This window comes from Saccopteryx bilineata, chromosome 1 (assembly GCF_036850765.1).
Source record: "Saccopteryx bilineata isolate mSacBil1 chromosome 1, mSacBil1_pri_phased_curated, whole genome shotgun sequence".
In the NCBI taxonomy this organism is placed as follows: Eukaryota; Metazoa; Chordata; class Mammalia; order Chiroptera; family Emballonuridae; genus Saccopteryx; species Saccopteryx bilineata.
In genome coordinates this window covers 312,319,769-312,445,504 of record NC_089490.1, presented here as the reverse complement: position 1 = coordinate 312,445,504, position 125,736 = coordinate 312,319,769, and the positions used below count along the sequence as shown (strand labels likewise).

At 39.0% G+C, this 125,736-nt stretch overlaps 1 protein-coding gene across 5 annotated transcripts; it reads left to right on the top strand.

Moving 5' to 3' along the window:
* The first annotated feature begins 8,016 nt into the window (after positions 1–8,016).
* Positions 8,017–102,713, top strand: ELMOD1 (ELMO domain containing 1). Of its 5 annotated transcripts, XM_066247528.1 has the most exons (14): positions 8,017–8,248; positions 10,652–10,749; positions 37,204–37,246; positions 39,554–39,655; positions 55,435–55,580; positions 55,718–55,746; positions 56,542–56,639; positions 60,123–60,252; positions 67,094–67,227; positions 70,109–70,177; positions 70,931–70,954; positions 74,338–74,388; positions 75,477–75,610; positions 101,313–102,713. In XM_066247528.1, exons 4-14 carry the CDS (start codon positions 39,639–39,641, stop codon positions 101,483–101,485), a joined length of 1,005 nt encoding a protein of 334 aa, XP_066103625.1. In that variant the 5' UTR covers positions 8,017–8,248; positions 10,652–10,749; positions 37,204–37,246; positions 39,554–39,638; the 3' UTR covers positions 101,486–102,713. The 5 variants fall into 5 exon arrangements, with proteins under 5 accessions (XP_066103625.1, XP_066103646.1, XP_066103618.1 ...); XM_066247549.1 differs by lacking the exon at positions 10,652–10,749; XM_066247521.1 differs by lacking the exon at positions 37,204–37,246.
* Positions 102,714–125,736: the final 23,023 nt, after the last annotated feature.

The window sequence follows — 125,736 nt, the reverse complement described above, 5'->3', positions numbered from 1 at the left end:
AATGAATACACCGTGGTGGGGAGCCTATTGGCAGGCCTCCCTAGGAGGACCAGAGTCTGGGCTAAGAGGTATTTTGACAATTGAGAGCCATCATGTATTGGGATTAGTTCAGTGCTTGGGCCGTACTGAAGGTGCTTATGAGAGCAGCTAGAATGGAATGGTGGGATGCCCAGTGGGAGGTCACAGATGCCCCCTTCCTTTTGATTAGCTGTTAGAGTGAACACAGTGATAAGGAATGAAGCCAGGGTGTCAATTAGTCAGATGAAAGAAGTCCAATCGGTGATTCTCCCAGTATCTGTTCACTGGCTTAAAGGCAGTGTGGTACTGCAGAGAACACACTACATGAAGCACAAGCGAGGAGTATTTCCTTCCAGCAAGTCTTATCATTTCACTGCACCTCAGTTGCTTCTCTAAAGTGGGGCAGTTGGACCAAACTGTTGATTTTTTTTTTGAAAGAGAGAGGGGGTAGTGGGGGAGAGAGAGAAACAGAGACAGAGGAAAGCATCAACTCGTTGTTCCACTTAGTGTCCACTCATTGGTTGCTTCTCATATGTGCCCTGCCCAGGGAACTGGCAACCTCAGGATTGGGGACTGATGACCTTGGCACTCAAGAGACAACACTCTATCCATGACACCACCAGCCAGGACCAAACTGTTGATTCTTAAGTTGCGTCCCTTTGAGCCTTAGGGTTTCTAGAGTTGCTCAGGTACTCACGATGCCCAGTGGGAGTGGGGAGAAGAGGTGGACTCTGGCCCATGACCACTGTATTGAGAACAGGTCTACTTCTGTTGGTTTTACATTTTGAGTTACAGTGGAAAGTCATTCATAGGGGTCCTGTGGCTAAATTTTTTTTAATTACCTCACTCAATTATTTCAAAGTTCCCTTTCATTCTAACATGACATGATTTTGTAATTCTATTTTTAACTGCTTTTTTTCCATATGTGTGTGTGTGTGTATTTATATAGATATCTTTCAATTACAGTTGACATTCAATATTATATCTGTTTCAGGTACACAACACAATGTTAGATATTGGTTTTGACATTTGATATTAGATATTAGATATTTCCATTGATATTTACTTGGGACAAGTATCTTATTAAGTAGTGGTCTCTCCAGTGACACCTCCCAATTTGACAAAGAAGAAGTAAAGATAGCTATGTTGTGTGTGTCTAACTGCTTACCTCTTTTGTGCTTCTCAGCTCAGTCATTTCAATGTGTAGCCACCTACCTTTCCTCCAGTTTCCTATGAACTTAATTGGTTGGGAAAGTCACTTGGGACAGGCCTCCCTCCACTTAGCTTGGCTTTTCCCCTCATAGCATTCTCACTTCATATTTCCCCTCATAGCATTCTCACTTCATATTTCTTACTATACCTTCTCTGCCTAACATAATGCTTGATTTTTTCCCCCTCTGCCTATTTATACCTGAGATTCTAATACCCAAAAACATTAAGAAATTTCTGTGGCTGATGTCTGTAGACTAACGACCCAAGCAATGGAGGAAAAGTAATGGGGGAGAAGGAAAGCAGGAAAGCAAGAGGAATGAAGGAGGGAGGAGGTGTGCATGGTCTCGGCATCGAGTCCTCTTGCCCCTTCTCTTAAATGCAGCCCAATTGTCAATGTGCGTGGGGCTGCTTTTGACTAATAATCTAGTAAAAAACAGAACAATGAAACTTGCATTCTATTCCTTCTCACCAAATATCAGTCAGTTTCTATGACTTTGAGACACAATATCACATAGAGTAGTTCAATGTGGGCTCTGCAGTCAGACTGGCTGGACTCTTGAGAGCTTTGTGACCATCGTGACTTGCTTTGTGACTTGGACCTCTCTATCTCAGGCTTTTCACCTTTAACGTAGAGATAATAATAGAACCTATGTTTAGGGTTGTTGGGAGGATGAAAGGAGATAATACAAGCAAAGTGTTTGGCATAAGGCCTGGCACACAGCAAAGCTCTTACTCTTTTTAAAAATGTGTTGCTTTCAGGCCTTCCCCCCCCCTCTGTCTGCTGCATCCTGTTCCTCTGGAAATGAATTGGCTCAGTCTCTTGTGGCCTTACCATGCTTACCACAGACTAATAAATGTTAATGGCAAGCATTGTTTCTCTCTCTGGAGTGCCTATTAAATGCTCTTGTTTTTGTAAACACTAGTTGCTAGTAAACTTAGGCAAAGAAAGGAAATAACCACATTGTAGTCTACTCAAAATAGGCATGTTTAGACGGTTCAGCCTAAGGCAACATACAAATTATATTATTTTATTATAAGAGTATATTAAGAGTATAATAAAATGTGAAACAAATGAGCTACAGTTGATGTTTTATAGAACTTGGCTTACCTCCTAAGTATGTGGTTCTTAATCAGCTGTGTACCTTAGAATCACCTAGGAGAGTTTTCAAAGAAAACATATATATGGGCTCCATTCCCCAAGGATGCTGATTGACTAGACCTAGTGATGTTCTGACATGTTTATTTGGAAAATAGTGACTCAAGTGATTCTTATGCAAAACTACTGTTCCAAGTATTCCTGGCCCCATTCCTCCCATTCAATCAAAACCAGTTTCGCCTGACCAGGTGGTGGCGCAGTGGACTGGGATGCAGAGGATCCAGGTTTGAAACTCCTAGGTTGCCGGCTTAAACACAGGCCCATCCAAAATCAGGGCGGGCTCACCAGTTTGAGCGCAGGGTCGCTGGCTTGAGCGTGGGATCATAGACATGACCCTGTGGTCGCTGGTTTGAGCCCAAAGGTTGCTGGCTTAAAGCCCAAGGTTGCTGGCTTGAGCCCAAGGTCACCGGCTTGAGCAAGGGGTCACTCACACTGCTGTAGTCCCTGGTCAAGTCACATATGAGAAAGTAATCAATGAATAACTGAGAAGAATTGATGCTTCTCATCTCTCTCCCTTCTTGCCTGTCTGTCCCTATCTGTCCCTCTCTCTGTCTCTGTCACAAAATAAATAAGTAGGCCATGAATTCTACCCCACCCACAAAATGATCTAGGCAGGAAATTCCTACCTGCTCTTTGCTCAATCTAACCTTGCTAAGGGTTAGATTGCTAAGGGTGGGGAAGTTTTAATTCAAATAAATGCTTAAGGATGATGTTCATTGTGAGATCTCTTGAGCAAGGCAGCATGCCCACATTCTGGAAAAGACCCAACCCTTGTGTTACTTGTAATGGGCCCGTGAGGAGTCCTGGTAGATGCTGAAGTATAGCATCTCCTAGGTCTTTCCTTTTTTCTCAGCACCACTGCTGTAATTGGTGCTGAGAAAAAAGGATTTAGAGGCACTTCCTCCTCCATGAATTCTTCAACTATTACTTCTAAATGCCCCATCAGGTGACCTCAGTTTCCAAACGACCTTGTCTGTTGATCTTATGGTATTCTGTTACATAGGCAGCTGAACTATGCAGCTGGGTTCATGGCTAACATTTATTGAGCACTATCGGCCAGGCTCTATGCTAAGTATTTTACAATACCAGCAACACTGTGAGGTAAACAACTCTGTTATCATCACTTTTGAAATACAAATGGAAAGAAGCCCAGATCCCTTAACTTCCACGTTGGTGCTTAAACATTAGGCAACACTACTCTAGCAAATATCAACAAACAAGTTATTTTCTTAATTCAAACAACTAACTATTAGTTCCAAACTGGATCTCTGCCAGTTTGGAAGCGCATGAGAACTTCCTGGATTAATTCGAAGATGTACTAATCTCCAGCAAATCTATTACCTGAGGTTCTAAAATCCTCTCTGTACGTCATCCCACTAGATTGTCTATTAGTTGTATTTTTCTAGTGTTTATTAACTCAGTGGTCCCCAACCTTTTTTGGGCCACGGACCGGTTCAATGTCAGAAAATATTTTCAGGGACTGGCCTTTAGGGTGGGACAGATAAATGTATCATGTGACCGAAACAAGCGTCAAGAGTGAGTCTTAGATGGATGTAACAGAGGGAATCTGGTCATTTTTTAAAAATAAAACATCACTCAGACTTAAATATAAATAAAACAGAAATAAGGTAAGTTATTTATTCTTTCTCTGCAGACCGGTACTAAATGGCCCACGGACTGGTACCGATCCGTGGCCCGGGGGTTGGGGACCACTGTATTAACTGATGAAAAATGCTTCATTTGTTTTCTGGTGACAAATGTGTATATTAAGTAGTTTTCTGTGAACAGTACCTAGTTCTCTAAAAGATAAAAAATGTTTGATTATGAGGATATCTAGCAGAGTCAGTTCAGGTTAGTAGAGCGTGAGGTCACACATCTGTGTGTATGTACAGGACTGCCAGATATAACTGTAGTCATGATGAAGCACAAAAGAAATGCCTGGAGATGGGAAAGGGCCAGAGAATTTTCTTTAAGGGGACTCCTGAGAACTTTACACTACAGGAGTCCTCGGGTTACAACCATCTCGACATACGACGTTTCAAGTTTACGATGCTCAACTCCCATAAAAACTTTTAAAAATCAAGACATGAGTGTTTTGGCTTACACCATTGGCATCATATTTATGGACTATGTGGGCAAACTAGTTTGGTTGTGCACAGCAAAGAATACGCAATCCAGTGTACACTACAGTATATTTATGTCCTTTTCCTTGTTGTGTGGCTTAGTTGTATTTTTATGTTCTAGATTATAATTTTACACCGGTGTTAGGATTGGTAAGTGACTTAGGCTAGGGTGTGTTTCGACCTACACCAAAATTCAGGTTACATCATTGTTGTAGGAATGGAACTGTGTTCTAACCTGGAGACACCCTGTAGTTTATTTTTAGACACAGCATAAGGGTCAACTCAGATTTCCCAACAAACTCTGAGTATATTTATTAGAAGACAGAGGTGGTTGAGAGAGATGAAAGAGAAGTGATGATGGCCGGAAGAGAGAGACTAAAGATGGACCAGAATAGTTTATTGTACAGACTGGCATTCAAGAATAAAGAGAATTATCTAGTCTTCTGGGTTGAGGAGGAAGAGTAAAGAAAGATGTAGAGGATGTATTTGCAATTATGAGCTAATTCCTAGGGTGATGATACTTGATGGTCTGTCTTCTTTCTTGTGGTGGTGAGAGCCAGACGAACATTATTAAAAGCATGGTTGGTGGGAGAGGTGAAAAAGAGAAAAACAATGAAGATAGTCGCTGTGGATTGGAGAAAGCAATATTGGCACTAAGTGATAGATGATACATTGTAGTTTCAGCTAAAACACAAATTTGTAATGAATTATGACCAAGATTTTCCTCCACAAAGCTCTGTGGACCCTGCTGTGTAAAAATCTGTGAATTTGTGACTGGAGGGAAATTAGTAGACCAAGGTTAGTAGAAAGACCAATAATAACTATGGTCTGAGAAATCAAGAAGGGTTGAGAACCTGTATGCGTCCATTCATTCATTTCACAATCTTTTATTATCTATTGCTTACTGGTTGTCTGCTAGATTCTGTAATACAAGGATGAATGAGAACCTGCCCTGGAGTTAAACATTTAGCAGTGGCAAGGTTGTCACTAATTGTTATGGAATACATGTGTACAGATATGCTTTGTAAAAGTAAGGTCTAAGTGGTGCCAAATCTGTCTTATACTCAGGTAATAAGAGGAAAACAGAGAGTAGGTAGATCCAAGCAATCAAATGATATACAACAGAGAATAACTATGGACATAAATAGAGGCCAGAGGAGTAAGAGGGTGAGGGTTTCAGAATGGTATATGATTCTGGAAGACATGTTTGCGATGCAGGAGATCTGGAAGTCCAGGATAAATCTGGCCATTGGAGAACTGCTATTCCTTGAGGTTAGAGAAAGATATAATTTGGTGTGGGGATTAAACTCTAAGGTCTTCCCTCATCAGCTCTCATTTATCATATAGATTACAGGTACCTACCTAGAGGAGTTAGCTGAAGGAGTCCACTGAAAAGATTAAAACTTATGGGTTCAGCAACAAACCGGCAGGGATCCAAATCCATGTTTGGTTGGCCTAGGACCACTATTAATACTTTTATTGATGTTTTTGGAAGAATGAATCATGACCATCTAGATTAACTTGGCAAATAGCACAAAGACAAAAAAGAAATACCTGATTTGTGTCCTTGGTAATTATTTATTGTTTAGGTGTTCATTGCCTATCTTCTTCAAACTGGATTCTAAGTTCCATGAGAACAAGGACCTTGCCAGTCTTATTCTTTATTTTTCTCCTGAACACCTAGAACGGTACCTGCACATAATAGTTGCTCGGTATAGTGTTTTATATTGCTTCAACAGTAGAAGTAGCTTGTAATAAGTGCTCTGACATCAGTATGCACTGGTGCAAGGGCAGCAGAGCGTTAACTCTGCCTCGGGATGTGGGGAGGCCTTCAGAAAGAAGGTGGCATTTGAGCTTGGAGAGTGGGTAGGACTTTGTGAAGTGGAATGGAAAGAGAAGAGTATTCCAGAAAGGGTGTAACAACATAAATTAAGGCAATGTATTCTGAAGAGCATAATATGTTTGGCAGATAGTGAAAAGTTTATTTTTTGATCACTAATACTTTAAAATGTGGACAGTATTAGTGGAAAGTAGGTTTCCTTCCACACAAACATATTTTTCTTTATGCAACAGTTGTGAAGCAAGGACCACAGGAGAGTGGAAGTCAATGAAATAGCTTCTAAAAGACTATGGGGTGAAATTCTTTTGTCATGTGAAAAAGCTGCCTATGATCTCCCCTGAAAAGCTTTTCCTTCCAAAGAGGTCTAACATACGGCCATGGTCTAGTTTTTTCCAAGAGATTTGTTCAAGGAAGTTTGAAAAAACTGGTGAGATGAAAGAAAAGGCAATAGTGACCAATGCTTTTGACAATGATAAAAAAATTAGATCAAGGGTTTAAGATTATTCAATGTGAGGAGGGAACACGATAAATGTTCACCATTTAAGGATTATCACTAACCCAACCTTTCATAAAAACAGAAGAATGGGGGTAGAACCTGCAGAGATTTCTATTTAGTGAACATGGAGTATGTAACAGGTGCTTTGCAGACACTGCCTCACTTAATCCTTACAGCCTCCCAGAGAGACGAATAACCACTCCCCATTTTACAGAAGAGGAGACGAGGTGCAGAATGGCTAGGAACACACTGGCGTGGTAAATGACTGAAATCAAGGCTGGTCTCTAAGCTCATCCTCTTTCCTGGACCCTATGCTACCCTAACATGAGAAGGTTCTTTTTTTCTTTTCATTAGATAGAGAAAACATTTTCCATCAAACATAAAATACAATACCAAAAAAAGGCACAAGTCACCGTGTGTGTGTGTGTGTGTGTGTGTGTGTGTGTGTGTGTTCTTCACATTCTATGTGAAGCAATGTTTCCCAAAGAGCCACACCACTCTGTCTATAATTCATCTATTATAGTTAACCCCGGGGCAAAGATATTGTTTCTGAAGTCCTGGTTGAAATGCAGATATGTGACCTGGGAGGACTGACGCGATCTCTCAATTACACCTAATTAAAGAGCTAGCTCTTTGAGAACTTGACCCGACTGGCCCAAGGGCGGGGGCTGCTGGGCACCCCTCCAGGTCAGGTCCCCAGGTACGGGAAAGCGGGAGATGGGTGGGAGTCAGGATTGGGGGAATCACTCCGTGAGTCTGCAGAGGTTGGGACAAAGCTAAAAACAAACTTTGACTTCTGTACAATTCTCTGGGAAGGGAGCAAGGAACGCACCTTGACCTTTCATTCCAGGACTCCGGAATTCTACTGACAAGTCTCCTGAGGTTCATTATCTTCAATCCCTGCTCCTCTGGGGGTGGGGGCGGGGGTGGGGGTGGTCTACCTAGGAGCAGGGAAACTGGGCCATTGCAGCCAACTCCCCACTCTCTGCCCACAGCAGCAGGGTCCGCAGATTTAACCCTTTCCCCGCCAGACTCCCGCGCGGGGGACCGCGCGGCTCCCCGGGCACGGGGACTGGGCATGCTCAGTCGCCGCCCGCGTCGTGCTCCCAGGGAAACCTCTGCACGCCCTCCCGCGGCTGATCGCTCTCGCCTACTCGCCGCCAGCCGCCCTGGGTGCATCCCGGCTTGCTCCGCTCCACGCGACCCAGATTGCGGCCCCGCCCCTCCCGCGCCCGCAGCCAGTGCGGCAGCTGCGGCCACCCCTGTCCAGCCTCCGCTCCGGGGACAGACGGCGACGACCGCGGCTGCGGAGCGCGCAGCCGGATCGCCGGGGTAGGCGGGGATGGAGACCCTCCTGCCGGGTGCCAGCACCTGCTGAGCTTTCTGCTGCCGCCGGAGCCCAAGTGAGTAGCGGAGCCTGGGACCGACCCCAGCAGAGCGCGTGGTTCGAGGGGCGAATGCCCTTGGAAAGGAGAGAGGTGGCGCCGAGAACGCGAGGCACCGTGCCTCCTGGGTGGCGTCTGGGGCGCAGCAGAGATGAAGGCTGTGGACAGAGAGGGGACTTGAATGAAACTATACACTGTTAGAGCAGGGGCTTCAGGGTCACCTAGGGCGGTAATCGGCCCCCTCCTGTCCCCTAAATTAACACCCGCAGGTTGGTGCAAGAGGATGTTTGCATCCCGCCACCCCCCACCCCCGCCTCCCCCGAAGCGGGTCACCTAGCAACTGAATGATGAGGGCTCCAAAAGAGGCATTCCTAGCACAGGCCAAAATGGGAAGCGGGTTCAAAGGGCTGCCTGATCCGGGTCCTGGGGTCCCCCTGTCCCTCGCTCTTGGGGTAGTGCAGGGCTACGTGTTGGCGAAATACGGGGCTGGGGGTCATCCGAGCTGCCAGCGGAGAGGAGCGGTCTATGGGGCCGGCGCGCGATTCCTCCTCCAACTGCTGGGAAAGTCCTCACTAATTCGAGCTTCTGTCATTCCTGGGCAGGTAGGATTGAACTGGCAAATGGGGAGCCACGGCCCTAAGAGTTATTAAAAGCAGAATAGTGTAGTGTGGCGGTGGGGTGTGCTGTTGTGGGTGCCCTTTTTTCCAAGTGTGGGTGCGGACTGCTCCTACTCAGTGTTTCTGCTCAACCTCTAAGTGGCGAATCCGGTAACACACCTTATGAATATTTCAGGAAAGACCTCGCAGGCTCCCGAGCTTCAGATCAAGTTTAATGAATATGTTGTCAGCCTTTCTGTTTTACACAGGCAGGTGGAAGACCCGTGCTTTGAGCTTTCCAAATTTAACCCTTTTCCCACACCAGTTGGGCAAAAATACTACTAATCCTCAGTGAGCTTTAGATCGGAAACATAAATTGAGCCTGTCATTTGGAGAGACCAGTTTTGGGCAGGCATCCAGGCATTGTTCTGCATCTCTGCAGTGTGCGTGTGTGCGGTAGCTTGACAACCATCCTTAACTGGAGCTGCCAATATGGTGGAAAGCAGGTAATGCTTGTTTGGGGATAAATTCATTATCATCTTAAAACACCGGTAGTTACAGCAGACTTAGTCATTCTCTCCCTAGAAGTCGTCTCTGAGACACCAGTCTAGTTGAAATTTTGCGGAAGGCACATTCTTGTATCCCTCTACGTTGGGAGGTATTTATTTACCCTTAATTCTTTCACTGGAGTAAGAGATGAATGTCTTTTCTGTGATCCCTGTCAAGAACACTGAAAGAAGAACGCATTAGTGCAGGAAACTCAGGATTGGAACAAGTTTTAGGGCATGCTTCCTTCCCCTTTGTGTTATAACTTCCATAGAACCATCATTATTAATCAATAAATCGCACACAGTTTTTACTCAACAATGGTACTCCCTTGCAGAAGAAACCTGCTTTTTCTTCCGTGGGATAGGTATGTCTCTAAACAACCTGTGAAGCATTCCTCTGTAGATCAAAATTTCAAGCCTCCAAATTTTACAAGATTCTAAAAGCGGCAACTCTTTCCTCTTGCCAGCCCATACACAGTAAAGCTTCAGTGCGTGGACTTCCAGATATTTCACATTTAGGGAAGGCTTTTCCAACAAAGACGGTTGTGGTTACATCACAGGCTCCACCTCCGCCTGCCACACTGCTTCTTCCCAGCCTGTTAGTGAGGACTGTATGTCACCCTGTGTTTGATTAATGAAGAAAGGAAATTTAAAAAAAAGACTTATTTATTTACCTTACTGTGTTTTGCTGGTTTAATTAAAAATACAAAAATTTCAAAAAACATTTCAAAAATGTAGCCAAGACTATGTGTACTAATAGTAATAATTCTAAATACCAGCTTTCCAAGAAATATTGCACATTACAGTATTTTTTTCCTAAAATTATTGATAGAGGGTATGAGAAGGGAATTCTATGAAATAGTAAAATAAGTGAAAAATTTACATAATAAACAGCTTTTCCTAAAAATTGTGACTGGTGCTCAGAGGGGTACCTAGCTGCATTCACAGACTAATATCTGGCCAACTGAGTTTTCAGAGCTTGGATACAAATCTCCCAGAGCTCTAAAACTGTATTCCTTGAGTCTTCTGAGAATTTTTAGAGTCACTACAGAGTTGTGAAATTTAGCAAATAAAAATATAGGTTGCCAGTTAAATTTGAGTTTCAGATAAACAACAAACAATTGTTTTTAGTATAAGTATGTTCCATGTACTATCTGGAGCTTGCTTATACTAAAATATTATTTATTGTTTATCTGAAATTCAATTTTGACTGTATTTTACCTGGCAACTCTAGTCACTGAAAATTTCTCATTTCTCTTTTTTTTGGGTCACTTAAGTGTTGAAATATAAAGTGGAGCAGAAATCATATGCTGTTTTGCAATCTGGGACAAGCTCAGTTCCGGTTCAAGCTATTGAAAATAGCTCAAGCTTAAAAGTAAGTAGTTTCAGTACAACACATATTTCTTGAGTACCTCTGCTTGCTGGGCTTAGTGAGAAGTGCCAAAGATACAAAGATGGGAAGGGAAAGGGAGGGGGTCTATTTTATAAGATGTGAGACTTGCACTGCCAAAGATCCGTGGGGCCCACAGGAGCTGGGAAGGACACTGAATTCTGCTGGGCAGCTTTTGACTAGTCTGGCCTTGAATAAGAAAGTGAGATCTTATTCTGGCAGGAAAGGAGGGGAAAAGACAAAAACAAACAAACAAAAAACCCACAATGATTTATACTTCATGGAACAGAGTGGGAAGTTGAAGGATTTTACCTGATGGCCTCAGTTAAGTGATCTGCTGAGAATAATGGAAGAGAGAAGGGAATTCTAAAAGAAAGGCTTTAAATATATAGTTGCTGGTGGGAAAGGAAGCGGAACTTGAAAAGGGACAAGTGCAGGGACTGGTAAATGGTACTTGAATGAATACATCTCACTGCATTTTATTTTATTTATTTATTTATTTATTTTCATTTTACAGAGACAGAGAGTGAGTCAGAGAGAGGGATAGACAGGGACAGACAGACAGGAATGGAGAGAGATGAGAAGCATCAATCATTAGTTTTTCATTGCGTGTGCAACACCTTAGTTGTTCACTGATTGCTCTCTCATATGTGCCTTGACCACGGGCCTTCAGCAGACCGAGTAATCCCTTGCTGGAGCCAGCGACCTTGGATTCAAGCTGGTGGGCTTTTTGCTCAAACCAGATGAGCCCGCGCTCAAGCTGGCGACCTCGGGGTCTCGAACCTGGGTCCTCTGCATCCCAGTCCAATGCTCTATCCACTGCGCCACTGCCTGGTCAGGCTCTCACTGCATTTTAAAAAGCAGCTCTTCTGTCCTTTGACTAATGTTCAAAATGTTCCTCTATGATTCTGCTACTATTCTGGTTTCCTCAGATAAAAGGTCAAACAATACTGGAATCCAGCATTTAAAAATCTTTCTATTTTTATATAAAAGTAGATAGTTAAATGTAATATTTGAGGTGCTGGTCAATATTCAGTTGCTTCTGGCACAAACTTCTAAAATAAAATAATCAGATGTTTTGGTTTTGGCAAAAGATATTAAATTATACTCACCTTCTGATTTGGTCCAGCTATCCCTAAGAAAGCAGATTCTGATGATGGAAAGAATGTAGATATTACCGACACAGCACTATGTGAAAATGATCATGTGCTTGTAGGACCAGAGAGTACCTACTCAGAATATTCCAAATGCAATTAATTCCAAAAAATTGCACACCACTCACACTGGTGTCTTTGAAGAGCCAGCAGATCCTTTCACTACCGATCAGCATAAAAGTGTCCCAATTCGCCAGTCTCAAGGAAATGACAATAGAATGCCATTCTAGATTGCATTTCTGTCGACAACCCTCATTATCTTTGGGACCATCTTCAGAAGAGCCTCATATAGTTGAGTGTCCTTATGTATGGTTAAATTCCCACTTCATACTGTACAATATGTTCTTAAAATCATGAAAATTACTCTGTGCTAAAACGTATAATGGAGATGTTAATTGGGGTCTCTCTTATCAAATAATCATCCTTTAAAGTAGAATAGAAAACAGTTCAGTTTTAGGTATTTGTACTGTTTCTCTTTATAGTGTCTGCCAGACATGTCCTGCCTTATAAGTCTGATAGTATATAGGAAAAAGTGACCAAGGACATATTGATGTTAGATTTTACCTGGATATGACTTTTTTTTTTTTTTTTTTTTCTGGAAATGGGGAGAGACAGTCAGACAGACTCCCGCATGCGCCCGACCGGGATCCACCCGGCACGCCCACCAGGGGGCGACGCTCTGCCCACCAGGGGGTGATGCTCTGCCCCTCCGGGGCGTCGCTCTGCTGCGACCAGAGCCACTCCAGCGCCTGGGGCAGAGGCCAAGGAGCCATCCCCAGCGCCCGGGCCATCTTTGCTCCAATGGAGCCTTGGCTGCGGGAGGGGAAGAGAAAGACAGAGAGGAAGGAGAGGGGGAGGGGTGGAGAAGCAGATGGGCGCTTCTCCTGTGTGCCCTGGCCGGGAATCGAACCCAGGACTCCTGCATGCCAGGCCGACGCTCTACCACTGAGCCAACCAGCCAGGGCCTGGATATGACTTATTAAAGAAAGGCTTACTGCAGTGATCTTTAGTGACAGTTTATGATTATCATCCAGAGAGTGCTTTAACTGAAGTTGTGTGCTCAATTCACAAATCTGAAGACACTATGTTCTTGCATCCCAGGAGCTCTTAACACTTCAGCTCACTTATGCTAACCATGAGCAAGTTTTATTATATATCAGTTTCTATCCTCTAAAATAGAAAAAAAAAAGCACATTTAAAGAAAGAGTATCATGACAACTCCGATCCTCTATGTCTATAAAATAAATATTAATTGTTACCACTGTTCTAAGGAGCAAATAATTTCATTCTCAGAGTAATTAGACAATTTATATATTGTCTGTATCCTCTCTATGATGTTTCAGATGCCATAGAAATATTTCACAATTTGCTATGTTTGATGTTTTTTCTTTGCTCGTTCAATACAAAACAAGATAATTGTTGTAACTGCTTAAGGAGATCTCATTAAGCCCCTTTAAAATATCAGTCACAAGCAAGCTAAGGCCTGCAGATTCAAAGGTCTATACATGGCTTTTAAATGTAGTTTCCATTTAAATTATTGGGATTAGGACTTGGTTAATTAGAATCCTTGGGATAACAGCTTATTTCAACTGCTGTAACTCTTCTTCCTATTTCCCTTGGACAAGTACATGGTGGAAAAACTGCCATATGTTCTGAAGGTCTCATTCACAATGAAACTAATAATTTATTTATTCCACAGCTGCTTTTTGGTTTAGCAAATACCATCAGTGACATCATAAGGTTCATTCCCTAATTTTTTATATCTCCAACTGACATTATAAATATTTTAAATGTGAATCAGTCTCTCGAATGAATGTACTATGCAAATACATTTATTCCTTTTCCCTTTTGAAGTAGAATAAGAATGTTCTGCCTGACATGTGGTGACACAGTGGATAAAGTATCAACCTGGAATGCTGAGGTCACCTGGTCAAGGCACATATGACAAGTAATTAATCAACAACTAAAGTGAAGCAAAGATGAGTTAATACATCTCACTTCTCCCACTCCTCTCTCTGTAAAATCAATAAACATAATCTTTAAAAAAAAAGTTCTACCTTTCAGAATTTGGAAGGCAGATTTTCTGAAGATTCTATATTGCAATAGAACTTTTAGATTTTAATTTTGTATTGTCATTGGTTCTGAGAACCCATTTAAATTAGAAAGAAATTTAAAACAATTGTTTTAATCAAGAAATTTAATCATAAATTTTCTTAAAGTGGTAAACTTTTATCAAAACTGTTTTAATTAAAATGTATATTAAGCATATCATTTAGTCATCATTTTAAAAACCTATATTAAAATTTCCAGTATACAATTTCTATTTTCATATTCTTTCTCATGTATATCATGTATGTAGCCCAATATGTAAACCCAGTATATGAAAGTCAAGGTTTACAAAGCAGAAGGATTGTATGGTAATTGTTTTACTAAAGAGTTCTGTGTTGTAGCAAAAATTTCTCCTACTGTTCCTTTAAACTGTAGGTAACCTAAGATATTTAAAAGATCCAGACTCATAAAATTTTTACATCTACACAATCCTTCTGGGACACATCTATCAACTAGGTTCTTGAGTAATCTTTGTGGGTGAGATGCAGACATGAGGTCTAGGATATGCTCTAATACTGTGTTAATCAATGCTCATAGGTGTGGAAGCCAACATTGGAATGGTTTCTGTTGTCCAGCTTCATAGCTCTTCCCTTGACCCTAACATTTCTACAGTTTTATTAACAGCTTAGATACAGTTAGAGCATGCATATATCAGGTTTGTTGATAATGCAAAGCTCAGAGCACTAGTGAATTTGGATGACAATCAAGATTAAACTTGATATTCCTTAGCCCAAAGCAAGGGCTAAAACTTAGACTATATTTAATATAGAATAGATGTTGGCTTTATTTAGTTTCTAAAATAAGTTGCCCAATGACAGGGAGTGGAAGTCCTAGCTTAACAACAGCTTGGGTTATAAAAAGTCATTTTAATTCACTTGAGTATTAACCAACAGCACAGAAGAAATTAATGCTATCTTTGGATTCATAGATGAATAGAGTGCATTTCAGAAAGGTCAGAAACGAACAACATAACACACTGTATGGAAAGTGATGCATTTTGGGCCACCTGTTAAAAATATAAGAGGGAATGCTTTTACTGGTTAGGAATTTGTCTCACGTGACCTTAAAAATACCTCCTAAATCTGATATGCAGTTTATGTTATGTACACTTCCGGGCACTTATACATGGATCTACCAATGTCTAATTCAGCTTAGTGACATTTATGTAACATGTAACTATTTTATATCCTTTCCTTGGTTTACAATAAATATCCTTATTCTTTTTAACTTAGTGACTATTCTCTAGATAATTATTCAATCATCAACTAACCACCACTGGGTTAAATTAAACAGGCTATTCTAGGTATTCCTTAACTACCTAAGATCATACTTGAAATTTTTGTTTGTGTGTGTGTGAGAGAGAGAGAGAGAAAGGGAAAGAGATAAGAAGCATCAACTCATAGTCGCTTCACTTTAGTTGTTTATTGATTGCTTCTCATATGTGCCTTGACCAGGGTCTCCAGCCAAGCCAGTGGCCCCTTGCTCAAGCCAGCAGCCTTGAGCTCAAGCCAGTGACCATGGGATCATGTTGATTATCTCACACTCAAGTCAGTGACCCTGCACCCAAGTTGGTGAGCCCACTCTCAAACCAGCAACCTCAGGGTTTCAAACCCGGAACCTCAGCAACCCAGATTGATGCTTTATCTACTTCACCACCCTTGGTCAGGCCATACTTGAAATTCTTAGTTCAAAACTATAGGTATCTTGAAGAGCCATAAAATAAGCATGTGTTCAGGTTCTAAAATAAAATTGCATAGTACACCTAATCAAATTAGACAAAGATGAAAGGCAAATGTTCACTCTGTGTACTCTGTGTGTACGCTCTTACTCTGTATTATGTTTTTGGCTTTCAAATGTAATTGTTTATAGTATTGAGTCAACACTTGTCATTCCTTTTGAACATGGCCATCTGAACCCCTTTCCTGTGTTGGGGGCTCTCCCCCACTTCCCACTATAGGAGCTAAAATCGCCAGACGCTTTCCTTTCCAAACATCCTTGCAACATAAGCATGGGTTCATGACCCAAACTCTACCCCAAATGTTCCAGTCAGCAATGACCCTTTACCAGTGCCTGCAGCTGGGGGCTGATCAGTGGATCCAGCTCCAGAGTCTGGACCTTGAGACAACAGGAGAGGTCTCTATATGGGACCAGCTCTGTGTCATCATTCCAAGAGTTATTTTTGGCTACGTAACCTCTAAACTCAGTTCTCTAGCCCTCCTGAAGTTCCTGTGGGTTACCTTTAGAACAAAGTTTTAAATAGGCAGAGCTAGTGTCTGGTTTTTTGTGCTAATAAGCCCTAACTGGTCAGGGTGCAAGTTCATGCTTACATTGACATGTTAGTCACCAGGAACCACTGAGTACAAAGCACTCTGAAAGGCACAAAAAGAAATGTTTATTTATTCTCTGAGTATTTCTGGAATAATTCACTCTGCTTGGCATTGGGCAGAAGGAAAGGCACACAATGCTGGTATCTTCAAATTAATGCTATGGGGACAAGTGGGAGGAGGTAGGAATCCCATTGCAGACTAAGATCTAGGCAGAGGTCCTTATGTGGATCTCCCAATTCCAAAGATTGATTTAATGTAGGGATGAAAGGTTAGGATAAGAAAGAATACTTTTTGAAAAATACTGTTTTTCATCAATTTCCAGAGGCAAATTTTTTCTTTGTCTTAACATTTATAAAATTAAAACACATTGTTAAACTATGTCATGTTTTAATTGACACTTTTTTTCTCCTTAACCTGTTTACCATATATCACCAAATCCAAGATATCACTGATATACACCATTACATTTTTTTTTACCAGGAAGAAGAAAGGTTGACAAATACCATAATTACTAAAAAATGATGATTCCTAACATCATACTGCAGGCTCTAGAGTAGAGAATTTTAAAAATATCCTAAAAGAACTGAATCATTAATGGAAATAATGTGGATTAAATGCCAAATACCTGTTCACTGTTGTTAAACAACAAAGCTGTTGAACAGTAATAGATTTACCTCTAACTTCTGTTATGAACGAATTCAGATGCTAATTATCATGGCCTTGCTTGGCTATAAAAATGCCTAGTATACTTATAGTGATTATCAAATTTGTGGACAGCACCATTTTGGGGGGGAGTAAAATTTTTATTTGAAAAATTTCAAATATATACAAAAAGTAGACAGAATAGGGCCCTGGCCAGTTGGCTCAGTGGTAGAGCGTCGGCCTGGCGTGCAGAAGACCCAGGTTCGATTCCCGGCTAGGGCACACAGGAGAAGTGCCCATCTGCTTCTCCACCCCTCCCCCTCTCCTTCCTCCTGTCTCTCTCTTCCCCTCCTGCAGCCAAGGCTCCATTGGAGCAAAGATGGCTCCGGGCACTGGGGATGGCTCCTTGGCCTCTGCTCCAGGTGCTAGAGTGGCTCTGGTCGCTGCAGAGGCACATGCGGGAGTCTGTCTGACTGTCTCTCCTCGTTTCTAGCTTCCGGAAAAAAAAAAAAAAAAGTAGACAGAATAGTATAGTGGACCCCAATCACCAATAATCATCAACTAATGACCAGCGCTGTTTGATTCCTAATCCTGCTCTCTATTTGCCCCATTTGATTTTGGAGCAAATCTGAGATACATATCCTACCATTTGTAAATATTTCAGTAAGTATCTTTAAAATATAGTGACTTTTAAAAAACACATGATCACAATATCATTATTATATTCTTAATATCTATAATTTGTGGCACCTATTTTTAATTTAAAAATTGTATATTCATTTTAATTAGGTCTTTGAGGAGGATTAAAAAAAACCAATTTATGTTCACTTCAGTGTCCACCTATTTCTTTTTAAGAAACTTACGTGATACTGGCAGGTCATACTATCTTGATTTTCCATTCTATAGCTTTCTTTTTTTTTTTGCATTTTTCTGAAGCTGGAAACAGGGAGAGACAGTCAGACAGACTCCCGCATGCGCCCAACCGGGATCCACCCGGCACGCCCACCAGGGGGCGACGCTCTGCCCACCAGGGGGCGATGCTCTGCCCATCCTGGGCGTCGCCATGTTGCGACCCTCCTGGGTGTCGCCATGTTGCGACCAGAGCCACTCTAGCGCTTGGGGCAGAGGCCACAGAGCCATCCCCAGCGCCCGGGCCATCTTTGCTCCAATGGAGCCTTGGCTGCGGGAGGGGAAGAGAGAGACAGAGAGGAAGGCGCGGCGGAGGGGTGGAGAAGCAAATGGGCGCTTCTCCTATGTGCCCTGGCCGGGAATCGAACCCGGGTCCTCCGCACGCTAGGCCGACGCTCTACCGCTGAGCCAACCGGCCACGGCTATAGCTTTCATTAAAATATGTTCTCTAGTTGAGGATTTGCAAAAAGAATATATTGCTGTTCTTGCCATTTCCAAAGCAATCTACAGAAAAGTCATATCTATTCCTTTATTATTTTGTTCACAAAGGGAGGATTAATAATTACTGTATCAAATGATTTGGACATTCTGTTACATAATGAGCATATATCACATTGGACCATGGCAACGTTTGTCAACTCAGACTGTTCCACTTTCCTGTTAAAATATTGCCAATGATTCTTCCTCTTGTGTCAAATTCACACACCGCCTGCAATGCTTGGCCTGGTCTGTTATCATTCTAGGGGTAGGTGAGTGATTCAAACCCATCCACTTCTTGCAGACACAACTCTCATGTTCCTTGAGTCTTAGTTTTTTCTCTTTTACTTTCTTCTTTTTTTTAATGTAGGTTCACAGTATTTAATTGCGCTAAACCTCAGGAGACTAAAAGTGCCATCTTTTCTGTGTTATCTTTTTTCAATTCAGGTTTCTGTTTTTAGCAAAATAATACGCACCATTTAAAAAAAATCATAGTGAAGAATAAAAGTCCTCTTGCCTTAATCCATTTCCATTCTAGATTTGTTTCTGAGAAACACTCACTTTAATTCTTTCACCTGCTTCTTGTGGTGTATTCCACTTTCCTTCTAAATAATTTACTTATATTGCTATTTCTCAATATTTTTAAGTATACAATCTATTGATTTTTCTACTATAGAAGTGAAAATTTAACTTTTCTACCTAATCTCTCTCCCTTATACACATATACTTCTTTCCTCAATTCTTCCAATATCACCATTTTTTATTAAATATTCAATGTTTAATTTGATGATATAATTTTTTTAGAGTTGATTATATTATTTTGTACTAATTTGTCTTCCCAATAATTAGTAATCAATCTGTTTTTATTTGCTTCTTTTTCTATTGTGCATATTACAAAATTATCCCCAAACCAATAGAACTGTAAATATTTTCTCCATACGTTCATATGTGACAAATAATCTGCCAGTGCCGCTTTTGTTTGTTTTACATGGAGACATTGTTTTCTTAAGCCTCATTCACCATCATTCTGAGAATTGTTTTCACCTTTCTCCAATATGAAATCTTCTGATTCCTGAGTCCAATGTCTTTTCCATTTTCCACCTTCATTTTGCTGGAGTGCTTCCTTCAGAGAAGCTCCTGAAAAAGCATGCTTGGGAGATATATGGAAGGCTTTATATATTTTAAAGTTTTCTTCATTCTCCCTTTATGCTTAATTTTTTGCTGGGCATATAAATATGAATTGGAAATATTTTTTTTCTCAGAGTTTTTATTCTTGCTTTCATGTTCCTATGGACAATTGGGATATTGCTGATTCTTACCCCTCTGTGATAAGAAAACCTGTTTGTTTTCTTTCCCCCTCTGAAAACTTTTATGTTGTGAAATTCATTATGACATGCTTCAGTGAGAATATTTTCTTATTTAAGGAGATGGGTATCTGTGGGCCCTTTAGATCTGGAGACTTGTGTTTTTTAGTTCTTGGAGAATTTCTTGTAGAACCTAAGCATATGACCTTTTTAGCAAAATATTTCACCTAACACATACTACTTACTATAAATAACATGTACCTCTAGTTGTAAAAAAGAGAGAGAGTTTCATAGATTCAATGATCAAAATTTTGTTACACATCTGTGAAGAGTCCATAAAACTTTGACATGTTGGTTAGGAACCCTTATCTTAGGGTTCAGTATGACATGGCTGAAATGTGTCTTCATTTGAGACAGCTCAGACATTCTATACTGGCTCCAGAATGGCACTTTCTAGAGAGAACTGAACATAATAAGTGCATAATAAATAGTTATTGACTAGAATTAAGAGCTGAGGTCTTTTCCTACCAACTGGCTGTCTAGCCCTGGACAAGTCATTTCTTGGAAAAGGTTGAACTAGAGAGACCCAAGAGAGAAGTTCACTTAGGAGAGAAGTAGAGGAAGAAAAGGGTTGAGAATGGACCATTGGGGGGAAACTATACTTAAAAGGTAGGCAGAAGAAGAGTGGGAGAGAGATGGGAAACTGGGCCTATCCATAAGCAACATCATGTGAAATCACTAGCTTGGATAAGACTATGCTCTGCCTTCACCCACACACTTGCATACTATTTGTGTAGATAAGGAGTACTCACCACTCCTGAGATGTATATGGTCATAGCTGTCTTTGTAGGATAATGAGGTTGTCTTGAGCTTTGTGTATTTATAATGAGATTGTGTATGTGTGTGAGTCATACATGTGTGTGTATAGTAGAGACATTGTGATATGGGAAGGGAACCAGAGTACAGGGATCATTCCATAAGTGGCTAGGAGGAACTCCAGGGAAGCTAAGGACATGAGTTGCTCATGTATAATCAACCCGTAACATATTGTGGAATTACTTAATTAACGTGGCTTAACCTGGATGTTTGAGTCAGGGAACAAAAATCTTTTAATGTGATTTGCTGCAGGCCTTCAGTTCTCTTTGTCATCAACCACAGATTCTTCTGCAGAAATGTCATAGCCTGGAATCTGGAAATAAGTAGGCTTCAGTCTTATAATATTTTATTGATTCTAAGATGCTTTTTTTAACATCATTTAAACAGGGTGCATTATAGTTTGATTAGCAGCATTTTATTCTTCCTTAAGGGCACATGACATAATGGTGCACTTTACCATTGATGACACTGATGAAATACCATTGGGAGGAATAAAATAACATTCACTTAGTTTAAAACTATTTTTTGTTTGTTTTACAGTACAAGTTATTGCAAAAGCCTAACCTAGTCAATGCTCTTATCTTATGTGTAAGGTCAGGGTAAGCATTTACCATAGGAGTAAGCTACTCTATTTGCCTTCAGGTCCCTGGAAATACACCAATTTGCTTGGACTTTTCTGTCAAATGTTTTTTGTTGTTGTTTGCTTGTTTTTTAAAGATTTTATTCATTTGAGAGAGAGAGAGAGAGAGAGAGAAGGAGGGGGAGGAGCAGGAAGCATCAACTCCCATAGCTGCCTTGACTGGGCAAGCCCAGGGTTTCAAACCGGTGACCTCAGCGTTCCAAGTCGATGCTTTATCCACTGCACCACCACAGGTCAGGCCCCAAATGTTTTTAGATAGATGGCCTAACTATGTTCTGATTCTTTGAAAGTGAAAATTTTTCAGAAAGCTAAACCTATCTATTTAATGTTTATGCAAACATAAATTTACCCTTCTTCTTAAACTAAAATTTATAATTTAGAATGTACAAAAATCTGGATTATTTTTGTGGAAAAATTGATTAATGTTTAGATTTTGAAATTTCCTTATTCTCTTGTGAAGACTAATTTTATCAATCCTACTCTCCCCACCTTTGCTCCCTCCATGAAAACAGAACATACATACAGAAAGACACAGTGAAAGCCAGAAAATCACTGTACCTTTAAAACAGATCATACATATATTCAAAGGCAGCCCTGAATTCTGTGGCTGTCATGGACCTCTGTTGCTGTAAATCACAAAAATAAACCCTGGATGAGTATTTTATTTCTGAAGAAGCGGGGGTTGGGGGGAATGTTTCTTAGTTGTCATTTTAGCGAGTGTCTACAAAGTATTGTTCAAACTAATCACCAGAAGAGGAAGAAAGGACAGCTCTGGAATGTGGCCTTAGGAAGATGGTTAGACGTGAACATTATACCTTAATGACATGCTGGATAGCATTTGTATGTATAAATGCATAATTTGAAAGATTTTTCATTTCCCTGGAATGAGAAATTTACATACAGTTTATTCTCTCCCCTTCTGTGCATCCTTTTCCATCTCATGGCACACATATACTAACTCCTAAAAATTCTGTGGCACACCAAAGAAATATACAATTTTTACTAATCCAACAAAAACAATTGTTATAACTTTGATTCATTCACACTGAATGGCTATTGTTGTGTTGACTGTTGTCCTTTTTTATTTGACAGTCTAAGGGAAAATGTCAGTGCCCTTGACTAAATAGTCAGGTGTTGCATGTTTTAAGCATCCTTGTGGTACCCTAGTTAAAAATCGCTTCTGTATCAAAGTCAAAAATTACATTTTATACATGTTTTAAATGCTCATGAAAAGCCTTAGAAAATTTTCTTTCCTTTCTCTTGCCTCCCCTCCCATTCCTTTCTATCCACTTTTCCTCTCATGTGGTAAGTCTGATCGTATCCTTTCCTTTGAAGAGCGAGCCCCTCCCCTGTTTAGCTTTCCCTTGCACTGACTCTGTAGTGCTTCATACTGACAAGATATGAAGCATGATGCACAGCTAACCATCATTTGAATTTGCTAACTCAGATTCTTACTTATTTGCTTATTTTGAATCTGATACTTGGCCCACCTGATTTAAGAAGACTGACCTCCTTGGGTTATTTTTTGGCCACAGCCCAGCCCCTCATGTGGCAGGTAGTGTACTAGCCACAGGCCATCTGCGCCCTTGCCAGTCCCCAGAGACATGCTTCCTCTTGAGAGGTCAGGATTACGTTAGATAACTTTCTCTAATCTCTTGAAAACCATCCATGGGAACGCATACATGCAGAACATACTAGAGAATTCATGGGAGCTGCAAGCTGAATTCATCACATCTTAACCATCACCTTGGCTTCTGTTACCTGTAAGCTTTGAACTTTATCAGAATAGTTGCCTTTCTTCTCCATTTTATCTTCTCCACCCAGATATAGTCTTGGCTGTGAAAAGGGGTGGGAGGAGAAGTGTCTATCTGTTTCTTCAATAGTCTAAAATCTCTATCTGGCTGAAGGATATCACCATTATGATTTCATTAGACTCTAGCAGGGCACAAACCCAGCCATAAGACTATTCAACAGAAAAACTAAAATTTTCACATAGGTTAAGATAATTTACTTGGAGCTTAGAATTTTCTCAATTGCCTCTAGAAGATATTTAAAATGATATAGTATAATAAAAACAGAAGATAAATGAAAGTGAACCAAATTAATCACAGGCTTTCTTCTGATACCCAAAAGCAACTTTGGATCAAACTAATTTTTAGGGGAGAAAATTATAAAAATTATTATTTATGGATCTTATGGTTCCACATATATTGTTTTCTTTCTTCTTTTCCCTGAAATAAGAATAATCCAAACTGAGGAAATTAAGTCAATGGCAAATAATTTTGATATTGCTGATCTTGAATTTTTTTTATATGTGTGTGTGTGTGTGAGAGAGAGAGAGAGAGAGAGACAGAGAGAGAGACAGAGAGAGAGCCAGATAGAGACAGACAGACAGGAAGGAAGAGAGACGAGAAGCATCAATTCTTCCTTGCGGCTCCTTAATTGTTCATTGATTGCTTTCTCATGGGGGAGGCTACAGAAGAGCGAGTGACCCCTTGCTCAAACCAGCGACCTTGGCCCGAGCCAGCAACCTTGGGCTTCAAGCCAGCAACCCCATGCTCAAGCTGGTGAGCCTGCGCTCAAGGCAGTGACCTCGGGGTTTCAAACCTGGGTCCTCTGTGTCCCAGTCCGATGCTCTCCACTGAGCACCTAGCAGAATCTGGACATTTTATACTGAATCTAAAGGAATGACTTGCTACTCAACTCCTGATCTTGAATTTAACATCTGCCCAGAAAAGTTTTGTGTGTGCTCCCGACCCAGAAATACTAAATGAATTTTTTTTCACTAAAAAAATATTGCCCAAACTTTTACTTTTCAATCTAGATTCAGAGGAAGGAGCGTGGAAAGTGTTTTTCTTCTTCTGATTATCATTAATTACACTAAGTTGTATTTTGAGGTTGACCCCATTGATTGATTTTTTTTCTCCTTGTGTTGTAGCACAGAATGAAAACAATAACAACAAGAAGCAATTAGGGAAACCTGAGGGAAAGTGGAACTTCTTTTGCTTTTAAATGAGTTTAAGAAAACTCATTCAAGTTAATATATGTCTTGGTAGATTTGTAATATTTTATGGTTGGTTAAAATAAAAGGTAAGAAAATATTTTTATCCACAAAGGAAAAAAATGGAATGTATTATGAAAACTAGAAGATAGAGGTAAAATGAAAGAAAAATGAAGGAGGCCCTAGTCAGGGAGCTCAGTTGGTGGAGCATTGGCTCCATACACCAAGGTTGTAGGTTCCATTCCTGCTCAGGGCACATACAGAAATCAACCAATGAATGCATAAATAAGTGGAACGACAAATTAATGTTTCTAAATAAATAAATAGAAAAAAATGAGGGAAAATGCTGATTTGAAAACCCTATCACACTGTCCAATGGCTCAGAGCTATCTGGGGAGATTGAAAGCACCACACATACAGCAGACTGGGGCTGGAGCTGAAGTGTTATTAGATTTCCTGAACCCAAAGGAGCACTAGATTTACATGGGGGGAGTAATATTTTTACCATGAGTTATTTCAGAGTTTTACTACCAAGGATTCTTATCTCCTTGGAAATGTAACCTCAATAAGAATATTTAAAACCTGTACTTTGAGCCTGTTATATAACTTCTTCCCATAAAATGTCCTTGTTTAGAAAATTTCAGATCTCTAGAACATTTGCTTTGGGAAAGGAAAGAGGTTTATTTGCAGTGACATAGGTACCCTTGTTATACAGGAGTCCTCCAGCTGGCTCCTAGAAGAGCACTCCTAACTTTTGAGGGCAAGGTACACATCCAGGCCTCGACTATTCCCAGCTCTGCAGTTTAGTTTGAATTGATACACTATTTATTCTCTTTATTCTTAAGTCAACTCAGAATTTTACCAGAGGTTTACAGAGGCAGCACAGGAGTATCAATAGTAACACTGCTTCAAGAGCTAGGCTTGGCCTGACCAGGCGGTGGTGCAGTGCATAGAGCGTCGGACTGGGAGATGGAAGACCCAAGTTCGGAACCCTTTGGCTGAGCACAGGGTCCCTGTCTTGAGCGTGGGATCATAGACATGGTCCTATGGTTGCTGGCTTGAACCCAGGGTCGCTGGCTTGAGCAAGGGGTCACTTGCTCTGCTATAGCTCCCAGTCAAGACACACGTGAGAAAGCAATCAGTGAACAACTAAGGAGACTAAGGAACCACAACAAAGAATTGATGCTTCTCATCTCTCTCCCTTCCTATCTGTCTGTCCCTATCTGTTCCCTTCTGTCTCTGTCACAAAAAAAAAAAAAAAAAAAAAAAAAAGCCAGGCTTGGGGGGTTTGAATCTCAGCTCTGCCAGGTACTAGCTCTGTGACCTTGGAAGCTTGCTCAGTTTTCTCAGCTATAAAATGGAGAAAATTTTTATTCACTTTATAGATGACTTAAGTGAGTTATAAATAAAGGCCATAAAATATTGCCTGACACATAGATAACACTTTGTAAATACTAGCTATTATTCATAAGAGACTAATTTTTGAATGAAAATTTATTTTTAAATATGCTCTGTAAAGCATAAAAAAACTGGGATGATCCCAAATTAGGCAAATTTTAAGAGTAGAAGAGAATTTACTTTGTGGCTTGTCTTTTAATGTTAATCATATTAACATTATGAGTCCACAAGCATTTTGCTTATTATAGGGGATGTAGTCAGTTAGAATTTGAAGGGCTACATAGAAAATAGTTTTTCTCACCTCATGTGGGTATTGAGATTTTAGAGAAAGGAGTTCTGTCTCCTCTAGTTGAGTCTCTAATTCAGGGGTCCCCAAACTACAGCCCGTGGGCCGCATGCAGCCCCCTGAGGCTATTTATCCAGCCCCACCGCACTTCCGGAAGGGGCACTTTCTTTGGTGGTCAGTGAGAGGAGCACATTGACCATCTCATTAGCCAAAAGCAGGCCCATAGTTCCCATTGAAATACTGGTCAGTTTGTTGATTTAAATTTACTTGTTCTTTATTTTAAATATTGTATTTGTTCCCATTTTGTTTTTTTACTTTAAAATAAGATATGGACAGTGTGCATAGGGATTTGTTCATAGTTTTTTTTATAGTCCGGCCCTCCAATGGTCTGAGGGACAGTGAACTGCCCCCCCCCCTGTGTAAAAAGTTTGGGGACTCCTGCTCTAATTCATTCTCGGGATGCTCAATAGATAAATCAGCTTCTAAGACATAGAGTCACCCTGTGGTACTTTACAAAAGAGCTGCAGGGGCCTCCTGTTCAAAGGAGGCAGGGCAAGTCCCTTGACAGCGGGCAGAGGATGTTTTCAGAAGTAGTGGAGTAGCAGACCACCACCAACCCCCCCCCCCCCCGCTGCCCCTTTCTTCCCAGCTGGGAAAAAGAAGTGCAGTGGCCCACAACCCTGCACACAGCACTGAAGTGTATATTGATCTCTGAGGTGTTTGATCCATCAAGCACTATCATTTGATCCCTCCCTTGGGACTAAGTCAGGGCAGAGTCCCTGTACACATGGAGAGAAATTAGTGCAGATAGACTGAACGTGTCAGGAACTCCGGGATTATAATAATCATACTCTTTATTTGGGTTAAAAAAGAGATTTACACGGGTTCTTTCAGGGGTTTTCCAGTGGGGAGATTTTTAGTAGGTTTTATTAGTGCTGTTAAAGAAGTGCGTTTCTCTAAAAGCGTGCAAAGTTTATTTCAACAAATCTGAATTGAGCACTCAGTGTGGCAGGCATTGTATCAGACCCTGGACTGTGCTGGTGGCCTGAGGAGCATGCAGTAGGGGGAAGGGGAGAAACATGAAACAGATTGTTTCAGAACAGTGGGAGAGATTTAAAATACAGCAGATAGTTCTGAGGTGCGCCCAGGCACGCGAGGCAGTGGTAGGGAAAGGACAGCACGCACGGAAGTTGGCACGTTCTCCTTGCATGCTGTGGACGCGGTGGCATTCGAGTTCATGTTTGACCAAAGAAGGCCAAACTTCACATAAATAACACCTCAGTAAATCTGAATTAAACCCAAAGTTAATATCTACATTTTTCAATTAGTGAGACAGATACATACAAGGCAAGTAACTTACAGTTGACATCAGCAGCCTGTGGGTAAAATACTTGAGCGGTCTATCTGGGCTGCTGTTTTGTTAGTGCTGTGCAGACAAGAAGCAAACTCCAACTTTCCCTGACCTTAGGTCCTGCCCAGCCACTTGAGAAATGTTGCTTTGGCTACAAAGGAGGCTGAACACAAAGAGTATGTTAACTCAGCACTGCTCATGGGAAAACTCAAGGATATTTCTTATCAATAGTGGCTCAGGGTGTCGTATGTGGCACACCAATTGTGATTTGTTTCATGTTCCTGTCTTTTACACTGATTCTCTAGTTAGCAGTAAATAGGACATTAACAAGTATACCTCTTGTAAAACCAGACTAGATATTAAAAATAAAGTAAGCAGTAATTCCTTTTGTTTTTCTATAGAAAACATTTATTTTTTAATAACCAGTGACCGATGAGTTAAATACTATTTGCACAGGCTTTCTTCTACCCCCCCCCCAAAGCCATTTTTGGTGTGTCCTGTTTGGGATACAGATAATTAGAACTAATTGGTTTTGTATCTTGTTTGGAGATGGATAATTGGAGCTAATTATTTTCTTTCCCTATACTTTTTCCATCGAATCAGTATGCTCAAGTGAGTCTATTTCCCAAATAGTTTCCACCTCTGTTCACTTCTCTCCATCACCATTCTCACTGCCCCAGTTTAAGTCATGACTGCTGGAATTTAAGTCTCCTAAGTGATTCTTCACTTAACAAAATGATCTTCTACTTTAGAGGGGGATATAATAAGAATGGCAAAATAGGACGTCACGGAAATGGCACCGTGAGCAGCGCGTCCGACAGCTCTCCCCTAAATCACAACAAATTTATCAACTAGAAACAGAAAAATTTATCCTCGGAGCATTCCGGAGTTCCACACAAACTGATAGCGAAAGGACTGTTATCACTTGAATCTGAGAGACGAGGGTGTGGAGGAATCTACCACAGGGACGTTCTTTCAAATCGCAAGGAAGTGCGCCTGTGGTGAGTCAGCCCATATACTTGGGAACCGCGAGCCTCCGCCAGCGGCCGCCGCGAGCCCCCGCGAGCCGCCGCCACGAGCGGCCGCCGCGAACCGCCACCGCGAGCGGCCGCCACGAGCAGCCGCTGCGAGCCGCCGCGAGCAGCCGCGCACGCCCGGTCCGGTTGAGCACCGCTGACGTTCCCAGCGGCCCGCACACTGCGAGTGGGGGTCGCCGGCCACCGGTGCCCGGAGCGCCCCATTCACGCGCCCAGGGCGCCCTGCTGGCCCGCACACCCAGGGGGCTCCATTATCCTGCGCCTGGTGCGGTCCAGCCACCAGCGGCGGGGCGAGTGGGAGAGGCTTGGGAGATTCTCTCCATGGGCGGGGCACCTCACCCAGCCATTCAAGCTAACAATCAAGCGTTGGGGGAGGGGCGCGCGCAGGCAGCCTAAAATACCTTCGGGAGCACAGTTGCGACCCAATCACTGAAATTAGCTTAACCCATAAAATCTGCGCACCCTCGGTTCTAATTGATAAGATCTCTCTCAGTTCAGCGATCCAAGACAAGAGGCGTGATATTTTTTAGTGCCTCTCGCTAAAGGGGCGGGGGCAACTTCTGATTGATAGAGCCTCCATATTCAGGGATAAACGCTAACAAGAAGGACTTGGCAGATAATAAGGTCTATACTACACTAGTCGTAAGCAGAGACTAGTGCCTCTTCTTCCCTGCAAAAACAGGCTACAAAGTGTGGAAAGCCTGGGTTGAGAGGTCCAACTAAATGATAGGCGCTGAACAGTCACCTTGACAACAATTGACTCCCACCCCCGCCTGATTACACTGGAGGCCCTGACTCTCAGAGCCTTTCCCAAAGCCTTGCACTGAGTGGGGATAGAGTGGGGATTTCCCAGCTCTTTGAGCCTCTTACTCCCCAGGCAGAAGCAGTTGCAGCCTTATAGCTGGATCACCAGGCTGCTAATTCAGAAAGGGGGGACTAGGAGAGAGAATCCAGGAAAGAAAACTCTCTCATCGTTGGACCCTGCAAACGCCAACAAGCCTTTACTTCCAGCAAGACTAAAGCCAATTATATGACATTGCCATAGAATCCCATCAACTGCAAATCCCTACCTAAGAGTGACACAGGGGCAGAGCCTGGGGTACAGAGTCACCGACCAGGAAGAGGGAGAGAAAAGAAAAAGGAAGAAGTTAACCTCTCAAAATCAAGAAAAACCCACAGACTTTACAACTTGATCCACTAATTTTTTGTTGTTGTTGTTGTTGTTTGTTTCTTCTATCTTTTTGCCTTTATTTCCTCCACGGTCCTTCTATTCTCTGCCCATCTTATGCTTCCCATTTCTTGAACTACACTACCCATGAGTGTTGCATTTTATTTTTCTTCTTCATCCTCACCCTCCTTTAAGGTTATACTCCAAAACACTTAACTCTCACTCTCTCCTCTTTTGTTTTTTTTTTGTCTTGCTTTATTTTGTTTTTTTCTCTTCCTATTTTATTTCTTCCTTTGTTTTTCTCTTTTTCTTATTTTTTCCTTTCTATTCGTTTTTTCTTTTCTCATTTTACTTTCCTCCTATATAATCCTCAATCATGAACAAATTAGTTAATTTGGGACTCAAGGCTTTTTTTTGGCTTTATTTCTCTTTTATGCTTTTGTTTTTATTTTTTTTCTTGTTTGTTTATTTTTGTGGCATTTTGGGTCCTCTCAACCCAAGGTCTCCATTGTATTTAGTCTTCGCTCCACTTAATACAACAGATTTTTACTTATTATTTTTATTTTTTCTTCTTTATTATTCTTTTTTGGTCCTTTTTTCTGATTCCCTCTTATCCCTCTCATTATATCTCTTAGTTGACCATCACTTACAAGCAAATCATCTTATGCTTGTCTAAGATTTTCTTCCTTTTTTTTTTTTTTTTTTTTGCATTTAGTAGGTCCCTACTCCCTTTTTTTGCCCCTTGAACTCTTCACCCCAAATCAGGCCTTCCATTATAGGCATGATATTTCCCTGAGGAGGGGAGAGGAGGGAAAGAGAAGAGAGAAAAAAAGGGGGAAATAATAAATTATTACTGTTTTTTTTTTGTGGGGTGTTTTACCTTTTTTTTTTTTTTTTTTTTTTTACTTTTTACTCTTTATTAATTCTAATTAGTGCTATCAATAAGACCACCCTCAGATGCCGATAAGAAAGAGGAAATCGAATATTATGGATACAAAAGAAAGAGAGGTAACACAAATAGATGTGGAAAAATCTATGGAGAAAAGACTTAACATATTGGAAGCCTTGGAGCTAAATGACAGAGAATTTAAAATAGAAATCTTAAAAATACTCAGAGATATACAAGAAAACACAGAAAGGCAATATAGGGAGATCAGAAAACAACTCAATGAACACAAAGAATATATTACCAAGGAAATTGAAACTATAAAAACAAATCAAACAGAAATGAAAAACTCAATTCACGAGCTGAAAAACGAGGTAACAAGCTTAGCTAACAGAACAGCCCAGATTGAAGATAGGATTAGTGAAATAGAAGACAAACAACTTGAGGCACAACAGAGAGAAGAAGAAAGAGACTCAAAAATAATAAAAAACGAGAAAGCCCTACAGGAATTGTCTGACTCCATCAGAAAGAATAACATAAGAATAATAGGTATATCAGAGGGAGAAGAGAAAGAAAATGGAATGGAGAATATACTCAAACAAATAATAGACGAGAACTTCCCAAGCCTGTGGAAGGAACTAAAGCCTCAAATTCAAGAAGCAAACAGAACACCAAGTTTTCTTAACCCCAACAAACCCACTCCAAGGCACATCATAATAAAGATGACACAAACCAATGACAAAGAAAAAATTCTCAAGGCAGCCAGGGAAAAGAAGAGTACAACATATAAAGGAAGGCCTATTAGATTATCATCAGATTTCTCAACAGAAACTCTACAAGCTAGAAGAGAGTGGACCCCAATATTTAAAGCCCTGAAAGAGAGGAACTTTCAGCCAAGAATACTATACCCATCAAAGCTATCCTTCAAGTATGAAGGAGATATAAAAACATTCACAAATACAGAAAAGATGAGAGAATTTATCAACAGAAAGCCCCCACTCCAGGAAATACTAAAGGGGGTTTTCCAACCAGATTCAAAGAACAAAAGAAAACAACACCACAAGTAACAGCTCCACCAAGAACACAATAAAACCAAACTTAAACTGTGACAACAAAGGAAAAAAAGGGGGGAGAGGATGGAGATTAACAGTAGCAAAGGATGATGAAGTGCAGAAATACTTATAAGATAGGGTACTACAATGAATATGGTAGGTACCCTTTTCATTACTTAATGGTAACCACCCTTAAAAAAACCACCACAAAAACACTTGACTTAAAAAAGGTAGCAACAGAGGAAAGAAGTATGGAACACAAACAAACAAAAACAAATGATAGAAAAACAAAAGAGAAGAATCAAACTAGATACAAAACTAACAGAAAGCAATTTATAAAATGGCAGTAGGGAACCCACAAGTGTCAATAATTACACTAAATGTAAATGGATTAAACTTACCAATAAAAAGACACAGAGTAGCAGAATGGATTAAAAAAGAAAATCCAACTATATGCTGTCTACAAGAAACACATCTAAGCAACAAGGATAAAAACAAATTCAAAGTGAAAGGCTGGAAAACAATACTCCAAGCAAACAACACCCATAAAAAAGCAGGTGTAGCAATACTCATATCTAATAATGCTGACTACAAGACAGAAAAAGTACTCAGAGACAAAAATGGTCATTTCATAATGATTAAGGGGAAGTTGAATCAAGAAGACATAACAATCCTTAATATATATGCACCAAACCAAGGAGCACCAAAATATATAAGACAGCTACTTATTGACCTTAAAACAAAAACTAACAAAAATACAATCATACTTGGAGACCTCAATACACCGCTGACGGCTCTAGATCGGTCATCCAAACAGAGAATCAATAAAGATATAGTGGCCTTAAACGAAATACTACAACACCTGGATATGATAGACATCTACAGGACACTTCATCCCAAAGCGACAGAGTATACATTTTTCTCTAGTGTACATGGAACATTCTCAAGAATTGACCATATGTTGGGCCACAAAGACAATATCAGCAAATTTAGAAAAATTGAAATTGTACCAAGCATATTTTCTGATCATAAAGCCTTGAAAGTAGAATTCAACTGCAAAAAAGAGGGGGAAAAACCCACAAAAATGTGGAAACTAAACAACATACTTCTAAAAAATGAATGGGTCAAAGAAGAAATAAGCGCAGAGATCAAAAGATATATACAGACAAATGAAAATGAAAATACGACATATCAGAATCTCTGGGATGCAGCAAAAGCAGTAATAAGAGGAAAGTTCATATCACTTCAGGCCTATATGAACAAACAAGAGAGAGCCGAAGTAAACAACTTAACTTCACACCTTAAGGAACTAGAAAAAGAAGAACAAAGACAACCCAAAACCAGCCGAAGAAAGGAGATAATAAAAATCAGAGCAGAAATAAATGAAATAGAGAACAGAAAAACTGTAGAAAAAATCAATAAAACAAGGAGCTGGTTCTTTGAAAAGATCAACAAAATTGACAAACCCTTGGCAAGACTCACCAAGGAAAAAAGACACAGGACTCAAATAAATAAAATCCAAAATGAAAGAGGAGAGATCACCACAGACATCATAGATATACAAAGAATTATTGTAGAATACTATGAAAAATTATATGCCACCAAATACAACAATCTAGAAGAAATGGATAAATTCCTAGAACAATACAACCTTCCTAGACTGAGTCATGAAGAAGCAGAAAGCCTAAACAGACCAATCAGCAGGGAGGAAATAGAAAAAACTATTAAAAATCTCCCCAAAAATAAAAGTCCAGGCCCAGACGGTTATACTAGTGAATTCTATCAAACATTCAAAGAAGACTTGGTTCCTATTCTACTCAAAGTCTTCCAAAAAATTGAAGAAGAAGCAATACTTCCAAACACATTTTATGAGGCCAACATAACCCTCATACCAAAACCTGGCAAGGATGGCACAAAGAAAGAAAACTACAGACCAATATCTCTAATGAATACAGATGCTAAAATACTAAACAAAATACTGGCAAACCGAATACAACAACATATTAAAAAAATAATACATCATGATCAAGTGGGATTCATCCGAGAATCTCAAGGATGGTTCAACATATGCAAAACGGTTAACGTAATACACCATATCAACAAAACAAAGAACAAAAACCACATGATCTTATCAATAGATGCAGAAAAGGCTTTTGATAAAATACAACACAATTTTATGTTTAAGACTCTCAACAAAATGGGTATAGAAGGAAAATATCTCAACATGATAAAGGCCATATATGATAAACCATCAGCCAACATCCTATTAAACGGCATAAAACTGAGGACTTTCTACCTTAAATCAGGAACAAGACAGGGTTGTCCACTCTCTCCACTCTTATTCAACGTGGTGCTAGAAGTTCTGGCCAGAGCAATCAGACAAGACAAAGAAATAAAAGGCATCCATATCGGAAAAGAAGAAGTAAAGCTATCACTTTTTGCTGATGATATGATCCTATACATCGAAAACCCGAAGGACTCCACAAAAAGATTATTAGAAACAATAAACCAATACAGTAAGGTCGCAGGATACAAAATTAACATACAAAAGTCCATAGCCTTTCTATATGCCAACAATGAAATATTAGAAAACGAACTCAAAAAAATAATACCCTTCACGATTGCAACAAAAAAAATAAAATACCTAGGAATAAACATAACAAAGAACGTAAAGGACCTATATAATGAAAATTACAAAGCATTGTTAAGGGAAATCGAAAAAGATACAATGAGATGGAAAAATATTCCTTGTTCTTGGGTAGGAAGAATAAATATAATCAAAATGGCCATATTACCCAAAGCAATATACAAATTTAATGCAATTCCCATCAAAATCCCTATGAGATTTTTTAAAGAAATGGAACAAAAAATCATCAGATTTATATGGAACTATAAAAAACCCCGAATAGCCAAAACAATCCTAAGGAAAAAGAATGAAGCTGGGGGCATTACAATACCTGACTTCAAACTATATTATAGGGCCACGATAATCAAAACAGCATGGTATTGGCAGAAAAATAGACACTCAGACCAATGGAACAGAATAGAAAGCCCAGAAATAAAACCACATATATATGGTCAAATAATCTTTGATAAAGGGGCCAACAACACACAATGGAGAAAAGAAAGCCTCTTCAACAAATGGTGTTGGGAAAACTGGAAAGCCACATGCAAAAGAATGAAACTCGACTACAGCCTGTCCCTGTGTACTAAAATTAATTCAAAATGGATCAAAGACCTAAATATAAGACCTGAAACAATAAAGTACATAGAAGAAGACATAGGTACTAAAATCATGGACCTGGGTTTTAAAGAACATTTTATGAACTTGACTCCAATGGCAAGAGAAGTGAAGGCAAAGATAAATGAATGGGACTACATCAGAATTAAAAGTTTTTGCTCAGCAAGAGAAACTGATATCAAAATAAACAGACAGCCAACTATATGGGAACTGATATTTTCAAACGACAGCTCAGATAAGGGCCTAATATCCAAAATTTACAAAGAACTCATAAAACTCAACAACAAACAAACAAACAATCCAATAAAAAAATGGGAAGAGGACATGAACAGACACTTCTCCCAGGAAGAGATACAAATGGCCAACAGATATATGAAAAGATGCTCAGCTTCATTAGTTATTAGAGAAATGCAAATCAAAACTACAATGAGATACCACCTCACTCCTGTTAGATTAGCTATTATCAACAAGACGGGTAATAGCAAATGTTGGAGAGGCTGTGGAGAAAAAGGAACCCTCATTCACTGTTGGTGGGACTGTAAAGTAGTACAACCATTATGGAGGAAAGTATGGTGGTTCCTCAAAAAACTGCAAATAGAACTACCTTATGACCCAGCAATCCCTCTACTGGGTATATATCCCAAAACCTCAGAAACATTGATACGTGAAGACACATGTAGCCCCATGTTCATTGCAGGACTGTTCACAGTGGCCAAGACATGGAAACAACCAAAAAGCCCTTCAATAGAAGACTGGATAAAGAAGATGTGGCACATATACACTATGGAATACTACTCAGCCATAAGAAATGATGACATCGGATCATTTACAGCAAAATGGTGGGATCTTGATAACATTATAAGGAGTGAAATAAGTAAATCAGAAAAAAACAAGAACTACATGATTCCATACATTGGTGGAACATAAAAATGAGACTAAGAGACATGGACAAGAGTGTGGTGGTTACTAAGGGTGGGGGGGGGGGGGAGGGAGGACATGGGAGGGAGGGAGGGAGAGAGTTAGGGGGAGGGGGAGGGGCACAGAGAACTAGATAGAGGGTGGCGGAGGACAATCTGACTTTGGGCGAGGGGTTTGCAAAATAATTTGATGACAAAATAACCTAGACATGTTTTCTTCGAATATATGTACCCTGATTTATTAATGTCATCCCATTACCATTAATAAAAATTTATTAAAAAAAAAAAAGAATGGCAAAATAATAATACTAGTAATGAGTACCACTCATTGAATGCAATTACATACCTGTAATCCTTAGAACAACCTTAGAAGGTGGTAATAATAACAGTGCTCCCATTTAACAGGAAGAAAATTGAACCCTGGAGAGGTCAAGCAGTTTGTCTAAAGCCACTTGGCTAGTGGTAAATCCCAGATATGAACTCTCTGTCTCCAAAGCTTGTGCTCTTAAACACCATGCACACTTTCTGCCATATTTGCCCAATTTTCCCTTAAATTGTAGGGCTCACCTGTGGTATTAAATGATGTTGCATTGCCCAGAATAATGCTGGGCACATAAGCAGTATAGAAGGTGTTTGTTGTTGTTGTTATTAAATGGATAGACGCAGGAACGTCTGTGTAGAGGGGCGGGAAGCTGAAGTATTATATTGCTTCATTTATCTCATATCATTATGAAATAAGTTTTGCTTTTTTTTTAAAGTTAAACCAGTCTTCTCTTTAACTAAACTTAAACCACTTAAGTTTTAAAAAAAATATTGGTAAAATTCTTTCTGAAATGCATTCCATTTTTTTACTGCCTTAGCAGTATGACAATTCTAATTTTATAATATCCTAATGACAAAGAACTAGAGTTATTAACAACAAATGTTGTATATGCTACTTCTTTAGTAGTTCCTTCTGGGCTATGGTTTTAATTACCATCTAGGTGCTGATGAAACCCAAATCTTTGTCTCCAATGGGAATGTCTCTTCTGATTTTCAGATCCATGCATAACCATGCTACTGCTTGACCCTGCAAGCTCAAAATGCCCCCAAAGACCCTCAAATACACCTAGACCCCCAAATCTGCTCCTCCAGAATTCTGTGTCTTAGTGAAGAGTCTGCTATCTCCTCTGTCTATGCCAACCATAAACATGGGCATAATGTTTGACTTCTCCTTTTTCTTCACCAGCCCATTCCCCAATCAATCAATGAACAAAAGTCCTATTGATTTTACTTTCTAAAAATATCTCAAATCTATCATACTTCTGTCGCTATCAGTTGTCTTATCCTGTGTTATTTTCTTTGCTGGACTCTTGTAACAACCTTCTAAATGGTGTCCCTTCCAATAATTTCACCACAATCCAATTTATTCTCCACACTACAATCAGAGTGCATTTTTTAAACTAGAAATTGGATCCTCTCACATCTCAGTTTGAAAACTTTCAATAGTTCCTCATTGTTCAAACTTATTTAATATTGCTTACAAAGTCTTTGATGACCTGACAAATCTTGGTTTTTCATGCCTTGCCACCCTGTTTTTACACCTGTCCCTCTTACCAAGCACCAGGTCACTAGATCATGTTGAACATTTCCCCTCTACACATCATGTATTCTCTTGCTTTTAGGATCTTACAAGTACTAGGGGACCTCCTGATCCCTATATCTAAGGTAAGTATCTCTCACAGTCACTATCACAGCACCATTTCCACTTGTAAAACTGTTTAAGAACCTATTTGTTTCTCTGTATGATCTTCTCTACAATCTTCTCTCAAGACTTTTGGGTCTGGAGGATGGAACCCAGGCTTCTCCTATTCACCCTGTATCCCTAATGCCGAAATTTGGGTATTAACATATTGGAATACATTTTAAATTTCAAATAGTTTTAGATTTGCAGAAAAGTTACAAAGATAGTACAGAACCTGTTCCTTTATTGGCATCCAGTTTATTTTATTAATATATTTGTCACAACTAATGGACCAATATTGATACCTAATTAACTAAAATATGTCCTTATTCCAATCTCCTTAGTTTTTACCTAATGTTCTTTTTCTGTTCCAGGATCCCATCCAGCAAACCGCATTACATTTAGTAGTTCTATCTCCTTAGGCACCTCTTAGCTGTGTAGTTTCTTAGACTTTTCTTATGTTTAATGATCTTGAGAACTTTGAGGAGTACTGGGTAGGTATTTTGTGGACTATCCCTCAATAGGAGTTTGATGTTTTGGTTATGATTAGACTGAGGTAATGGTTGGGGAGGAAGAAGATCATGAAGGTAAAGTGACATTTTCATCACAGCATATCAAGGATACATTTTATCACCATGACTTATCACTGTGATGTTAACCTTGATCACCTGAGATAGCATTTGTCAGGTTTCTCTACTATAAAGTTATTTATTTTCCACCTTCCAAGCTGTCTCAGGAAGTTACTATGTTCAAACTCCATTTAAAGGATTAAGAATTATGCTCCCCTTTCTCAAGGGCAGAGTATCTACATAAATTATTTGGAAGCCTTTTGTACAGGAGATTTATATATTATTTTCCGGTTACTTATTTATTCAGTCATTTATTTATGAAACCATAGATACTTTTTATACTTTGAGTCATAATCTAATACTACTTTATGTATTTTGTTACTCATATCATTCCAATTTTGACCAGTAGGAGCTCTTTCAGTTAGCTCCTGTGTTTACTTGACATATCTTTCACTATTTGTCTTCTGAGCACTTCCTTGGTTTCTGGCACAAGACACCTTTTATATTCCCTGCCCTATAGCTGGAATCAGCCATTTCTCCAAGAAGCCCTGGTTCCTTATATTTGAGAATATTTTAGAAACGATAATTTGGGCTTTGGGTGGACACTGACATTTTTTATTCAACAGTTGGATTAATTTTTAAAGGCCACAAAAGTACAAAGAATAATATATATTCCCATCACTAAAATGAACAAATGTTGTTTTTCCCTTTATTTTGCTTAAGCTATGTTTTAAGAAATAAAAGTCCTATCAATTTGGAGGTCAGTTTTCCCTCCCCTAATCTTAAACCTCTCCCCATCATTCCAGAAGCAACCACAATCTTAAATTGATGTGTATACTTCTTTTTTCGAGCATGTATGGAATATATGTTAAAATATATGTTAAAGACTGGATTTTGGATTGCCCACATTTCTGGGCTGTTCTAGTTGGTAGTTCTATCTCTTCCCTCAGCCATTTGTCCAAACACTCAGTTCCTCGTGTTGCCATTGCAACTGGTGTCCATTTATGGTTTCTCTCCTGCGGTTACTTCTCTGCCTCTCTCTTCCCTAGTCTAGTTAATCCCAGCTTTGTAGGCAGCTTTAAGTGTTCTTATCGGAAATAATAAGACCAATAACCTGATATTGTAGACTTTGTGAAAGTAAATTACAAACTGAAAGGTACTAGACAAATATAAAATCTCACTGTTCTAGTCACAATGCAAAAAATAAAAATTAAAAAAAAAACCCAGGGAGGCTGGACATATTGCTCATTTGGAGTAGTTGGCACTTTAGCGGCTTTTTTTTTTTTTTTTTTTTTTTTTAGCTTAAAGACATTACCAGCTGTTTCTAATTATTTTTGAATTGTACTTCTGGGAGGTTGGGGCTGCCAGACTTAAGACCACCGGGTATCTGGAAATCAGGATAATTAATTTTATGGTTCTTTATTTTAATTTTTTAAATAAATACTGTTCCTCTAAATGTAGGAATACCCCAAATAAAGGAAAAGTTTACTATCAATGAGATTTCTCATGAAACTAATAATTGCTCTAACAAATAACTTAAAATGAAAGACTAATTGTTAATTACAAAGTCTTCATAGAATTGAGTTGCTTCGTGGGCAGTTTGGTTGATAATGTTCTGGGTGCCATATAACATTGTTTGCTTACTTAGGTAAGCAGAAATTTGGGGGTTAGGATTTCTAGTCCCCTTAACAGAAATTAAATACATCTAATTTCTTCCCACAGCTTGTACTTATTTTGACAAAAGCAAACTTGAAAGCAGTTACTTGAGGACAGTTGGGATAACATCTGGATAATCAAAACAGGCACAATGAAGCACTTCCTGAGGTAAGTGCTCTAGTTCCCTGAGTGAGCCCTCTGAAATGAAGAAAACTTTCTGCTGATTGGTGTAGCATTTCTGTTCACCGTTTGTGATCTGGTAAGCAGGAGCTATCTTTGTAAAAGAGGAGATGATAGTGGTCAAGTTTATGCCAAGACTGGATTTCTTCTTCAGTGTCGTACTGGTCTTAGGAACACTTGAGTACCTTCAAAACCAGCCATCTCTTAGAAGATATCGGAACATTGGTTTCTGTTAGTTTTTTGTTCAACTGAATAGATATAACCCTGTGTTTGGTGCATATTATAATGTCTTAAATTTAAGTTGTATGTGATGATCTAGAACTGATATGGGGGAAATGTACCAGTGTGATTTTGCAGATTAGGACCAGGGATAACAGAACCGGCACATTTCTGTCAGCTATGTGTTCTGATACAAGTTTTTTCTCTTTTAACTTGTCACATATGTTATATAAATGATACTTGACATTGATTATTTATGTGAAACTGAGGCTAAGATAATAGGTCACAGATCAAGAAAGAAACTTGAGGATTTTCATCGACCATTGGTTTTGAGTTGATTACTGCTTTTGGCTTTAGCTTTTAATAAGTCATAATATGTGTGTGTTTATTATATATTAACAGTTATGAAATTTGGAAGGCTAAGAGGACAAGGAGTAATAATCCTGCATTACAAGCTCCATCAGATATATGTATATATATATTTTTTTGTATTTTTCTGAAGTTGAAAACGGGGAGGCAGTCAGACAAACTCCCGCATGCGCCTGACCAGGATCCACCATGCATGCCCACCAGGGGGCAATGCTCTGCCCATCTGGGGCATTGCTCTGTTGCAACCAGAGCCATTCTAGCACCTGAGGCAGAGGTCATGGAGCCATCCTCAGCGCCTGGGCCAACTTTGCTCCAATGGAGCCTTGACTGCAGGAGGGGAAGAGAGAGACAGAGAGGAAGGAGAAGGGGAGGGGTGGAGAAGCAGATGGGCACTTCTCCTGTGTTCCCTGGCCGGGAATCAAACCCGGGACTCCTGTATGCCAGGCTGATGCTCTACCACTGAGCCAACCGGCCAGGACCTCCATCAGATAATTTAAATTGCCTTTTATTCCCTGTAGTCCGTTCCCACAGATATTTTTATTTGAACCAAAGAGAAGGTTATATAAACACAGCCTGAATAAATCAGGTGTTAATTCCTGAGCTCAGCAAATATGTTATATAGAATAAGGAATTGACTTTCACTGAAAAAAATTCAGTATCATTTAAAAGCCCGCAGGGTGATTAATCTGTCAGCTTCTGAGTTGCTCTAGGATGAAGTGCTCCATGTATGGCCTCAGAAGAAATGTGGTTAATCATAAAGAATCCAGGTTGTGGGGAAGAATGGATTTCAATCCACATTTAAGAGATATGATACCCACACTCTGCCCTCTCCTCTTCACTGTTACCATCAACTATATTAGTGGTATAACTACTCAGAGTATAAAAAAATGAGGAAACATTTGATGCTGTTTTTTTTTTAATTACAAGAGATGTTAGAAATAAATGCTATAGATTAGTATACCTGGCTGAAGGGTATATTTTAAATTAAGAGTAAAAATGGGCTATTAGATAAGTACACCATAGTCACCCACTATGAGTTTAGCTAGGGGTCTGCATTAAAAGAAAACTAGGGTTTAAATGGAGAAGAAAGTGTGTCTATGTGTTATCAGAAAAAGAGAGGGCACTTTTTGAGCCCCAGATAGAACTGAGGCATAGGGGTTAGATTGTATAATATATTTTATTAATTTTAATTCAGTCAATGCATATAATAGAGAAGGCCTAAGACTTGTGCTGAAGATCTTTTCCTTGCTAGAATTTACTCATTAAAATGATATTTTTTGAAGTCATCAGACATTAATAACTTTGAAATTTTCTAATGCAGGGAATCTTATAAGTTAGCCCATGTAAATAATTGCTTCCAGTGCTCCTGGCCTCAGGATCTCAGTTTCTTGGCCATGGACTTCACTGCATAGTTTCCTCCCGCGACAGAAAACAGGAAAGGAAGGTGTCTGCAAATTCAAACCTCCATGGGCCACCCTTGGAACAATACAGCAGACTTGTACCCAAGTTCTGGCTGCAGAGCAGCGGAGAGGAAAAAAAGTATTTTACTGCTATAATATAATTAGGGAAATAAAGGCTTCCAATGAGCAAAAATATTTGTAAATTGGGTTTTATAAGTCCTTCACACTTGATTAATATCTTAGGTCCCCTGACTCGTTTACTGCTAACAATTGTAGTACTGTGCCACATTTTTAATTATTATTTTCTATTCACAACAATTGTAATAAATTAGGAATTAATATCCCATTTTATAGTTCAGGGCATTAAGGCTAAGCAGAGTTAAGTTGCTTATGCAAGGGCATGCTGATATTTAAACACAGGCCTCTCTGACTTCAAAACTGTTTCTCATAATTTCTGCATTGTGTCACTCCATCAATGTGTGTCTACTGTGAGATGTTGTGGGGGATACAAAAGGGAACATGAGGTGGTCTCTGTTGCAGAGTAACGTGGCACCTGGTAAGGCAATGAGGTACATGTGTGCAAAACTAAGATACAAAGAGGAACGTAATCAGTGACGTTGTGTCATGGCAGCAATCAGGGAAGGCTTCACTGAATGATACTGAGGGGAAAGGAGGACTGGGATGTTCATACTTTTAAATAAACATGAGGGGGTGGGAGGTGGAAAAGATGCTGTGAACAGAGCCTGAGAAAGTGTGCTCAGCTGCCAGACGCAGCAAGTGGTCCAGGTTGGTTGCTGGAGACTCGGTTTAGCGTGAGTAGGAGACACGATGCAAGGGCAGAGGCAGGGGCAGTTCTTGCCACCTTGGTGAGCTTGGCATGAAACAGCCCAGAAGCAAGGTAACAGTTTCACCTAAACTTAAAGTAGACCTTACAAAGAAGGGAGAGTAGATGAAAAATTGTTTTCCCTTGCAACACATGTCTAGCCTTCCTTAGAGCTAGAAGTCTAGTCTGTTCCCGCCACCTGAGAGATGGGGAGGCGCAGGCCCAGAGAAGCAAAGTGGCTTGTCCAAGTCATACGGCTCAGAGTGGGAGAGTGACACCAGACTTGAAGTCAGACTTCCAGACACTTCCCTTTTTAGTTTGGCAGTATTGTCATTTAGCACCCAATTCCCACTGCTTTGACGGACAGAAAGTACAGGCTCATGCAGTTCCAGAATTTGGTTCGCATTTCTCAAGGCGCTGACTAAGCTTGTGAGATGTAGAAGCTAAATCCTGAAAAGGGGTGTGTGGCCTGAACATCCAACTGCCACTTTTCCTGTAGACTGGTAGGTTTAGCCATAGTTTTGTTGTTGTTGTTGTTGTTTTTCCAGGATATACACACATGTATGTATATGCACACACAAATACACACACTACATACACATATATCTACACATACATAGATTTTTAACTGATTTTGTTCCTGGCATTTAAGCAAAAGCTTTCCACAGTCTTGTTGAAACACGTTCACCTGAGTAGATTCCTGAGCAGTACTCTGTAGGTGACGCCTCCAGAGCCTGCCCGTCTCCCACCAGCTGCCCTCAGAGCTTGATGGTCGACATGCTGCTCCTCTGACCCTTGGGTTCCCCTCAGCTTCTCATGACGCTTTGACGCTTCACTTTGATGCTTCACTTCAGCCCCTCCTAGAGAGCATGAGATAAATGAAAGCCCGGGACACTCAGTAAATGTTGGTTTGGATTTTATTCATTTGATTGTTGTATTTTTCACTTTTGTTTTGAAGTGAGGAATGCTGGTTTCTCTGTTCTTGTCTCCTTGTCAGGGAAACTGACAGTTGGCTTTACTGTGCAATCTCAGAGGAAGGTCCTCTCTCTCCTCTGCCACTCCAACCAATTTCTTTTATAAAATTATCACACTACCTTCTTATTTTTTGTTTTTATTGTCATTTTCCTTACAAGATTTTAAGTTCCTTGTGGACAGGGATGACGTGGTTGCAGTGAAAATAAGTTCTTGGCTCATTTTTGCTTTTTCCTTCACCATAGTCCCCACTCTGTTTCCTCCTGCATGAAACAGCCAGTCTTCTCATTTGGTATTTGCTCAGTTTAGGGAAGAAATAAATAAAGAACTTTTCAGTGATCACTTTTTCCACAATGCATTTAAAATCTCTCTTTCAACTACTTTAAGTTTTTATTCAATAGAAATTAACTTATTTATAATATTGAGAATATCCTCCAACCAGGTCTTGATGGTGTATGTGTATATGTGTGTGTATATATATGTATTTAAATTGTATTATGTAGTGTATCTATAATACTAAAAGGCCCATTCATCCTCTACAGAAGATGTTGGGGCTTAGTATGGGTGATGACTTTTTTTAACTTATAGGTTTACTTAATTTTATTTTTTTTAATATTTTTATTTACAGTAAAAGTTTATACTTTAGATTACATTTAAATATTTTTAAATGTCAAAGTATAATGTGTTCACTGCTTCCTTTATAAATAAGTCAATAAAGACTATACTTTCCGGGATCATTTCAATAGTTCGTTACTAAATAAGTCAATAAAAATATTATCCAAATAACAAAAAAAAATATGACTTTTAAAAATAAGTCTGTACAATATATGTATTTAAACATCAAAGTTCTGATTAAATTACGATGTCATTAATAAATTAAGATAAACCTGTGCCTCATTTTCTTTGAAAGAAAAAAGATAAACCATTGAGGTTTTTAGATATCCCATAGTCAGCTAGTGCTAATTCCTCGGATAAAATTTGCCTGTAAGGTAAAAGCTGTGCTCTTTACTGTGGCAGTAGAGTTCGGAATACTGTCAATCCATGATAGACTGACACCTACCACTTTTCAAAGGCAGTGTGATCTCTTCAGGTAAAGAATGGTGGAAAAAACCAGTGTGCTGCCCTGCCTGGGCACCAGGCTGCCTCGCAGTTGCTCGATGGAGAAAACACACTCCTGTTTTTCTATAGGCCCACCAATGGTTTGTTTGTGTGATTTCACATTTCCAGTTCATGTATCAAGTCCTCTGAAGCCCCTCTTTCTAGTAGGAAGCTCATTACAGCAAGGGTCTCATTTACTAGGCCAATTGGCAAGTTATTTTCCAATTGATGGCCAGTGCCCCTGATTAGTCATATCAGTCGAGCAACTGAATTTTTTTCAAAGTAAAATATTGACATATTTGACCACAAAACAAAATGAGGCTCTCATCAAAAGCAACTGAAAAATTTTAAAATGTCATTTTAGAAAGTGCATCAAATGCTGGAAACATTGAGCAATTTGCTGTTGTTCTTAGTGGCCGTTTAGATAACAATTGTTTTGTTTGGGTTTGAACAAAGGATTGTGATTATTTTGTACGTTTCCTTCCTCACCAATAGTGTGCTTCTTATTTATTACAGGATTTCTTCAAGCAAGAATTAACTTTAATTATTAAATTCATTGAAACTGTTCAAAATAAACCACTTTTCTTTTATTATTCCAAAAGAAGACGTCAGAGTCACAAATTTAAGGTGATGGAGTAGTGTTGCATTACAGGTACCCACAATCCCTCACTCCACCAGCAGGAGGCCATGTGGTTCTAGGTGCATCTCCTATTTCCAAAGCCTCATCCCTGCTGAAAGGAGTCTTCTAAGACACAAGACAGGGACTCACTTTTATTTGGTAGCAGAGATATGATCCATTTTGAATAATTTACATTGGGTTGCTATTCTGATTCGAGTTAGAGAATGAATGTTAAATAATAAAAGTGATCATAATTGTCTTTAAGAAGCACAATCCTGTGAACTCAGCCATAAACTTCACTCTGCAGCATGCTAATAAATGGCAGTAAGAGAAGATTTTGGAAATAGAAAATGTGTAAATAGCTCTTATTATTACATCAAATTCTCCCAGTGCTTAAACAAGTCATTCAACTTATTGTTATGTTTCTTATTAGACTAAGTTCTTCCTTCAGTAACTCCTTTTGGAACACTATCAAAAAACCAAACAAACCTGTGATTAAAAAAACAGAAACAAACACAAAAAACTATCTATGCATGTAGCCATTCAAAATAGGAGATGGTGATCAGTATTTTCTCCTCCTCCTTGAAAATTTGATTATTATTACTGAAAATGCAGCACATCTTTTCAGTAGTAAGAATCTCTCATCAGAACTAAGAAAACTAAGTCTAGTGTTATGAAGAAAAAAAGAAAAATACTCCCCTCTTTAAAACTAAGCTTATTGGTTTGATTATTCAAGACAAGAGTTAAAAACAGAGAGACAAACCCCCTGAACATAGGATTCAGATGATGGAGAGGGAGTGACTATAATTCTTATCCTAAGAGTAGGAACCAAGGGACGGGATTAAAGAAAGCAAGTGGGACCTGCCTGTAGGTGCATTTGAAATGGCTCTGCTCAAGGCATGCCAAATAAGAAGAGGAAGGGAATTAAAAGGAAGAAAGATACTATGAATCCAAAAGTCCATAAACTCAGATGAGAAGTAGACTCTTCCTTCCTTTCTCCTTCCCTCCCTCCCTCCCTTCCTTCTTTCTTCCTTCCTCCCTTTCTTCCTTTTTTCTAAACCAACCACTCATTAGCTTAAGAGCATTTAAAGATTCACTTCTTAATTTCTTCCTTTTCAGGGTAGACATGCCTAACCAATTTGACACGCTCACAAAATATTTAATTATGTTTACTGTTCCCTGGACCTTCAGCAGTTTTTCCATAACCTTTACAATGTAAGGACTTAAATAAATCCCAAAATTTAAGAAGTGAGCTCCTAGCAGCCCATGGTGAAGAACAGTCATTCTGAGATGCTCATATGGAGGTTTGGCTGATCTGGCCCTTTCATGAGGAAGCAAACTGGTATTGTTTCTGTCATCAGAATAAACTTTTTTTTTTTTTCCAGTGAGAGAGAGAGAGACAGGAAGGGAGACTGATGAGAAGTATCAATTTGTAGTTGTGACACTTCAGTTGTTCATTGATAGTTTCTAACATGTGCCTTGAAGGGGGGGGGGGAGTGGATGTGTGGGGGAGAGGCTCCAGCCAAGCCAGTGATTTCTTGCTCAAGCCAGCAACATTGGGCTTCAAGCCGATGACCTTTGGGTTCAAACCAGAGACCATGGGGTCATGTCTATGATTCCACGTTCAAATTGGTGAGCCCACACTCAAGTCGGATGAGACTGCACTCTAATCGGCAACCTCAGTTTTGAACCTGGATCCTCAGCATCCCAGGTCAGTGCTCTATCCACTGCACCACCAACAGTCAGACAAAAATAAGCCTTTTAAAGAAAGGGATAGCACTGGTGTTTTGATCTCTGACCATGCCTTAGGTTTATGATCTAAATGCAAAATAAAGTATATCTGTCTAAACATTATTTGGTCTGATGATGTGGCTTGAAAAAATATAGTTTCTAGCGTAGCAGGAAAATACAGTGCCTGGCACTATATGAAATATTTGTGGGTATGTTGGCCCAGAAGAATAACAAAGAAAAAAAATAAAAACATATCCTTGGCAATAAATAGCATCAGGACTACTGGCCCAGAAATTATGAAAGGGTAAGGAAGCAGTGTATAAATGTCACTTTACAGTTGAAATGGACATTTTTCTTTCTTGTTGTGTGATATTGTGTATGTGAGTATGTGAGAGGGATGTGATATACCTCAGAGTTGTGAGTCCTAAGAAACGGTGCAGCATCTCTAACCGCTCGCTGTAGGTTTCCGCTGCGTTTCCCTGTCATTGACTGTTGAACATTCTCAGGGGAGTTAAAGAAAGAGATAAAAATGAATAGAATATCATGTCCTTTCTCTCCCTTTATGTAAGGCTGTCTTGAAACAAAATAGTTTCCCAGGTTTTATTTTCTCACATACAAGGAGGCCAGAGGGAAAAATTGCAGATGGGCTGTGTTACTCTACATCTGGATACTTCCTGCTACCTAGGATGACACTTCAAGGTCTCATGCTACATCTTAGTATAGATGCAATGGAGAAGTTATATAGGAAAGGTCTCTGTAGTTTAATGTAAGCTGTAATGAGGTTTGGTGGCTTGTATAGGAACCCTCTTCTCTAGGAAGATTTAGTAGTACAAGAATGGAATTATCATGGAGTCCTGAAACTCAGGTTTAAAAGAGGCTTCATTTGTAGAGCTGGGCCACATGCTAGGCAGACTTCACTTGAAATCGCACATGATACCATAAGGATACCTATCATGGAAAGTTTCTCCCCTTTGACTTAATAAGAGGAATAATGCCAAACAGTAATTAATATCATTGCCATTTGGCTGGTAACCATTTCACAATGATAGTGCTCAACTGTTTTCTCTGGCATAGCTATGCAGTACAGTAGTTGGAAAAATGGAAAACTTTGTCCAAGAAAACAGGTTGAAGTTTAATAAAATTTCTCACTCAACTAATTAAAATCTTTCACTAAATTTATTTTTAGAATTAATTTTTTTGAAAGCTGATAACCTAAATCCTAATAGATTTTAAAACATATTTGACTAAAATGATTGAATTTCAGACTTAACAACATAGTAAATTCATTTTTTGTATTTTAACAGAATCTTACTTCACATGGAAATTTTATATATACTTTTATAATGGCTTTGGTGGTTATTTTATATACTTTAATTTTTTAAAAATAAGATACTATATACTTATTATAGAAAAAAGATGAAAATATACTTAACCAAAAAAGAAAGTAAAAAGTATTCATAATTTTATTACCAGAAATACAAGTGTTAACATTTTTGTTGTGTATCCTGCCATTCTTTTTTTTTCTTGTTTGTACATCACCATTAAAATATTTTGTTGAATTTTAATGAGAAAGTGAATCATCTTATACCAATTCCTTCCTAATTTCTTTTTATTTGATAGCATGTTATGGACATTTTCTCATGTCATTAGATACTATAGAGAATAATTTTATCTCCAATGAAGGATTCCATTATGTTTTCTTAGTGTAGCAGTTTGGTTACTTACACTGTTTCCTCCATTCCCTTTGCATCTGTATGATATAGGTCCTCTGCTTTGGTTCAGGTTAGCCTTTGGGAAATTTTTCATTTATAATTTTTTTATTGATAGAAATGAAATTTAATGGGGTGACATTGATCAATAAGAGTACACAGGTTTCAAGTGAACATTTCTATAGCATTTGAACTGGTGATTGTGTTGTGTGCCATCACCTGAAGTCAAATTATTTTCTGTCTCCGTATATTTGCCCCTCTTCCCTCCCTTCTCCCCCACTGCCCTCTGCCTGGTAAACACTTCATTTTTATCTATTTCCATGAGTCTCAGTTTTATATCCTACCTATGTGTGAAATCGTATAGTTCTTAGCTTTTTCTGATTTACTTATTTCCAGAGGCAGATTTAACAACAAGTGCACACGCCCTGGGCCCTGACTTCTGAAGGGCCCTGCAAAACCCCAACTTTACACTTTTTTCTATTGTAAGAGGACCAATATTTTCTTCTGTGCCCAGGACCTCAACCGACTTTAATCCGCCTTTGCTTATTTCACTATACTAGAATGTTCTCAAGGTTCATCCATATTGTCAAAAATGGCAATATGTCATCATTTCTTATGGCTGAGTAGTAGTCCGTTGTATATATGTACTACATCATTTTTAGCCAGTCCTCTGTCGAGGGACACTTTGTTTCCATGTGTTGGCCACTGTGATTAATACTGAGATAAACATCGGGATGCATGTGTCTTTGTATATAAATGATTTTGTGTTTTGGGGGTATACACCCAGTTAGAGAGATTGCTGGGTTATATGGTAATTCTATTCCTAATTTTTTTGAGGAACCACCATACTTTCTTCCACAATGGCTGTACCAGTTTGCATTCCCACTAGCAGTGAATGAGGATTCATTTTTCTCCACAGCCTTTCCAACATTTGTTATTACCTGTCTTATTGATAACAGCCAATCTAATAGGTGTGAGGTGGTATCTCATTGGAGTTTTGATTTGCATTTCTCTAATAGCTAGCAAACATAAGCATCTTTTCATATATCTGTTGGCCATTTGTTTATCTTCTTAGGAGAAGTGTCTGTTCAGGTCCCCTCCTCATTTTTTAATTAGATTGTTTGCTTGTTTGTTATTGAGTTTTGTGAGTTCTTTATATATTTTTAATATTAACCCCTTATCAGAGCTGTAGTTTGTGAATATCACCTCCCATTTAGTTGGCTGCCTTTTTATTTTGTTGTCAGTTTCTTTTGCTGTGCAGAAGAGTTTTAGTTTGATATAGTCCTATTCATTTATTGTTGCCTTTACTTCTCTTCCCTTTGGGGTCAAATTCATAAATTTTTTTCTATGGCCAAGGGTCATGAGTTTAGTATCTATGTTTTCTTCTATGTAATTTATTGTTTCAGATATCTTATATTTAGGACTTTGATGCATTTTGAATTAATTTTCGTGCATGGGAACACACTAGTCAAGTTTCATTCTTTTGCATGTGGCTTCCCAATTTTCCCAGCACCATTTATTTCTCTATTGTGTGTTTTTGGATCCTTTGTCAAAAATTATTTGCCTGACCAGGCGGTGGCACAGTGCATAGAGTGTCGGACTGGGATGCAGAGGACCCAGGTTTGAGACCCAGAGGTCGCCAGCTTGAGCGCAGGCTCATCTGGTTTGAGCAAGGCTCACCAGCTTAGACCCAAGATCGCTGGCTTGAGCAAGGGGTTACTTGGTCTGCTGAAGGCCCACGGTCAAGGCACATATGAGAAAGCAATCAATGAACAACTAAGGTGTCGCAACGAAAAACTAATGATTGATACTTCTCATCTCTCTCCATTCCTGTCTGTCTGTCTTTATCTATCCCTCTCTCTAACTCTCTCTCTATCTCTGTAAAAAAAAAATCTTAAAAAAAAATTATTTGCCTATATACAAGTGGTTTTATTTTTGGGCTCTTGATTCTGCTCCATTGGTCTGTGTGTTGGTTTTTCTGCCAAAACCATGCTGTTTTGATTATCATAACTCTGTAGTATAATTTGAACTCAGGTAGTGTGATATCTCTGACTTCATTCTTTATTCTCAGAATTGCTTTGGCTATTTGTGACCTGTTATGGTTCTGTACAAATCTGGTGATTATTTTGTTCTATTTCTTAAAAAAATAACATTGGGATTTTAATGAGGATTGTGTTAAATTTATATACTGCTTTAAATAATATGACCATTTAACTATGTTGATTCTTTCAATCCATAAACAAGCAATATTTTTCCATTTCATTATATCTTTTTTAATTTCTTTCAATAATACTTTGTAAGTTTCAGTATATAGATCCTTCACATTCTTTGTTAACTTTATTTTTAGGTATTTTGTTTATTTTTGTTGTTGCATTTGTGAAAGAAATTGTTGCTTTTAGTTCATTTTCTGAAGTTTCATTTTTGGCATTTAGGAAGCAGTAGACTGTTGTATATTGATTTAGTGTCCCTTTACTGCATTTGTTTGTTATTTCTAATAGTTTTTCGGTAGTCTTTGGCATTTTCTATATACAGGATCATGTCATCTATAAAAACTGATACCTTTACTTCTTCTTTCCCAATACAGATGCCTTTTATTTCTTTCTACTGATTGATTGCTCTGGCTAAATCTTCCAGTACTATGTTGAATAAGAGTGGAGAGAGTGGGCATCCTTGTCTTTTTTCTGATTTTAGAGGAAAAGCTTTCAGCTTTTTACAGTTTAGTATGATACTGGCTGATAGTTTGTCATATATGGCCTTTATTATATTGAGATCCTTTCCTTGTGTACTCATTTTGTTGAGTGTTTCAAACATAAATGAGTGTTGTATTTTATCAAATGCCTTTTCTGCATCTATTTGTAGGATCATATGATTTTTATTCTTTGTTTTGTTGATGTGGTGTATTACATTGATAGATTTTCATTGCACATGTTCAACAATCCTTGTGCTCTGGAATGAATCCCACTTGATTATGATGTATTTTTTAAATGTATCCTTGTATTCAGTTTGCTAGTATTTAGTTTAGGATTTTTGCATCTGTGTTCATTAGAGATATTTGTAGTTTTCTTTTTTTGTGTTGTCCTTGCCAGGTTTGGGCATCAGAGCTCTGTTGGGCTCATAAAATGTGTTAGGAAGTATTGCCTCTTCTCCAATCTTTTGGAAGACTTTTAGAAGGACCAGTACCAAATACTCTTTGAATGTTTGGTAAAATTCATTAGTGTAGCCTTCTGTTCTGGGGTTTTTATTTTTGGGTTTGTCAATTTGGGTTCTATAACTATCTATTATGTTTATTTGATCTAGTGCAAGGGTAGTCAACCTTTTTATACCTACCGCCCACTTTTGTATCTCTGTTAGTATTAAAATTTTCTAACTGCCCACTGGTTCCACAGTAATGGTGATTTATAAAGTAGGGAAGTAACTTTACTTTATAAAATTTATAAAGCAGAGTTACAGCAAGTTAAAGCATATAATAATAATTACTTACCAAGTACTTTATGTCGGATTTTCACTAAGTTTGGCAGAATAAATCTTTATGAAACAACTTACTATAGTTAAATCTATATTTTTATTTATACTTTGGTTGCTCTGCTACCACCTACCATGAAAGCTGGAATGCCCATTAATGGGCGGTAGGGACCAGGTTGACTACCACTGATCCAGTATGTCATTTAAGGCAGATATTTCTTTATTTTTATTTTTTAAGGGTTTTTTTTGTTGTTGTTTTAAAGATTTTATTTATTCATTTTAGAGAGGGGAGAGAGAGAAGGGCAGGGGGAGAAGCAGAAAGTATTAACTCCCATATGTGCCTTGACCAGGCAAGCCCAAGGTTTCAAACTGGCAACTTCAGGGTTCCAGGTTGACGCTTTATCCACTGCACCACCACAAGTCAGTAAGGCTGATATTTCTTTATTGATTTTCTGTGTGGATGATCTATCTAAAGGCATAAATGGTGTGTTGAGGTCTCCAAGTATAATTTTGTTTTTGTCTGTTTCTATTTTTAGATCTGTTATTAGATGTCTTGTATAGTTCAGTGCTCCCTGATTTTATTTATATATATATAAGTATTTATATTTATATTTATATAAATATATTTATATAAATATATATTTATATATATAGTATATATATTTATATATATAGTATATAATATATATATTAAGAAGTGTTATGTATTCTTGATATAGTGTCCCCTTTTCATTATGTAATGTCCATCTTTGTCTCTTGTTACCTTTGTTGTCTTGAAGTCAGTATTTTCAGATATAAATATGGCTACACCAGCTTTTCTTTGGGTACTTTTTTGCCTGGAGAATCATTTTCCAGCCTTTCATTTTGAGTCTACATTTGTCCTTGCAGCTTAGATGTGTCTGCTGAAGACAACATATGGTTGGGTTTTGTTTTTGGATCCAATCTGCTATTCTGTGCCTCTTAATTGGTGAGTTTAGTCCATTTACATTCTGGGTGATTATTGACACTTGATGGTTTCCTATAGCCATTTTATGTTTTGTTTTCTGGTAGCTCTGTGTCTCCTTTGATTCTTCTCTTCTGTGTTTCTGTCAGTTGTTTTTGTTTGATGGTATTCTGTGCTTCTTTTCTCTGTTTCCTCCTTTTTTAAGCTATATGTTCCAGTATTGGGGGTTTTTCATGGGTGGTTACCATTAAGTTATTAAGAAAAAAAAATTGTCATATGTACAAGGGTCTTTTGTCTTATAAGTGCTTCTGCCTTCCATCCTCCTTAGCTACTGCAGATCTTTATCTTCTTCCCTTTTATGTTATTGTTCTCACAGATTATCCTTGTTTATATTGTAACCATGTTGGAACTTTTATTTGTCATTTTGTGTCTTTTTGTTCTTTGTAGAATAATCCCCGTGAGTATTTCCTACAGTGGGAGTTTTCTGCTGATAATTCCCTCAGCTTCTCTCTGTTTGCAAAAGTTTTTCTTTCTTCTTCATATTTAAAGAATAAGTTTGGTGAACATAGTATTCTTAGCTGGTAATTTCTCTTTTTCAGTACTTACAGAATGTTTGGTCCACTCTCTTCTGGTTTATAGAGTTTCTGTTGAGAAGTCTGATGATAACCTGATGGACTTTCATTTATATGTTATGTTCTTTTCCCTAGCTGCCTTGAGGATTCTTTCTTTGTCATTGATTTTTGACAGTTTTATTATTATATGCCTTGGAGAAGGCCTGTTTGGGTTGTGGTAACTAGGTATTCTATTTGTTCTTGGATTTGAGGATCTCTTTCCATAGCCTTGAGAATTTTTTGTCAATTATTTGTTTGAATAGGCTCTCCATTCCCTTCTCCCTCTCTTTCTCTGATGTACCCATTATTCTTATATTGCTCTTTCTGATAGAGTCAGACAGTTTTTACAGAGCTCTATCATTTTCTTTTAATTCATGAGTCTTTCCTATCATCTTCCCTCTATATCATCTTAGTTGCCTGTCTTCGATGTCACTGATTCTCTCCTCTACCTGGCCTATTCTATTAGCTAAACTTGCTACCTCATTTTTCAGTTCATGTATTGAATTCTTCATCTCTGTTTTTAAAGTTTTGGTCTTGCCTTTGGGAATTTTTATTTTAACACAGGCTGTTCAAGGTATTGGAGCCAGGGAAAATGAACAAAGGAAAACTATCAAGGCATTGGTTCAGACTCAAGGATGGACCACATCATTGAGGCTATTGGCTAACTACTCTAAACCATCTGAATGACCCTGGATTACCTTATGTTAGAGCTGGAGGGACTTAATGAATATTTAAGGAGAAGAAATGTCTTTTAGAAATGATACCAAGAGAAAGTACTATAAATAATTCTATGTACTAGGAATGCATGGTATTAAGAGAACATGTGTTAAATATAAGTTTCTGGCTGTTAAGTCCTCTATTTGTTATAGCTTGAGTCATTTTGAGACTTTGAACAGTACCATGAAGTAGTGGGCACTGACATATTGAAAATAAAAGTCAGCAGCTTCAAACATATTCACATGTCAGAGACATTATAGAAAAGTGCATGATTGGTGGTAATATACTTCATAATCTGTTGAGGTATTATTGGAGTGAGATAGGGTGGGCAGTTAAGAAAACTGTTTAGTGGGAGTCAAGAACAAACTTGTCTAAAGGTAGAGTTTGGGGAAGGTTCAAATTAGGGATGTTGGAAAAAACAAAGGTCAACACTCTTGTTCCGTGAGCGGATAAGGAGGCCTTTCAGCATGTCCAGGAAGTGTCAGCAATGGTCAGTAGAGAAGACAGGTAGCCATGCAACCAAGTCCTCAAGAAGGACAAAAGTACCTAAAGGAAAGCAGAGGGAAGGAGGAAAGAATAGAAACAGGAAAGAAATAAAATAGTGGCAAAAAAAAGAGCACTAAGGTGGGTTGGAAATGAACCAGGATGAGCCGAGAGGCTGTCTACAGAGGTAGAAGAGGAGAGTTGCCATGGCATGTTCTTTCCCAATGTCTAAGGGAGAGACAACTTCTAGATACTATTGAAAAGGCACTGATTTGTTTTTTTAATGTTTTTAGGCAAAGGTAGGAAAGGAGAGGATTTCCATGCCTCCTGCTCAGTTTGATAGAAAATCAATTTTACTAGAATAGGGCATTCTGGAGTTGCTTGCAGTCATAGTAAGTATGTCCTCACAGTTCTGGGATCCCCTCCCAACGATGAGTTTGTAGCTACCTTAGATAAAACAACAGGAAATTAGAAAAATAAAATAAGCTTGTAAACCCAGAAATCTAATGGTTGATTTTCTTCTGGGCTTCTTTTCTTGTTGGTGGTGGCTGCTTTTTATTCTCTTGCAGAGTTCTAGTGGAAGGGTGCGTGCTGTCTTTTGTTTTTGACAGAATGTTGATCCAGGTGTGCCTGTATTTTTACTGTAATTTTTTGTGGCGCTGCTTGAAATTTGTAATGAGGAAGCTGACCGGAAGATGTGAACTGCAACGGATCTGTTACAATACCAAGCCTGGAGCTTCTAGAACCATGAAAATCGGTAAGTTTGAAACAAGGAAGTAAGCAAAATGTCGGCTTCGCAGGATTGAGGATACCGTGTTCTATTTCAATATAGTAAATTTAAACCACTTGTAAAGGATAATTTTTGAATGATTTTAAAAATTGTCTCTTTTATAGAAACATCATTGAGGGATTCAAAGAGTAAGGTAAGTAAAATTGTTTCCAAATTTTTAATCAACTTTTCACTTGGAAGCTCATCAAAAAGTAAAACTTTTAAGAAATAAAATATACCACTAGCTATAAAAACTAATGGAAACTGAGAAGAAAGAATTGTCTTTACTTTTAAAGTAGGCACTGTGTGTGAATTCTTAAGCAGATGAAAGGTGCATTTATTACTTCTCTGTTAAATTCATCTTTTATATATTATTTCCCAAATCATAAAATAAATATTCCTTGACAACAAGAGCAACATTAACTTTCTGGTGTTTCCTCAATATCCAAATCATTTAACTTTTTACTTAAGAGTTTCCAAGAAAATGAAAAAAGCCACTATTCTAGTTATTAGAGCATGTAGTTAAGTATCCACATAAGAGGAAAAAATTATTTTTTCAAGATTCTTAAATATTATTATTTAATTTTGACATCCTTAAGATAATATTCCTAATGTACACCACTCAATTATAGATATAGTGCCTAGTAACAATGGAATCCAGGTATATTGAGTGAGAAAAAAATGTAATATTTTAATATAAGTAGTCTAAAACAGATGAAAATGGTTTAAAAAAATTTAATTATACTATTTAGGAAAATGTCATCATAAAAACGTCAAATTTACTAGAATTTAAATATAAATCAATTTTGGCCTTTTGATTTAGTTTAAGTATTTTCATAGAGAAGCTTTAAACAAATACTTGAAGCCCCTGTCAAAATAGACCCTAAATTGATCCCACTTAAGCTACTGGTGTTTGTGACAAGGGAAATGATTGAAACGTGTTTTCCAGCTGTTGCAGACTTCAGTGAGTGTTCACCCTGATGCTATTGAAAAAACTATAGAAGACATTATGGAACTGAAAAAAATAAACCCTGACATAAATCCACAGTAAGAATTATGTTTATTATTTTGTAAATATTGAACACAAGTTATGGCTATATATTCATTATTTCTATAGATCACTTGTTCTCTCTCTCAATCTCTCGCTCTTTCTCTCTCAATCTGTCCACTTCTCCAGTTCCCAGTCATCTGCGATGTTTTAACTTTCAAATGAAGAATAAAGAAAAAGAGTGCCTTTTTAATATTTGCAAATAGCAGCAACTATGTACTTCATTGTGATTTATGCTTATGCTTTGAGATGCAATGAATGTAAGAAATATGATGGATGCCTTTGGTATCAGATGAATAAAGGGAGCCCATTCATCAACAGTCACTCCATGCAATGCCTTTGTTCTACATTACAGTACAACTTCAAACTGTAAACGTGCCTAAGTTGACTCTGCTCTGTCAGTTCATTAAAGGCTAAAAATCTTGGAGACAGTTCCTATCTGCTTGTCAAGAAGACAGACATGTGTGGGAGGGAGAGATGGTTTTTATATAAAGACTTTAGAACTTTGTAATTTATTCCTCTAATCTTGGAAGTATTAAAATGCATTTGGCAGTGTACATGACACTTAAAATTAGCTTTATATTTTCCATTGGGAACAGGAATTTTCAGTAAAAAATTGGGCTAAGGATATTGGGTAGAATAAATTGTGCACGTAGATATATTTAGAGACAGTTTAGATAGGCAGCAATCAAAGTGTCTTTTAGATATGCATGAGAATGTCAGATGTTGTCACTGAGAAACACTTTTAATTGCCAAAGGCAGGCTGTAGTTGAAGGGGATTTCAGAGTTCACTTTGCATCAGATGCCTGTCTCTTTGAGAGATTCTAGGTACTAGCTAATTGGAGCTCGTCACAAAACTCCATTCCCAGGTGGTCTCCATAGCATTCTTCTGCAGCCACCACCTAAATTAGCTTCCTTTTTCTTATTCAGGCATTAAAAGTGATTTCATCATGCAATAAATGTCTTTTTTGAACCTTTTGACATATTTTATTTCTTGGGGAAGGTGATAATGGGACAATTTATTTTAAATTAAGCTGAACAAAAAATTTAAAGACTTCCATTAGGCATGAGGGATATATTAGACCTATAATCATATTTAGGGATTGGATTAGATTAAATAGCAAGTTTTTTATCTCTTCTATAAAAGTTATATGTTTCATTCAAGAGAATTTCCTTGCCTTTTTTTTCCATTTACTCTAGGGGGAAAAAGAAAACCTTATTGGTAGTAGATTGTATTTTTACATCTCAGTATGGATTTTGGTACTTTTTCCGCAGATTGACATTGACAAATGTGATTTTTAAAATTTAATAGTTTTCTGGAAAAATAATCAAGAAATAGGGAGGGCTAGGATGGAAATATTTTAGAATTTATCAAGCCATTACTACTATTAAATCTCACTTTGTTTTCATTGTGTTTTTTCAAGTGCTACTGATGCACTAGTAAGAATTACTACAGTAAAAAGTGAATTGGCTTTTTTTGTTCCTTATTCTTTCATTTCTCTACTTTGCCTCAAATTTAACTCTTTTCAGTTCTGCATTGGTTTCTTGGGTGACCAGTGTCACCGTTCACTTTTCCTATACTAAAGTAACTGATTTAGTTTTTTGGTGCTAAGGCAGGGGTCAGGAACCTATGGCTCGTGAGCCAGATGTGGCTCTTTTGATGGCTGCATCTGGCTCGCAGACAAATCTTTAATAAAAATAATAATAATGTTAAAAATATAAAACATTCTCATGTATTACGATCCATTCATTTCCTACCACTCATGTTCATGGTTGTGGGTGGCTGGAGCCAATCACAGCTGTCTTCCGGGACAATACCAAATTTTTATTGGATAATGTGTAATGTACACAGGTCATTGTATGGCTCTCATGGAATTACATTTTAAAATATGTGGTGTTCATGGCTCTCTCAGCCAAAAAGATTCCCGACCCCTGTGCTAAGGTAACAATTAATTATAAGGTCTATTTAATTGAACATTCAGTTTGATTTGAGTTTTTAGTATTCTGGGTTATCTAACATTGCCCTCTACATTTGGGGTATGTATACAATCCTAAGATATAATTCTCTATTGCTCCCAACTTTAGTCTTACATTTTTATACGTCTTATTCTCTTCCCCCAACAAAAAGATGGTGATGACACTGTCATCGTGATTATAATGACCACCCAACAACAAAAATGTTCAAACTTACTAATGAATTAAGAGCAGAAATTATATGAAATTGCCAATGTTCAACTATTTTGAACCACAAAAAACTAATGACTGTAAAGAATCTGACAAGAATAAATAAACATGAAATACCACCTTCATATTTTAAAAATGCCATCAGTGTGACCAGTGGTGGATAAAGCATAGACCTGAGACACTGAGGACCCAGGTTCAAAACCCGGTAGCTTGAGTACAGGGTCACTGGCTTGAGCCTGGGATCATAGACATGATTCCACAGTTGCTGGCTTGAGCCCAAGGTCACTGGCTAGAGCAACAGGTCCCTTGAGTAACCTGCTTGAGTTCCCCAGTCAAGGCACAAAAGAGAAGCAATCAGTGAACAACTAAGGTGCTTCCACTTCAAGTTGATGTTCCTCACCTGTCTCCCTTCCCACCTGTCTCTCTCTCCCTCTTATTAAAAATAAAATAATTAAAAAAAATTTTAATGCCTTCAAACAAATGTAGGGGAATAAATTATGTGACAGTAGTTTTTATGAAAAAAAGATCTTGTTGATTAGTTAGCCATCTGTTTAATAAACGTGTAATGTTATGTGACTGCTTAAAGAACCCTAATTCACTTTCTAGGTTATAGGAGAGAAAAACAGCATTCAGGTCACAAGCAGTAATGTTGCTGTGGGTGTCGTACTTACCAAATGTTTTCTGTCCCAGTGATGTGTTGTGATGGGGCTGTGAAACAGTATACATTCAGAGAAGACTGAGCAAGACAGTGAAACATCTGAAAACCATGTCACATGAGAAAGAATGGGAGGAACAGGGGATTTTATTCTTTTAACCCTGGAGATGAGACTAGTATAAATAAAAAGAATCACTATCTTAAAATAAATAGGCATGGTAGGGGAAAGGTATAAATCCGTTTGCTCAGAGAACAGAATTTGAACCATGTGGTGATAAGAAAACCAGATTTTATTTCAGCTTAAAAAACAAAAAACAAACAAAAAATGTGTTTAGACAGCTAGAGAAATTGGAATGGAATGGCAAATCTTGTGAAAGCAGTGAGTTCCTTCTTTTGGCATTGCTTCAGCTATCGGGAATGCTCCCAAGCAGAGGTGTTTGAGGTGTTTATGTTTCAAGTTTTATTTTATTTTACTCTACAACTGTCCATGGAGCTTCAGTAAGATTGTGCTTCAATTAGAGCCTATTTGAGCATCAGTATGAAATGAATATGAGAAGTCCTGTTGTGCACACTTCAAGTGAGCAGATACCAAACTATGTTTCATTTTCCTTCACGTGTGTTTCTTCCTTTTTGAACACCTTAGGTTGGGAATCTCTCTTCAAGCTTGTCTTCTGCAAATCGTTGGGTACAGAAACCTTATTGCAGATGTGGAAAAACTGCGCAGAGAACCCTATGATTCCGATAATCCCCAACATGAGGAAATGCTTTTGAAGGTTAGTCCTCGGCCATGTTCCAGGCCCTCGCTTGGGTCAGCTAATGTTTACCAGGCACCTGCTGTGTGATAGGCTCTCCATCCTAAAACGGGAACTTAGAAAAAGTTTCAGATGGGTAGTTGTAAAGGTTGATTTAAAATTTTGTCTTAATTTTTTAACTCAAAACTTAGGACTTTGAGATAACGTTTTGGTTTTTTTTTTTTTGTTTTTTTTTTGTTTGTTTTTGCATTTTTCTGAAGCTGGAAACAGGGAGAGACAGTCAGACAGACTCCCGCATGCGCCCGACCAGGATCCACCCGGCACGCCCACCAGGGGCGACGCTCTGTCCACCAGGGGCGATGCTCTGCCCATCCTGGGCGTCGCCATGTTGCGACTCTCTTGGGTGTCGCCATGTTGCGACCAGAGCCACTCTAGCGCCTGGGGCAGAGGCCACAGAGCCATCCCCAGCGCCCGGGCCATCTTTGCTCCAATGGAGCCTTGGCTGCGGGAGGGGAAGAGAGAGACAGAGAGGAAGGCGCGGCGGAGGGGTGGAGAAGCAAATGGGCGCTTCTCCTATGTGCCCTGGCCGGGAATCGAACCCGGGTCCTCCACACGCTAGGCCGACGCTCTACCGCTGAGCCAACCGGCCAGGGCCTGAGATAACGTTTTATTAATATTTCTTAATACCCCATCAGGTCATATAAGATTCCTAAGGTTTTGTTTTGACAGCCAGAAGGAGTACTTATAATTGCATATTAGTGTTCCAACAGTTTAAATGCACCAGATATAAACCTTTATCTCCTCTTCTAATATTCTCCAAGTTACACTGATAAATAATCATCATTGCCTGACCTGTGGTGGTACAGTGGATAAAGTATCGACCTAGAATGATGAGGTTGCTGGTTCGAAACCCCAGGTTTGCCTGGTCAAGGCACATATGAGAAACAACTACTATGAGTTGATGCTTCCCGCTCCTCTCTGCCTTTCTCTCTCTTTTTCTCTCTTTCTCCTCTCTCTAAAATTAATAAATAAAAGAAAGAAAGAAAGAAAGAAAGAAAGAAAGAAAGAAGAGAGAGAGAGAGAGAGAAAGAAAGAAAGAAAGAAAGGAAGGAAGAAAGAGAAAGAAAGAAAGGAAGAAAGAAAAAGAAAAAAGGAGACTTAGTTAAATAATTGCTTAGAGCTAAAGGGTTTTTTAAAAATCATTATCATTAAGATCTTGGGGAATTTCCCAAGAGGGCTATTGCTGAAGCAGAAACCAACTTCATCTTCTTTGCTGTCTGTTAAAAGTCATAAATGGAAACCCAGGGCACTCTGTTGGCTTTCAACACTGTCAGACAATCTAAACTTGAGCCAAATGTGAAAACCTACACCAGTGCGCCTCTGATGCTTTCTCAGATCACAGAAGAAAATTGGCTTTTACATCTAAATTCTCACATGAATTTTCTAATGAAAAATTTACCTCCAGCACCTGAACCAGCAAGTAGGCTTTACCAACCAGTCCACTGCCCATGTCTGACTCATCTTTGTGTCCCCATGTCCAGAGCAGTGCCTACATTTTAAAAAGGCAGTAACAAAATTGGAAGAAAACATTTGTTTAACTGCCTTAACTTTATTATATTGAACAGTGTTGATAGAAGATATAAATTTAAGAGTGTATCCTGTTGTGTCTTTGTTTGTCTAAGTACTTAAGCAGATGACTCATTTGTCTCCACTAACTACTGCTAGATCAGAAGTGAATCATTAAAAATTAAAGAAGCTGAAATTTTTCTCCTTCCCTTTCTCCTCTGCTTAATTTTAGCCAAGACACCGACTGAGCTTCATTTCCTTTTATTGCCTATTTTTTCCATTTCTGATAAAGGTAGTTGTGTTCAATGAAATTATCTCAAGGTGGGAAATAAGAGGTGACTGAAAGAAAAATGAGGTGGTGTAATGAGCAGACTGGCCACAAGCACCTGAATGATTCATTCGAGTGGCTGAGATGCTCACTGAGTCAGTGACGTTTGGGTTCTTGCTGTGTACCGTCTTAGCTGATCTGTTGTATGTGTGCTGGCACACAGTAGGTTTGTAACAAGTATGGGTGAAAGCTTGAATTATTGTAGTTCATGTAGGGACTTTTGTGATATGACTTGTCTTGTGGTCATGATTTGAGTATCGTATGTGTTATCATTGTTTATGGTCATCGCCATAAGATGTAGGGGAGGTAATGGTTGCTACCTTAGAGGTGAGCAAACTACAGCCATTTTAGACTAAGCTCTGATTCACACAGTGAAGAAATTATAAAGCCAAGACTGTTCACCTCTATGTGGGGCACTTTGAGGAAAGGCACCTTTTCTATCCTTAAGTGGTTTGCAATCATTCTAATTGGAGAGATATTGTGCATTTATAGAAATCATTAAATCTTACTATAGAGCACTCCCCAAATACCTCTCAAATGTTTTCCATGCCCGCTATCTTATTCTAGCCATGATCTCCAACTTGGGCCACTGATGCTTCCTTCCTCCTGTCTCCTTAAATACTGTTGGAGGGATTGTCTAGTTATGTCATCCTATAGGTTAAAAGCTTCAGGATCCCTATGTCTAACAGGAGAAAGCCCGTGCATCTTAGCATGTGTTTTGGACCTTTTGCAGTTTACTTCTTTAAGCTCTCTCCCCTGAGTCCCATCCTGTACAGCACTTTTCCCTCATGCCCTGCCATTTACCTGACCTAGAACAGGCTACGCCATCCCCCAGGCCCAGGTATTTGCTCGTGCTCTTCCCTCTTACCTTTATTTTCATAGCAGAAGCTGCTCAATTTTTGTAAATCCTTATTTATTGAATTTAGAAATCTTTTGTAGCCTCCCCGAGCGAATGTAGGAGTAGGGTCTCTATTCAGTTTATTCAAACCACAAGTATGATAATAACAAAGTCAGTCATAATAAAACGTTCATTGCGGGTTCAGTATGTGCCAATCATATCAGGAAGTGTCACAATACCTTATGGTGAGATATTGGTATTATCCCCATCTTTTAGGTGAGGAAACTGAAGCTGGGCAGTTATGTGACTGCCCAATCTCACACAGTTAGAAAGGGCTCTATCCACTCCACTGCACTGCCTCTCAAGGGAAACATCATGTCTTGTTCCCATTTGTGTTTCCATGGGCTGGCCCATGGTTTGTGCTTAACTGACTGAGCTTAGGGTTCTTCATCTTTAAATTGGGTAATAATACCCTTGTTACCTCTTCATAAAATTGTTTGGGGCAAGGGTCAGTAAATTAAAGTCTGTGGGCCAGGTCTGGCTGGCTTTTTACTTTTTTTTTTTTTTTTTTTTTTGTATTTTTCTGAAGCTGGAAACAGGGAGAGACAGTCAGACTCCCGCATGCGCCCAACTGGGATCCACCTGGCACGCCCACCAGGGGGTGATGCTCTGCCCATCCGGGGTGTCTCTGTTGCGACCAGAGCCACTATAGCGCCTGGGGCAGAGGCCAAGGAGCCATCCCCAGCGCCCAGGCCATCTTTGCTCCAATGGAACCTCGGCTGCGGGAGGGGAAGAGAGAGACAGAGAGGAAGGAGGGGGAGGGGTGGAGAAGCAAATGGGCGCTTCTCCTGTGTGCCCTGGCCGGGAATCGAACCCGGTACTTCCGCACGCCAGGCCAATGCTCTACCGCTGAGCCAACCAGCCAGGGCCTGGCTACCCATTTTTGTAAATAAAGTTGAGTTGGAACTCCTTCATTCATTCATTTATGCATTGTCTGTGGCTACTTTTGTAACTACAGTGACAAAATTAAGTAGTTGTAGCAATGACTGTATGGCCACTAAAGCCTATTTACTATCTGGACCTTTACAAAGTTGGCCGACTACTGGTTTTGAAGCTTTAATATATTTTCATATTGCTTAAGTGCTTTGATTTGTAAACATAGGATATTATTATCAATGTTTCAACTGAAGGATAAATAAAATCTGGATTTTAGAGCCTGACCAGGCGGTGGCGCAGTGGATAGAGTGTCGAACTGGGATGCGGAGGGCCCAGGTTCAAGGCCCTAAGGTCACCAGCTTGAGCGCGGGCTCATCTGGTTTGAGCAAAAGCTCACCAGCTTCGACTCAAGGTCGCTGGCTGGAACAAAGGGTTACTTGGTCTGCTGAAGGCCCACGGTCAAGGCACATATGAGAAAGCAACCAATGAACAACTAAGGTGTCGCAACGAAAAACTGATAATTGATGCTTCTCATCTCTCTCCATTCCTGTCTGTCTGTCCCTATCTATCCCTCTCTCTGACTCTCTCTGTCTCTGTAAAAAAAAAAAAAAAAAAAAAAAAATCTGGATTTTAGAATCATTTAAACATGGGCTGGAATAAAACTGAATAATATCACTTTATATTTCTGTGGCACTGTCCATATGAGTTATTCAAATAGAAATCTATTAAACATTTCTAACCAAATTAATAATACAGGCAAAATTTTAGGGGGATTCCTGACTTAATAGAAAAAATATAACCCAGAAATAAAAGATGTTCTCCTGATGGGAGAGGCAATCTCATGGTGTCTTCAGTGAAAAGCTGATTTTGAATGAGTAAGTAGATGAAAGGCCTCGCCTTTTTGCTCGGCAGCAGACCTGAGACAAGGCAGGAGTGTTCAAATAAGCTGGCAGTAAAGGCTCAGTGCGAAGAGAACAGAGAGCTAAACAGAGCACAGTCCTGGCGGATAATAGTCTGATTCAGCCTGCAGCTTCCACACTGCAGCTTGTCTCTGCCACGGGAATCACCCTTTTTAGCTCTGGTCTCCTGCTCTTGGCAGGTGGCTCTGTAATTACTCTACTCCCAGTAGCACACTCTTAGATGGCTGGACTCCTCAGAAGCCCCCACCAGACGCCCAACACCTAAGTTCACATTTCAGGCTGGCTTTCAACATGCAAGAAATGACCTCACCCTTCAGGGCACCCTACCTCCTACCCTTAATTTTCTCTGGGATACGCCTATCTATTAGAAAAGAATCCAGTAATTACTTCAAATTATTCTCCACATGAGTGTCATGAGTTTGACAGTCTGTTTTTCCCCCTATTGTGACAGTAACCAAATCAGTTCTTAAAGGGCTTTTAAAAAGAGAGCTTTTCTCTCATTTTTTAGTACTCTTCCAATGAACTCAGAAACATTTTCTGTTCTGATGAATACAGAGCACTGGCAAGTTCTTATATGGATAATATGAAAAGATATTTCTTATTCTCATGTTTCATATTTTGCTTTCAATTATGACGTATTTACTTTCTTTCCTCTGAAATTTTTCTCTCACTCTTTACATTGAATTTTACTGGTTGAGCCACTAAAATAAAATACTATATCATTTGAATAACACATAATTTTGGATTAGTGCCTAAAATAACTTTGATGAATTATAACTCTTTTTGGTTGTTATACATTGTTTTCTGTTGTTGAACATTGTTTTATACTGTGTCCGAAATGTGACAGTTCACTATAAAGCTAGATGTTTGTGTATTCCAGTTGTGCTTAAACTTTAAAATCTATATAGCATAGACTAAGCAATTTAGAAGTTATGTCAAAATAGTAATAAGGAAATTTTACTTTTGTCTCTAGAGTGAAAATATAATATAAATATTATTAATATTCTTAAATGTAAATTTGCTTATATGTCAACCACTATTTATTAGAAAGAACTAAGAGAGTATTACACATTTACACAGCTGTGGTATCTCTTTCTCTCTCAGGTAATGATGTATTAAACTTACCATTTTACAGCACACTTAGAAAAATAGAACTGGTTTCTTAAGCAGTGAAGAACATAGTGCTTAGAGTTTGTATTTGTCCATTAATATGAAATTGACTCTTAAAAATAATATTATATTTTGGGGTTGTTTTTTTTTAATTCTTCTGAAGTGAGAAGCAAAGAGGCAAACAGACTCCTGTATGTGCCTGACCGGGATCCACCCAACATGCCCACCACAGGGCAATGCTTTGCCTATCTGGGGCATTGCTCCATTGCAACTGGAGCCATTCTAGCATCTGAAGTGGAGGCTGTGGAGCCTTCCTCAGCACTTGGGCCAACTTTGCTACAGTGGAGCCTTGGCTGCAGGAAGGGAAGAGAGAGACAGAGAAAGGAGAAGGGGAAGGGCAGAGAAGCAGATGGGCGCTTCTCCTGTGTGCCCTAGCCGGGTATTGAACCTGGGACTTCCACACACCAGGCCACTGGCTGAGCCACCCAGCCAGGGCCTAGGTTTATTCTTGAACATTTCTGGCCTTCCTTAGCTAGCTGAGGTTTACTCTTACCTCATTATAAGTGAGCCCTAAGAAATAAAACTCAAGTCTGTTCACTTTTCCTTTTGTTCATAATCCTGCTAAAAATTTTGCTATAAAGTATGATAAACATTTCTGAAGATTTGAATAATGCATGGCCTCAAAATTTTCTGTTCTCTTCTTCCCTTTATTATCTTATATATTTTTGGAGGACTCCAAACAGTTTTTGTGGGTGATCTAATATTGATTAGAAATCAAAAAATATATTTAAGTCACTAAAATATAAAAGTACGCATTCCATTGCTTTCAGAGGATGTCATTATCACATGTCATGCAGTCTCTGGAGTACTCCTATGAGGAAATGAGAAACAAAAAGGCAAATAACCTTCAGTTTTATTATGAAATCATTTTTACCTCCGAGCCCCTCCGAAAAGGCCATGGGGTCCCTCCAGGAGAGTTCAGATAATAGTTTGAAAACTGCTGTCATAGATAACAGAAAGATGATCTGATTTTTAATTGTAATACATTCACATATATTCAACTTACAAGGCTCCTGCTAATGATGTAGTTTACAAAATCTGAGCCCGCAGGAAAGAATATTTATGTGTGTATATCAACAGATCAATTGTCTTTCTTTTCTCCAGTTATGGAAATTCTTGAAGCCCAATACGCCACTGGAATCTCGGATTTCTAAACAATGGTGTGAAATTGGTTTCCAAGGTGATGACCCTAAAACTGATTTCCGAGGAATGGGACTTCTGGGACTGTATAATTTGCAGTAAGTAGAATGAAGGCGGGTGAGTAAAAAAGTGACATTCGGGTTGCCTCATATTGAAATGACAAAATTGAGCTATTAGTTCTGAAATTCACTTCCAAGAAGACACCAAGAAAACATTCAAGTCCCCTGAGAGATAATGCAGGTTTATAAAATTTAAAAAGCTGCAACCATCTTACTTTTATCTGGCAAACTTCATGAATTCTTTTAAGCAAACCTCAAATTTATTCTAATTTTTTATTATGAAAATTTTTAAGTATATACAAAAATAGAGAGAAGATTATAAAGAACTTGCCTTATACTAATCACCCAGATTCAGTAATTATCAAGGCTTTGAAATATTTGTCCTGTTTGGTTTTTTGGGGGGGAGGTAGAAGCATGTTAATAAAAATCTCATACTGGTATTCACTTCCCCCTTAAGCTCTAAGAAACATCAATATTACCTTCCATTGACCCAAACGCCATTATCACACCTAACAAAATTAACAATAATTACTTGATTTCTTCTATATTCAGTCCATACTCAATTTTCCCAGGTCTCTCAAAAATCTCTTTTTATGGCTGGTTTGTTCTAATCCAATTTTACTCAAGATCTCCATATTGTATAATACTTTGTTATGATGTCTCTCTGGTCTTTATTAAAGAGAGCAGTCTCTCTCCCTCTTCCCTCTTCCCCTGCCCCTCTGCTGTGTCATTAATTTGTGCTAGGTTGCCAGTCAATTATCCTGCAAAACGTCCATGGTTAGACTTGTCTGTTTGCATTTATACCCCTCCCTTTTATGTCCTGAAAATCGCAGGTATTCAGAGAGGTTTGAACAGGTTCCGGCAGACATCACAGTGGGAGGCCTGCAGTGTCCCTACTCTCATTCCTAAGCTAAGATGGGTCAGAGATAGCACAGTCTGAGGGCTGCATTGCAAATTCCCCGTCATCCTAATTATTTCCTCCTTCAGTGGGGTTCACTGAACCAGTTAAGTAATTGTGCAGAAACTGTTTCTCTAACTCTGTTATTCTTTCCACAATTGTTGGCTAGGATTCTGTAGAGATTCAGTTTCCTTTATCAACAATGGTTATTTGGTTTCTCTACAATATAGGCAGGATAGATGCTCACTAACTAAGTTGCCAATTTTTGGGCATGAAAACTTGGTGCCCTAGTTCCCATGTTAGTGATCAAACAACATTTTTTTACTTTATTTTTCTATATTTTAAATATTATTTGTAATCCTGGTTTTATATGTTTATTGCGATTCAACTAATTTTGCTCATTATTTTTTTCATGAATCGTGTGTGGTCATTATTTTCCAAGCCAAAGGGAGTCTTTTTAAGTTGGTTCTTGTATCTTTTGACATACACTATTAGTAAAAACTGTGATGTATTTTTTTTAAGTGAGAGGAGGGGAGATAGTGAGACAGACTCCCACATTTGCCCAACCAGGATCTACCTGGCAACCCCTGTCTGGGGCTGATGCTCTAATCAACCAAGCTATTTTTAGCACCTGAGGCTGATGCTCAAGCCAGTCAAGCCACTGGCTGTGAGAGGGAAGGGAGAGAAAAAGGGGAGAGGGAGGAGAAGAAAAGCATATTGTTGCTTCTCATGTGTGCTCTGACTGGGGAATTGAACCTGGGATGTCCACACGCCGGGCCAACACTCTATCCACTGAGCCAACCGGCCAGGGCCTATGATGTATTTTTTAAAAGAAATTAAGCCTTAGTCATTTTTGATGACACCCCATTTCCTTACTAGATCTTTACCTTTATTTTAAATTTAGGAAGTTTTATAATCACTCATTTTTTTATGAAATGTTATAAATGCTACATTATTATGTAATGTAAATGAATAAAAAGTAGGTTTTTGATGACAAAGGTGGTGGGACATTTGGCCTTCCACTTAGGAAAATTAAATTAAATCTCTACCTATCTCAATGGCATAAACTGTAGAAGAAAAATCAGTAAATTTTACACATTAAAATTGAAAACTTCAATAAGATAAGCTACCATAAACAAAGTGAAAAGACAAGCCAAGGCTGACACTCACATAAATGACAAAGGATCCATCTCCAGCACTACATTATTCTCTACAGGCTTATTTGTCTTATTAACATGAGGACATTTTCAGGTATACTGGTCCAAGAAATATGAACAGACAGGACAGAAAAGAGAAAACCTAGATGACCGACAAAAGTATAAAAAGAGATTCAATTTCATTACCAATCATGGCCATGTGTGTTAAATTTGCTGACTTCAGTTTGAAATTTTCTGAGACAAAATTCAAGAGCTTGTTTTATTCTTTAGATTTATGTGGGAAATATATTCACATCAAATTAAATAACCATGCTATAGTTTTATATTCTAGGAAACTTCATTTCCTCCTTTTCCCCAGAACAAAATTTTATTTTTAACATCTTTAAGCTCTATATTCTCCATTCATCCAGAATTCAAAGATCCCAATATTCTACAAAAAAATGCATTTGAAACACATCCTTTCTCCTCTAATGTCCTCCTTTCTGTGCTTTTGGCTATAACAGTCCCCCATCATGTCCCTTCGTCCAGTCTCTTCTGCCTTCTGCAGGGCCTCTTTCTGTCCCCCCTGCCCGGTCTGTAGCCCCTCTTAATAAGGATAGCTTTGGTTCTGTGAGGAATGGCAGTTTGTAATTAAAATTTCAAACCTAATAGAATCATTCCTAAATCTGTATAAGTTTTACAACTACTCTATTATATTGTCATTATTTTTGGAAATGTTTATTAGGGAACGTTTTTCTCTGAGGAACTGAAACAAGTGATAATCTCATGCTAGTGTCCCTCTCTGAATCCAAAATGGCCTCAAATTGGATTAAAATAAATGTATTTGACAGGTATGGAGTCATGGTTTTCTTTCCTCCAAATGCAGGTATTTTGCGGAAAGGGATGCTACAGCAGCTCAGCAGGTCCTCTCTGACTCTCTTCATCCAAAATGCAGGTAATTGTTGAAAATAAAAGGTGGATTAAGCTTTATGGATGAGGTAGAATTAACTTCATCTTCTACATGGATCTGTTGATAAGATTCTCAGGAGTCAACCCTCCGAAAGTGAGGCTTAAAGCTCTTTCAAACAAGCCCTTCTGACAAATTCTGAATAAGACAGTTAAAATCTCGGGTACTTATTTGCATCGGATATACTTGGAAAGGATTATTAAATTAGCTAGCATAAAGAAGATACCTTAGTGACTAAAAAGTTCTGCCTTACAAATACTATAAAATAACTTGAGTTTTAAAGTATATTTGCATATTTACATATTATGCTCTATGTTTGCCTTAGGATTTTCTGTACAGATTGTTTTTGTTGCTATTCAATGAGAACCATAGGTCTGAAACATGCTTATTTGCAAAGTAAATTGATATCGCTTACAAAAAATATATAACTTCAGGTACTTATGGGATTGAAGATATAAATAGAATCGTTAGAATGAGATGTATTTAAAGAGACAGATAATATCACTGGTGTCCAGGAAGATTGAGGAGGTGGGCAGAGAAGGAGAAAGTAGAGTCTGGAAGAAAAAATTTGGAGACAAAGGGGCGTGATGAGGGAGTGGCGGGAGAATGAGAGTCATGAAATCAGGGGCTCACTGAAAAATGTCTGGAGTTGCTGAGGCCTTTTTTTAAAAAATAAAATTCTAAATTATTTGCATTTTCATACCTTTCTAAATTTTTTTCTCTTTAACTGATTACATGAAGGGATATCACTAAAGAGGAAATAAGGTATTTGTTCTTTGCTTTTGTGTTTTGTTGCTTTTATTTCCTTTTAGAATAAGTATGGGCAATAATTTTTAGAGAAATATAAATTCATGAAAGTTTTTCAAAAAGCAAGAATTTCCTATCTTTTAATTTAATATAGTTTATTATATTTGGGCTGTTTTAGGGAGAAAAAAAAACCAGTTAGACCAACCTGATAGAAAATGTCATAAACTCTTTCTACAACCATGGCTATACCTGGGTTGGAGAAACATTTTGAACATTTTACCTAAAGGCTGACCATATCTCCACACATGCTCTGACCCCACCTGCTCCCCAGAGAGGGACATTTTATGTGGGAGTTCTGTTTCACAGAGCAAATTTGCTCTTCTGTTGATGTCTTTCTAGTTTCATTATTATATAGTAGTTATTGTATATGCTTTAGTCATTCGTACTATAAGGAGTCCTGCTATTTTGCAATCATGGTTTTGTATCACTTTTTTCTCCTCAGCATGGCAAGTTCCTTGTTAGTGTTAATGTTTTCTAAATAAGTTCTAAGTTTTATCATACCATTCTCAAAATTCAAAAGTAGATTGACTTTGGGGTCCCCTTTTCACTTTACTGTTATACTTAATTCTAGCTTCTATTGGTTGTTTCATTTACTTATATTCTACTTCTCAAATTTATATTTATAATTCTTCATAAGATTAAATTATTACTTTCTTCATCTTTTATTTCCTTTGGAAAACCACTAAAATCAGCTCTTTTTTGATATATTACATGGTTAAAATTGAGCTACCTTTTTTAGCTCCGTTTTCTGAATTACATAGTTCTGTAGTGCAGGGACTCTGAACTCCCTCTAGTTACAATGGACCGCGGATTCTTTGTGCACTGTCAGGTAATATTGCCTGGACGAGCCTCTGCCAAAGGACAGAGGAAGAGACAATAAACTTAAAATATTTTTGATTAACTATTGGAGGGAGATTAATTTTGTCTTCAGCCATTCTTAGAGAAAGGCATGCTAATTTTATCTCCTGTGTCAGCCGTCAGATAAGAAGTATTTGAGGGTTTGTGTAATTACTCCTATTTTAAGGAGAGACTAGCATGAATGTGTGTGTGTGTGTGTGTGTGCGTGCGCACGCACACACACTCACACAGGCTGTGTAGATAAAACCACCATGCTTTGTCCCCCAAGCTACAAAATTGACTAGATGGAGTTCAAGAATGTATAACTTCAAATCAATGGTAAATGTCACTGAATACAAATCAGAATGTTTTGAAATGTTACTGTCCTTCACTAATGTCTGAAAGAAGTATATATTTACTGATTGTGATATCAACATAGCTTCTGTCATGCCTTGAATATTTCATGTGTTCAACAGGGCAAAGCCTATACATACTAAGGAAAACTGTCTCCTGTCTATCCTTCAGCAAGCATTATATGTTATTACTCTTGTGAACATCCATCTATTGAGTCCTGAAGTTACTTGAGGGATAAAAGTAGATTCAAGTTCAAAAGGAGAATTTTAACTATTAGGGTTGTTTGTTTGAGGAGTGTGTGTGCTTCCTGAAAAGAAGAATTTATTCTTTGGGGGCCAGGGTATCCTATAGGCAATCAAATGAGTGGAAGTCCTTTGGCCTTTTCTTACATTTTCAATGCATATAGAGATTTAACAAATATGGAGTGATTATTGTTGAAGAGAAAATAGGTGTTTACAAATTCATTTACATAAAGTTTCTTAAATTTCACACACAATTCATTTTAATTTGAATATGAGTTTTTAAGGTAAAAATTTACTGATGTTCTTTGGCTGGTTGATTGGTTTGCTGGTTGGCAGTTTTACTTTAAAAAGAGGTGGCATATTTTATCATAAGTTAAAGACTGTTGCTTTGAAAAATATAGGTAGTCATTTACAGTGTAGCAAGTCCATATAGTTAAATATAAGCTTTGCATTGTGTTTTTGTGGTCTTGTGCTGTGTGTATTACATGTGTGTCTTTTAATGTAATGTTTGCAGTGTACTATAGAAAATTCTCTCCTACTTAGATGGAAGCTGAATGCTCATAACTAGTTTTGAATTTATATTTAGTTCAAATGTTAACCATATTTTTTAGTGTCAAACATTGAATGAAGGTCCCATTAACCCCAAGGAAGCGTGGAACATGATTCCTGCCAACAAGTCATTAGCAATACAGAGGGGGTGAGACGGGGGAGCCATGTGCCAGTACACACAGTAATACAATGCACGGCAGTGTTTTCAGAATACTTCAACCATAGAATCCTTTCTTCAAACAGTCTTAATCAGAAGTTCAGATTACAAAATGGATTAGGAGTGGAACTCGATGGCATAACTGTTTTAGCTTAACAAGAGGAAATGCCGTAGCACTTGTTGAAACGGAATTTTTAAAACCTATGTGATATTCCATCCTCCCTCTCTCTTTCTCTCCTTTCCTTTTTTCCTTTCTTGCCTCCTTCCTTTTCTTTATTAATTCAATTACTTATTTATAAATAAATACTAATTTGGCATCTACTGTTTGCCAGACATCACAAACAAAGCTAAGTAGGATAAAAGCCACGAGATAAAACCAAGCATGGGGAACCCACGGGAGAGTGAAGTGGCACCTAGTTAGAGGAGAAGGACACCAGGAGAGATTCCATGGAGGAGTTGTTGTCTGGTAATTAATAAGAGAGTAAAAGAGGATCTTAAAGTTTGGCCTTTAGGGCTATCTCCCACAACTGAACTAAAGTGAAATGGGGCATAAGTAGCATGGCTTTAAATAATTCCATTTCTGAGGTCTATATAAATGGTATTGTGGCTTTTCAGTTAATAACATTTTAATTGGTTTGTGTTTGATAACTGAGTTATTGACATCTCTGCATCTAGTCAATAGTTCAACATGCTCATTAAAAGAGAACAAGTACCGCCCTGGCTGGTTGGCTCAGTGGTAGAGTGTCAGCCTGGCGTGCAGAAGTCCCGGGTTCGATTCCCAGCCAGGGCACACAGGAGAGGCACCCATCTGCTTCTCCACCCCTCCCCTTCTCCTTCCTCTCTGTCTCTCTCTTCCCCTCCTGCAGCCGAGGCTCCATTGGAGCAAAGATGGCCCGGGCGCTGGGGATGGCTCCTTGGCCTCTGCCCCAGGCGCTAGAGTGGCTCTGGTCACAACAGAGCGATGCCCTTGAGGGGCAGAGTATCGCCCCCTGGTGGGCAGAGCATTGCCCCTGGTGGGTGTCCGGGTGGATCCTGGTCGGGCGCATGCGGAAGTCTGTCTAACTGTCTCTCCTTGTTTCCAGCTTCAGAAAAATACAAAAAAAAAAAAAAAGAGAGAGAGAGAGAACAAGTACCAATTAGGGATTCAATTTTATTTATTTATTTATTTATTTATTTATTTATTTATTTATTCACTCATTCAGCAAATTCAGCAAAGCAGAATGGGAGCAGAAAAGGATGGACAAAGCAATTGGGTGAGTGTGAGATTTCAATAAAGGTTGGCAGTCTGCACCAGAACAGAAATGTCCCTGGAGCACTGTGAAAGATAACAGAGATGGAAACCTACTTCTCCTGATAGAAATATATTGTCCAATTGAATTTTTTAAAGGACTTATTTATGGTTTTGGATATATTTATATTTGTATGATTATATATATAATACTACTTTGCCCATCACCAACTACAAGGTTTAGAAAGTTATAACTATATGGAAATCATTTTCAGAAATCATCTTTTATAATTGTATGTGGTGGTATACTTTTAAGGATTTCTATCAAGTATCAGGCTATTAGATAAAAATTGACTATAGAAAGTTTTTTATAATTCCCATTTTATCTCAAAATACTTTGAACAGAGAACTCTTTCTTTTTAATGTGCTAGATACATATTACCAAATAGGATTTAAGAAAATATACCCTGAGCATTAAAATACTTATTTTTATTTCCTTCATTTTAGAATATATGACTTATTATAAATAATTTAGTAAATATAAAAAGGTAAACAAAAGTAAATATAAAACCCCAATCTTATTACTCTAATATACCCATATTAATATTTTATAGCATTTTATTCTAGCCTGTTTTGTGTGCACATTTGCATGTATATATAATAACACTTGGCTTATTCAATATATAATGCTTTATTTACATTCTGCTTAAATAGTCTTTAGGAATATAGTTTTCATTAACTGAATATTTTGCATGAGATTACCATAATTTGTTTCACCAATCACCTGTTTTAGGATATTTGGATAGTTTCCATCTCTTTGCCATTATAAATAATGCTATAATGAATATTCCTGCATATGAAGCTTTGTCAACTGGTATTGTTTTCTCTCCTGTATTTGGAAATGAAATTACTAAGTCCAAGTATATGAACTCTCAGTTATCTTGGTATACATTATTGAAATTTGCTGGTAAATTACAAAATTTAATTTTGAAAAGGTAGAGAGGGAAGAGAAAACTGATACTCAAATAATTATTTAAAAATCAGAGTATCATATTTTTACATCTTATTTCCCATATGTGACACACAATTGGTTTTGTGGTTTACACTTTACAGGTACTCCTTTGCAATCGTGGGCATCAACATAACTGACCTGGCATATAATCTACTGGTGAGCGGAGCTCTCAAAACTCATTTCTATAACATCGCTCCAGAAGCTCCAACGCTGTCTCACTTCCAACAAACATTCTGTAAGTGTCCTGTTGCTTAATTAACAATGTGGAGTGTTCTACAGAACACTCTAGACAAGGGACGAAGGGGAGATAGCTTTGTGATTTAGCTGCTTTGAGAACTTTGAATTTCCTCTTTTGGGTTTGATTTTTTTTTAATCCTACATTTTTATTTTCAGGATTTATCCTCTTTCCCAGCCATTGCATCCTATCCAGTGTATTTATTTCAGGTCTGATTTAAGACATCTTGGGTGTCTCTCTCCCTTTGATCCAGCATGGCATTGGCATAGCACTTAAGAGTGCAGGCTCTCAAGGCAACCTGAGTCAACTCCCAGATCAATGTTTACTAACCTCTCTAAGTCTCAGTTATTGCATCTATAAAATGAGTCTTTTCTTTACGAGCTGTTATGTAGATAAAATGAGATGATGGATAAAAAGTTTTTATTGGCTAGCCCCATAATTAGTGCTCATTGAACATTAGAAGGAGGTATTGGTTTAGTGGGTGGTACTGATCTAGATCTCCCCAATGAAGTAACCCAGCCATGTTATTCTACAGTCATGCTCACAGCCACCAAACCCTACCTATGTGCTCAGAGCTCCCACTCAGATTTTTGTCCAGCTAGCTTTTTCTTCAGTCAAATATATTCACAGACAGCCAGTGATTATCAGATGTCTGAATGTGGTAGGTAAACACATATCTTCATATTCTTTCACACTCTTCCCACTAAGAAGTAAGATTTATTTGTCCTTTTCACCCCTTGAATCTGGACTGTTGGTTGATCAATCGAGTATAGCAGAATTGACACTATGTGAGTAAGTCAGAAAAGGCTTTTGTCTGGTTCTCTGGGACTAAGCCACCTTTGGAGGCATGAACCACTGTGTAAGGGTTCCAGTTCCTCCTGTTGTGAGGAAGTCTAGGACACATGAAGCAGCTGACTGTAGGTGATCTGGCTGATAGCTCCAGATGCAGTCCCAACTGATATCCAGCATCTACCACCAGACATGTAAGATGTCTCAAAATGGTTCCCACCACCAACTGTTAAGTCATACCCAACCTTCAGGTCCTCCCAGTCGAGACTCTGAACATTATGGATCCATCCCTCCAATGCCCTTTCTGAATTTCTAACCCACTGAATTCATGAGTATATAAAAATGATTGTCTTAGGCCACTGGATTTGGAAATAATTTTTGAAGCAGCGCTTGATAACAACAAACAGTAAGAAAAGCCTCAAGCATGAAAGAGAATGAAACAGCAGAAATAAAGTCACTCAAAGGAAATAGAAACTATACATGGAGAAGAAACTTCAAAAATCTGTATCATTAATGTCCCCAAAATTATAAGAAAAGAAATTGCAACTATGAAACAGGAACAAGATGCTATAGAGCAGTGGTCCCCAATCCCCGGGCCGCGGACCGGTACCAGTCCGTGGGCCATTTGGTACCGGTCGGCAGAGAAAGAATAAATAACTTACATTATTTCCATTTTGTTTATATTTAAGTCTGAACGGTGTTTTATTTTTAAAAAATGACCAGATTCCCTCTGTTACATCCATCTAAGACTCACTCCTGACACTTGTCTCGGTCACGTGATAACGTTGCCGCTAAAATTAAACCCATAAACTAGCAAAATGAGTGGAAAACAAAATTCCATCAAAAGTTTTTTTTCGAAGTGGAAAAGGGCCAGTGAAGAGACAGAAGAAGAACCTACGACCTCGAAGAAAAAGAAGGCTTCATTTAACAGACAATACCAGGAGTCCTACTTAAAGTATGGATTTATCGCAACTGGTGATTCTCACGCACCAAGGCCGCTCTGCATAATATGTGGTGACTGGCTAAGTAATGAGGCAATGAAGCCTTTAAAATTGCTTCGCCACTTGGAGACCAAACACCCTACTTTAAAAGACAAGCCTTCTGAGTATTTCGAAAGTAAAAAGCATAAACAAGAAGGACAAAAACAATTACTGGTGGCTACTACATCAATAAATGCGAGTGCACTGAGAGCATCATACTTGGTGGCTAATCGTATTGCTAAAGCTAAGAAGCCATTCACCATTGGTGAAGAATTGATCCTTCCAGCCACTAAAGATATTTGTAAACTTCTAAGAGAGACTGCGGTTAAAAAGATAGCACAGATGCCTCTTTCGGCTACCACCGTCACACGGCGCATTGAGGAAATAGCAGAGGACATTGAATCACAATTGTTGGCAAGGATTAATAAATCACCGTGGTACGCTCTCCAGGGTGACAAATCTACAGATATTGACAAGGCAATGCTACTTGTTTACATGCGTTATCTTTATCAAGAGGATGTGCATGAGGATATGTTATGTGCACTATCATTGCCGACCAAAACCACAGCCGCAGAACTATTTAAATCGATGAATGACTATATGTCAGGAAAACTGAAATGGTCTTTTTGTGTCAGCATATGCACAGATGGAGCTGCTGCCATGACCAGAAGGATGTCTGGTTTAACTACTCGGATGAAGGACGTTGCACCTGAATGCGAGTCTACGCATTGTGTCATTCACAGGGAAATGCTGGCTAGCCGAAATATACCACCAGAACTTAACAGCATATTGAATGATGTTGTTAAAGTTATTAACTACATCAAAGCACACGCCTTTCACTTGCGCCTGTTCGAGCAGCTTTGTGAGGAAATGAACGCGGAGCACAGACACCTTCTCTTATATACAGAAATAAGATGGTTATCCCGAGGGAGGTCCCTGGCCAGAGTTTGAATTACGAGAGCTGCTGCAGAGATTTCTCTCAGAAAAAAAGTCACCGCTAGCAGCACATTTCAGTAACGAGGAATGGTTCGCAAAACTCGCTTACTTGTGCGACATATTTAACCACCTCAATGAACTCAATCGGTCACTTCAGGGTAAAATTACAACTGTCTTCAAGTTGGCAGTTAAAGTAGCTGCATTTAAAGCCAAACTGGATTTGTGGGAACAACGCATGAACAGGGGTATATTTGACATGTTTCAAACATTAGCGGGAATTTTGGAAGAGACTGAGCCCAAGCCTTCATTGTCCCAGATGGTGCACAATCACCTGTATTTGCTTTTAAAAGAGTTTGAACAGTACTTCCCACCACAAAAGACACACAAATTGCCAAGAAATGGATCCACGATCCATTTGTCAACAAACCAGGTGAATCAAGTGTGTCTATGCAAGAAGAGGATCAACTACTGGAGATCGCAAATGACGGCGGCCTTAAAAATATGTTCGAGACTACAACTCTGCCGGTGTTCTGGATTAAAGTCTTGGCAGAATATCCCGAGATCGTCACAAAAGCACTAAAAACCCTGTTGCCATTTCCGACATCCTATTTGTGTGAAGCGAGATTTTCTGCAGTGACAGCAACCAAAACAAAATTACGGAATAGACTGGACATAAGCAACACACTTCGGGTGTCACTGTCTCCCATTACCCCTAGATGGGACCTTCTCGTAGAGAAACAAGCTCAGGGCTCCCACTGATTTAGCATATGGTTGTTGAGAGATAGGCTACTATCTCTCATTCTATATAAACATTATAATAAATACCCTTAACTTACAATATTCATAACAATGGTGAGTTGTATTTTTCATGCACTTTATATTTGTTTTTGTGTTGTATCATGTTTAAACGTTACCGTAGCGACTGGGAAGTGTTTGGAGGCAGAGAGGATGTTACTCATATTATGTTGTTGCGCAATGTTAAGAGGATGCATCTAATAAAGTTGCATACGAGTACACAGTGGATTCATGTTTATTTTTATTGTCATAGGTTCATGATTGGTAGTGAGCCTGAACCTATCATATTACCTATTGATGTCAGACATGAAACGTTGTCAGAATAACAAATTTAAATACAGCCTGAATAATGAGGACATGCTCGTTCCTCCTTTAACTTAGCCCAATAAATATCGTAAGTTCAACAATAATATTTAAAAATACCACAGTTTTTACGCCGGTCGCATAATTTTATTTTGTGCATTTATCCATCCCACCCTAAAGGCCGGTCCATGAAAATATTTTCTGACATTAAACCAGTCCGTGGCCCAAAATAGGTTGGGGACCACTGCTTTATGGCATTTTAATGGTAAATGGAAGTCCTTTACCTATGTGATTATGGTTCCTAGTGTGACAAGTAGATGGTTATACTTACTCTTGTAATAATTCTGATCATATCCAACAAATATTATTGAGGTTTTACTACAGATCAGCTCTGATTAAGGAAAACAAACATTGAAACAAGTAATTAAAACATATAAGAAGAATTTTATGATTGAGGAAGTAAAGATATTGCTTTTAAAATTTTAAAACATTGGCTGGCATAGATCACTTAGTCGGGGAGTCAGGGAAAGTTTCTCAAAGCAAATACCACTCTCCGTGAGTCCCAAAGGATGAGTGGCAGGAAAAAAAAGCAGTGGCAGTTGAGTGGTCCAGCCAGGGGGTGTGGCACAGCAAAGGCTGCTGGGCTAGAGAGTATGGCAGATTCAAGAAATATAGCACAAGGTTTGGGGGTTGGGGTTGGTGGCTGGAGGTGTCAATAATAGTATAAGCAGGAATGGGGGGCACATATATTGAAGAGCTTTTAAACCATTTGAAAGAGCATAAACATGTACATAAGTTAGACCTGTTGCTAAGTTTTTTTACTCCTTGTACTTAGCCTGTTCTATGCTTACCATGCTCTTTAGGGAAGCAGCTTTGAGAGAAAATAGAATGAGTTTGGTTTTAGGCACACCATGGGTGAGTTCATTTTGGGAAGTCCACATGGAGTGGCATAGTGGGCACTCTAGTGAAAAGCTCTGGAGCTCTGAAGAATTACAAGGGCAGATTTGAGACTCATCCGCATTGAGGAGAAAATCAGCCACACAGTGGGGGATCTCTTACAGGAGAGAATCAAAGTTAGAATCAGAGCAATTGACATTTAAGGACAAGAATGTTTGTTTTGTTCACTGCTGAAACCTCAGCATAGAACCTACTACAGAGTAGGTACTTACTGAAATTTGTTGGATGGATGGATGGATGGATGGATGGATGGATGGACGGACGAATGGACAGATGAACGGGAGGCTAAAATATTGGATGATGTCCTTTGAGAGAGAAAGGGAGTCTAATTTCTCGGCACAAATTTAGCCTTGGCCTGAATTCATATGCTTCCAAGAAACCTTAGCCCAGTTGAGTAAGCATGCAATAGGGTTACTTTTCCCAAGGCTTTCACCAGGTTATAGAAAGAGCAGCAATCTCCCTATCAATTGGCATCTAAGCAGAGGTACTCAGGCCTTTCTAGAGGAAGAAAGCAGTGCTCTGAATTCATTGTTCCTCCATCCAACATGATCAGTTCTGCCCGTTTCCCCTGTAACAATCTCGCAATTTACCTGCGTCCTGGCATCTGTCTCTGCTATCTATTCACTGACTGCGGTGAAGCAAAACCAAGACATATTCAAGCACCAACAAACACGCTACAGGCTTAGACTGGAAGGCCAAATCAGTATTCAAAACAGGTGTTTCGTCTAGGTGAAGGAATGTAAGAAGATAATAGCTCTATCAGTCTGCCTTTACAAGATTACTCAGTGAACGCTGCACTACCAACGTGATATTCTACAAAAATTACATTCAATCTAAAGCTCCACTGAGCAAATAGGTCCATTGAAATGAAGTAAATTTAGTTGTAATGAGCAAACGGAAAGTAAAATGGCCAGAGGACAAGAAAGAATTATCTTTCCTCTGACCTTCAAAAAAAGGAACTATTGGTGGAAACAAGAACCAGAGGAAAAGAGAACACTAGAAAAGGCAGCTGGCACAGATGTGGAAAGGCAACTGATTTTAGGTCCTGGCTTCCAGACTCCAGCTGTATACTCTGTGTAATTGTACCCCATTCAAGTATTTTTTCTAAACCTGGCATCCTCATCTACAAAATGACAATATAACAGCATTACCTACCCTGAAAAACTGTTGGAAGAATTAAATAAGAAACTACAAACAATAGCTTGGCCCATTTCCTTTCTCTGCTTTCCACACTATTTTAGTTTCCTTATCTAATCAATAATCATCTGAAATTATCTACCTGGGTCCCTCTCTCTAAAAGAATGAAAATTGGGGGGTGTAGGAATTCTACTTTGTTCTTGTATCTACTTATTTGCCAGTTGGAAGATGGGCCAATGACCAACTGACCAAACAGATTAAAGAACACGCTGTAATGTTATATAAATGTGTGAAGACTTATGATTATAATATGTACCCTGGAAGCCACACCACTATTTCTGCATTTTGATTAAGATCATGTTATGCAGTCCCTAATTATTGTTTTAATAGAGAGAGAATCCCAGGAATTCAATGTATAAGCTTTATACCTTGACTTTTGCAACTTTAAGAGGAAGGAGCCTAAGGATGGTATCAGATGATTAACTACCCTTTCCTCTATGCTTATCCTAACCTGTCTTTTCAACTTATTTTAAATTTGTATTAATTTTAATTTATTCTGTTAACATGGATTCAAGTGTCCCACTCAATATAACACCTTTATCCTCTACCCCTATGTCCCCAATTATACCCCCTTTGCCCTCTTTCCCCAAAACTCCCTCTCCCCTGCCCTCTGGGATTTTCTGTCCTGTTATCTATATCTCTGTGTTATGTATATATAATGTCACTAATCCTTTTACCTTCTCTGATCCCATTTCCTCATCCCCCTTCCCTCTGACTGCTTCTCTCTGCTCCCTGTGACCCCACCTCTGCCTCTATTCCATTCCTCAATTCACTTTGTTCATTAGATTCCACATATAAATGAGATCATATGATCATATTTTTCTTTCTCTGCCTGGCTTATTTCACTTAGCATAATAATCTCTAGATTCACTCATGTCATCACAAAAGGTAAGATTTCTTTCTGTTTCATAGCCACGTAGTATTCCATTGTGTATATGTACCACTGCTTTTTAATCTACTCATTCACTGATGGACACTTCGGCTGTTTACAGATCCTGGCTATTGTAAACAATGCTGCAGTAAACATGGGGGTGCCTATCTTCTTTTGAATCAGTAATTTGGTATTGTTAGGATATATTTCTAAAAGTGAGACAGCTGGGTCAGAAGGCAGCTCCATTTTTAATTTTCTGAGGAAATGCTATACTGTTTTCCACAGTGGCTGCACAGTCTGCATTCTTACCAGCAGTGCAGGAGGGTTCCCTTTTCTCCACACTCTCACCAGCACTTATTGTGTGTTGATTTGTTAATGAGTGCCATTCTGGCAGGTGTGAAGTAGTATCTCGTTTTTTAAATTTGCATTTCTCTGATGATTAGTGATGTTGAACATTTTTTCATATACCTATTGGCCATCTGTCTCTGCTCTTTGGAGAAGTGTCTATTCAGTTCTTTTGCCCATTTTTTAAATGAATTGTTTACATTCCTGGTGTTGCGTTTTAGAAGTTCTTTATAAATTTTGGTTATTAACCCTTTATCAGATGTATTGGCAAATATGTTCTCCCATTGTGTGGTTTGTCTTTTAATTTTCTTAATGGCCTCTTTTGCTGTGCAAAAGCTTTTTAGTTTGATATAGTCCTATTTGTCTATTTTGTCCTTTATTTCACTTGCCCATGGAGATAAATCAGCAAAAATATTGTTACAAGAGATATAGAAGAATTTACTGCCTATGTTTTCTTCCAAGATGTTCATGATTTCATGTCTTACATTTAAGTCTTTTATCCATTTTGAGTTTATTTTTGCGAATTGTGTAAGTTGGTGGTCTAGTTTCATTTTTTTGCATATACCTGTCCAACTTCCCCAACACCAAAGATTGTTAAAGAGACTATCTTTACTCCATTGTATGCTCTTATCTCCTTTGTCAAATATCAATTGACCATAAAGGCCTGGGTTTATTTCTGGTTTCTCTGTTGTGTTCTATTGATTTGTGTGTCTGTTCTTATGCCAGTACCAGGCTGTTTTGAGTACAGTGGCCTTGTAGTATAACTTGATATCAGGAATTGTGATACCTCCAACATTATTCTTCATTTTCAAGATTACTGAGGCTATTTGTGTTCTTTTTTGATTCCATATAAATTTTTTTGATTTCTTGGTTAAATTTACTCTTAGATACTTTATTTTTGTTGTTGTAATAGTGAAGGGGATTTTTTCCTTAATTTCTCTTTCAGACAGTTTATTGTTGGGGTATAAAAATGCCACTGATTTTGAATATTAATTTTATATCCTGCCATCTTGCCGAATTCATTTATCAGGTCTAGTAGTTTTTGACTGTGACTTTAGGGTTTTCTATATATAGTATCATGTCATCAGCAAATAATGACAGTTTAACTTCTTCTTTTCCAATTTGGATGTCTTTTATTTCTTCTTCTTGTCTGTTTGCTGTGACTAGAACTTCCAGAACTATGTTGAATAAGTGGTCAAAGTTGGTACCCCTGCCTTGTTCCTGATTTTAAGGGGATTGCTTTTAATTTTGGCCCATTGAATATGATGTTGGCCGTGGGTTTGTCATAGATGGCCTTTATTATGTTGAGGTATGTTACCTGTATTTCCACTTTGTTGAGAGTTTTGAACATAAATAGGTGCTAGATTTTATCAAATACTTTTTTTGCATCTATTGATATTATCATATGATTTTTATCCTTCCTTTTTTTTATGTAATGAGTCACATCTATTGATTTGTGAATGTTGTACCAGCCTTGCCTCCCTGGAATGAATCCCACTTGATTATGATGGATGAACTTTTTGATGTATTGCTGGATCTGGTTTGCTAATATTTTGTTGAGAATTATAGCATCCATGTTAATCAGGTATATAGACCTACAGTTTTCTTTCTTTGTAGTGTATTTACCTGGTTTTGAAATAAAGATAATACTTGCCTCATAAAAGGAGCCTTGAAGTCTTCACTCCTCTTGAATTTTTTGAAAGAGCTTGAAAAAGAGAAGTGTTAATTCTTCCTTGAATGTTTGGTAAAATTCACCTGTGAAGCCATCTAGTCCAAGACTTTTGTTTACTGAGAGTATTTTGATAACTGTTTCAATTTCATTTGCTATAATTTTTCTGTTTAGGTTTTCTGATTTTTCCCTATTGAATTTTGGAAGATTGTATGTTTATAGGAATTTATCCATTTCATCTAGGTGTTCCAATTTTTTTTTTTTTTTTTTTTATAATTTTATTTTTTTAATGGGGTGACATCAATAAATCAGGATACATATATTCAAAGATAACAAGTCCAGGTTATCTTGTCGTTCAATTATGTTGCATACCCACCACCCAAAGTCAGATTGTCCTCTGTCACCTTCTATCTTGTTTTCTTTGTGCCCCTCCCACCCCCTATCCCTCTCCCATTCCCCCCTCCCCCCCGTAACCACCACACTCTTATCAATGTCTCTTAGTTTCACTATTATGTCCCACCTACGTATGCAATAATACAGTTCCTGTTTTTTTTTCTGATTTACTTATTTCGCTTCGTATCATGTTATCAAGATCCCACCATTTTGCTGTAAATGTTCCGATGTCATCATTTCTTATGGCTGAGTAGTATTCCATAGTGTATATGTGCCACATCTTCTTTATCCAGTCATCTATTGACGGGCTTTTTGGTTGTTTCCATGTCCTGCCACTGTGAACAATGCTGCAATAAACATGGGGCTGCATGTGTCTTTACGTATCAATGTTTCTGAGTTTTGGGGATATATACCCAGTAGAGGGATTGCTGGGTCATAAGGTAGTTCTATTTTCAGTTTTTTGAGGAACCACCATACTTTCTTCCATAATGGTTGTACTACTTTACATTCCCACCAACAGTGTATGAGGGTTCCTTTTTCTCCACAGCCTCTCCAACATTTGCTATTACCTGACTTGCTAATAACAGCTAATCGAACAGGTGTGAGGTGGTATCTCATTGCCGTTTTGATTTGCATTTCTCTAATAGCTAAAGAAGATGAGCATCTTTTCATATATCTGTTGGCCATTTGTATTTCTTCCTGGGAGAAGTGTCTATTCATATCCTCTTCCCATTTTTTTATTGGATTGTATGTTTGTTTGTTGTTGAGTTTTATGAGTTCTTTGTATATTTTGGATATTAGGCCCTTATCTGAGCTGTTGTTTGAAAATATCATTTCCCATTTAGTTGGCTTTCTGTTTATTTTGTTATCAGTTTCCCTTGCTGAGCAAAAACTTCTTAGTCTGATGTAGTCCCATTCATTAATTTTTGCCTTCACTTCTCTTGCCATTGGAGTCAAATTCATAAAATGCTCTTTAAAACCCAGGTCCATGAGTTGAGTACCTATGTCTTCTTCTATGTACTTAATTGTTTCAGGTCTTATGTTTAGATCTTTGATCCATTTTGAGTTAATTTTTGTACAGGGGGAGAGACTGTAGTCCAGTTTCATTCTTTTGCATGTGGCTTTCCAGTTTTCCCAGCACCATTTATTGAAGAGGCTTTCTTTTCTCCATTGTGTGTTGTTGGCCCCTTTATCAAAAATTATTTGACTATATATATGTGGTTTTATTTCTGGACTTTCTATTCTGTTCCATTGGTCTGAGTGTCTATTTTTCTGCCAATACCATGCTGTTTTGATTGTCGTGGCCCTATAATAGAGTTTGAAGTCAGGTATTGTTATGCCCCCAGCTTCATTCTTTTTCTTTAGGATTGCTTTGGCTATTCGGGGTTTTTTATAGTTCCATATAAATCTGATGATTTTTTGCTCTATTTCTTTAAAAAATGTCATTGGAATTTTGATGGGAATTGCATTAAATTTGTCTATTGCTTTGGGTAATATAGCCATCTTGATTATATTTATTCTTCCTAGCCAAGAACAAGGTATATTCTTCCATCTCATTATATCTTTTTCGATTTCCCTTAACAATGGTTTATAGTTTTCATTATATAAGTCCTTTACATTCTTTGTTATGTTTATTCCTAAGTATTTTATTTTTTTTGTTGCAATCGTGAAGGGGATTATTCTTTTGAGTTCCTTCTCAGTTGTTTCATTGTTGGCATATAGAAAGGCTATTGACTTCTGTATGTTAATTTTGTATCCTGCGACCTTACTGTATTGGCTTATTGTTTCTAGTAGTCTTTTTGTGGATTCTTTGGGGTTTTCGATGTATAGGATCATATCATCTGCAAAAAGTGATACCTTTACTTCTTCTTTTCCGATATGGATGCCTTTTATTTCTTTGTCTTGTCTGATTGCTCTGGCTAGAACCTCTAGTACCACATTAAATAAGAGTGGAGAGAGTGGACAACCCTGTCTTGTTCCTGATTTAAGGGGGAAAGCCTTCAGTTTAGTGCCATTTAATATGATGTTAGCTGATGGTTTATCATATATGGCCTTTATCGTGTTGAGATATTTTCCTTCTATACCCATTTTGTTGAGAGTCTTAAACATAAAATTGTGTTGTATTTTATCGAAAGCCTTTTCTGCGTCTATTGATAAGATCATGTGGTTTTTGTTCTTTGTTTTGTTGATATGGTGTATTACATTAACCGTTTTACGTATGTTGAACCATCCTTGAGATTCTGGGATGAATCCCACTTGATCATGATGTATTATTTTTTTAATATGTTGTTGTATTCGATTTGCTAGTATTTTGTTTAGTATTTTAGCATCTGTATTCATTAGAGATATTGGTCTGTAGTTTTCTTTTTTTGTGCCATCCTTGCCTGGTTTTGGTATGAGGGTTATGTTGGCCTCATAAAATGTGTTTGGAAGTATTGCTTCTTCTTCAATTTTTTGGAAGACTTTGAGTAGAATAGGAACCAAGTCTTCTTTGAATGTTTGATAAAATTCGCTGGTATAGCCGTCAGGGCCTGGACTTTTATTTTTGGGGAGGTTTTTAATGGTTTTTTCTATTTCTTCTCTACTGATAGGTCTGTTTAGGCTTTCTGCTTCTTCTTGACTCAGTCTAGGAAGGTTGTATTTTTCTAGGAATTTATCCATTTCTTCTAGGTTGTTGAATTTAGTGGCATAAAGTTTTTCATAGTATTCTACAATAATTCTTTGTATATCTACGGAGTCCGTGGTGATTTCTCCTCTTTCATTTTGGATTTTGTTTATATGAGTTCTTTCTCTTTTTTCCTTGGTAAGTCTTGCCAAGGGTTTGTCAATTTTGTTGATCTTTTCAAAGAACCAGCTCCTTGTTTTATTAATTTTTTCTATAGTTTTTCTGTTCTCTAATTCATTTATTTCTGCTCTGATTTTTATTATCTCCTTTCTTCGGCTGGTTTTGGGTTGTCTTTGTTCTTCTTTTTCTAGTTCCTTAAGGTGGGAAGTTAAGTGGTTCACTTGGGCTCTCTCTTGTTTGTTCATATATGCCTGAAGCGATATGAACTTCCCTCTTATCACTGCTTTTGCTGCATCCCATAGATTCTGATATGTCGTATTGTCATTTTCATTAGTCTGTATATATCTTTTGATCTCTGCACTTATTTCTTCTTTGACCCATTCATTTTTTAAAAGTATGTTGTTTAGTTTCCACATTTTTGTGGGATTTTTTTCCTCTTTTTTGCAGTTGAATTCTAGTTTCAAGGCTTTATGATCAGAAAATATGCTTGGTACAACTTCAATTTTTCTGAATTTGCTGATATTGTTTTTGTGGCCCAACATATGGTCAATTCTTGAGAATGATCCATGTACACTGGAGAAAAATGTATACTCAGTCACTTTGGGATGAAATGTCCTGTAGATGTCTATCATATCCAGGTGCTCTAGTGTTTTGTTTAAGGCCACTATGTCTTTGTTGATTCTCTGTTTGGATGACCGATCTAGAGCCGTCAGCGGTGTATTGAGGTCTCCAAGTATGATTGTATTTTTGTCAGTTTTTGTTTTAAGATCAATAAGTAGCTGTCTTATATATTTTGGTGCTCCTTGGTTTGGTGCATATATATTAAGAATTGTTATGTCTTCTTGATTCAGTGTCCCCTTAGCCATTATGAAATGGCCATTTTTGTCTCTAAGTACTTTTCCTGTCTTGTAGTCAGCATTATCCGATATGAGTATTGCTACACCTGCTTTTTTTTGGATGTTATTTGCTTGGAGTATTGTTTTCCAGCCTTTCACTTTGAATTTGTTTTTATCCTTGTTACTTAGATGAGTTTCCTGTAGGCAGCATACAGTTGGATTTTCTTTTTTAATCCATTCTGCTACTCTGTGCCTTTTTATTGGTGAGTTTAATCCATTTACATTTAGTGTAATTATTGATACTTGTGAGTTCCCTATTGCCATTTTATATCTTGCTTTCTGTTAGTTTTGTGTCTTGTTTGATCCTTCTCTTTCGTTTTTCTATCTTTTGTTTTTATTTGGTTGTATTCCATACATCTTTCCTCTGTTGCTATCTTTTTTATCTCATGTGCTTCTGTGGTGGTTTTTTCAATGGTGGTTACCTTTGAGTAATGAAAAGGGTCCCTACCCTGTTCATTGTAGCGAACTATTTTGTGAGTACTTTTGCACTCCATCGTCCTTTGCTACTGTTAATCTCCGTCTTCTCCCCCTCTTTCTTTTTGTTGTTGTCACAGTTTAAATTTGGTTTTATTGTGTTCTTCTTGGAGCTTTTACTTGTGGCTCTGTTTTTTTTTTGTTCTTTGTATCTGATTGGAGAACCCCCTTTAGTAATTCCTGGAGTGGGGGTTTTCTGATGATAAATTCCCTCATCTTTTCTGTATCTGTGAATGTTTTTATTTCTCCTTCGTATTTGAAGGATAGCTTTGATGGGTATAGTATTCGTGGCTGAAAGTTCCTCTCTTTCAGGACTTTAAATATTGGGGTCCACTCTCTTCTAGCTTGTAGAGTTTCTGCTGAGAAATCTGATGATAATCTAATGGGCCTTCCTTTATATGTTGTATTCTTCTTTTCCCTGGCTGCCTTGAGAATATTTTCTTTGCTGTTGGTTTGTGTCAATTTCATTATGATATGCCTTGGAGTAGGTTTGTTGGGGTTAAGAAAACTCGGAGTTCTGTTTGCTTCTTGAACTTGAGGCTTTAGTTCTTTCCACAGGCTTGGGAAGTTCTCATCTATTATTTGTTTGAGTATGTTCTCCATTCCTTTTTCTCTCTCTTCTCCCTCTGATATACCTAGTATTCTTATGTTATTCTTTTTGATGGAGTCAGATAATTCTTGTAGGGATATCTCATTTTTTTTAATTTTTGAGTCTCTTTCTTCTTCTCTCTGTTGTGCCTTAAGTTGCTTGTCTTCTATTTCACTAATCCTCTCTTCTATCTGACCTGTTCTATTAGCTAAGCTTGTTACTTCGTTTTTCAGCTCGTGAATTGAGTTTTTCTTCTCTGTTTGATTTGTTTTTATAGTTTCAATTTCCTTGGACATATATTCTTTGTGTTCATGGAGTTGTTTTCTGAGCTCCCTATATTGCCTTTCTGTGTTTTCTTGTATATCTCGGAGGATTTTTAGGATTTCTATCTTGAATTCTCTGTCATTTAGCTCCAAGGTTTCCAATATATTAAATTTTTTCTCCATAGATTTTTCCTCATCTAGCTGTGTTACTTCTCTTTCTTTTGTATCCATGATATTCGATTTTCTCTTCCTTAATGGCATCTGAGGGTGGTTTTGTTGATAGTATTAATGAGATTTAATAAAGAATAAAAAGTTAAAAAAAATAAAAAAATAACAAATCGAAAAGAGTTGTTTTTTTTTAAAAAAAATTAATAATGAAATAAAGAAAAATAAAATAAAATAAAAATTTTTTAAAAAAGGAAATTATTCCCCCCCTCTTCTTTTCCTCTCCTCTCCTCTCCCCTCTTTCTTGAGAAAATCTTGTGGTGGACTGTGAGTTATAACAAACAATGCCTGTGATGGAGGGCCTGAATTGGGGAAAAGTAATAAAGGGGCAAAAAAGAGAGAAAGAAAAAAAAAAAAAAAGAAAAAAGAAAAAAAAAAGAGCGTATGGACCCACAAAAAGCAAATAAGGAAAAAATTTGGGTCAAGAATAAAATGATTTGCTTTTAGGTGTTGGTTTTCTAAGAGTTATGATGAGAGGAATAAGAGGAAAATGGAAAAATGGGGGGACAAATTAAAAACTTACTATTGTATTTAGTGGAACAAGAACTAGATAATATGGAGAGCCAGGGATGGGAGCACTGCTAGTGAGTTAAAAAGGTGACGTAAAAACCCCCCAAAATGCCACAAACATAGGTTTGAGTCCCAGGTAAGATAATTTGTTTGTTATTGAGGTTTGAATGAGAGGAGATGTAAAGGAGAAAGGAAGAAAGTAATATAGAGGGAGAAAAGAAAGAGAGAGAGAGAAAAAAAGAGGGAACCACTAAAAGAAGAAAAAAGAAAGGAGAGAGAGAGAGAGAGTTAAGGGTTTTGGAGTGCAACCCTCATAGAGAGAAAGGAAGAGAAGAGAAATGATAATGGGAGATGTAACTCTTATGGGTAGTGTAGTTCAAGGAGAGGAGAGAGTAAGACCGGTAGAGAGTTAATCGGCCAAATTGGAGGAGGAAAAAAAAGTCTCAAGAATGAAGATAAGAGAAACAAATGAACAAATATAATAAAATGGGATAGGTTATAAAGTCTGCAGATTATTCTTGATTTTGAGAGGTTATCTTCTTGCTTTTTCTTTTCTCTCCCTCTTCCTGGTCGGTGACTCTGTACCCCGGGTTCTGCCCCTTTGGCACGCTCAGGTAGAGGTTTGCAGTTGATAAGTCTCTATGGCAATGTCATGTATTGTGCTTTATTCTCGTTGGGAGTCGAGGCTCATTAGCATTTATAGGCTCCGACAGTGAGAGAGTCCGTGTTCCTGGAGCCTTTCTCCTAGTCTTTCCTTCCTCAATTAGTAGCCTGATAGTCCAGGTATGGGGTTGCTGCTGCCTCTGCCTGGATAGTAAGAGGCTCAAATTGCTGGCAACTCCCCACTCTATTTCCACTCAGCACAGGGCTCTGGGTAAGGCTCAGTCAGTCAGAGCTGCTAGCATAATCAGGCGGGCTTTCCGCCCACTCGAAGACCTCTGGCTCTGCCACTCTATCCGGTAACACAAGCGGGCACCCACTTCCGGGGCGCTTGGAGGAAACTCTCACTCACTGTCTGCAACCAGGATATCCGGCCAGCAGTCTCACGCTCTGAGTGAAACCCCCAACCGCAGGGAAAAGTTGCAGCGTTGGAATTGAGTCTCGCTCCGTCCCCATGTGCGGCTTTTGCAAGGCGCTGGGGCGGCCCGAGATTCCGCTTTGGCCCACACAAAGGCCCCTGACTCTGCCCCTCTGTGCGATAACACGGGCGCGCACTGCCGAGGCACTCGGAGGAATCGCTCACTCCTTATCTGCGCGCGCAAACCAGGATATGAGGCCAGCCGCGGTTCCCTCTGAGTGAAACAGCCTCCAGCACGGAAAATCTCCACCGTTGGGATTAGTTCTCACTCCCTCCCGTGCGTGGCTTTCCCAGGGCGCTGGGGCTGCCCAGAGACTCTGCCCTCAGCCCACAGAAAGGCCTCTGACCCTGCCTCTCAGTGGGGCAACACGGGCACCCACTTCCGCGGCTTAGGAAGAAATCTCTCTTCCACTAACTGCGCACCGACCAGGAGACCGGGTAAAATGGCCGCTCCGCTTGTCTTTCTTTGTTTGGGTTTGGCGCGAGTGTTAGCTTGTATTGCCCGGGTTGCCACAGGATCAGATTTTCCTCGGCTTGGATCTCTGAGCCACAGCCTGGTTCGGCCGTTTTTGCTGCGGCGGCCTGGATCTATTCACCCCCTTTGCCCACCTCAGTTTCTATATTCACAGTTACCAGAGAAAGCCGCCCTGTTTAGGTTAGTGAGGAAGGCGGAGCATTTCTTACTCCCTATTTCCTTCGGGGTTTGGTTATATATTTAGCCAATTTTTCACTCAATCATACCTTTGGGTGTATTGCGAAGAATCTGGAAACTCCAAGTATAGGTTTTTCTGTTTCTGGTTGAAGATCTTGTTGAGTTTTGGGGGAGATTTATCGGTATCGCTTCCTACTCCGCCATTACTCTGACCGGTGTTCCAATTTTTTAGCATATATATCATCATAGTATTTTCTTACAATCCTTTGTATTTCTGTGGTGTCAGTTGTTACATCTCTACTTTCATTTCCAATTTTATTTATTTGAGTCCTTTATCTTTTTTTCTTGATGAGTCTGATTAAAGGTTCATCAATCTTGTTTACCATTTCAAAGAACCAGCTCTTGGTTTCATTGATCTTTTGTTTTGTTTTGTTTTAGCCTCTATGCCATTTATTTCCACTCTGGTCTTTATTATTTGCTTCCTTCTACTTCCTGTGGGCTTTATTTGTTGTCTTTTTCTAGTTCCTTTAGGTGCAGGGTTAAGCTGTTTATTTGAGCTTTTTCTTGTTTCTTAAGGTATGCCTGTAATACTATGAACTTCCCTGATAGGACTGCTGTTGCTGTGTCCCATAGATTTTGAGTTGTATGTTCATTTTTAATTGTCTCAGGGAAATTTTTTATTTCTTCCTTGATCTCATTGTTAACCCATTTGTTATTTAATAACATGATATTTAGCCTCCAAGTGTTTGAATGTTTTTCACTTTTTCTATTGTAGTTGATTTCTAGTTTCATGCCATTGTGATCAGAGAAGATTCTTGATATGATTTCAGTCTTCTTAAATTTATTGAAACTTGTTTTGTGTCTTAACATGTGGTCTATCCTAGAGAATGTACAATGAGCACTTGAAAAGAATGTATATTCTGCTGCTTTGGGTTGAAAGGTTCTGAAGATATTTATTAAATCCATTTGATCTAGTGTGTCATTTAAGGCAGCTGCTTCTTTGTTAATTTTCTGTTTGGGGAATCTATTCATTGATGTTAGTGGGGTATTAAAATCCTCTACTATTATTGTATTGCTGTTGATCTCACCCTTTATGTCCATCAAAATCTGCTTTATATATTTAAGTGCTCCTATATTAGGTGCATAAATATTTACAATGGTTATATCCTCCTGTTGGATTGCTCCTTTTATCATTATGTAGTGACCTTCTTTATCCTTTACTATAGCCTATGTTTTAAAGTCTATTTTGTCCAATATAAGTGTTGCTACCCTAGCTTGTTTTTCCATTTTCATTTGCATGAAATACTTTTCTCCATCCCTCCACTTTCAGTCTATATGTATCTTTTGTTCTGAGGTGGGTCTCTTGTAGACAGCATCTTGTAGACGGGTCTTGTTTTCTTATCCATGCAGCTACTCTATAACATTTTATTGGAGCATTTACTTCATTTACATTTAAGGTAATTATTGACATGTACTTTTTTTTTGTAGAAACAGAGAGAGAGTCGGAGAGAGGGATAGATAGGGACAGACAGACAGGAACGGAGAGAGATGAGAAGCATAAATCATCAGTTTTTTGTTGTGACACCTTAGTTGTTCTTTGATTGCTTTCTCATATTTGCCTTGACCGTGGGCCTTCAGCAGCCTGAGTAACCCCTTGCTCAAGCCAGCAACCTTGGGTCCAAGCTGGTGAGCTTTGTTCAAACCAGATGAGCCCACGCTAAAGCTGGCAACCTTGGGGTCTCAAACCTGGGTCCTCTGCATCCCATTCCAATGCTCTATCCACTACACCACTGCCTGGTCAGGCAACATGTACTTATTTGTTGTCATTTATTCTTTAGATCCACAATCCTCTTTCTCTCAATTTCATTTTTCCTTTGTGGTTTTTGGAGCAGGACCCATAACATTTCTTGCAGTATTGGTTTGGTTGTAATGAATTCCTTGAGTTTTGTTTTTTGGGGGTTTTTTGTCTGGGAAGCTTTTTATTTCTCCTTCAGTTTTTAATGATAGCCTTACTGAATAAAGTAGTCTTGGTTATAGGTTCTTGTTTAAATCACTTTAAATATTTCTTGCCAATCCCTTCTGGCCTCAAGTGTATCTGTTGAGAAGTCGATGTCGTCTTTATGGGGCTCCTCTGTAGGTAATTAATGGCTTTTCTCTTGCAGCTTTTAGTATTCTTTCTTTGTCTCTTTGGCATTTTAATTATGATGTGCCTTTGTGTAGGCCTCCTTGGGTTCCTCTTTAATGGGACTCTCTGTGCTTCTTGTACTTGTGTGACTTTTTCCTTCATTGGTTTAGTGAAATTTTTAGCTATGGTTTTCAAACAGGTTCTCTATCCCTTGTTCATTCTCTTTTCCTTCAGGAAACCCTATGATATGGATGTTGTTTCTCTTCATGTTGTCAGAGAGGTCTCTTAGAGTTCCTCAGCCTTTTTGCATTTCTTTTTGTTTTTTTTTGTTTGTTTGTTTTTGTATTTTTCTGAAGCTGGAAATGGGGAGAGACAGACAGACTCCCGCATGCGCCCGACCAGGATCCACCCGGCACGCCCACCAGGGGCAAAGCTCTGCCCACCAGGGGGCGATGCTCTGCCCCTCCGGGGCGTTGCTCTGTTGTGACCAGAGCCACTCTAGCGCCTGGGGCAGAGGCCAAGGAGCCATCCCCAGCACCCGGGCCATCCTTGCTCCAATGGAGCCTCGCTGCGAGAGGGGAAGAGAGAGACAGAGAGGAAGGAGGGGGGGGTGGAGAAGCAAATGGGCGCTTCTCCTATGTGCCCTGGCCAGGAATCGAACCCGGGTCCCCCGCACACCAGGCCGACGCTCTACTGCTGAGCCAACCCACCAGGGCCCTTCATTTTGTTTTAATACTCTACTTTTATGCTTGTTTACCTTGTCTTCTAAATCGCTGATTTGATCCTCTACTTCATCCAGCCTGCTGTTGATTTCTTCTAGTGCTGCCTTCATTTCTGATATTGTATTTGTCATTTCTGACTGGTTCTTTTTTATGATTTCTATGTTCTTTTTGATTCTTTCTATCTCTTTATTTAGATGCTCATTATGACCATCCATTGTTGCTCTAAGATCCTTGAGCATTCTAAAAGTCATTATTTTAAACTCTGTTTCTGGTAGTTTGGTTACTTACATTTCATTTAGTTCTTTCTCTGGGGATGTCTCTTGTTAATTCATTTGGGTCACATTTCTTTGCCCATTTTCTCTGTGTATTAGGTAGCACTGTCAGATTTTGAAATATTTGTGGTGTCTTTATGAGGAAGATAGGCTTGATGGTACTGAGCTCCACAGGTGTAGAAGCTCAGTACCACCTGTTTTCCTTGTTCTAGAAATGCTTCTTGAGGGTAATATTTTCCCTCCTGTTGTATGTGAGTATTGAATGCAGTTGGTCTTTTCATGGGTACAGTTATCCCTTAGGCTGGCTGGCTCTAAGGTCAACCTTGATCATGCATATTACATGTTGTGCAATGTCTGTCCTGTTGGATGTATTTATTTTCCACAGTTTCTGGTGCCTGCTAGACTCCTTCTTTGGTCATACTGCTTGTATAGCTATCTGAGTCTAGGGTTGGTGCTATCTGCCACCCACCACCTGTTGTGTTAGTTCCAAATCTTCTTGAGTTAGTAGTGGATGTGGCTCTGCCCCTTGGTTCCAAGTGTCAATCTGTCTAGACTTTTTTCACATACCTCTATAGGGTGTGGCCTCTGAGACCCAGAGGTGTGGTCTGCCCACAGTCTGGACAGTTTCTACTGAGTCTTCCATGAGGCAGAATCACTAGTCTTAGACTCAGAAGTGTGTGGTGGAAAGCTCCAGCCTCAACACCAGAAAACTGAGTCACTGATGCGCCCCCTGCTTCCTGGCTTCTCAGAATAACCCTTCTCCTTGACTGGAGCAGGAGAGAATCCCAAAGGCAGTGCAGTTGTTTTTCCCCAGGCTGATGCCGCTCAGAGGTGACTTCCACCTAAGAAAGATGGTGACTGCAGTATTGGAGAATGACTCAGCACAGGGGTTCTAGTGGCTATCCCCACAGTGTCTCTTCCTAGGCCTCCAACATCAGATTCTCTTCATGTAACTAGTCCTCTCAGTTCTCCCCTGCTAAAGCCTCTGGTAAGTGGCTGTGAATGAGGTTTTCTGTACTGGCCCTTTGAGATGGAGCCTGCATCTCCGAGAGCTCTGTCTCTTTCTCACAGACAGAAACTCTGGCTCTTTTCACTGCCAAATGCTGTCTGGGCACCTCTTCTAGGCTTTGAGGTTCTATACTGGGGCTCTGGGCTTGGGGCTAAGGGCCCACACCTTTCAGGGAAAACTTCCCCACAGTGAGAGTCCTCCTGGGAGCTTGGCAGTCCTTTCTGTGTCTCCACCCTTCCTACCAGTCTTAGCGTGGCTTCTTTCTGTGATCCTTGATTATAGACTCCTCTTTGTTTAGTCTGAAGTTGGTTTTTCAAGATGATTGTTCTTAAATTAAGTTGTAATTCAATTTGGTCCTGGGAGGTGGCAGTTGGAACATCCGCCTATTCCGTTGCCATCTTAGAATCCTCACTTTTCAACTTTTCAAAACATTTTTCTCTATGTACGTTTTTTGCATGTAAAGTAGAAAAATGGGGAAACCAAATGGATCTGTATTCTTCTAAAACTCTGTGCTATACTACATCACCTCTAGACTGTTGCCAATTTACCTGCACATTATAGAAGAGTGAATATTTTTATGTGTAGTGTGGAAACATGAATCCTTCATTAAAAGAGAACTTTTCACAGTGCTTGTTTATTATTGTCAATAGGAATTGAGAACTCATGAGATATAATGAAATACCTTTTTTTCACCATGGATGATTTTAATTTATGTTGGAAACCTGGCTCTATATTAAAAAAAAAAAAGATCAGGTGTTTTTATTTGAGCTCAGAGGCCAAGTCAGGAAAACTGTATTTTATATAAAAGGAAAGAAGACATTATAAATGATCATAGATTTCATTTAGAACCATAAAAATTATAATATTGATAAAGAAGCCAAAGACCTTAAAAAGAGGGTGTTTTTTCTAGACCAATGGTTCTCACACTTTGGTGACATGAATGAGATTCGTCTAACTGAACTGTGATGTCTGTTTGAGTCTAGGAGGGTCAGCATTTTTAACAGACCCCTACACCATTTTTGGCATACTAGAGGAGTTTGCACAGTTCCTGAGATGGCCAAATGATTGAATTGTTTTGGTAAACTAAGGTACTGAGATTAGAGGAAACAAGTTTTTGTTGGTGTGCACTGCAAACCCAGCTTGATAAGCGAACTCTAAGTCACGGTGTGCAAGCCATGGTGAGGAGAAATCGGATGCTTTACCTGGAAAGGAGATAAGCTAAGAGCAGAAAGGGCACTTCACGTACTTGAATTGGAGAAGTATTGACTTTGTTCCCCAAAATACAGGGCAACATAGTTTGGCTAGGTGAAAGGAAGAACCTTTTAAGAATCAGGTTCTTGGAATACTACCTGTCCATTAAAAAGGAGATCTTACCTTTTGCGACAGCATGAATGAATCTGGAGAGTATTATGTTAAGTGAAATATGATTTCACTCATATGTGGGATCTAATGAACAAAATTAACTAACAAAATAGAAACAGATTCTTAAAGAACAGACAGCTCTCAGGAGGGAAGAGGGTTTGTGGTCGGGTGAAAAATGTGAAGGGATTAAGAAAAAACCTCATAGACACAGACAACAGTGTGGTGATTACCAGAGGGAAAGGGGGTTGGGGGGAGGTAGAAGAGGGCATGTGGGGGATAAATGGTGATGGAAGAGGACTTGACTTGGGGTGATGAACACACAATACAATATACAGATGATATATTATAGAATTATACATCTGAAACATTTATTTTATTAACCAATGTCACCTCAATAAATTCAATAAAAATTTTTTTTAAAAAAAAGAAAAACAAAGTTTCATCTAGAGGTCTCTGTTTAGGACCCAGAGAGAGAGATAATTTACCTAGATAGAACTTGTAGGCTTCAAGTAACTCCATTCTCATTTGAACTTTTTTCCTGAAAATAAATTCCTATTATCCATTGAGGGAAAAATAAAAATCAAATTCTTCATCCATGGAACAGGCTAATGTCAGAGTTGCCACCAGAGGAGTCCAGGCTGGATGGTGCTGGGGTGAATCCCAGTGTGGGCTGGGGCAGAGGTGGATGGACGTCTCCTGGGGTCTCTGATACCTCTGATCTAGGGCTGCTCAGATGCATCATGTTCTCATGACTGTGTCTCATGACTGAGGCATGTGGATGAGGGTTGGTGTATGTCCCCATCAGAGACGGTTGTGTTAACTTGTGTTAACACAAATTATAACATGCTAATGGGTGTGGAAGGCCCAATGACAGCCCAGTCCTAAAAGAAATGAAGCAGTCAACTGCCAAAGAAAAGCAATATAACTTCTTTCTCCTCTTAGTACCCTTCCTCCTGTAGTTGTATAGAGACCATATCCTTAAGGAGACACAAACACACCTAGCAATGTAATAAATGAGTAATCACATGGATTTGTGGAAGTGGACCAATATCTGGCAGTGTGTGTTAGCAGTAATTGGGAACAAAGGTCACTTTTACAATTTGTATTATAGTAAGATATGAATAACGAATTTTAAAATTCTGTTTATAAAATTATTTTAAATTTTTTCTCGTAAGTAGCTAGTTATCAGAAAAGCAAAAAGTATTGATTTTTTTTTTTTTTACAATTAGAATTGCATGTGTTAAACCAAAATCCTCTTATCATCTCTGATGCTCACTCCTTTCAAACGGAGATGAAAAAGCTGGGATTCAAACCAGGTTCCTGACTCCAAAATTCTTGCTCCTACTTTCTACTGCATTCTAATGTTAACATGAGGAAAAGCCTGTGGGCCCTGGCCAGGTGGGTTAGTAGATGAAGTGCTGACCCAACATGCCAGAAGTCACAGGCTCAACCCCTGGCCAGGGGATATAGAAAAAGCAGTCGATGAGTACACAAGCAAAAGGGAACAACTAAGTAAAACAACAAGTTGTTGCTTCTCTTTCTCCCTCTCTCCCTTGCTCTCTCTCAAATCAGGGGAAATTATTTTAAAAACCATAATTTAAAAAAAAAAAAGAAAGGAAACCTTTTGTAATGTTTGACATTATTTTTTTTTCTTGAGAAAGAGAGGGGAAGGGAGAGAGATGAGAAGCATCAACTCATAGTTGAGTCACTTTAGTTGTTCACTGATTGCTTCTCATACATGCCTTGATTGGGGGAGGAAAACTAAGCCAAAACAGTGACCCCTTGCTCAACCAAGTGACCTTAGGATCATACTGATGATCCTGCACTCAAGCTGGTGACACTGTATTCAAGCCGGCAACCTTGGGGTTTCAAACCTGGAACTTCTGCATCTCAGTCAACACTTTACCCACTCCACCACCACCAGTCAGGCCATATTTGCAACTATATTATTTTCTCAATTTTTAAAAAATATACAGAGACACTTGAGTTTGCAATAGGTTTATTATATATAAATATCATTATCTTTTTAAAAAAACTGCTCATATATCCATTCTGAATGTGGTGGAGGGAAACAGAACATAATAAATAGATTCTCCTGTCAAACACTTAACATTTATTCCAAAAACTTCCTCAATCCAGATCATTCATAGATAACATTTGAAGACATAAGAGTAGTTAAGGCCCTGGCCGGTTGGCTCAGTGGTAGAGCATTCACCTGGCATGTGGATGTCCTGAGTTCGATTTCCAGCCAGGGCACACAGGAGAAGCTCCCATCTGCTTCTCCACCCTTCACCCTCTCCTTTCTCTCTACCTCTTCCCCTCCCACAGCCAAGGCTCCATTGGAGCAAAGTTGGCTCAAGTGCTGAGGATGACTCCATGGCCTCTGCCTCAGGACTAGAATGGTTTTGGTTACAACAGAGCAACACCCCAGATGGGCAGAGCATCGCCCCCTACTGGGCTTTCCAGGTGGATCCCAGTGGGGCACAGGCTGGAGTCTATCTCTCTGCCTCCCTGATTCTCACTTCAGAAAAATACAAAAAAAAAAGTAGTTGAATATGAAATTATGCTTCAGAGCAAGGAAGTCTTATTAATAATTTCATGTAGCCTGACCAGGCAGTGGCACAGTGGATAGAATGTCAGGCTGGAACACAGAGGATCCAGTCTCAAAATCCCGAGGTCGCTGGCTTAAGCACAGACTCATCCAGCTTAAGCACAGGGGTCACTGGCTTGAGCTCGGGATCATAGACATGACCCATGGTAGCTGGCTTGAGCCCAAACATCACTGGCTTGAGCAAGAAGTCTTTGGTCTGCTGTAGCCCCCCTCCTCCCATCAAGGCACATATGAGAAAGCAATCAACGAACACTAAGAGGCTGCAAGGAAGAGTTGATGCTTCTCATCTCTCTCCCTTCCTGTCTGTTCCTATCTGTCCCTCTCTCTGTCTCTGTCACACAAAAATAATAATATAATAATAATAATTTCATGTAGTTTAATGACCAGTCTGTGTTGTTTAGAGTTGATTTACAATTTTTATTGTCTCATAATAGATTGTCAGAATGCATTTGTTTGATTTGTCAGGGTAATATAAAGCTTTACTCAAATTAGGTATCAGGAGGAAAGAAAAGACTGAGTTGAGTAATTTTGAAAAATTAGACCATTATGTTAATTTAATCAGGAGGGGAAGAATGAAGTAGTCGCTGTCGCTGTTGGCCTTTCAGAATATGATGCAGATGAGATTCGTATTCAGGAGATGGCAGAATCTATGCGTATTCCTGCTTGAGAGGGGTGAGAATAGTTCCAAGACTAATTGCAAAAATCTTGTAGATCAATAGCTCCTACTGCACTGGTTTAAAGAATAATTTTTAACAGTAGTATTTGCTGTGAAATACCTTTATTTCTTTGAGCTGCTATTTGGTCTAACAACACTTTGAGCCACTCAGGATGATTTTGAATGTGATTAAGGATATTTTTTCTCCTGTGTTCTTATCACTGTCTTATCTCTAACAGGCTATTTGATGCACGAGTTTCATAAGTTTTGGATTGACGAGGACCCCATGGACATAATGGAATTTAATCGAGTGCGGGAGAAATTCCGCAAGAGGATCATAAAACAGCTGCAGAACCCAGACATGGCTCTGTGCCCACACTTTGCTGCCTCAGAAGGTTTAATCAACATGTAATTGCCCACACTGATTTTAACGGATACCCCGGAACACTGCCTCATTGTCGTGTTAGATCTCTGCTTAGGTCCCGGCTTGCACACTGAATGCACACTGATTGTATGCATGCCTTTTGGTACAGTATTTTCATCTCTTTGTCATAATTACCAGATGCCCAGATAACCACTATTTCTGGAGTATCTGTCATCCAGTGACTGCTCATATTGTGGCATTTTGCGGTGTTACATCCTGCCTTGACGCCAGGTATGGAAAAAGTTTTCTATTTTTTTAGATTGTTTTCCTCCCTCGCATAATTCAGCACTGAAGAACTGTATTTCTCTCGCTGTATTTTGTATGTCAGAGATTTTGCTGACTCTTATTCTGTGGAAGCTTTTTAATTTATTGATATGTTTCATGACTGCTGCTGCTAGCTTTTCAAGCCAGGTTTATGCCTGGGACTCATTCCAATAAAGTATAAGACTTTAAAATAATACAGACACATGATAAGCCAAACCATTCCTGCAAACATAGCCGGCTTCACAAAATTGTAACGAGGCTTAAAAGGAGCAAATTTAGATAGGTGTTGTTTTTGTTTGAAGCACCACAGAATTATATTGTAATTACCCCCAAATCTGTCATAGTCATTTGGATATAAAATTATTTTGTTCCCATAATTTCATGAGCTTGGATGCCTAAATATGTTTATGACGCTTAGCACCTCAGAAAAGAAGAATGTATACCTACTTCAAAAGCTGCAAAAGGTTTTTCACTGCCTGCCTCTTGCTGAATTCAGAGTTACACCCTGGCACTGTTCTGATCCAAGCATCTTTGCTTGGGGAACTGAGTGCTGACTGGTTTGTTTTCTCTGTCAAGAGGCAATATTTTTTTTAAAAAATTGCAAGAAAAAAAATGTGTTGCAGAAGAGTAACCTAAGCTATGTCATTCTGCAATATTTCTTGAAAATAATGACCTTGTCTTATATCAAAAGAAGAAATAAATTGCTTGGAAGGGGGAAAAGATCAAATCATTCCAAAACTGCTAAACATCATTTAAAAATTCATGATTTAGTTTGGAATTATGATTGTTGTCTGTTGAGTAGTATTTACCATGGCATTTCATACCCATGGTATTTTATACCTTTTATCAATTTTAGTATTATTAGATGTTTGTGTAATCACTTGCTTATTTAAATGAATTTTGAGTACTGCCTGTCGGTTATATGAATAAATTACATGTCATTCTACTGTAACGTGTAGTAGTGGATTCCATTTTCATACCTTTTTGTTCGTAGAGCTTCTGAATATGTAAATATGCAAGTGGGTAGCTTATCAAAGACAGACCACCTGGGGCTGAATATACATCATGCCATCCTTCAGAGTAACCAGAAATACATCCAAGAGTGTCATGTCTGAGAAACTCCTTTTATTTCACTGCTCTTGAGGCCTGGTGGTGCTTTAATGACAGAATGAGATCCACCTTTTTTTTTTTTTTTGTAGCTTCCTATAAAGCCTGATTTGTGTGCTGTTAGGCGGCCAATAAAGGAAACATTAAGCTGCCTGTTGTTTTGTGTCCATTCTAGTTCAGCTGGGATTTGGCTTTCCTGTCCCTCTCAGCTGTGCACCAGGTGGCAACATTTTGCATTGCATCTCTTACAGCCCTGTGCCTTTTCTTAGAATGGGGGTGGGGGGGTGGGGGTGGAGTTGGTTAACACATGATGTGCACTGTGTGTAATGACAAGAATATATAGTCCCCTCTGAGGAGGTGAGAACCTGTGAACCAGGTAAATGGCCTGTCTTGGGAGCCCTGAATTTCTACTGCAGCTGCAGCTGACATAGATGAAAGCATTATTCCATATGCAGCCCAGCCTTTGTCAGCCATGTGTGTGTATTGTCTCTGTCTAGCCACTGTGGTCTGCGTCGCTGACGTGGCTTGATGGTATGTGGCATTTACACCAGCTCACGTCTCTTCAATTCGGGTAGAGATAGTTGACGGTAACAATGCTGGGAGTTTCCACTTCCAGGTCCTTGAATAATTTCTGTCTGTTGTATCTGAACAAGGCTGCACAATTTTAGGGGAAAAAAAAAAACTCTGCCAGTTCCTTCTAGTTCAGAGTATTATTAGATTTCTTATTCACACCTCATGGTGGAATATGCATTCTACCCAGTAACATTCATGAAGTGAGATGAGAAAAGTAAAGCAGCAGAAGGTTAGCATTAAAAATGTGTGATGTGTTTCCCTTGAGCATTCTTAGCTTGCTTTTACTAATTCCACAGAACAACGGTTGACCACTGAAAATACAAATGATATAGCAAGCCTCTTCTACATTTTCCAAAACACTACTTGCTATGAAAAAAATACATTCCAGTTCACACTACAGAAAAACAAAACAAAACAAAACAAAAAAGATCTCTTTGGAGCACCATTTCTGAAAATTACAACTTCAGTCTGACTTTCCTACTCACAGTTCTTGTTATTGTGCTATAAAATATCTTTTGCCTGGTAGCCCACCATCTTTTCTATTTGAAAAAAAAAAAAAAAGCTTAACTACTACAGCATGGGCAAGAGTAGATTTACAGTATAATACAAATAATACACTAATTAATAAATAACAATACAAGAACAAACTTTCACTCATTCATAACTATGAATGTACTTTTGCCCACCCCTGTAAGCCAGTCCCAAATGATAGGATGACTTTACAATGTATGCTCCAAACCAGGACACTTTTGAGAGAGGAAGAGGATGTTATTAAAATTTCTTTAGAACAATAGGATAAACTGAGACAGTTAAAGGAAACAGATGTTAGGTGATTAAGAAAGACCTAGAGACAGGCATAAATAAGGATCATCTCCCCACAACTTAATTGGATGAACACAAGCCAATTCCTTCACTTTCTAACCTTTGCAGGAGAAGTACATTATAAGTACATAGATATTTTGAATATATCCAGAATACCACCTGAAATCTTAAAGACCAATCCGAGGGTGGGCTTGGTCTGAGCTGGAAGGTCAGCTGAAGTTGCTGGGTTTCTAGCAAGTCAGCAATGGGGAAATAAAACTTGGCCATCAAACTTCATGGCTACAAATTAGCTTGATCTATAAACAGTTGGGGCCATATCCAAACTAAATGGGAATGAGGAAGGACCAGAGTTAGTGTAGTGTGGGGACAGGGGATGGGAGGTAGAAAAAAAAGGGAACAGATAAAAAGGAAAGTGCCCTGGCTGGTTGGCTCAGTGGATAGAACTTCGGCCTATTGTGGATGTCCCTGGTTTGATCCCCAGTCAGGGCACACATGAGAAACCACCATCTGCTTCTCTCCCCCTCCCTCTACCCTTTCTTTCTCTCTTCCCCTCTCACAACCAGTAGCTCAATTGGATCAAGCATGGCCCCAGGTGCTGAGGATAGCTTGGTTGATTCAAGCATTGGCCCTAGATGGGGTTGCCAGGTGGATCCTGTTCAGGACATATGCAGAAGTTTGTGTCATTGAAGTATTATTTACAATAGCCAGGACATGGAAGTAATCTAAGAGTCCATCATTAAATGAATGAATAAAGATGATGTGATATATATAATAAAATACTATTCATCCATAAAAAGAATGAAATCTTGCCATTTGCAATAACATGGATGGACCTAGAGTCTATTGTGCTAAGTGAAATAAGTTAGACAGAGGAAGACAAATATCACATGATCTTACTTATATGTGGAATCTAAAAAAAAAACAAACTAATTTATACATACAGAGAACAGAGAGCTAGTTGCCAGAGGTGGGGTGGTGGGGATGGGGGACAAAATAGGTTACAATGGTCAAAAAGTACCCACCAAAAAAGTAAATGGCATAACTAGACCTTGAATCCAGGACCTTAAGCCCAGACTTTTAACCATTAAGCTGCCCTACCTAATTAAAATTATTCTCTGCTGTCCAGGGAACTGGTGGGTTATAAACACACATACACACCCAACCCCCAAGTCAAAATATATTTGTACAATAAATAACATTTCTTGCTCAGATTTCTGTAGGGTGGATTTATACCTGCAAATCACAAATGCTACCATTCTGTCCCTCAAGACTTCTTACATTTTTGGTCACATTTCTTCCTTGTTTCACAAAGAACAATTCTGACAAAATTGTGAGCTCTTTCTCCTGACCCTTGTCTTCCGCAAGAGCACTGGAAGCCAGCATTCTCCCTTCCTACTGGCTTATGGGAAATCTCAAGGAGGTGGGCTTACAGATCCTGCCCTCTGTTACATTCAGGCTGGAAACTACAGGCATTTCAGTGGAAAGAGAAACACGTAGGACTTTGGACAGGTGAACTCTTCGTAAATATAACACTCCTTTCACTGTTGAGGTTCTTATTCCCCCATTGACCTGACTTAGTCTCCAGAATGCTACTACTCACAGAAACACTAACAGGTATGATGTTGTCCATTGACAACCATGAATGCTCCACAGAGAAGGGTCAGAACAGGGTTACAAAAAATAAAATATTGACTTGGTACCTTTCTGTTATTTTATCTCTTATGTGGTCTGCTTTAGGAAAGAGGCTACGGCAAAAAAAGTTTATGGCATCTAGAAAAGTGTGGAAAGAGGAGGGAAGACTGGATTGGAACATGTAAAACTAGTTAAGCCCCCTCTGTCATACAAGGGGAATAAAGGTGGGTCCCTTCAGGATTGCCGCCTACGGTACAAGGGCCCAGGTGAATTCCATGGCTTCACAAGGCATGGGTTTTGGAATAGACTTTACTAGGGAAATTTCTAAACCAAGGATCAGCAAGATAAAGGAAGGTGCAAATGCTTCCCCTTGTCCCAAGACATGCCAGGGCCTGTGTGCAATGCTAGACTCACTGTAAATCTGAGTCAAGGGGAGAGCCCCAACCTGATGTTTTTCTCTCTTCTTTTAGGGCAAGCCTGAAGAAAAACTTAGCAGAGGGCTGATGATCTGATAGGACCACTCTGCAGCCAGGCCGTCTGGGTGTGGCTGTCTGCTGTCAGGAGCCATGTGGGGGTACCCACTGCCCTGCTCCTGCAGACACTGGGGTCTGAGAGATGTTGTGTTGGGAAGGAAACCTCTGGCCCTGAGGGAAGCTGAGCTAGGATACAACCCCTTCTGCTGAGAGAGACAAACCTTCAGGCACAGCTGGCTCGTCCCAGCAGCCCAGAGAAAGTTTGTGAGTTATTTCTTTTTGACATATCTTATATCACACCCATACACTTATATTCTGGATATATTAGCTCTTCTGTGCCAAATGTGTAGCAATTTCAGAGGAATAGGGACATCGACAGCCTCAAGCTATATGATACTAAGAGTTACATAATCCACTTTTAGTCAAGTTATTACTTCTTTTTTAGAGTACAGCAGGAAAAAACCAGCTCACAGACACACTAACAGGAGACTGTTCCAGTGGACTTGCTGCTAGCCTTCCTTTGACCAACAATGACTTACCCTCCTCTTCAGAGGATTATTTTAAGAGTAAAAATCAAATAAGCAATCATTCATTAAAGCACGTAGGAAATGCCAGAGTGCTAGATGAACACGTGTTGGATTATGTTCATTTTTCATCCATTTTGTTATGATTTTACCCTAATGGAAAATTTAGTTACAAAATTTGTCCTTGGAGCCAGTGTCCCCCCTCAATTCAATTCAGCAAATATTTAATGAGAACTTATTTCTGTGCCAGGCATCACACCAAGTCCAGGGATACAGTGGAGAAGAAGGCGATATCTTTGTCATGGACCTCCTTTAAATCGTCTAAATTGTCCTTGCTTCTGAAAGTCTGATCTTTGGACTACTGACACTGTTAGAAATTAGTCATCACTGCTCCGTTTCTGGACCTACTGAAGGAGAATCATTTCAACATTCTCTCTAGATGATTCATAGGCACATTACAGTTTGAGAAGCAGTGCTCTTGATCTGGTCACTCTCCACTGAAACCTGATCAGGTTTAGTCTCAGCTGTTAACAGTTTGGAAATAAGTCAAGCATTCCCTTTGCTTTCCTTCAACTTACTTTGTCAGTATAGCTTGACCCTGTACCCATTTCTAGTATGTTCTGCTGTCATCCACCCAGAGATATAAAACCGGAGTTAGAGGGCTGTTATGGACTGGATGTTTGCATCCCTCCCAAATTCATACATTGAAATTCTAAACCCCAATCTGATGGTCATTAGGAGGTGGGTCCTTTGGGAGTGATGAGGGAATGAGGGAACAGCCTCAAGAATGGGATTAGAGCTCATATCAGGAAAGACACTAGGCACGGGCCGGGTCCCTATCACACAGATCTGTGCTACAGCCCACCAGTTCAGAACTTAAACTCTGTTTTTCAGAAAAGAGACTGAAAGAAAATGTACCAAAATGGTTATCTTTGGGTAGCAGAATTATGTAATTTTTATTTTATGTTTATGTTTTCTAGATTTTCTCTCATGAGTGTGCATGGTATCTATAATCTGAAGAAAATAATAAATGTTTTCATTTAAATAATAAAAAAGATCCAATGAGAAAGGAAGAAGGGCCTTGGGAATCTAAATCGATGCGTGTTCTTTGGCAGGGAAGAAGAGACTGTCTTCAATATTCAGGCCCGGGTTGCCAGTAGGAGCAAGAGCCAGCCCTTACCATATCCCCAGTAAAGGTCTTGTCAGACAGCAGCCCCCTGGGTTGGTGCTGGCCGTGACCCTCCTCTTACCCTTTACCTTGAGAGTGTCTCATCATCTTGCTGGTTCGCACCAGAGCACTAGCATGTTGATTTTTCTCTTTTTAAAAATTTTATGAGTAATAATTTCAGGCACTGAAGCAAAAATTCCAGACAGCACGTCCTCTGCTAACACTTCATAACTCTCTGAATAATGGCACCATGAATATGTATATCATGTCATCCCTACTGCGAGGAGTGACAGTTTCAGTGCAAGTGACCATATTTGTTTTCTTCTCACTGCTCAACCCCAAATGTGCTGTTGTTGTTTCCTCTCACTCAGCAGCTCCAAACACCTTGTTGAAGACTTGCTTACGGTCCTGTTATGCAGGTGGAACACCCCTCAAAAAAATATTCATTTTCTGTTCACGTGCATCAGAGAGCTAGGGAACCACGCTCATTCATCCCTTCATAAGCAAATGTTCACCGATAAACTGCTGTACACTGTGCTAAGTGCCAAAATACAAAGAATAAGACAAGCTCCTTGCCTGCAAGTCTTACCAGAAGGTAGGCACGTAAACAGCCTACCACCTGACAATAAGGTGAGTTCAATTGTCAGCGCTAAGCAGGTGCTATGGGAGATAGCACTTAACATACAACATGAATGAAGGCAAAGGTGTTCAGTCTGGGCAGAGCATCACAAAAAGCTCAGTGTTGTCAGAGGGCACGGGAGAAGGGATAAGAATGGCCTTGAAGGCTTTTTTTAATGGGCTAGAACTTGAAGGTGAACTTGAGGGGTCAAATAATAGGACAGTATTATTATTGGGAGATTGGTAGTGCAGTCCAGGTAACACATTTTGGGGGACCAAGCTGGAATTATAGGGGTGGGTACGTAAACAGATGCAGAAACTATTTTAAAGACTAAATTAGAAGGAATTGGTACCAGATTACAGGAAGAAGAGAATATGCATTTGGAAAGTGTAAAGCTAGTAGGCACAGCCACTATCACAGCCGCCTGGCCCATGCAGGTCCGCATTAGATTCAGACAGATGGTAATAAAACAATGGAGCCAAAAACTGGAGGGCCATAAGCTTTAATCCTAGCTTGCACTGTGGGCAAGAAATACACACAGTGGGAAAACTCTTCCCTTTCCATTCAGGGCTCCCAAAGCCACTGACTTATCTGAGTTTCCTAGAATCAAAGGTTTCTAGCTCACCAGCCTTATTCACGCCTGTTCCCTATCTCCTTCTCTCTATACAAACTCTGCACTAACTGACTTCTCTTTCAGCACTCCACCATCTTGGCTGCTTCTCCTCTACTCCACGTGGCCTTTCTCTACTTTCCTCTCTAATGCTCTCTCCTCTAATGCTAATCTCAGGAACCAAGAGAGAGCAAGCTCCCGGTCTGCCCCACTTTATAGTGTTGAAACCAAAACCTTTAATCCAATATACAAATAAGAAAGTCTCTGATACAAAGTCACTTATCTGAGGCATAATGGGATTCCTCATGAGAGTGCACCACCCCACATCATGCAATCAGTCAAGGGTATGGGGAAAAGATTAGTCTTAAAACTAAGCCTTAGGCTATAACGACCCAGCCTGCTTACAGCATGTCCCCCACACCCAATACAAACTATAAGCGAGCAAACATATATATCATATTTATAAACTTATTTGACCAACAGAAAGGTTGAAGTAAAAGTATCAGAGTATGGGAATGGGAGAAGAAGGAACGAATAAATAGAAAAAAATGTAGACTAACCTGACCAGGCAGTGGCACAGTGGACAGAGAGCATCAGCCTGGGATGCTGAGGACCTAGGTTCGAAACCCCAAGATCGCTGGCTTGATTGCAGGCTCACCAGCTTGAGTGTGGGATCATAAGCATGACCCCATGGTTGCTGACTTGATCCCAAAGGTCACTGACTTGAAGCCCAAGGTTGCTGGCTTGAGCAAGGGGTCACTGGCTCAGCTGTACCCCCCCCCATCAAGGCACAAATGAGAAAGCAATCATTGAATAACTAAAGTGCCTCAGGGAAGAGTTGATGCTTCTCATCTCTCTCCCTTCCTGTCTGTCTCTCTCTCTCTCTCTCTCTCTCTCTCTCTCTCACTTAAAATAAATTGTAGACTGGTTTATGGACATTTCATGTATTTAAATATGAAATCTTCCTATCCAGTTTCTTGTTGTCTCTTTTCAAATATTCCATTTTAATATTTAAGGAGATAACAGGAAAGAGACAGACACCTGGCTGTGGCCTGAGTAAGCTGGTACAGTGGGCACGCTGGCAGCCTGAGGTCTTGGAGAACAGGAACAAGAAGTACTGAGAGCCAAAAGTAAGTTGCAAAAAAGAGTGATTGGAGAATCAAACCAGTCAATTTACAAGTTTCCATTTGCACATTTATTGAAATTGAAATACTATTAAGTGGTGCAATGGCCTAAGCCCTGGGGCAAAGAGAAAGGAGGTGAGGAGAGGAGATTCATACCTCATGAAATAAGCAGAGCATGATGATCCTTGTGATGTGATCAAGTGCACACTGGCCAGAGGCAGGAGCTCAGCCTGGTAGAAACAGCAGAAGGGAGACAGCACTGGGGTGAAAAAAACTGAAGGAGAAAAACAGCCATTTTTTTCCCTGAAATCGGAAGAACATAATCCCCAGAGATTTAGAAGCTCAAATTTACATTGCAAAATTGCCATTACATTGCAAATCTTTTAATGGAAAAATTATTTAATTGGTTATGTGCTAGAATAGAAGAGTGAAGAGTTGAGATCAGGAGATGTGAGTTTTGCTTCTGCTTGACCTTGGGCAGGCCACAGGATCACTTTGGATTTTAGTTCCCTCATCTTTTACAAAATAAAAAAATTAGGTAATCTCTACCATTTCCTTCTCTTCTAAAATTCTCCAATTCTATATGAAAGAAGAACCCAACTATAAAACAGAAATGATTTCTAGGGTATTTCTTCTACCTTAATTTTGGTCCAAGAATCAATTCTTCACCAGAAAGCTAAAAGAGGAGAGAAAATGCAGCAAACTATTATTTAAAAGCTGAGGCTAAGGGAGAGATACACGTTAGGCTTCAAAAACAGGATGAAAAAGAATAATCTCTTGTCTATTATCTTTTTCCAGAAATGTTTCAAACCTCCCAAGTGTAATGAGGCCTCTGTCTACTTTTTTAATGATGTGAAAATGATCAAATGGCTTTCTCTTCTTGAAACACAAAGCCTCAGTGTTCAAAACATCTCAGTGTTTGATGATGTAAGGAATGGTACTTCAGTGTCAACTGTCAATGCTCTATTAATAATGTAGTAGACCACGTTATTTAGCTTCTAACACCCATCCCCAAACTAAAAACACCCCTCCTCCAATTTTCTTGTAGAGAAATATTAATAACTCTCCCCCACGTGTCATCTTGGAAAGAGGAAAATTCCAGGAAATCATTTCCTATAGTAGAAGATGAAGGACTCATATCCTCCTTCCCCTGACCCCCACGGGTGAGGCACACTATTGGCCAATAAGTCACTCTCTGAAGACTCTGAACTGTGTCAGCTGGGTGAGGATTGGTTGTTATTCTTTCCAGGTGTTGCTCACCCCACTGTTCCTTCCCCATATGCCTATTAAGGTTTCCATGAATTTTCATAGATTTTACATGTTTCCAAGCCTCCCATCTATTGTGTGAGTCCCCTTTAGTTTGTAGCTATTCTGAATGGGTTTCTACCATTGGTAACTGAGAATCTTAACTGATACATTAATATTCCACCAAACCCAGTCCTTTTCTTCACCTGACCAGGTGATGGCACAGCAGATAGAGCCTCAGACTGGGACGCAAAGGACCCAAGTTCCAAGCCCCAAGGTCGAAGGCTTGAGCATGGGCTCATCCATCCGGCTTGAACGAGAACTCACTAGCTTGAGCACTGGCTTGAGTGCAGGGTCGCTGGCTTTAGCATGGGATCTCTGGCTTGAGTGTGGGATCATAGACATGATCCCAGGTCACTGGCTTGAGCAAGAGATCACTTGCTCTGCTGTAGCCCCCCCAGTCAAGGCACATTTGAGAAAGCAGTCATTGAACAGCTAAGATGTTGCAATGAAGAATTGATGCTTCTCATCTCTTTCCCTTCCTGTCTGTCCTGTCTGTCCCTCTCTGTCTTGCTCTCGCTCTCTCAAAAAAAAAATGTCTTTTTTTTTTGCTGCTCCTGGGTGGGCCTTGGCTGAATCAAACCGGCAACCTCCACACAGGGATGACACTCCAACCAACCGAGCTATGAGGCCAAGGTTTTATTTATTAGTTGACTTTTGGAGAGACAGAGAGGAAAGGAAAGAAGGAAGGGAAAAGGGAAGCATTCATTTGTTGTTTCACCCAGTCGTACATTTTTTGACTGCTTCCCATGTGTGCCCTGATCACAGATCGAACCCACAACCTTGTTGTTTCAGGATGACACTCTTAACTGACTGAGCTAACTGGCCAGGGCTCAAAACCAGTCTTATACTTAGTCAAAGTGTTATGCTGTCTCTTACTTTCTGTCCTTTTATATACTGTTTTCTGTCATTTTCACTGCCTCCCTTAATAATAGACTATTTTTGCATTTTTTTATGGAGACTAACCTATAGATAGCAGTTTAAAACATAGATTTACATTCTAGTCTATGCACTTATAAAGTATGTAACAAACTAGTTGTCATCACCTTTGGTTTCAGTTTCTTCATTTGCAAGATGAATATAATAGAAGCATCCACATCATAGGGTTGTAATGAGGATTCAATGAGTTATATTGCCTGAAAAATTCAGTAACATATTGAATGAGAATAATGTCTGGTTAAGGGCTGTATAATTGTTGCTATTGCCATGCTATTGTCAAGACTTTACAAACAATTCTCTATGACTTTCACAATAATTTGTCAAGTAGAATATAGTCATCCCCATTTTACCTGGGAGGAAAGTAGGCTCAGAGAAGTTAAAAGCTGGCTTGGTTGCACTATAATAACAATGGCAGGATCCATTTCATGTCTGTGTCTGACTAACTCTGCTGCCTGTCCTTCCCCTGCTTTATCTCCTCCAGAAAGCCTTGCAACCCCACATCCGGGTGATGGGGGCTCTCCGGTGTTACCACAGTTTAGTTCATGTCTTGTCCTGCCACCAGTTGCACTAAGTTTTAATTGCGCCTCTGAATCTCACACTCCTTCAAGACAGGAGCTGGGCTATTTTCCCAGTCAGTACCCGACACAATGTCTACCACACAAGTACTCTGCAAAATAGCTGAATGAAGGAAGGGAAGAGCATAAAAAGAGAATAGAAAAGAAAGTAAATAATTTTCATCTTCACCTCAGCTTTGCCTAGAGTCAACCTGGAATCTCTGTGACAACACAGAGAAATGCAGAGTTCGCAAGTCATTAGCTTAATCTGTGTGGTCAGTCAACGCCCCAAAAATCAAATCAGAAGGCCCAAAAATCATGTGTAATTTTTAACCATGTAATTCACTGTCTAATCAGTTCCTAGGATATAATCTGGGTTGGAGGGGCTTCATATAAAGAGATGTTTATTTAGTGTTACTTAAAAATAAAAGCAATGTAAATAATTAAAAACAATAGTATAGTGGTAAGTAATAATGTTTTAACATATTAATGATAAAAATAGTACTTATTGGCCCTGGCTGGTTGGCTCAGTGGTACAGCATCGGCTGGCGTGCAGGAATCCCAGGTTCGATTCCCAGCCAGGGCACACAGGAGAAGCGCCCATCTGCTTCTTCACCTTTCCCCCTCTCCTTCCTCTCTGTCTCTCTCTTCCCCTCCCGCAGCTAAGGCTCCATTGGAGCAAAGTTTGCCCGGGCGCTGAGGATGGCTCCATGGCCTCTGCCTCAGGCACTAGAATGGCTCTGGTTGCAACAGAGCAACGCCCCAGATGGGCAGAACATTGCCCCCTGGTAGGCATGCCGGGTGGATCCCAGTCGGGTGCATGCGGGAGTCTGTCTGACTGCCTCCCCGTTTCCAACTTCAGAAAAAAAAAAAGTACTTATTTCCTCATTCATTAAGTGCTTACACTGTTATATAGACTGTTCTCTGCATTTTAAATGTACTAATTCAGCCCTCACAACAATGCTATGAGGGAAGTATTACCATTATTTTACTTCTACAACAGAGGCACAGAGGTTGCCCGTGTTCACACAGCTAGTCTGGACAGTAACGGTAGGTACTGGCATGGGGAGACAGCAGTATTTTTATTTAGCGATCAAAGGCTGCTAGACAAATAACAAATATATAGCACATACACACAGATCGTGAGAGAATGAGAGAGAGGAAGAGGGAGAAGGAGAGAGAGAATGAGGATACTCCAACATGTTAAGTTGGGGCAGGATAAAGGACCTAGGTGATTTTTCTTATTTTTCGCCCTTACTTTTCTCTACATGAGCTCTATAAAGGGAGAAATTTCTGCTTTACTTTGTTTTTTACTATATCCCTAGTGCCTAGAATAATGACTGGCATGTTGGAGACCCTCCCGAACTATTTGTTCAGTAAGTGGACATAAGAGCTAATATATTTTCTATGATGACTAGGTCTTACTTTTATAAACAATAAAATTTAATTTTTCTAAAATATAATCTTGGAGGTAAAAATGAATCAGATTGACATTAATCTATAAATTTATCAACTCTTCCTCTTCCTTGTCCCACCCCCACATCCAGTCTGGCTCTAAGTTCCCTCCACTCTTTTTTTTTTTTTTTTTTATAATTTTATTTTTTTAATGGGGTGACATCAATAAATCAGGATACATATATTCAAAGATAACAAGTCCAGGTTATCTTGTCGTTCAATTATGTTGCATACCCACCACCCAAAGTCAGATTGTCCTCTGTCACCTTCTATCTTGTTTTCTTTGTGCCCCTCCCCACCCCCTCTCCCTCTCCCATTGCCCCCTCCCCCCCGTAACCACCACACTCTTATCAATGTCTCTTAGTTTCACTTTTATGTCCCACCTACGTATGGAATAATACAGTTCCTGGTTTTTTCTGATTTACTTATTTCGCTTCGTATCATGTTATCAAGATCCCACCATTTTGCTGTAAATGTTCCAATGTCATCATTTCTTATGGCTGAGTAGTATTCCATAGTGTATATGTGCCACATCTTCTTTATCCAGTCATCTATTGACGGGCTTTTTGGTTGTTTCCATGTCCTGGCCACTGTGAACAATGCTGCAATAAACATGGGGCTGCATGTGTCTTTACGTATCAATGTTTCTGAGTTTTTGGGATATATACCCAGTAGAGGGATTGCTGGGTCATAAGGTAGTTCTATTTTCAGTTTTTTGAGGAACCACCATACTTTCTTCCATAATGGTTGTACTACTTTACATTCCCACCAACAGTGTATGAGGGTTCCTTTTTCTCCACAGCCTCTCCAACATTTGCTATTACCTGACTTGCTAATAACAGCTAATCGAACAGGTGTGAGGTGGTATCTCATTGCCGTTTTGATTTGCATTTCTCTAATAGCTAAAGAAGATGAGCATCTTTTCATATATCTGTTGGCCATTTGTATTTCTTCCTGGGAGAAGTGTCTATTCATATCCTCTTCCCATTTTTTTATTGGATTGTTTGTTTGTTTGTTGTTGAGTTTTATGAGTTCTTTGTATATTTTGGATAGTAGGCCCTTATCTGAGCTGTTGTTTGAAAATATCATTTCCCATTTAGTTGGCTTTCTGTTTATTTTGTTATCAGTTTCTCTTGCTGAGCAAAAACTTCTTAGTCTGATGTAGTCCCATTCATTAATTTTTGCCTTCACTTCTCTTGCCTGTGGAGTCAAATTCATAAAATGCTCTTTAAAACCCAGGTCCATGAGTTGAGTACCTATGTCTTCTTCTATGTACTTAATTGTTTCAGGTCTTATGTTTAGATCTTTGATCCATTTTGAGTTAATTTTTGTACAGGGGGAGAGACTAGTCCAGTTTCATTCTTTTGCATGTGGCTTTCCAGTTTTCCCAGCACCATTTATTGAAGAGGCTTTCTTTGCTCCATTGTGTGTTGTTGGCCCCTTTATCAAAAATTATTTGACTATATATATGTGGTTTTATTTCTGGACTTCTATTCTGTTCCATTGGTCTGAGTGTCTATTTTTCTGCCAATACCATGCTGTTTTGATTGTCGTGGCCCTATAATAGAGTTTGAAGTCAGGTATTGTAATGCCCCCAGCTTCATTCTTTCTCTTTAGGATTGCTTTGGCTATTCGGGGTTTTTTATAGTTCCATATAAATCTGATGATTTTTTGCTCTATTTCTTTAAAAAACATCATTGGAAGTTTGATGGGAATTGCATTAAATTTGTATATTGCTTTGGGTAATATAGCCATCTTGATTATATTTATTCTTCCTAGCCAAGAACAAGGTATATTCTTCCATCTCATTATATCTTTTTCGATTTCCCTTAACAATGGTTTATAGTTTTCATTATATAAGTCCTTTACATTCTTTGTTATGTTTATTCCTAAGTATTTTATTTTTTTTGTTGCAATCGTGAAGGGGATTATTCTTTTGAGTTCCTTCTCAGTTGTTTCATTGTTGGCATATAGAAAGGCTATTGACTTCTGTATGTTAATTTTGTATCCTGCGACCTTACTGTATTGGCTTATTGTTTCTAGTAGTCTTTTTGTGGATTCTTTGGGGTTTTCGATGTATAGGATCATATCATCTGCAAAATGTGATACCTTGACTTCTTCTTTTCCGATATGGATGCCTTTTATTTCTTTGTCTTGTCTGATTGCTCTGGCTAGAACCTCTAGTACCACATTAAATAAGAGTGGAGAGAGTGGACAACCCTGTCTTGTTCCTGATTTAAGGGGGAAAGCCTTCAGTTTAGTGCCATTTAATATGATGTTAGCTGATGGTTTATCATATATGGCCTTTATCATGTTGAGATATTTTCCTTCTATACCCATTTTGTTGAGAGTCTTAAACATAAAATTGTGTTGTATTTTATTGAAAGCCTTTTCTGCGTCTATTGATAAGATCATGTGGCTTTTGTTCTTTGTTTTGTTGATATGGTGTATTACGTTAACCGTTTTACGTATGTTGAACCATCCTTGAGATTCTGGGATGAATCCCACTTGATCATGATGTATTATCTTTTTAATATGTTGTTGTATTCAATTTGCTAGTATTTTGTTTAGTATTTTAGCATCTGTATTCATTAGAGATATTGGTCTGTAGTTTTCTTTTTTTGTGTCATCCTTGTCTGGTTTTGGTATGAGGGTTATGTTGGCCTCATAAAATGTGTTTGGAAGTATTGCTTCTTCTTCAATTTTTTGGAAGACTTTGAGTAGAATAGGAACCAAGTCTTCTTTGAATGTTTGATAAAATTCGCTGGTATAGCCGTCAGGGCCTGGACTTTTATTTTTGGGGAGGTTTTTAATGGTTTTTTCTATTTCTTCTCTACTGATAGGTCTGTTTAGGCTTTCTGCTTCTTCTTGACTCAGTCTAGGAAGGTTGTATTTTTCTAGGAATTTATCCATTTCTTCTAGGTTATTGAATTTAGTGGCATAAAGTTTTTCATAGTATTCTACAATAATTCTTTGTATATCTATGGTGTCCGTGGTGATTTCTCCTCTTTCATTTTGGATTTTGTTTATATGAGTTCTTTCTCTTTTTTCCTTGGTAAGTCTTGCCAAGGGTTTGTCAATTTTGTTGATCTTTTCAAAGAACCAGCTCCTTGTTCTATTAATTTTTTCTATAGTTTTTCTGTTCTCTAATTCATTTATTTCTGCTCTGATTTTTATTATCTCCTTTCTTCGGCTGGTTTTGGGTTGTCTTTGTTCTTCTTTTTCTAGTTCCTTAAGGTGGGAAGTTAAGTGGTTCACTTGGGCTCTCTCTTGTTTGTTCATATATGCCTGAAGTGATATGAACTTCCCTCTTATCACTGCTTTTGCTGTATCCCATAGATTCTGATATGTCGTATTGTCATTTTCATTAGTCTGTATATATCTTTTGATCTCTGCACTTATTTCTTCTTTGACCCATTCATTTTTTAAAAGTATGTTGTTTAGTTTCCACATTTTTGTGGGATTTTTTTCCTCTTTTTTGCAGTTGAATTCTAGTTTCAAGGCTTTATGATCAGAAAATATGCTTGGTACAACTTCAATTTTTCTGAATTTGCTGATGTTGTTTTTGTGGCCCAACATATGGTCAATTCTTGAGAATGATCCATGTACACTGGAGAAAAATGTATACTCAGTCACTTTGGGATGAAATGTCCTGTAGATGTCTATCATATCCAGGTGCTCTAGTGTTTTGTTTAAGGCCACTATGTCTTTGTTGATTCTCTGTTTGGATGACCAATCTAGAGCCGTCAGCGGTGTATTGAGGTCTCCAAGTATGATTGTGTTTTTGTCAGTTTTTGTTTTAAGATCAATAAGTAGCTGTCTTATATATTTTGGTGCTCCTTGGTTTGGTGCATATATATTAAGAATTGTTATGTCTTCTTGATTCAGTGTCCCCTTAGCCATTATGAAATGGCCATTTTTGTCTCTGAGTACTTTTCCTGTCTTGTAGTCAGCATTATTCGATATGAGTATTGCTACACCTGCTTTTTTTTGGATGTTATTTGCTTGGAGTATTGTTTTCCAGCCTTTTACTTTGAATTTGTTTCTATCCTTGTTACTTAGATGAGTTTCCTGTAGGCAGCATACAGTTGGATTTTCTTTTTTAATCCATTCTGCTACTCTGTGCCTTTTTATTGGTGAGTTTAATCTGTTTACATTTAGTGTAATTATTGACACTTGTGAGTTCCCTATTGCCATTTTATATCTTGCTTTCTGTTAGTTTTGTGTCTTGTTTGATCCTTCTCTTTCGTTTTTCTATCTTTTGTTTTTATTTGGTTGTATTCCATACATCTTTCCTCTGTTGCTATCTCTTTTATCTCATGTGCTTCTGTGGTGGTTTTTTCAATGGTGTTTACCTTTGAGTAATGAAAAGGGTCCCTACCCTGTTCATTGTAGCGAACTATTTTGTGAGTACTTTTGCACTCCATCGTCCTTTGCTACTGTTAAACTCCATCTTCTCCCCCTCTTTCTTTTTGTTGTTGTCACAGTTTAAATTTGGTTTTATTGTGTTCTTCTTGGAGCTTTTACTTGTGGCTCTGTTTTTTTTTTGTTCTTTGTATCTGATTGGAGAACCCCCTTTAGTAATTCCTGGAGTGGGGGGTTTCTGATGATAAATTCCCTCATTTTTTCTGTATTTGTGAATGTTTTTATTTCTCCTTCATATTTGAAGGATAGCTTTGATGGGTATAGTATTCGTGGCTGAAAGTTCCTCTCTTTCAGGACTTTAAATATTGGGGTCCACTCTCTTCTAGCTTGTAGAGTTTCTGCTGAGAAATCTGATGATAATCTAATGGGCCTTCCTTTATATGTTGTATTCTTCTTTTCCCTGGCTGCCTTGAGAATTTTTTCTTTGCTGTTGGTTTGTGTCAATTTCATTATGATATGCCTTGGAGTAGGTTTGTTGGGGTTAAGAAAACTCGGAGTTCTGTTTGCTTCTTGAACTTGAGGCTTTAGTTCTTTCCACAGGCTTGGGAAGTTCTCATCTATTATTTGTTTGAGTATGTTCTCCATTCCTTTTTCTCTCTCTTCTCCCTCTGATATACCTAGTATTCTTATGTTATTCTTTTTGATGGAGTCAGATAATTCTTGTAGGGCTATCTCATTTTTTTTAATTTTTGAGTCTCTTTCTTCTTCTCTCTGTTGTGCCTCAAGTTGCTTGTCTTCTATTTCACTAATCCTCTTTTCTATCTGACCTGTTCTATTAGCTAAGCTTGTTACTTCGTTTTTCAGCTCGTGAATTGAGTTTTTCATCTCTGTTTGATTTGTTTTTATAGTTTCAATTTCCTTGGACATATATTCTTTGTGTTCATTGAGTTGTTTTCTGAGCTCCCTAAATTGCCTTTCTGTGTTTTCTTGTATATCTCGGAGGATTTTTAGGATTTCTATCTTGAATTCTCTGTCATTTAGCTCCAAGGTTTCCAATATATTAAATTTTTTCTCCATAGATTTTTCCTCATCTAGCTGTGTTACCTCTCTTTCTTTTGTATCTATGATATTCGATTTTCTCTTTCTTAATGGCATCTGAGGGTGGTTTTGTTGATAGTACTAATGAGATTTAATAAAGAATAAAAAGTTAAAAAAATAAAAAAAATAATAAAAAAATAAAAAATAAAAAAGTTGTTTTTTAAAAAAAATTAATAATGAAATAAAGAAAAATAAAATAAAATAAAAAATTTTAAAAACGGAAATTATTCCCCCCCTCCTTTTTTCCTCTCCTCTCCTCTCCCCTCTTTCTTGAGAAAATCTTGTGGTGAACTGTGAATTATAACAAACAATGCCTGTGATGGAGGGCCTGAATTGGGGAAAAGTAATAAGTAATAAAGGGGCAAAAGAAAAAAAAAGAAAAAAAAAGAGCGTATGGACCCACAAAAAGCAAATAAGGAAAAAATTTGGGTCAAGAATAAAATGATTTGCTTTTAGGTGTTGGTTGTCTAAGAGTTATGATGAGAGGAATAAGAGGAAAACGGAAAAATGGGGGGACAAATTAAAAAATTACTATTGTATTTAGTGGAACAAGAACTAGATAATATGGAGAGCCAGGGATGGGAGTACTGCTAGTGAGTTAAAAAGGTAAAGTAAAAACCCCCCAAAATGCCACAAACATAAGTTTGAGTCCCAGATAAGATAATTTGTTTGTTATTGAGGTTTGAATGAGAGGAGATGTAAAGGAAAAAGGAAGAAACTAATATAGAGGGAGAAAAGAAAGAGAGAGAGAGAGAAAAAGAGGAAACCACTAAAAGAAGAAAAAAGAAAGAAGAGAGAGAGAGAGAGAGAGAGAGAGTTAAGGGTTTTGAAGTGCAACCCTCATAGAGAGAAAGGAAGAGAAGAGAAAAGATAATGGGAGATGTAACACTTATGGGTAGTGTAGTTCAAGGAGAGGAGAGAGTAAGACCGGCAGAGAGTTAATCGGCCAAATTGGAGGAGGAAAAAAAGTATCAAGAATGAAGATAAGAGAAACAAACGAACAAATATAACAAAATGGGATAGGTTATAAAGTCTGCAGATTATTCTTGATTTTGAGAGGTTATCTTCTTGCTTTTTCTTTTCTCTCCCTCTTCCTGGTCGGTGACTCTGTACCCCGGGTTCTGCCCCTTTGGCACGCTCAGGTAGAGGTTTGCAGTTGATAAGTCTCTATGGCAATGTCATGTATTGTGCTTTAGTCTCGTTGGCAGTCGAGGCTCATTAGCATTTATAGGCTTCGACAGTGAGAGAGTCTGTGTTCCTGGAGCCTTTCTCCTAGTCTTTCCTTCCTCAATTAGTAGCCTGATAATCCAGCTATGGGGTTGCTGCTGCCTCTGCCTCGATAGTAAGAGGCTCAAAGAGCTGGCAACTCCCCACTCTATTTCCACTCAGCACAGGGCTCTGGGTAAGGCTCAGTCAGTCAGAGCTGCTAGCATAATCAGGCGGGCTTTCCACCCACTCAAAGACCTCTGGCTCTGCCACTCTGTCCGGTAACACAGGCGGGTGCCCACTTCCAGGACGCTTGGAGGAAACTCTCATTCACTGTCTGCGCACACAGACCAGGATATCCGGCCAGCAGTCTCACGCTCTGAGTGAAACCCCCAACCGCAGGGAAAAGTTGCAGCGTTGGAATTGAGTCTCGTTCCGTCCCTGTGCGCGGCTTTTGCAAGGCGCTGGGGTGGCCTGAGATTCCGCTTTGGCTCACACAAAGGCCCCTGACTCTGCCCCTCTGTGCGATAACACGGGCGCACACTGCCGAGGCACTCGAAGGAATCTCTCATTCACTATCTGCGCGTGCAAACCAGGATATGAGGCCGGCCGCGTTTCCCTCTGAGTGAAACACCCAGCAGCACGGAAAATTTCCACTGTTGGAATTAGTTCTCACTCTCTCCCGTGCGTGGCTTTCCCAGGGCACTGGGGCTGCCCAGAGACTCTGCCCTCGGCCCACAGAAAGGCCTCTGACCCTGCCTCTCCGTGGGGCAACACGGGCACCCACTCCCGGGGCCTAGGAAGAAATCTCTCGCCCACTAACTGCGCGCACGCCAACCAGGAGACCGGGTAAAATGGCCGCTCCGCTTGTCTTTCTTTGTTTGGGTTTGGCACGAGTGTTAGCTTGTATTGCCCGGGTTGCCACAGGATCAGTTTTTCCTCGGCTTGGAATTCCGTGCCACAGCCTGGTTCGGCTGTTTGTGCCGCGGTCTGGATCTATTCACCTCCTTTGCCCGCCTCAGTTTCTATATTCACAGTTACCAGAGAAAGCCACCCTGTTTAGGTTAGTGAGGAAGGCGGAGCATTTCTTACTCCCTATTTCCTTCGGGGTTTGGTTATATATTTAGCCAATTTTTCACTCGACCATACCTTTGGGTGTATTGCGAAGCATCTGGAGGCTCCAAGTATAGGTTTTTCTGTTTCTGGTTGAAGATCTTGTTGAGTTTTGGGGGAGATTTATCGTTATCGCTTCCTACCCCGCCATTACTCTGACTCCCTCCACTCTTAATAAAAGCACCGTGTACATGCATTCCTCTCTACCCACTCCTAGGACCCAGCCCCCTCACCCTAATTCAGGCTTTAAGAATTTAGATATGAATGATTTCTATGGGTTACAAATGGTTCCCCCACTGCAACCTTCTCCCATCAACCTATTCTACTCTTCATTATGAAATTTGACTTTCTAATAGAATCTATCACAGTTTTCTCTTCTTCAAAAATCTTCCTTGATGCCCCACAATACATATTTCATTTATGTAATATATATATTATATAATATTATATATATAATAACTTTTAGACAATATTTTATCCACAAGGCATTTCTTAGAATGACAGGAACTTAACATAGGGAAGAAGTTTAGAAGCCACCTAAGTTAGGTTGTGGGCAAGCACATATTTAAACTCAAATCTTTAAATCTTTACGCAAAATGAATTGGTGGGGGCAGAGCATAAGAGAGACTGCCTTGCTCTGACTTGGCAGACTAGAGTGAAGTAATATAGCTTCTATTTAAACCCACCTAACTTAATTAGCTTCCTCAGAGGCACCTTGCCTTTAACCTCTCCTCCTTCCAAACTTTGTATCTTACCACCACATAAGATATCTTTCTAAAACTCAAATCTATGCCATGCCTTTGAAAGCTGCCCATTCTTACAAAATAAAGTCCACACTAGGTATTCACATGGTGATAACCTTTTGTTATCTGACCTCAGTTACAATAGATTGAGCTCAAACATGTCTCTAATTCTTTATCTTTCTCTGTTTCCCTATGTTTTGTAGTCTGACTTTGCAGTTATTCCAGTCAAAGGGTGGAGTCTGTTTATTTCCCCACCTTCTGAATTTAGACTGGCCTTCTGACTTTCTTTGGTCAATAGAATGTAACAGAAATAAGTAACAATACCAAGCTTAGGCCACTGGAGGCTTTGCCTACTTCCACTCACTTTCTTAGAATCCTACCTCTGCTTTGTGAACAAACTAGGCTACTAAATGGTGAGAGACACATGGTCCAATTATCACCACCCACTTGGGCACATCCATCTGACCACCACATGTATACATGAGGCATCCTAGGCCAGTCTACCCATCAAATCACTGCAGAGATATATGACCAAGCTTAGCTGAAATCAGCCAACTCTGGCCCAGATCAGCAGAATCCCCCAATTGGCCTGTACACCTGTGATGGCAAACCTTTTTATAAAAACTGCCCACTTTTGCAGTGCTGGTCAACCTGGTCCCTCCCGCCCACTAGTGGGCATTCCTGCTTTCATGGTGGGCGTAGTGGAGCAACCAAACGGCGCCGTGATTGGCCCACGATGAAAGCTAGACCGCCCACCAGTGGGCAGGAGGTACCACGTTGACCAGCACTGAAAAAGTGGGTGGTTTTTATAAAAAGGTTCGCCATCATGGCTGTACACTCATAAGCAATAATAAATACTTATTAAGTCACTCTATTTAAAGCATCTTGTTATACAGCTACAGCTAACTGAGACACCAACTTGCTAACCAGCTTCTTCTCCCACTCAGTATCTTGTACCCAATATTCCAGCATCCCAAATTACTTGACAGCCCCTGAATATCTCACAATTGTGTTTTACTGCCTCTGTCATGCTAACTCTCTGCCTAGAAGGCCCTTTTCTTTTCTTGTCTTGTGAAAATCTACTCATCATTTAAGATTGAACTTACATATTCTTTCATTTATGAAATATTTATTGAAGCTAGGCACTAAAGCTTCAAAACTGAGCTAAACACAGTCTACACTTACTCTGCTCACACTTGAAGACAAGTTACACAAGTAAATAGCTCATGTCTCTTTCTTATCACTTTCCCTACCTCCCTTAAGTAGACTTCAGTCTTTCCTATTTCTTCCCAAGCATTGACATTTCTCAAATACAGCACTTCTCTTAGTATAATACCAGCCATAATAACAGTACCTAACCTGAAGAAATCTTATGAAGAAAGAAAAGATCATCAAGGCAAAACATTTAACATGATGCATGAAACATAGTAAGTGGGAAATAAAGGCTAGCAGTTGTTCCTTTTAGTTAGAACATATTCTCCTCTTTCCTACTTGATTGTGTGTAAGTTTCTTGATAGCAGGAACGGAGCCAAATTCATCATTATGTCTGAAGTGCTTAATGCATATATGTGCCTAGCGTACAGTAAACACTCACAGATGTGTGTTGAAGAGATATCACCAGATGTGTAAGAACTGAGCACAGATCCAATAATCTCCAAGGAGGGGGGTTTAGTGGCCCTGGGCTCTTGCATTATACTGGAGCGCCCTCTGCTGTGTATGAGTCTGTTCATACATCTGAAACTTCTGAAGCACTCCAAATAAAGCTAGCAAGTTTCCCCAAAAGCTCATTCCAGGCTAAGGGTCTACCTCCTTAACCAAGGGGTACTGCTCCCCTCCCCATTGCTATACACGGGCTCTTTGTTTTATAGATGCCACCATCATGTTGTTTTCCGAAGAACCGAAATGTTTTGGCTCTTATTTCATACCTTGTTTCGATCATAAATATGTTTATAACAAAATAAGGAGAAATAGTCATTACAATTATTCTTGCTATCCCTCATTGCCACCCCTAAGCCCCACCACATACACACATACACTGATTAGTGTGAGAGACTTACAGGGCATTTAACTCTCAAAAGATTACCTTACAGAGAGAGATGGCGCTCCATTCTATCACTCAGACTCAACCTAATAGTCATAACTGCAAGTTATAATTAATCTAGAACCTTCTATGTTTGGATACTTTATATGCACTGTTTCTCCTTTTCCCACTACTTTATGAGGTAGGTAATATTGTCTCCAGTTTTAGATGAGAAAACTGTAGCTCAGAGATTTTACTTGTCGTAGGTCAAACAGTTCATAAAAGGCTGAGTCAGGATTACGTCTGAATGTTGGTTGCCAAAGCCAGGGCATTTTCCACTATGCCCTGTTACCTCTCTTCTGAGGAAGATGCTGTGGAAAGAATTCCTTTGGCAACTTTCAGGGAATAGAACACTGTGTCACTAGGAAGATCTCCTAGCCAAGATCTTGGTGCCTATGATGATTCATGTTTAGATCATGTTCCTTGAGAGTAGGGAAAGATATCCGTAAGCAGCTGGTTTTAGCA

Bases quoted from the DNA above. Each gene is read 5' to 3' on its own strand.
- ELMOD1 (XM_066247540.1), top strand. The intron at 74,389-75,476 runs GTGAGTGTGAGA...TACACTTTACAG, and splicing joins AGGATGGACAAAGCAATTGG to GTACTCCTTTGCAATCGTGG. The intron at 75,611-101,312 runs GTAAGTGTCCTG...TATCTCTAACAG, and splicing joins TCACTTCCAACAAACATTCT to GCTATTTGATGCACGAGTTT.